The 128,484-nt window shown below is 36.3% G+C and overlaps 7 protein-coding genes across 11 annotated transcripts; 5 read left to right on the top strand and 2 right to left on the bottom strand.

Annotated features, from left to right (window-relative positions):
* The first annotated feature begins 13,393 nt into the window (after positions 1–13,393).
* On the top strand, positions 13,394–78,197 carry LOC120629278 (lethal(2) giant larvae protein). 4 transcript variants are annotated; one of them, XM_039898173.1, is made up of 26 exons: positions 13,394–13,517; positions 13,961–14,053; positions 49,129–49,306; positions 50,751–50,997; positions 51,309–51,496; positions 52,368–52,547; positions 53,031–53,119; positions 54,095–54,214; positions 54,826–54,988; positions 55,689–55,878; positions 58,658–58,775; positions 59,301–59,402; positions 59,974–60,078; positions 61,435–61,594; positions 62,407–62,549; positions 63,275–63,419; positions 63,694–63,794; positions 64,789–64,893; positions 65,402–65,542; positions 66,338–66,501; positions 67,737–67,830; positions 69,084–69,179; positions 70,811–70,927; positions 71,584–71,713; positions 74,054–74,097; positions 76,377–78,197. In XM_039898173.1, the coding sequence occupies exons 2-26, from the start codon at positions 13,970–13,972 to the stop codon at positions 76,482–76,484; spliced, it is 3,312 nt and encodes a 1,103-aa protein (XP_039754107.1). In that variant the 5' UTR covers positions 13,394–13,517; positions 13,961–13,969; the 3' UTR covers positions 76,485–78,197. The 4 variants fall into 4 exon arrangements, with proteins under 4 accessions (XP_039754107.1, XP_039754108.1, XP_039754106.1 ...); XM_039898172.1 differs by lacking the exon at positions 13,394–13,517 and adding an exon at positions 13,784–13,893; XM_039898174.1 differs by lacking the exons at positions 13,394–13,517; positions 74,054–74,097 and adding an exon at positions 13,783–13,893 and having other exon boundaries at positions 76,283–78,197.
* A 4-nt stretch (positions 78,198–78,201) lies between these two features.
* Positions 78,202–81,358, top strand: LOC120629279 (protein ANTAGONIST OF LIKE HETEROCHROMATIN PROTEIN 1-like). Its single transcript, XM_039898176.1, has 2 exons — positions 78,202–78,622; positions 80,320–81,358. The coding sequence occupies exons 1-2, from the start codon at positions 78,339–78,341 to the stop codon at positions 81,236–81,238; spliced, it is 1,203 nt and encodes a 400-aa protein (XP_039754110.1). The 5' UTR covers positions 78,202–78,338; the 3' UTR covers positions 81,239–81,358.
* On the bottom strand, positions 79,250–81,552 carry LOC120629280. Its single transcript, XM_039898177.1, has 2 exons — positions 81,353–81,552; positions 79,250–80,041 (listed from the first exon to the last, which is right to left on the bottom strand). Exons 1-2 carry the CDS (start codon positions 81,525–81,527, stop codon positions 79,263–79,265), a joined length of 954 nt encoding a protein of 317 aa, XP_039754111.1. The 5' UTR covers positions 81,528–81,552; the 3' UTR covers positions 79,250–79,262.
* Positions 81,553–85,876: 4,324 nt separating this feature from the next.
* LOC120629611 (zinc finger protein 98-like) lies at positions 85,877–92,652 on the top strand. The gene is made up of 7 exons (XM_039898594.1): positions 85,877–86,091; positions 86,745–87,093; positions 87,337–87,615; positions 89,066–89,264; positions 90,225–90,314; positions 90,735–90,881; positions 92,049–92,652. The coding sequence occupies exons 1-7, from the start codon at positions 85,969–85,971 to the stop codon at positions 92,218–92,220; spliced, it is 1,359 nt and encodes a 452-aa protein (XP_039754528.1). The 5' UTR covers positions 85,877–85,968; the 3' UTR covers positions 92,221–92,652.
* Positions 92,653–92,978: 326 nt separating this feature from the next.
* LOC120629620 (zinc finger protein 883-like) lies at positions 92,979–100,190 on the top strand. Of its 2 annotated transcripts, none has more exons than XM_039898611.1 (7): positions 92,979–93,421; positions 94,477–94,819; positions 96,188–96,460; positions 97,217–97,415; positions 98,271–98,360; positions 98,977–99,069; positions 99,766–100,190. In XM_039898611.1, exons 1-7 carry the CDS (start codon positions 93,290–93,292, stop codon positions 99,935–99,937), a joined length of 1,302 nt encoding a protein of 433 aa, XP_039754545.1. In that variant the 5' UTR covers positions 92,979–93,289; the 3' UTR covers positions 99,938–100,190. The 2 variants fall into 2 exon arrangements, with proteins under 2 accessions (XP_039754545.1, XP_039754544.1); XM_039898610.1 differs by having other exon boundaries at positions 92,980–93,421; positions 98,923–99,069.
* Positions 100,191–100,259: 69 nt separating this feature from the next.
* On the bottom strand, positions 100,260–115,114 carry LOC120629313 (coiled-coil domain-containing protein 40). Its single transcript, XM_039898221.1, has 18 exons — positions 114,886–115,114; positions 113,898–114,010; positions 113,369–113,507; positions 111,997–112,083; positions 110,894–111,026; positions 110,487–110,644; positions 109,928–110,041; positions 109,163–109,293; positions 108,101–108,243; positions 106,367–106,467; positions 105,751–105,933; positions 104,756–105,001; positions 103,585–103,753; positions 103,232–103,440; positions 102,621–102,836; positions 101,771–101,971; positions 100,995–101,153; positions 100,260–100,835 (listed from the first exon to the last, which is right to left on the bottom strand). Exons 1-18 carry the CDS (start codon positions 115,030–115,032, stop codon positions 100,458–100,460), a joined length of 3,027 nt encoding a protein of 1,008 aa, XP_039754155.1. The 5' UTR covers positions 115,033–115,114; the 3' UTR covers positions 100,260–100,457.
* LOC120629481 (intraflagellar transport protein 56) lies at positions 115,089–128,275 on the top strand. The gene is made up of 13 exons (XM_039898422.1): positions 115,089–115,178; positions 115,851–115,979; positions 116,995–117,178; positions 118,131–118,186; positions 118,987–119,162; positions 121,453–121,512; positions 122,454–122,600; positions 123,541–123,664; positions 124,480–124,659; positions 124,994–125,191; positions 125,857–126,012; positions 127,161–127,267; positions 128,071–128,275. The coding sequence occupies exons 1-13, from the start codon at positions 115,089–115,091 to the stop codon at positions 128,273–128,275; spliced, it is 1,812 nt and encodes a 603-aa protein (XP_039754356.1).
* Positions 128,276–128,484: the final 209 nt, after the last annotated feature.

Raw genomic sequence — 128,484 nt, 5'->3', positions numbered from 1 at the left:
TAGAATGCATATAATTTTTTTCGTTGGTCTAGTGGTTAGCTTGTGCAACTAGAAAGAGAGAAAGAAAAAACTTTTATTTTTCACACACTAGAATTAAAATACAACTTATAGGAATGGTCTTTACTCACCATGTTTGCAGTGCCTGTTAAAGACACAACGCTACGGAACACGAGGTCTAGAGTTAGTTCTATACAAGGTTTAGGCCCCAATATATTTAGGCCTAGGTTCATTAGTAAAACCCGAAGTTGAAAAATTTGTGCGGTCCACCGTCTTACCTCGTTGAGAACGTTAAGCCGTAGAATCCTATTATTGTCTAAAACATGTGACACATTGGTTGGCAAAGCCCACCAACCCGTATTGAAGCAGCGCGGTGGGTCTATGCTCTAAAAACAGTGGTCACAGGGAGCAGCCCAGACTGGACGAAGTCTCGATGGACCGATAGTAAGAAATACAATAATTGTGTATTACAATATATATATTTTATTGTTACAACTGTCGTACGAGTTATTATTTACCGAAACAGTTAATTTCATGCCTTTATTGTTAGTCAGTTCTATTTAAAAATAATTTATATTTGAACACTTCAATATCTCGCACTACCCCACCGAATAACTTCCTGTCTTACTTGTTACGCAATGAGAGTGTAATAATGTGCCAAAGCTGAATGACGACAAAGGCTTATCGAGTCCTGCGAGGAAGTTCGAGAGCTGCACGGTCCACAGATAACGAGGATGGCCGCAAACGGGTATTGATTAAAACATTTCCAGCCGCTCTACGAGTGCCAGCGAGTGTCGCTCTCCCGTGTCGCGCCTCGTTAAAAATCGAGGATACTTGCAACGTAGGTGGGCACCCTCCACACGTTTATATTCAAGTACCTTATGATAATGACTTTATTATATGCACGGGCTGTTAGTTTTTCGATGATGTAGCTGATACTTAAAGTACATTTACCCGAGTGGTGATAGCCTAGTGGTACACCTAAATAAATACCTACTATTATCTGTATATTTTAGTTATCGCATAAACTTGAACCGAATCGATTAGACGCTGGCGAATTGAGTTTCAAGCTGAGGAAACTTTGAAAGGCTCCATCAATATCAAACTCATAAGACTGCGTTCACGTCTCAGTGCATTCAATTTAACTTTTATTTATATAACAGAACAAAACTTCTTAATACATTTATTACATTGCTTACTATACGATATAGTTCCTAATATAACATGGAGTACAACATAGTGTATTTAATTTTATGTAGGTTTTTTGTATGTTATATAATTTATTTTTTAATCGGTTTTGTTTTTTATCTGTGCACCATTAATTCAACTTTGTTCTCCATATCTTCAGTGGTTGTCTGAAAGAAGTCCCTACAAGTGATAAGGCTGCCTGCCGTTTATAGGCGATGATTTTCCTCTTACAATCAGGTAGGCGATTTGGTCCGTCAATTCAAGAAATGTGTGAGCTGTCACGGGACGCCTGGCAGATGTTTAACATCGAAATTGTTTTCTATAAGTTATATGACCAGATTACGACAGCAATCATATATTGCATAATGAAAAGTTAGAGCATCACAAATTTGTTCCACAAATAAAAAAAAAAATATAACCGAATTAATAACCTCTCCTTTTTGTAAGTCAGTTAATAATTACTGTTTATTACAAAATTAATATTCAGTTTTATTATTAAATACGAAATACCAAAATTAAATCATATAGCGTGGCGAACCCCCTCCCTCCGCCTCATCATCATCATCATCACTTCAACCGATTGAAGTCCACTGCTGGACATAGGTCTTTTGTAGAGAGTTCCAAAATACACGGTCCTGGTCCGCATGTTTCCAGCGGCTCCCAGCGACTCGTTTGATGTCGTCTGTCCACCTCGTTGGGGGCCGACCGACGCTGCGTTTACCTGTGCGGGGTCGCCATTCCAACACCTTGGAACGACGTCCATCGGTCCGCCAACCCTCCGCCTATAGATGTTTAAATCAAAAAACTACTAAAAAAACGAGACATTTAGCACTAGCGCTGGCTTAATAACATTTATTTTAAGTTATAACAACTTCAGAAGCATTGAAAAGGGGTATAAAGTTATATACGTGACCACAATCCTTCGACAAAGTCCGTCAAATTCAACAGCTTTCATACACTGGTGGGTAGTTACGACGGGCCAATTGGCGCCCGGGCAGATACTCTATATATACTCTAGATATACTTTAAGCCGGGGATGTTAAAGGGATGAGTTATTTTCGTTACAGAGCTTTGAGGGCTAGACGATCCTTGTCTCGAATTTCCATAATAATAGAACCGTAGATTAACATCAAAAGCTTTCAGGGAAATTTGTGTATATCACATGTACTATGAGATATTTTAAATGTAAATAGGTAAAATACGTTGCGTCTAGACGAAGTATTGAAACTTGAAGCGTGCTAATACATTATTATCGGTATTACCACAGAATTAAGAACATACAGAAATCGTGTACACGAATAAAACAACAAAAAATAGCATCAAACACCACTTCACTTTACTTAGTGTTTCTCGAACACAAGGTTAGTCACGTCATACATACCATTTAGCAGTCGACGGTCATTATTTGGTCGTTCCAGGTCGACCCTGTTTTATTAGGCTGTGGGTTCGATTCCCACAACTGGAAAATGTTTGTGTGATGAACATTAATGTTTTTCAGTGTCTGGGTGTTTATATGTATATTATATGTATTTATGTATATAATTCATAAAATTATGAATCACTTAGTACCCATAACACCACCAACCCATAACACAAGCTACGCTTATTTGGGGACTAGATGGCGATGTGTGTATTGTGGTAGTATATTTATTTATTTATTTATTTATAGGCGATGTTTTCCACTCATTATTACTATAAAAAAGGAACTTTAATTTCAGTCGTAGTAAAGCTTTTTGTCAGAGAGCTAGTCCGGGGCCTTATTTCTGCATCTATGAAACATTGCTGGGTTCCTGTCTGGAGGATTTGATCGCCGATGCAATTACGGGCATGTGAGTCTTACTGAATAGAAAAAGAAAATGGATGGATGTATGCTTACTTCCATTGGTTTAGGCCGTAGTCTACCACGCTGGCCTAGTGCGGATTGTTGGACTATGACACATGTTTTTCGTAGGACCTTCCGGTTATTAGTTTTGCTTCGCACAAATTGTAGCTGTTAACCACCGCCAGGGCTTGATGTCATTGAGGGAACGTCAACCTTAAGGCGCACCCTATGAAACTCTAACCTAGACTTAGAGTAATGTCGACTAGTTTGTGTTTTTTCTGGGGTCATGTTTACTGCCCTGTAATCGCAGATGATGATAACCCACGTCAGGATGACGTTAGAAATCGGAGACCTCTATGTTACTTGTTACTTATAAAATGCAATGACGGTAATGCCCGCCCGTATAGAAGTCTCGATCGTAAAGAAAAGGTTAGAAATTTCTGGACGTCTCAGTCTTGCGCCGTCGTCCAATATCTTCTTTCTTGTTGATGTCGTATATCCATTTATTAGGGGGTCTACGAACTCTTAAGTTAAGTTAAGAACTCTTAACTTAAGTTTTCGATGCGGGGTTGCTGCTCCTTCACATCGATCCCATACGTTTATTGGTCCTCGGAGCTGTGTACCCGGCCCACTACCACTTAAATTATTTTGACTTTTTTTGTGCATTCAATCCAAGTTTTTACGATAGCTACAACAATGGATAGCTATAACAAACGGAATATAGTTTTAAACATAATTTTGTCTGTCAGATGTAGTCCTTATAATCCTACTACCATCATTAATCGTTTATTTAAACTCTTTATCTGTATACCACGTACTTAAGGAAAATTAAGGAAAAATATAGAGACATCCAAAGACTGAAGAAGAATACAAAAGGCGGCCTTATCGCTTTGAAGCGATCTCTGCCAGGCAAACTTAGGTACAAAGCGAGTACAAATAGGTAGTGTAAAATTATTATAAACTAAAATAATATGATGCTATTCAATAGAGTTTTAATAGTTAAACAACACCTCAGGAAGGCATTATCAAGGTTTTATTCGAAAATAAACAAAAAAAACGTTTGTTTACTGCTAGATATCGCGAATACACCTATTTCCCTTTGTATTATAGCATTTCTTTTGTCTGATGTTAATAACGATATTCCATTGTTACAATAGTGCGCCCCGCTAAAGAACTGTACCTACGTATTCATTTGTTATTTTAGTCTCTTTGTATAGCTCAAGGAATAAAGAGAAAATACATTTGGAATACTTCACCTGATCTGTATAAAGAACACGAGAGTTGAATTTTAATAAGGGCTCAGTATCGCTTGATTTTGTTTTGGGTAATAAATTTGAAAATATAAAATACAGTTTTTAAATAGATCTTAGAACTTGTAATAACGACCATGATGCGGAGCTTATGTTCGAATGCTCTGGTGTTCAGGCACTTAGGGATTTTGAACATAACGATGTCAAGAAACCTTTTTTATTTACCTTTTTTTTATATTGTTAGTAGGTTTTTCGTTAATTGATATTTAATTGTTACACTATTTCTAAATTACTATTTACTTATTTAAAATATCTACGCTTTCGTAATAAAGCCTCTTACATATCGGAATTCACTTCCTAACCCCGCCAACCTGAATTGGGACAGCGAGGTGGATTTATGCTCTACAAGAAGTGATATCTCATAAAAAAATCTCCCTAATAACTATAAACAATAGTCCCACATTTATTATATCAACCGTGGAACAAAATTGTTTGTAGATTTCGCTTTTCTGTTGTTTAGTAAAAGTTAAGAAAAACGCCGTAATGTCAACAGGAAATTCTTAACAAAAAGTATGATAAGTGGAATTTAGAGGTGAGCCGAGGAATAATTTGATAGATTGGATGTCAAAGTAACCGACGGTTACCTTTATAATCCGGGGTGATTTGCCATTTCGGTTCAAGCCACTCTGAAAATGGGAGACATTAATCATTTTAGCATCTACGACAAGCATTCGGAAAGGTACATTTTGCAGAAGTTGTCAATGAAATATTTGTCAGCTGATTGGCACAGTGGGCAGCGACCCTGCTTTCTGAGTCCAAGGATGTGAGTACGATTCCCACACTTGGAAAATGTTTGTGTGATAACATGAATGTGCTTCAGTGGCTGGGCGTTTATCGTATCGTATAACATACACTTATAAGTATATATGTATATTATTCCTAAAAAATATTGACCAGACATATTCTTTGTACCCATATCTCAAGCTACGCTTACCTTAGGACTACTTAGTGATGTGTATTATTACACAGGACTAGGATTTCCGCAAAATAAAACAAATATAACATTTTATATTTAGATAGCTTATACTATTTGATTAGTTAGTGATTACATAAATAACCAATTATTGGAATATCAATAAAATAATTAAATGAACATAAAAGAGTAACTAGTAAACATTAGAAGTAAGAATAAACTTACAGTGCAATATACTAGGTTACATAAAATTCAAAGTTTAAAGGAAATTGCATACAATTCTACAATAAACTACCAATTGACATCTTGGAGATGTCTCTTAAAAAGTTCAAAGTTTGTATTAAACGTAAGCTTATAGAAAAGTCCTATTGTAGTATAAAGGACTACGTAAACGATAAAAAAGCTTGGGTGTAAATTATTGCTCTAACCAGGTTGCTCTTCTAATAATTTAAAATGACATTGTGAGATGGTGATAACAAAAAAAAAAAACACCCGGCTAAGTTTGTTGTGGGCTTCTTCTTAGACCAGGACGCATTTGGAACCCTCGTAGCTTTAGTTTTAAGTTTACGAATGTGGTTATCGCCATCATCTCACTACCGTGTAATTCTTATGTACGCATCAAAAGTGCCACCTATGGGCCTACTTGAATAAAGATATTTTTGACTTTGACTTTGACATGTGCCAACTACGCCACGTCCGTCGGGTGCCTATTGGGTACTTGTTAACACTGTATTGTCGTACTTCGTTAGTAGAAGTACGACAATACAGTTACAGTGTCGTAGTCGTTAGTAAATATATAATTTCTATTTCTATTTTTTTTGTCGTGTGTTGCTTAACAAAAGCACACAATAAGTAGTAGAGTTATGTGGCAGAACTCGTCCGGGGAAGTACTAACAATTATTTCTACTGACTAGTAGCATTGCTGTATTCCGGTCTAAAGGGCGTGCCTGCCGGTGTAGTTACAGGCAAATAAGGCCGAACACCTAAGCCTCAAGTTGATTGACACGTTGCGGCTCTTTGCAGGACGAGTGCATTCCTGACAAAGTGCTAGCAACACTTTAGGTGTTCCACTAACATCAGGGCCATCTACTTGGTTCGTCAATTATTCCGATAAAAAGCGGCAGTTGGCCCTTGACTACAATTATATCGTGTGAAGCCTTATGTGGCGTCCTTTATGCAACGCTATATATATATATATATATATATATATATATATATATATATATATATACAGCTATATATATATATATATATATATATATATATATATATATACAGCGAGGTTTGATGAATTCCTTCATGACATGGTAGATTGGAAGCAGCCAGCCCATCTCATCTCCCAAGATAGAAAAAATGATTGTAAATGTTGATGTTGGAAAAGAGCAACTGCTGAGTTTCTTGCAGGCTCTTCTCGGTAGAATCTGCTTTCCGAACCGGTGGTTAATCACTACAAACATACATATTTGACGTTTCAAAAGTGCCTATAAAGTAGGCCTACCTTTTATATATCTTTTATACATATACTAGTGGACCCCAGCGCCATCTGTCGGGCTGATTTGTGAATCTAAACCATCCAGGGTGTCACCCAAACGCATACCAAAACATTCATTCAAATCGGTCCAGCTGTTTAGGAGAAGTTCAGTGACATACACACGCACACAAGATATATATATATAAAGAAGATATATACCTACATTTATAAAATTATATTTATTTATATATAAAACACAACAATGTTGCTCGAAGCTCAAAAGACAAAAGCTCTACAACTACTAATAGTCTACTACTAGCTAAAAATAACTAGACAGATAGATTAATTTGGAGGTACGGATGCTATTAATTGTAAAGTACAAATCCATTCGCACTTTGATTCCAGTTAATCAGCAGTACGTAGGCAGGTACAACGAGTAGCATCTTTTGTTGCAGAAACAGAGTGTTTCACATTATGAAATCACTTCACGGAATGGGGTTGCGAGTGAATTATACAGTTTCAGTGGAACAATATTCTACTAGAATGCGCAACTTAGTCATTGTGACTCAGCTGAAATATACTATGTTTGTTTCATTACGTTATGAGGTGAAGGTGAAATGACCTGTCTAGTCACCACAGTTAGTATAAGTGTATTGATTATTTGCAATCCTTTGTTACATGGAGAAGTCCGTCTTCGCATAAGAATGGAAAGGAGGTTTTTAATGCCTGTTAGCCCATCGATCGAGAATCAATGATCAAGTTATGATGCAGTCTAGGATCACCTAATCTTTTTGTACTCAAAATCGTACCGGAACGCTAAATCACGTCTTAGTCGGTAGAGTGCTCAAGAGCCACGGCCGAAGCCTCCCACCAGAGCAGACGGAATTTAGAAGTTAAACATTCCAAAATCCAACTCAGATGTAGAAGCTACATTATTTCTCAATGCATAGAAGCAGTGATAGCCCACTGGGTATGGCTTCGACTTTGTATTCGGTGGACAGAGTTCGAATCCCAGCAAGAACCTCTAAGTTATGTGCGTTTTAGCAATTAAAATATCACTTGCTCCAACGGTGAAGGAAAACATCGTGAGGAAACCTGCATGGCATTAATGGTGGAGTGGAGAGTTCTCCATAATGTTCTTAAAAACGTGTAGAGTCGACCAATCCGCACTGGGCCAGCGTGGTGGTCTACGGTCCTCCACCCCTTCTCATAGTGGGAGGGGACCCGCGCCCTGTAGTGGGCAGGTAATAGGTTGATATTATGATGTTGCTGATGCATAGAAGTTAAATAAAGTTGCTAGAGATAAAATTCTGAAGGCAATTCTAACATTGGGAGGTTGTAAAAGTGTTACACTAAAACTTTTTCTCTTTTATATACTCATCGGGATTAGCTGAACGGGTTTTGCGAGGGAGTAGCCGATGCATCAGTGCGTTCTTAGGAGAACCCGGAAGTTGCCAATATATTATGCCAAAGGAAGGCATCGAGGGAAGTGTGTCGAGTGGGAAATCCGAAGTAACCCGATCTCTTCCGTAAAAAGTCTATTTTGTATTTCTTCGATAAACTGGAGACTGTTTATTGGCGAGTTACTGGTGCATTTAATCCAATCGCTATATTTTCAAATTTGCGTTTTAACAAATTCTCATTTTAACTTGAAATTTACTGGCCACTTACATAATATAAAAATTAGTTAATCGTATTATAAGATACTAGAGGTCCCTCGCGACTTGGTCCGTGTAGAAGTCAACCTGAAAACCTGCAAACATATGTGGACTTTTTTAGAACTTCAACTATGTCCTACATGCTGTCACTACTGGTAGGAATATTCAGGTATATTTGAAATGGTACTGGTAGGTAGGGAATTATATAGTTCTAAGATCGATCATAAATCCTCTATAAAAATGGGTTGGAAGATTTCACGAACTCCTCAATTTTTATCTAATAAAACATTTTTTTATGGAGATATGAGATGACTTCATAATAACACCAAAACAAAAAAATTTAAAGTAAAAATGTCCATGCACAATAAAGCCCTGTTAAACATGTCAAAGTTTGATATTATTTTTGCGAAAGAATTTTCATTTCAAGCCAAACCAGTTGGAATTTAATTTCGCTGTCCTCTGATCTCGGGGACGTTCTGTAAAACCTTATCAAAAATCTTTTGCCTCAGCTGAAATTATTTCAAGAAAAATGTATAAAAGATTCTTCCGTGTTACCAAGGAGGTACCTACCACCTACTGAAAATTTATATAGGTATTATATAGTTAAGTACCTAGTACCCAATACCTACGTAGGTATGGTACTTACTTTTCGTTATAAGTATTTGTTGGGATATTTTTTAACGCAGAGACAGAATCACAATTTTTCGTGATATTTTGTACAGAGATAGTCTATGGACCGGAGAGTAAATAAACACGGTACCCATGGGATTGATGTTATTTTTTTTTAATTCCTTCTACAGGCTAAAATGGCTGAGCAGATTTTGATGCAATTTGGCATTAACCTATTGGAAATTTTTACCTCGGACTGATTTAACACAGTTAAATGAGAAGAAAAGTTAGATTGTTTGTCATTCTTTCACGCAGACATTTTATATTTATAGATATAAATACGAATAGCTGCGTGAAAATTCAAATTATTTTCTCTAGCGCAGGGGTGCCCAACCTCTTTAATCTCGCGGTTCACTTACAAGTTTTTAAATGTATCATTGGGCCCGAGCATAAACATAGCTAATTGAAAGAAATAGGTAGATACTGGTTAGATAGGCAAATAGGCACAAAAAATAAAAACTAGCCAATAAATGCGATGGCTGAGCTTAGTGATTTCCTTAAATTTTTCAAAGCATGGGGACAAGCCGTGACACCGATGCACACCGTGACATACTTGACTATTTTTGTTGAAATTCCGAGTTGAGTAGCGGACGCCTAGAGTTGTACGTCTGTACTTTATATGGCGCCCATGTTGGGAAGCCCTGCTCTAGCATAAATAAATAATAAATAAATATACTACGACAATGCACACATCGCCATCTAGCCCCTAAAGTATGCGTAGCTCGTGTTATGGGTACTAAGATGACTGCTGAATATTTTTATGAATAATATATATTATGTACACAAACATTTATACAGATAAACACCCAGACACTGAAAAATATTCATGTTCGTCACACACACATTTTCCAGTTGTGCGATCAAACCCACGGCCACCAACTCAGAAAGCAGGGTCGCTGCCCACTTTGCCACTCGGTCGTCCATTCTATCTGCCTATTGAAAAGTCAATCATTAGGTAAAATAAAAATGCATTTTCTTCATAAAATTGTTCCCTCACTGCTGTAAAGAATCTCATCTTCAAACAGATATACCTAGTTATATAACTTACAACTGCCACACTGTCCAAACTCTTAGCTATTGATTATTATAAATAATATAGCTTAGACTGTTTGATTGTTTTGTTAGTTTGACTGGCTCCAAACTAAAATATTAAAGCTAAGCCTAAGCCCAAAAACCCGCCATGGAAGAGGATGATGGGTTAATACTCTAAAACACCTTCAAAGAGGAGAGGTAACCTGCACACAGCAGTCTCTATAGGCTCTAAAGGCTGAGCATAGTAACGATGTTTCAAATTTTTACCTTAAAGACACTTTCGATCATGAAATAAAAAAGAAAAAAGCGTCAATATAGAGATAGGTTGGAAAACCCGAACTCATAACTCTTCCTTACAAACTTTATTAATCGCAACGTAATTTTCTCTTTCGAGAGCTGCGATAAATTCTCTTCCAATAAAACGGTCTCCAAAGTTTCCTGTGGTGACGACAAAGCCTCGGCGTCGAAGGCTTTTATTAGGTTGATGTTGTGCACGATGCAAGATGCGCCCGCCGGGCGACGTGGCAATCGATGTTACCATGGCAACCTCCGTGTCTATGTAGACGTATCTTTGGCTTCACGATACGGGTACGATTAAAATTTACATTGTTTTATTAACCCATGTGCTGCTCATATCTGAGGGTCGTGACCACCTCCATCCATCATTTTCTACCTGCATTTATGGTTGCGGGAGATTATCTTGGGAGATATAATGTCGATGGGTTCCCACAAATTCAAAATTATTTATTTCACGTAGGAATATAAGCACTTTTAAAACGTCAAATATGACTGCTTGTAGTGACTACCACGTTTCTAAAGGTAGAGCTCAGTAGTTACTGTTTCCAACACCATTTTACAATTTAACAATAATTTTTCTTTGTTATGTGAGATGAAAGCGGAGCGGCCCTCTTTTTTAATTCATCAATTGTATAATAACTGACCTTGATGTAATAAATGTGTTTTGTGATAATCTTTAAACTCATGCAAAGATAAATCTAATATTACCCTCGGTATCATGTTATCAAAGAATACTTATTGGTAGGTACTCCGCCCCATAAAGAATTTCTGTACTTTTCTCAGACGATATCACTTAATATTTATGTCCATTTCCAGTCGATCGTTAATATATTTTGTTAAGTTTCTCAGGATCAGTCCTTTAGAAGAGATGTAGAGCCCTAGGTCACTGGTAACCCCTTCATATGCACTGCCATGTGGCCAATGGCCATAGGGTTGTCAGGTTACTTACCGCCAGCTGAAGATTGGCATTGACATTGCACGGTAGGTGTTTTTCATCCCAGCTTGGGAGCGGGAACGGCAGAGTTTACTTTCGAATAACCTGAATAACGAATGGTTAAAGTGAAAGAATCAGAAATACATGATAAGCATAATAACCCTGATATGACAATAATAATTGGTAGTAGTAGGTATAGCTTTTTATGACATCTCTGTCATAGAAAGCTCTACTTAGGTCTACAACTACCGTGGTAGTTGATAATTCTGCCGCGAAGTTGCATTGTTGTGTCTCTGAAGAGCGTGGTTTTCACTGTAAAAACAGGCACATGAAGCTTAACACCTATGCCTCAGGTTAATGCACATAGGATACTTACCTAATAGAATGGGTTCAAAGCGTGCCCTCCAAAGTGTTGCTTTACATATAAGCGATGGTATTATTTTTACCAACATATGATTATTCCGTCAGTTATTATCATAAAAAAAAATTTATGTGTAAGTTGTTAAAGAAGTCGTTTTACGAAAATATCGTGTACGTCGCGACGCATGTAAGAGATATTGAATCAGAACATCCCACAGATGTGTTACAAGGATGCGGCTTCATTCAATTTCTAAGATCTTGCTGTATCTACCTTATATAATTTTGTGGTTTGGCTTTCTTGATACTCGGTGGTGCTCGGTATTTAGGTAAATACAAGTTTAGATGCATTGAAATACTTGCGAACTAAAAAAATGCGATTTCTGGTTTATTAAGTAGGTAAGTATGACATACTTATTCTAAAGAAAAGTCCCAAATAAATAAAGAATTATAAAAAAAAGTATTAACGAGGTGCTGTTATTAATCTTAATTTATTAAAAAATTTAAAAAAAAACACCTATTTTCAATATAGTGTACATTATTCTACTAATCAAGCCCTTTAATTTGATACCCATATTTTTGATTACCCAAGGGAGGGAGGGAGAGGAGGAAAAATATAACCCGACATTTTGTGGTGGCGGCCACGTTGGACCGATTTTCACCAAATACAGCTAAGAACACTCCCCACTAATTTTCCTTCAAAACAAAAAAAATCTAAATGGGTTCATCGGTTCGGGAAATATGATGGTAAAAACCACGTTTCTTGTTACTTTTAGTGGTAATTTATTAATTAATTTGTTGTTCGAGCGACAATCGAAAAAACTTGTGTGTAATTGCAACACTCTACCTAAGTATATAGTTACATAAGAATAGCCCGCAGACAGACGGATAGAAGACTGGACAGACGGATAGGTGCCCGGCCAGACTTATTCGAAGCCGTTGGCATCCTTTTGGTACGGAGCCCTGGAAAAGTTAAGCCAAAGCCAAACTAAACTTGGCACAGTCATTTCAAATCTTCGCGCCATCGTTAACTTCTTAATGTTTATAAAAAAAAAAGTAATGCTTTTAGTTTATTTAATTTCATTTGAAATAAAATATTTCAATCATTACGTGTTATCTTGATTACACCTCTTAATTGTTATGCTGTTTTATTTAAAACTTTTAAACTAAACTTGTGTTTTTTAAATAACTGAATTTCTGAACGGTACTAGTGATGCAAGCACAAACAAAAACACTTCAATTAGTGGTATTTTTTTATAAGCATAAGAAAACTTATTCGACACTCCAAAAAAGAATTACGCTAAAACTACATCTTTTCGTTTTTTTAAAACATCATCGTCATTACTCGTAAAAAATATTCATGTAATATAAACTTGAAGAATTAGAAAAACTGTATAAGAATTCATTTTTATTTAATTTGTAAACGGGGCTAGTATAATAGTTGCATATGCGAAGGTGTAAGATCCTTTTTTAATTTTCTTAAATTTTTGATGATTTCTAGAAGTCGTCAAGTTCAGTATAAATCACTTCGAAAAACACAAATTAGTGTTTTACACCTTAACAAGAAATGCAAAACAAAACTCGTATATAGTCTTTTTGTGGTTAGAATGTATTAATAATCAGCTACGTACTTCTTAAATCAGGAAAGTCAGAAAATCAGAAAATCAGTCTGGGGAAAGATTAAATATTAACATGGCAACATTGTAAACCAGTCATGTCAGTGACGTCACAAGATGGCGTAGTGTGGGTGCGTTAGTGATTAATATGTGCGTGTATTTTTGTGTTTGTATGTATTTCTGACGCCGTTGTATCTGTCATTTCTCTCAATTTGGATTTTATAACTAAAAACCACCAAACTGTTGTCTTCAGGTACGTAAAATGGGTTATCCTTTAAATCATACACTTACTAAAGTTCATATCTCAATCTAGAGTTCGATGGCACAGCTAACCTGTCCGACAGGCGTTGTCTTGATTCTTTCGTTTTGACAAGGACCTTCCTTATTTCTTCAAAAGTTTGGTATTCTTCAAAATATATCTGATACATACAGTGTTATCTGTATGCCGGTTATCTAGCGATATTATGAACAAGTAATGTTTTTATCTGGGTGCGACTGTAGCCAAGCGGTGACAATGCCGCGGCAGGGTATGGGAGGCGCTTCGTAGTCAAGCAACTGCCTGTCAGTCGGCTTTACGGTGCCGGTCGGACTACTTGTTCGTTGTTCTGTGCGCCTAGTATGATAACATGGTAGAGTTGTGTTTGTTTGTATGTTTTGTAGTGTTTGTGTAAGTGCTAAGTGGTTCTCTTGTTGCAGGCCGGCAGAATGCTAAAGTTTATACGCGGTAAGGGGCAGCAGCCCTCTGCAGAGAGGCAGAAACTGCAAAATGAACTGTTTGCTTTCCGCAAGGTAAGTCCAAAGTAATTTTAGATTAGCAACTTCTACGTGATTTAGTTTCCTATTTAAATATGTTGTTATTATAGTTGTAGTTTATACCAAAAAATATACTATCTTGCCAGACTACACAGGAGTATTAAAACTATGGGAACCCTAATGTAACACCTAACAATCACAAATAAAGGTTATTTAATTAAAAAGTTTCTTCAACAACATAGTACTCGGAAGACAAAATTATTTCTGAATAATTGAGTATTGGTAATACATAATTTAGTAACATAAATATACTTTTTTAAAATCTATACCTAAGTTCTTACTAGTAATCACACAGTGTATAAAATTTGAAGAGGCGTATCTCAATAATAACTCGTTGAATTTGAAAAAATGGTTTCTGCATGTCGTAGCCTGTTTTTAAATGAATTTATAGCCAACATTTATTCACTTAAATTAAGTGCAGATATACTTAACTGGGGGCATACCTATTTTTACAAAAAGTCAATGCCTAGATGTTCTTGATTAGTTAAAGTCTTGGTAAATAAGACATTCCTTTAAATTAAAAGGTTTAAAATTATTTTTGTAAAATCATGTACAAACGCATAGTTTTCTGCTTTACGTCCAGGAATTTATAATATTATACCTATTTGCTTAAAACAAAGTGTTTACAATCACTGATTATGTAGCTTATCAATTAAAACATTTAGTACTCATTATTTAGGATGGCCATAATTTTAGAATCCTTAGTACCAGATTGGGAATAATATTTACTTGTTTATTTACTATTAAAATATTATGATGAATATTCAATACATCTTCATCTTTGAAAAATCTTGTAATACTATGCCATATTACAACTAATGTAAATGCTGTTGGAATGAAATAATAATATAGCCTAATTTATTAGTGGATGCAGGATATAATGCTTTTATAAATAAAAGGAGACTGTTATTTTCCTGGGATAAGAATTATCATATCCAGGACTATTTCTTTACCAAATTTCATCAAGGTTGGTGAATTGTTTGATCAAACCAATAAAACAGAGACTGTTGTGGATTGATAATATTAATAAAGATGGAACACATACTTACTTAGAACGAATACCTAATTGTTACAAGCTTGTTTCATTTAGCAAATTACTTTTTGGAAAAACAATTAACCTAATTGTAGTTGTGATGTGAGTTATTAAAATAATATTTGATAAAATGAAATTTAGTATGTTGTAACATAACTTACTTATTATTATAACTAGATCTAGCTATGCCTGTTTCTATGCCCTTGTTTTAATCATCATAATCATAATTATATGCAGAGTTTCACCCAAATAGGTTATGCAGTCAAGCCATGAATAGGGAAAAATAATATTTTATAAATTCTGTAGGTAACATTTTATTGTATGCTTATATTCTCTATACAATTAGTGGAAAATTTCATCAAGATTAGTCCAATGGTTAAGCTGAACATAGGCAACAAACAAACAGACACATTTTTGCATTTCTTATATTAATATACATATTATAGTTTTGCATTTTTTTGTAAATTAATCAATTTTAAATTAAAATAATATGTTTTATTTTGTATATTTTCGAAAAATCAAACTTGCTTCAATAGTTTAGTTTCAAGAAAAAATTTGTGGAAAAATATGTGTTTGTTAGTACCAATAGAACAGATTAATTCTTAACATTAAGTTTTTCATAGTTATTCAAAACTGTGTTATTATATCCATTAATAAAGCTATATTTCTAAAGCTGGCCACGCTTTAAAGAAGCTTGGTCTGATTTATTTTTATTTAAACTTCATGAAACACAGAAATACAATTCTTGTAGCAACTTAGGAATAAAAATTACTTTACAATAACACTATATTCATAAATCAATTCCATCTACTACAACTTTAAAAGTTTGTTAGACCAAATTTTATTTACTAAATGTACAATGATAGGAGTGCAATTTGCAATATGTGCGATGGCAAATAGCTTATATAAACTGTTATATTATACTATATGTAAGTACCTATGGCTCTATTTAATCCATAAAATTTTCTTTGAAATCATTAACCTGAATAAGCAAAGTACTATCTTATCTTGTCAAACCCTACGTTAGGTATTTACTTTTAGATTAGATTGCTCAGTTTTTATAGAATACGCTTCATGTTTTTCAGTGAAATTGGATCATGGTCATAGGAGTTATGATTACGAAACTTCTTTTTATCATATTTATACGTCCACTAATTTTATGTTTTCCTGTACCTAGTTTTTAATTACCACATGTACAAACCTACTGTAGAAGTTTGTATTTATGGATGTTTGTATTTATGGATGTTTCGTCTGGTGGGAGGCTTTGGCCGTGGCTAGTTATCACCCTACTGACAAAGACGTGTCGCTAGGCGATTTAGTGTTCCGGTTCGATGTCGCATACAGATAACTGATTAGGGCTATGACTAAATACCCTAACAGGATAGCCCGCTACCAAGATGGTAGTGGGCTAATCTGCATCATCAGTTACCACTAAGTAAGATTGCAGTCAAGGGCTCACTTGTACTGGGAACAAACACATGTGTATTTTAGCTGCATTTACTGGTAGCCTGCTTGCATGCAGTAAAGTTCATAAAAGTATTTGAGTGTCGATATAGCACAGAAACTAACAAACACACAAAATCTCTTATTATTATATCACATAGTTGCTAAAAACCATGAAATGTTTTGTTTTGCTTTGTGACGTGGAAATAAATTTGCATGACATACAATCACTGATAACTGTGACGGCTACGAAACGTGGTCCCTAACTATTGTCCTCTTGAGAAGGCTCAAGAGTCACTTAGAGGGCGATGGAGAGAGCTATACCTACTTGGAGTATCTCTATGTGATCAAATCAGAAATGTGGAGATCCGTAGAACAATCAGATTTACAAGCATAGTCAATGAGTTTCGAAGCTAAAGTGTCTATTGGTGGGGCACATAGCTCAGGGAACTGATGGGCCTTGGGGTCCCAGATGCTACAGTGGCGACCCCGCACTGGAAAGCGCAGTGCTGGAAGATCCTTCACGAGGTGGCCAATGGATCCAGCGACTTCCTGCGACTCTACGAGGAAGTCAATGGATACAAGCGGCACAAATCCCTCCAAAAGAAATATATCCAATATCGGACGTCCCTGTGGTTATGATGACCTTGATGAGGATATGACATATAATTAAACTGTCTGTAAAGTTGTTAAGTCTCAGCAAATTAGTAGTGGTAGAGCTTTTTGCGGCAGAGCTCGTCATTGTTGCATTGTTTGACGTCCGATTGGCGCAGTTTGCAGAAACTCTGCTTTCGGAGCCCAAGCCCGTGGGTTCGATCCCACTACGGGAAAATGTTTGTGTGATGAACATGAATGTTTTTCAGTGTCTGGCTGTTTGTATACATTATTTTAAATATTTATGTATATAATTCATAAAAATATTCATCAGGCATCTTGGTACCCATAACACAAGCTACGCTTACTTTAGTATATTTATTATTACTTCCGTGTTCTGGTCTGAAGGGCGCGGTTGTCGGTGTGATTACAGTCGCCTGAAGCTTAACACCTACGCCTTTTGATGTACACAGGTTGGAACGTTACAGGACGAGTCCCTTAAATGCCCAAAGAAGTTTTGCTCTGTTTATAGTTTTCGACTTGCCATATGGGACATATACTTGCCCATCCGACAAATTTAGTAGCTACAATAGCTACTAAATCGGATGACAAGTAATTCATTAGTTTTCGAACGCACCCACCACCAAGATGCCACCGTTCCATTCACCGGCAAGGTCACTGATCCGGTACTATTTGACAATTATTGTAGTTCAATATTCGACATTTTTGGATTACAACGATGGTCAGTCGAAAGAAAATTTGGTGTCCACGTGTCGTAAATGCGGGTCAACGATAGTGGATTGTTGGGATGTAGAAAAAATCAATTTCTAGGGCGCAATAGTCTGTAATCTTCATCACAATGTTAATTAAACTAAACTCTTAGCCTAGTACAAAAACCTATTTGAAATAAGATCTATGTCCAGCTGTGGACATCCATCGGTTAATAATGATGATATCCTCAATGTGAAATCAAGGCTAGTGCTTACGATTGAAATCATTGTTTTATTAAACCGTCCCTCGTCACCAATTGATAATAATTGTTTGCATTCCTAAAAACCACTCCTAGGCGTAACGTAATATATTTTTTTTTTATCAACTGTTACGAGCAGTTGTATAATAATAAATAAATATACTACGGCAATACACACATTGCCATCTAGCCCCAACAAAGTAAGCGTAGCTTGTGTTATGGGTGCTAAGATGCCTGATGAATATTTATATAAATAATAAAGCTTTAGATTTATATTTTATAATGTCATAATAGATAATGTACTACTGTTCCGTCGTTATGCCACGCTATTATTAAGATCTGTGGTATATACGTTGCTTTAATTTGTGTGTTTCAACGTAGCTTATTGAACGTGGTAATCTTTTTGGATAAATAATTTCGAGGCCAGTACAAACATTGCCCGGAGCGTTGACGGTTATCGGCTGATAAGTGATAAAATGATAGCGATAACACGATCGATAAATCTAAGTGTAGAAGCGTCGTTATGTTTTTCAACGATAATAATAAACTTATATGGGGAATCTATAATCCTTTAAAGAAATATTTTAGTAATTTCAAATGCCAGCTAAGTTGATCACACAGTACAAATATTTTTCAGTCAACGCACAAGAATCACAACTGGACAATGTTTGTGTGATGAACATGAATGTTTTTCAGTGTCTGGGTGTTTATCTGTATACTATAAGGATTCATGTGTATTATATTCAACAGCTATCTTAGTACCCATAATACAAGCTACGCTTACTTTGTTGGGGCTGGATGGCGATGTGTGTATTGTAGTAGTATATTTATTTTGCACCGGTGTACAATAGGCGACTAAGAAAGGCGAACGGGCATCAGCGTCCTCTGAGCTATTACTGCCATATACTGCGATCACCAAACCGTGTGCCCAGCGAGGTGATTGTTGGCAAACCCTGCCTTTGGAAGAGGCCGCAGCAGTGGACTGTATAGGCTATTGATGGTTCATTTCCGTAATAGCATATTATTCAATAATTAACTAGTTTGATATACCAATCCGCCATATTCACGAATGCATACGAAAATCGAACTCTTGGACGCAGTGGTTAGTGCAGGGTGTATTGTAATTTGTAAATTAAACATTTCTTAATTTTCTCTGATCAGTTCTATGGCACCACCGAACACCGAAAAAGACACGTACAATGCCGCATTAGAAAACGACTAACGTATTAGTACGCTTCTATCGCAATCAAGGGTCATCTAATATCTACTAGAAGAAAAAAAACAATAATTTCTAGATATTCAGCTTGGTCAAAGCCTATTTATGCTTGATTTACAATTACTATCGGTATCTTGTCAAGCAGTAAATTGCCACGCCCGACCTCGCCCGTGCCATTAATAATTGTCGATAACACGATGGTACACTAGATAGCCAATCAATAAATTCTTACACTAGCAAGTTCTTGAGACAGGGTTTTTCTTAGTTTTACAACAGTCTATATCAAATTTAAACAAGGCGTTTTTTACTAGTTTTTCGTTGGACATTCACACTGCTGGCTGGCGAGGAATCGTTTCACTGCTCGTAGTTTGTCTTTAATCGACAAAACATATGATAAAAGTACTACTCGCTCACCACTACGAAACCCTAATTTGTAGACAATTGACGTGCCCCACGGTTTTATTTTAGTCTAGTCTATGCATATGTTTATAATTCCAACGACTGTATCTATTTTATTATTTTTTGGTTTTTAGTACATTTATGTTAAACATTGCAATGTATGTTTATCATAAAACCGTTTAACTTAAAAAGTTTTTTACCATCTAAAGTTACGACACCGATTCGGCACTGCGTAACGTTCAGGTAAATCGTAAACTGACATGATATATATACGGTTTTCTATTATAATAACCTAAGTCCATACAAAAATAAATAATATGAAAAAACACTAAGCACCTCACCTTGTGGGAATAATCATAAACAAGTTAGGTTATATGAATTGCCGAGGGAAATCGATTGGTGAAAGGACAATTTATGACTAGGAATCTTCTTTGATTAGGTGTAACTTACTCAGGTATTACTTGGTTCGTCATTACTGAAAAAGGGGAATTATGTCCCACTTCTTCGTACGGGGTGTAAGGAGAGAGAGAGTGAGAGCTTAGACCCTCTACTCCATGCGGGCTTTCATAGTATCACATGTTATTGGTCATAACCAGAAGCGCCGGCATTTCCTAACTCCCGGCTGGAACAGAGTTTCTGTTTATATAACCACATATAAATGAATGAATGAATAAACTATTTATGTCACCAAATTACTTATATATAACTACAGTATATATATATATATATATATATATATATATGGCTTACGGGCTATTTTGTTACACATTTATAATGTGGAGAGTGATGCTTGAACTAGGCAAAACCTGTGTCTCAAACCACCTATGGCCTACATGGCCCCACCATTAAGACCTGGCTGGTAAGGCCTAATATGTTTTGGCTAAGTAATGTGTTTTGGCCTGACCCACGATTCAAACCCAGGAAGCCGTAGCGTGAATCTTTCCGTTAGTTATGAACCTACATTCAGTGGCGTGCATAGAGGGTATGCACAGGGTATGCAGATAAAATGATGAATATTTTGTTAAAAAAACCTAAGGATAGGCATTGTAAGAGTTATAAAAAACCTACTCTCAAGTATTTATAACTCATACTGAAGATTTTATTTAATTTTATAACATCTGCATACCCTGTGCATACCCTCTATGCACGCCGCTGCCTACATTACCCAGTACTGATCAGGAAAACTTTCATAATGTGAAGAACCAGTATGGAATACGACAATTTTTTTTCCATGAACATGTTTTTAAATTATTTAATTTACTATGATATCCTATATCTGATGCTTTCCAAGCCCTCGTCGGCTATGCCTGTGTTATGTTGTCTTCGCTTAGGTTTCATTATTTAAAAAAATAAATAAATAAACATACTACGACAATACACACATGACCTAGGCCCAAAATAAGCGTAGTTTGTGTTATGGGTACTAAGATAGCTGTTGAATATTTTTATGCTGATAATACATAAATACTTATAATATACATATAAACACCCAGACACTGAAAAACATTCATGCTCATCACACAAACATTTTCCAGTTGTGGGAATCGAACCCACGGCCTTGGACTCAGAAAGCAGGGTCGCTGCAAACTGCGCCAATCGGCCGTCTAATGCCGTTTAATGTGCACAAGGTGCGCAATCTTTTGCAAGCAATTCGAAAGACGCTTTCGCTGATAGTCTTGCGGAGCACCTATTTATTGAATAAAAAAACAATGTAACCTTGTTTATGCATACACAGTGCTTTATCTCAGCTTGACTTACGGGGTATTTTAATGCGTGCTCACTAGATATGTCAAGGATAATCTTAGCTATTTGGCACAGCATGGTTTCTTAACGTTTCTTATTCACATTTAAATTTGTATAATCGTGATGAGTTGCCATCTACAAGTTTAGAGTAACGAAAGTATGGTATTGCATAGTTTCAACGACCTCTCGGGCGCAGTGGTTAGCGGAAAGGTTTTAATTCGGAGTTCCCGTGTTCACTTTGGGGCTTTGTCGGTGGCTACTCTACCGAAATGCCGCTCTCTAGTAGGCTGCAAATACCCCAATACTTGTATTATTGATATGCACTGTTATCGATAAGGATCAACACATAACTCCAGTAGCAAGATGTTTAAGAATCGCAATTAGCACTCGATGTTGCGATGTTATTTGTTATGGTTTTTACAGATCCCGTGAGAACAGTTCGTTTTCCTGGGATAAAAAGCAGCTAATGTTACTCTCTCTACTATGTTGATTGGTTATTTAGAGCGTAAAGGTAGAGCAAAACAAACAAACAAATAAACACACCCATTCATAAAATTAGTAAGGATTAATTTATACCTTGTGTTGCACCTTCAAAACCACTAAATCAAAAATATGGAGTAGGCAGCGCTTTTGTAAATCTATGAAATGCATCTCGCTGCTCTTCATTTCCTTGATACCATAGTTCGTTCCGCCAATCAGGATCAATTAGTTCAAGTTATATAGTTGATTGACACATTCGTTACAGCGAGTCTATTATTGGCCGCACGCAATGATTTCCTGCATTCAGGTTTAGTTTAGTATTCCTTAAGTCATTAGAAGCCGTACTAGGCTAGTTGCCTTAAAAACTTGTTTCTTCACACGATCGCGGAATGCCTATGGGAAAACAGTAACAAATTTAGTTTACCGCTTATATTCTAAGATTCACGTCTTACTCTTAATAGATATAACAGGTGAATATTATAGAATGTCGCAATCGTCAGAAAATTTATTAATAATTTATTTATTACAAAAGCAATAAATAAACAAGTACATTTAGAGATTTTTTAAAACTAAATGATTAAAACTGTTGAATTTTAATTCACAATAATTGATCCGTTTGAAAATATTGGAAATAAATAATCTCAATTGATTATGATATTTTCCACTAGTTTATTATAAATGTCAATGTAAGTTTGTTTGTTACGCTTTCACGCAAAAACTACTGAACCGATCCTCTTGAAACTTTGTACACATATTTTTGGAAGTGCTAGAAGTAATATATCCCGTCATTAAGCTCGGTTCCTTTGGGAGAAGGGATGAGTGTTTGACAATTTTACACAATAACTCCGACGAATGATAACCGATTTAAATAATTATTTTTGTACTATAGAGGTTATAATATATGTTTAATTTTGCCCAAACTGGTTGGAGGTTGGTGGTTGGAGATAGAGAACAGAACTCCTCAGCGGACAGCAGCAAACCCCTCATTCAAGGCTTAGCGACAATGAATCCTATATTTTTTTTTAAGATCTACAACTTAATTTAATGCCACATCAAAAAACAAAATCAAACGCAGTCGCGGGCAACAGCTAGTATGACATATACTTACGACCAATCAAAATTATTATCTTTAAATAGCGGAAACTACACGGACGTCTGACTACAGCGTTACTTCCGTAGAAGTTTTACTTAAAAAATATATTGAAACATTTTATCTTTGAAAATAGACGGAATCCCTTATAGACGGCAGAAAAACACTCACTTAAAATAGTTTAGTAAATATAGTATAATTATTGTTTTCGAATATAAGTAGTGCAATACGATATTGATGTAATTTTCAACAGATTTCTTCGTTCTTTATCGAATAAAATCTTTACTGTATATTGGACATGCTTTACGGGTAGTGTCAGTAGCCATGAACTTTATCACATGAATGGATTATAAAAACGAATCGGAGAGCAGCCTCACCATCACCACGCATCTAACTGGCTCCTTCTATTATAATAATGTCTGACGTGACTACATTCCTCACGCCGACTGTTGTTAGGACGTTTTGTTCTTATTGTAACGCTTTCAACTAAGGCGCTGCGCACACATAGACCCTTAGTATCCCACACTGGACACCATGTGCTCTTCTATCATTGGGATACGTCCGTGCAGTGGCCGGTTAAGGCAATTAATTGGATGTTGACGGTGATTCTACCTCGAGACACCACAAAAATCTATCGAGTTTCTCGTGTCTTCCACTTATTTGTTTTATTCGCCTGCATCGAATTATTTTTGGCAAAAAATTGGTAAGTCGAAAGAAATTTCAGGCCATTAAATAGTCTGCGGTTTGCATATCAAATGGTACATTTCATATTATTCATGTTTCAGCACTGTCGAGTTCAAAATATATGTAAATATATATGAGTCTCTGTAATTGGGAGTGCATCTATAATGCGGATAGTTCTTTGAATTAGTATAGTGAGTTGGATAAACAGATCCCTGGAAAGCCGAAATGATCGATCTATGTATGCACGGCGCTTTACTTAAGTTTAATATCGTTATATATTGACGCTATGCAGTACGGTGAAGCTTTTACTTCCAATCCATTTCTGGTCTTCTTAATTAACAGCTTTCGAAACAACGGGGAGGTTCGCTCTTGTATATTTACCAGTATTTTATGTACACTGCAGTTTTCTAATCGATTTTCTCATCAGATTTAGTGGATTTAATTATAGTTTGTTATAGGTATAATTTATTTGACGGCTGACTGGCGCAATCGGCAGTGACTCTGCTTTCTGAGTCCTAGGCCGTGGGTTCGATTCTCACAACTGGAAAATGTTTGAGTGATGAACATGATTGTTTTTCAGTGTCTGGGTGTTAATCTGTATATTATAAGAATTTATTTGTATTATATTCATAAAAATATTCAACAGCTTTCTTAGTACCCATAACACAAGCTACGCTTACTTTGGGGCTAGATGGCGATGTGTGTATTGTCGTAGTATATTTATTTATTTATTTATTTATCAGCTGCTAAGTTACTGGTTTTTTTTTATTAAATTTTAAAGATAAAACGCCATCTTAAGTGATGATTAATACAAACCGTCAGCCATTCTAGGTTTCGAAATTAAATTAGAAATGTTTTGTAACAGTTAGGTTACATATCTGCATAAAACATGACGAGAGAAAAAAACCAAACAAATTGCTTTCATAAGTTATTTTCATGCCTATTAATGCACCTTGGTAAAGTGATGTATTTTCCCCGACAGACCCTCCTTTGGCAACCCTCGAAAGCTCTTTATAAAAAGCCTGCTCTAAATAGAAGTTAGGAAATTGTTTGTAAAGAGAAATATGGTAAAGACGCACTTATGGAAATATTTTTTTATGATCGAACGATCGATCGAAGTTTGTAATGTAAATAAGTAGCAACTTATTTCATTATTGCATTTAAATTCATACATATACTTCCAAAACTTTATCACTTATGGTTTGTATACATACAAGAGAGCCGTGATTAGGTATTGCAGCGTCTTTAAGCATCTCACATTATAACCACAGAATTCCAGCAGCAGTCGAACATACATTGATCGATGTTATTAAATAAGATATTAAACGAAAATATAAAAGTGTGCTGAGACCTTAATGTAATTAATTATTGTCTTAGAAAGTAGATCTTCAACTTTCAAATTTTCAAATCTATTTAAAAAAAATTATATATATATATATATATACATTATATTGATATAGACGGCAGATTGGCGCAGTTTGCAGCGACCCTGCTTTCTGAGTCCAAGGCCGTGGGTTCGATTCTCACTACTGGAAAATGTTTGTGTGATGAGCATGAATGTTTTACAGTGTCTGGGTATTTTAAGTATTCTAAGTATTTATGTATATTATTCATAAAAATATTCATCAGTCATCTTAGTACCCATAACACAAGCTACGGTTACTTTGGGGCTAGATGGCGATGTGTGTATTGTCGTAGAATATTAATATATTTATCACTAGCGGACCCTTGCGACTTCGTCCGCGTATGAGTCAATCGAGAAGCTAGAATAGATCTGATACTAACATAAAAATCATCGTGGCTAGCTACTAAGTACCTAATATTATTTTTTTTTGTTTTCATTATTTTAGTTGCAAACATCCATCCATACATCCATCCTCGCAAACATACGCATTTATAATATTAGTAGGATTGTACATGCATTCGATCGTTGTCCCATATGCCTTGCTACTTGCTGTTATTTGTGAAGAGTTATGTCCTTTATCTCCGACAATATTTATCAGATCTTCATTAAAAGTGGACAATAAATGTTTGATTGTATACACTTTCAAATAAAAAAAGAATTATTAAAATCCCCGGTCAAAATTTTCAAAATACAAGTAGTAGCAAGCAATTCTAACAATATATTCTTGAAGGATTCGGTTTCCATAGCTGAAACAATAATAAAACTGACAGACGCTTACACTTACGCGTTTGTAGAACCGACGATGAACAGATGCCGCGTTCAATTTCGAGTTACGGGTATTAGAATTAGATGCAATAAAAATTGCGAGCACACACGTGTGTTATCGTGAACTCGAGGTTTCAATTGGATGGACTGATTCAATGCGCGAAGAATTCAGCCATTTAGTTCCATCGATACGAATCGATGGTTTGATTTAGTCCTAATGAACTTCTGTACGCATTTTTTTAGATCAATCCAATTCTTGTTTATGACTTTAATGTGTGCCGGCAACAAACACGTAATATAAATGGCACGGAGAAGATGAATTCCTTAAACCTGAGAAGCAAAATCGTCAGTTTCATTTTAAAAGTCAATCTAATTTTGCGGCAACTTTTTAGCAATATTCGTTGGTCAATCATTTGCCTTGGCTTTTTTTTGTCCGATTGCTGATGAAATTTGGTGGTTATTATGAGAACCAGATGGCTTTTAAGCGAAAACCTTTCTAATATAAAGGATCGCTTCTTGAAATTTTAATATTGAAACCCTTCTATATCCACCCTTATATGCCTATGGTGCCTTTGTTTTCATCGTACAAAAGTGAATAAGTGAAACCTAATAAATCTGTTCAATGTCTAATATTCATCGGTTAAAAAATATAATATGTCAGTTGCGCAGCGCGTGGCGCGTATCAATTCAATATATTGCGGTTTTTTTTAATGCAGCAGAAATAAAATCTGATACGTATTTAATTTGATCAGCTGCAACATCAATTATTTTGAATAATGCTTATAGTTACTTTAGATCGGATGTCGATGTGCGACGATAAAAAAATCCCAGTATTTATATTGGTCAAACTCTTGAATTCAAACTTCAGTACCGCAAGTAGCGCAAACCGCTTTGCGTCTTTTTTTCTTATACCCGGGCTGGGTTCAGAACACCAATAAGCGGATTTTCGGGCGGGCGAGATAAGTTATTTTTCATGGTGGGTTATTTTCGTAATTGTCATAGCCTAAAGTCCACAAGCTGTCCAATCAACGAACGCGTGGGAGGTTAGTACGATATAGGACTCACCAAAATAGGAAATGCCACCCTCGAGAATTACGCGAGTGTCCCGAATGTTGCTCATAACTAAATTGGCGACGGTCTCTGAGGAGGAAATCGTGGGAGACTGGCCATTCAGGCAACGGCTGGGCCTAATGGAGGTTAAGATGTTTGCCCCCGCATAATGAGTTTCGCGCCTTGTTTGACGCAACTATGCTACACAAATTGGATGAGTTGCAAAAATCCTACACTTGTTTTGATAGATAATAAAAATTGAGCCATCTATTCGTGGATTCTTGTATGGTGGGTGGCTATAGCCGTGGCTAGTTACCGCCCTACTGACGAAGACATGCCTCTAAGCGATATAGCTTTCCGATATGTATTATCTTACGTAGAAACTGATGATGTGAATGAGTTTAATGTGAATACTATACTCCTGACAGACCTAAGAGATATCTTAGATGGCATCATCACTTACTACCAGTTAAGATTGCAGTCGAGTCAAGTCAACATCCCTGCAACGGCCTTAAGCAGAACCTAGGTGGTAGGTGGAAAGGAAGCCTAAATGAATTAACAGCTATCTTAGTACCCATAACACAAGCTACGCTTACTTTGGGACTAGGTGGCGATGTGTGTATTGTAAAAAAAAAAAAAAAATTACTTTAAAAACCCACATGTAAATAAATTGAATATCTTAAAGTAGCTGTTGCACACCGTCCGCGTTTGTTTTCCTGGGATAAAATGCCTATATTAATCTCCATTCTTTCAACTAACTCTGGGTCATAAATCAAGTTGATTGGTTGGTTAGTTAGGGTGTGAAGGAAGGACAGACAAAGAAACAAACACTTTCGCATTTATAATATTAGTAAGGATTATAAACTAGCTATTGTCAGCTCTCTTCGCCCGCGATAATTACGTTTTTTTTTATATATTTCTTACTGGAACTCTTTTCATTTACTGGGATAAAGAGTATCGTGTTGCTCTCCAACTTCTCGACTAACTTTATACCAAAAAACCCAGTAGATTGGTTACTTGGTTAAGGTAGAACAAACAAACACACGTTGATAATATAAGTAAGCAAGTAATGATTATCATTATTGTAATTCTTAAAAACTGAATTCATTGAAACCAGCTCTTAACTTCTAAAAAATTCTCGCATCGTACTTGTTGGCCGAATTGCTCAATCCACCATCATCATGGATCATCTGCACAAGTAGTTTTAATCAAAATTGTTAAAATTCCAATCCGAATACGTTAGTAAAATACATAATTTATTAGCCTTAATCGTGTTGTGCCTATGTTCCAATAGCTTGTATCAATCCATTGTGCTAGCTAAGCAATGGTGACCCAAACACAAATTTTACTCCTGCGTTGTCTTTCTATCTCGGGGAAGTTCGGGACTCTTGACACTTATATCCGATAAGTGGGAATACGTTTTTACCTCGCTTTCTTATAACAGAAAAGAAGGCTTTATATTTTTATCCTTTTGTTAGCTGTAAGCCGTCAGTCTTGCCGCTTGTGACATTCGGGTCCTACGCGGCTTTCGGTTTATTTATTTGATGAATGATATTTCGTCCATTGACGAGTACATTTAAGTCCCCAGCTGTAGAACAGTAACTAGGCTAATGATGATAATTACATACCAAATGAATAAAAAAAATTTCGTAGTGCCGAAGTTCGTTAGCTCATTAATATATTATCGTGGTCTAAAATTATATATTTTTACGGTTTCCGCGATATCGTTTTGCGAACGATAAGCCCTGTCTTCCAAGTTCATTCACACTTAGTTAGATCCCGCTTTTGCATTAAGAGGGGCTTTCACACGAGCCGCCTGATGATGCGTTCTTTTAATCGACCAACAGGATTGCTTTTTTTCAAGGCTCAGCTAACCTTAGCTATGGTAGTCAACGATAAGGGTGTTATTATTATTTGAGTAATTTTGGTCACAACTTTTCATAGATGACCTATCTCGCACATCTTCCACTCAAGCCTCCCTAGCTCATTTCATTCGCTTAGCTTTTTGGCGTTGCTTTTAACATCTTGGCATTGTCAAGCTTTAGCCATGTGCAGAAAGTTCACGGGGTACACGGGGTCAAAGAAAGAAAAACATCCGCGCAATCTGCCCTTTTCTTGCTACTTTGCTAATGTTTTGATCGAACATAAGCGGTCATTCAACCCAGACACCGCTAACACGAAATAACCGGTTAATTTATTTTGTCCCCAAATGTTTGCTTTCATTAATTTTGTTTTTGTATTAGCCTTAAACGTTTGAATTATTAAACAGTTCTCAAGCCCTGTTTTCAAGTTGAAATACCAGATCGCTGCGCCTGCGTGACAACCAATAACATGAATTCATTGCGGTGCGGGGACTCAACGTACCGTGTGGCCTCACTCTTATCTTGTAATTTGTGTTAATATTTACACAGGTCGCTGCACTACGTGCGATGTTAGGATTCAAAATGTTTGTATCGATAAAAAATTAACGGTTTATAATAATATTTGGCTACGGAAATTTTCATTCTTCATTTACATGCTAAATCTTCAACGTAAATAACATTTTTTTAAATTTACCGCTTCATTGTTACACTTCTCTGAAATTATCATTTGAGGATCTCCCTTTTACGTAACAAAATGCTTTAACACTTTTTCCAAAGCTTTTTACTCTATGATTAATAGACGTCGAACAACGTATCCCATACTCTATAGATAGTTGGGCTCCTTTGTGATCGGACACTCACCTTTCTGAAGGTCATTTAAATCGTTTAGCTCTACATGTTCCAAGTCTGGTCTTTTTTTCTACAGGTCTTAGCGTTTGTTACTTCGAAATAAGAGCGAAATATCTATCACGTAAAACGCCCTGAATTGTATGATAATTATATGTAAATATGATAATATGTCTCATAGGTAATAATAATTAGCTAACACCATTCTTGCGTACTGTATCCCAATACTAACCTATTAATGCTTTAAATGTGAATTCTGCGTAAACGAAGAACTCGAAGAACAGCAACCAAATCCCGTTCTCATGTATCGTATAAGTAGGTTTCCGGATTGGAAGTTTTCTGTTAGTTGTTTTGACATATAAGATACCTAAGAACAAAACTCGTTCAATCAATTTCAGAAGGAATTGCACAGTTTTGTGCATTTGGTCTATCACTTAGAAATCGTGCATTTTTGTATATATATGTATATATAACTAAACGTAGTCTTATGTAATAAGGCTCATTAACTTAACTCTATCTCAGTGCAAGATATTACTTATATCCGTTGATATGTCGATATATTGTTAGAATAAAGTAAACTGCTGAGTTTCGTGCCGGCTTCTTAGTAGAATCTGACTTCCGGTGGTAGACTCACTACAAACATACAGACCTAACATTTTAAAGGAGCCTATAAAGTACAACTAGTTAAAAAGATTCAAGGGGGTTGATTATTAAAATGAAGTTCAAATATTGTCCTTTGTTTTTTTAATAACTATTACAATATCCGTTACATAGCCCTCGTTGCATCGATTTCATTGCATAACAATTATTGGTACATTGTAATAAAAGAGATATAAAAGAGTGAATTGTCGGCGAGTGCAGTTGAGCCTCGTAATTGAAGCCCCATAGGATTGCTATATCAGAGAACCTAACCTGCATCCGGGGGCTTAGAAGCCGTACGCGGCAGGTTCGACGAACGCCTGTTTTATATCCGAAGGCCAATCGAATCCTGTTTATACGATGTGAAAATGCAAATGATTACATTTACTGTAACATACTAAGTATGTTTTATCAAGAAAAGATGATAAACGAAAGTTTGTGACTTTCGGAAGAAAAAATTAATGTGGTTAAACTATTAGAAGCGTGCGAGCGAGCCAGTGAACTAGGTGATATTACAGTGTGTGCTTGTAATAGACACGTATCGAATTGGAATAGGCTTTAGGTCCGAAAGGCAAACGTCGATATTAAGTAAAAAATTAGTTGTCTGTAAAGTCGGCTTACTGACGATAGTTGAACGTGACAACGTCGTAATAAAATACTGATGGAATGGTTGCATTTTTCAAAAGAAAATTTTAATTTTATTTGTTTGAGAGATATTATCGTTGCTATAAACAATTGACACCACATTCACTTTTCACTGCACTTCATCCTTGCCGAAAACATGTAAATGTATTATTGTATAGAAGCTGTCCGGACGCGGACGCATCGCTCTCTCAAGTAGGAGAGAGACAGATGTCGAACGCGGAGGCCGACTGTGCCTCTTTGTCGCTCGTTCCGCGCTCTTGCTTGCACTTCAAGCCTTGAATGGAACGCCTCAGAGCGAGGTAACGCCGCATACGTCATGTTTTTTCTTGCGTGCAGCCGGCTCCATCGAATTATAAGACGTTGTCACGTCAAAAAACATAATAGGATTTTTTGCCACTCAATTTTGTTCCTAACACAAGCGTAAAAATAAACGAAAAGAAAAACTCACAGTAAAGTATTGCATACTTTCGAGGCTTTCAGATTGATCCAGATCCTGGTAAATCCTGGCAATAGTATATAAATGCGGAAAAAAATTAATAGTTTATTGGCACACTCTGCAATACATCATGTATGCATAATGCTTATTCAGTGTAAACTTAACTCCGACACCTGACGATACTCAGGTGTCGAAGCGTATCGTGCGTAGAGAGTCGGTACATTGCGGAAGATCTGTTCGATGTGGAGTAAAAAGAATTTTCTGCTTTTCGCGGATTATAGAAAAGTAAGCTTGATGTTCTTTCTTCTATGCAATACGTATGTTAAAAAATCCTCAGTAAGCGTTCAAGTTTGAATTAGGTGCATGAGCTTACGATATATCGAGAAGTTACTTGTATCGCCTACGTCACATTAAGTTACTTTATTGATTTTATTAATGGAAGCTTTCTAGTGTAAGCAGACTGAAACTGTGACAATGCCCCTCCGACTACAGCATAAGCGTGTAGCAAAAACACATCGTTTTCGCTAACTCACCTACTTTAACATAATGGTGACTATTAGAGTACGATAAATTTTATTACTGACTTATTAGTGCAAACAGAACTCTGCCCCCTCTTTGATAAAATGAGGATAAAGTTTTGATGACATCTGGCATTGTTTTTTTTTTTTAAATAAAAATCTCAAATATTCCTGCTATAACGCGTAGTAGCCTTAACCAAAGATAAAGAAATGGTCCTATTCAGGAGCATCGGCATACTTAAACACTCATAAAAGTAATCGATGTGCATGCAACAGAAACGACTTTTTTATTCTGTTGTAACAAAAAAAACAATAGAAGCTTCATCATTATGCATCTAAAACGTAAGCAATACCATACCTGTCCCTATTCCTTGTCTGTGTTTTCCCAACCGTCATCCGTCCACGGTTCCTGAGCTATGATTAGATTCCGATTAGTGTTGTGGCATTGTTTGATTGGGAAATCGGACCTGCCATTTTGCCCGTTTGATATGCCAAATGTATCAACATCTCCACCCCAATTTAGCTATTGATCCGTGAGTTTTATGATAGATTTTACGATTAGAGGATTGCCTGTTGCCGCTTGCTCGTAAAAATTATGGGCTCGTTATAGGTTTTACGGGGCGAACGAGGAGCTGTGATGGATGGCAGCCGACCATGGTGTTACAACAGAATAATGTGTGTAGGAAACAACTTTTTTCTTAAGACTTCTGTGGAGGAGCAATGTGAATGCCAGTTATTGCGACATGTTTATTTTTTGTTTTTAAGTCACTCACTTATCAATAACCTATAACAGTCCACTGCTGGACTAATGGCGTCTCCCAACGAGAGGGTTTGCCCATAATCACCACGCTGGGCAACGGGTTGGAGATCGCAGTAGATAGTAGTTTCCCGTCTTCCGTTACATTATCTTAGTCACCTCGCACGACACACGCGGGAAGAGGAGGAGTGGTGACAACTGTATTCTGATCTGCCGTCACCACGTCTCTAAACGTTCAGGATGCCGATGGGATTATCTCGGTCTTGCAGCGCGTCAGGGATGTTTGCCGAAGCGCATATAGATTGTTTCTATATCATCATGCGAAAACGGTGTACATCCTTGGTGCCCAGGGTTTCGGCTATTTCCAGCGCCCTTCTGAGGGCACTTGCCGGCAGGATTGATTGTCAGTACCTGTGCCATTGCTGCATGGTACATGTGCTTTCTAATCTATTCCGTTCCGTTAGGCTAAGTTTACTAATATTTAAATTTGTATTTTACTAATTTTTTATGATCCAAGTCTAAAATGACTTTTATTATTTATTTAAACTCATCACGTACGTCACACTGATTGGACTTTTTTCTTTTTAAATCGTTCCCCTTAGGTACTGTTGGTCTAATTAAAATGGGATTAAAACTTCCGTCAAATGAAGTATATTTTTTTTAAAGCAATACAGAACGTATTTAGTAGTTGGTTCGATTTATTTTTTTAACCTCTTATGAAAGACAATGTAGGTATATTAGAGATGGAAGAAGAGCATCACTTGACTGTGAAGATTTTAATCTTCAAAACTGGTTACGAATATTTTGAAGTAGAATTCTGTTATGAAAGGAACCCAGAACAAGGTTCGAGGATCGATAGTGATAACGATAACACGATAACCGACGTTACAATGGACGCCCATTACCAATATAATACTCGTGTTCATTTCTTGATGGATTCTTTACAATAGTACTCAGATAATAAATCTTTTGTTAAATGACACTAGTTACAATATTATTTTAACTTATGTATGTCTTTGATTTAGTACCTACCTGGACGACAGAGATTTGTACGAGTACATATTGCTGTATTAGATATAATTATTTTTTAGAAATAATTGAAACGGAAAGCTATTCCTAAAAATAAACTATCATCTTAATCGTTAGAATCCTTTGAAGCGCGAAATTCATTCAAACAATGACTAGTAACCATCTAAAGAAGTTATTATTAATTAATCACATGAGGTCATGAGGTGTTTAGACGCTATTAGATATACAAAGACTAAAATAAGGAGCAAAATAATATCCTTTAAACGGCTATAGCGCAGTGGGTAGGACTTCGACTGCACTTTTGGTAGGCCGAGTTCGAATTTCACCACGCACGTCTGACTTTGAAAATATCACTTGTTTCAACGGTGAAGGCAAGGGTATACAATAAACATCGTGATAAAACATAATATTCTCAAAGGTGTGAGGAGTCCACAAATCCGCCAGCGTGGTAGGCTCATTCCGTTGATTTAATTGATTCAATTGTACAAAAATTGTAATTTTGAGTGAAACTTGGTTGTCCGATAATGATTCTATTAGTATTCCAAATTTAATTACGTTTACCATGTCAATTTTTTTTTGTTAAAATTAACTTTGTTTAACTAGATAATGCGTTATAATTAAAATTTCAATGTATTAAATACCTTTTTACTATTGTTAGAGCCGTTTTTTCTACAAACTTAGATGAGGGGAAATATAAAATTTTTGAAAAGATTTTTATCTTGTTACGCCGAAGAAGTATAAGTTCTAACACGGTTTTTTTTAAATTACCAAGCGAGCGAAGTCGCGGGTAAACGTTAAAATTTTTACAAAAACCTTAGAATACCAATACTTCACCATTATTAAACGGCGGAGAGGTGTATCATGCCTTTGTTAAGGTCAGCTCGGACGTGCAGGTATGCTATCGAGATAGCGGCTTGTCGGTCCGACTTTAGGGCGCGTATAAAATATATGATAAACCCAGCAAGATGCATGCAAGCATCGGAATGTTTGCTTCAATTTGTAGTTTTATTTGAATTACCTTTCCTCTTTAAAGGAGTTACGCTTTTTCCGTTGTTACCATTCGCTGTAACCGTTGATAAGAAAGTTATCTATTTTTATTTGTGGCGACGCTTGTCGAGGACTGGAACCTTTTGGATCTGCGTTTATTTTAGGATGAAATGATACTTTCCGGCTATCGGCTATCTCTGATAAAAAAATCATCATCGGTTATACTATTACTCTAAGCATATTAACATATAGGATCTTCTATACAATTAAGTACGCGTGAAACAATTTTGTTTTGTTACAACATAAGTTTTATCTAGATGATTTTTTCAATCTTCTCTTCATATTGGATATGATTAATTCTATTTTTATTGAAATTTGTTTGCAGTCAAGCGCTAATCCATTAAATTTTAAATAAAAAACGAATTCGTAGTTGTTGATTATAACTAATATCGAAATAAAAATAAATGCCATAATACTAACAGCAGGCATAATCCGCAGACGTCCCTAAACAACTTTTGTGATTTAATTAATGTAATAAATGCGAAGCACTAAAGCGGATCAAAATCATACAATATCGCATACAGTAATTGTAATCAGATTCCCAGTAATGTTTCCGCGCAAACAGATTCTCAATGACAGCCGCGTGTCGTTCCGCCAGTGGTGCCGAGAACGCTGTTTGCTCCCATTTCCTACTGATTGCACAATGCATAATAACCATTATATGAGACAATTGATTTTCACTTTCACATCAATTCGTTACTATTGTGCTTTATCAAGCAATAACTCAGTGGATTTTGAAAAGTTCCCTCTGATATCTCATATATGTTAGAATTGGTAGTTTAGATTTAAATTTGCCTTATTCAAATCTAAATTACCGCCAACCTATCTACCATATACAGCTTAGGTTTGAAACTAATGCACTTCAATAGGAATTCTAATGTAAAGGATGTTTCTCTTTATATTGACGGACCACGCCAACTTAACATTAGGTCGGCAATCTGTTTAAGAGGAAAACCATCGCCTACAATTTGACGTCTTATGTCCATCAACCGGTTGATGGACTTAGAACGTAAGCCTATTTTGCCTGTAATTACTTCGGGAACCACGCCCTTCCGTCCAGAACACAGCAATACTGCTTGGTGACAGAAACAGAGCTCGTCCTCGGACGGGCTCTGCCGCAAAAAGCTACTCGGGATGCTCCAAATTGAAATTTGATTTAATTCATTTCGTCTAGAATTTTGTGTACCGTTAAATGAGCTGGACCAATTACCTAGATTGTATAAACTGATCTTCTAACGTCTGTCCTCTTTTCTGGCTATAATTGTGTTGTCTGCCAATGATATTCATTCATAAAATTTATAACAGTAACTTTAATTACAAGAACATTCTTTGAGACAGTAGCGTATTGTACTGAACAGCACGTATAATGCATAAGAATCTCGTTATCAGTAAACCAACGAATACGATATGTTTATTTATTTTCGAGATAAAGCGTTGATAGACCAGTGGCTAGGACTTCGGCTTCCCTTTCGAGCGCTGAGTTCGAATCCCAGCATGCACCTTGTAAATTTTCTAAGTTATGTGCGTTTTAAGTAATTAAAATTTTTTAATTACTTAAAACGCACGAAGTTTTAACGGCGAAGGAAAACATCGTGAGGAAAACTGCATGCCTGAGAGTTCTCCATAATGTTGAAAGGCGTGTGATAATACGCATTGTGCCAGTATGGTGGACTATGGTCTTAACCCTGCTCATTGTGGGAGGAGACCCGTGCCTTGTACTGGGGAGATATGATGATTTGTCTTCGTAGCATATGACGTAAATATACTATTATACACTATTCACAATGATACATTCCACAATACGGTTTTTGAGACGTGAGTGAGATGCAACGGTGTAAGTTTTAAGTGCAAAGGTTACATATCATCGAGGTTATGATTGGATGTTTCAACGGTATCTTGTGTCCGTTGTCCGCATGACCACTTGAATATATTGCTTTCGTGAAAATGCTTTTCTTGGAAAGGTTGTTTATATTAACAGAACTCTAACTCTAAGTGATGATTGTTTTTCGGCACTAGAGTAGCCACTCTGCCCTCACGTGTGTCTTTAATTCATATAGATTCATATGTTCATTGCATACTTTTCCTAACTGATTATATTTATCTCATTTCTACTATAGGTTAGTTTACCGTGAATTTTATAAAAAGTTTTTCCTTATATTTGTTATCTTTTCCTTATATCAACCGATTGTCATGAAACTTTGCGGCTTTTGCTTTATTATTTTAATATTTGCATGGTTTCTTATTAACAGTCAAGCAAATTGCCGACCTAGATGACCCATGCCCTAAATGCTCGCCCGGCAAATTAGTGACACCCGTAGAATGTAGTTAAAAAAATACTGTTGATTTAAAAAAAAACAATGATTGGTTTTTCATTCATTTGAAACAATCGGCTTCCATTAAAAATATTCTTAAGCTACGCCTAAAGATGTTACTAAAAGGATTTGTTTTTTGAGTTGTTATGTTAGGAAAAGCGAATAGTGGCGCTCTATTCAAACGGGTAGAGTGATTCACACAAATGCCTTCACATATTATCCCACCTCTTTAACCAGGTTATTTGCGAGTGTTTCCGACTTATTCACGACTTATACACGCATTATATACATTGACGTCTCTATAGACACATGCTACTCCATTCATAAGCTCGAACGGGACTTGTAAAGCATACAAATCGATTACTTTGTTTACCGTTTGCGCTTATCGTAATCACATTGACTAATTCGTAGGCTTCGTCATACTACCAATAGAGCGACATTGTAAATTCTTAAACTGGTTGTCAAAACTTGATTCATCTTGCAATATATTTTTCTTTGTTATTCTCTTTAAGTTTTTGGAGCAAGGATGCTAGAATTAAAAGGCGACAAAGAATATTTGGTTAGAAATTATTTGTTTGGAGAAACTCATTTTATTCTATGCGTTTTTGTATTAAAAGCTGCTATATATATAAAATAAAACTTATTTTAAAACCAGTAGATAGAGTCTTTTCATATTGAACGCACTAGATAAATTTAGACTAGGAAGATTGAGAAAATCAATCATTTCTATTTAAAGGGGTAGAAATGATAGATTTTCTACTATATCAAAGAGGCAGTTATTTTTATTTAATCTTTCTAATGTTTTATCGGAACCGCAATCATTTATTTCCACGACAATGTCATAAATAAAATCGATTGTATACGATGACTCGTCCTTATCAATATAAATTCTAGTTAAGGATATGAAGTCACTTTCTATTGGAACATTCGCGTCATGTTAACTGATAGCATCGAAACTCGAAGCACGAACCTTGACGTTCTGGATACAATTATGTCTATTCTGTTAAATAAGAACGTAAGTATTTAAGAAAAGAACACGAATGAAAATGGTGGCATTTCCAGCGCCATTTATTACAGAGTCATTGTAGCTTAACACCTACCCCTTAGATTGATGGGCACAGCGCTGCACATAGCACGACGTTTCTCTCGCGTACCCTGCTAATTGATGGGTGTCCACTTACAAACAGGTCCATCTGCTTAGTCTATCAACTATTACAATAAAAAATCATCATCATCATCTCCAGCCAACGTGCATCCACTGCTGGACATAGGCCTCTTTTAAGCACCGCCAACACTATATTCTAAGCCTTTTGCATCCAATAGATGCCTGCCACTTTCCGAAAGTCGTTAAACTCTTGACTGCTACCAAGTCGGAAGGAGTGGGTACTACTCATACGCTCTTATTGTCTAATACATCCGCCATATAGGTTTTTTCAGAAATAGAGCCAGTGTCACTCGGTATAACATAATGACACCACTGTTTAGATATTTAGGAGTTATTGACATACATACATAAACCCCTGTGAACCCCGAAAACAATACACCTTTTTTAAGCAATCGTGGCTTCGGCACTGAATCTTTAAAAAAACTAAAACAAATGTTTACGGTTTCCTCGTTTCAAACATGTCAGGTATTTTTATAAACCTGTTGTAGTAATGATTGTAAATTATCACACGTAATTGGCTGCGGATTTTCCTAATAAGTAATTAATCATTGCATAATAAAAATGACTATCTTTAGCAACAACAGCTATATAAGTTAACGCCGACGGCGCTTGCACTGGTCATGTTACCATAATAGATAGGTGTTCTTATATGCAACCTTACTCTGTTATACATTAGTATTGTAATGTATAGATTTGAACGATCAAGTTCAAGGTCTTGGTGATAACTATCAGTAAATGAGTCATTATAAGGCTGCTGGATCTGACGTGACTCAGTCATTAATTATAATATCATTTTATAATAATATTATATTGTTGCGAAGTGGTGATAACCCAGTGGGTAGGGATTCGACTCCACTTTCAGGGGGCTAAGTTCAAAGCCCAGCTGACCGTTGGACTAATAGCTTAACGTGCTCTCCGAGGCACGGGGGTGCATCTCCGCCAATTTCTAAACTTCAGGCTGATACTAAGAATTTCTTGATAGAAAACACCAATACCTACGTCGGCCCGACCCGAAGATCGAACACAGGACCTCGTGATCTGTAGCCGAACATGTTCACCACTAGATCGACGAGGCAATTAACTTATGCAAAGTTACGCGTCTACGCGCGAACAAATACCCATATTCAATTAGACGCAGTTCTCAATGTACCAATGACGATTATAATCACGTCGCTATGGTAGGTACATGGTTACAATGGGCGACGGGTGTCGCACTTTGTCCGGTCACCGGCCGGAAGTTGCGCAGGAAGCCCTGTCGACTGTACCTCTGATGCAGAAACAATATGTGTACCTATTTGTAACCTTATCACAGCAGTTATAAGTAACTGTTAAAACGCACCAGCAATAGATAAATATCAGGTGTTTAATTGTTAATTACACCAATACCGCACGCGTAAAAGCTTCCAGTGTTGCAATGACGGTCTCACGTGATGTTTAGTGAAAAACTGTCGCCTACAAACAGAGGAACACTTTTCAGGACATGCAAAGGAACCTGGGGCGAAGGTGTTAAGCCTCATGTTCCTATGATTATCGCGCCCTTGAAACCGCAACTCAGCAACGCTGCTTGGCGGCAGAAATAAGCATTGCGGAAGTTCGTCGTCGGATAAGTTCGGTCACAGAAAGCTCTACTTCTGTTGAAAACTTTCTTTACTTTGACTTCATACTAAGTGGTACCGATCCACTCCTTCGAGCCTCTCATAAATCAGTTTAGCTTGGAATAAAAAAGTACAGAATATATTTTGCTAATTTAGCATCTATATATACCCAAATTTTTTTTTAGGTTTGGATCTAAAATCTTCAATCTTCTGGTTTTGTTGCAGTCTAATATTTTATAGATTGAACCCTTGAGAATAACTATCCTTATCGGGTATTATTAATAGGTTATAATTAAAGCAAAATCTCAACAACCAAGTACATAATTCTATTACGTTATAAAGTTATTTCCAACTTTTAAAGCTAAGCCCTACCTCCATCAGCATGTAGAATTATTTCAATAACATTCCTTTATAAACTAAGCCAATTAGATACAAAACCAAGTCGATTATAATAAAATGTTTAGCATAATTGGGTTACTACATCAAAGGGGTGTAATATTTGCAGGAGGGCGAACAATAAGCCCTCTCTCGCCCCCTCCGGGTAATTTATAAGCCCCCTTTGATTATATTAGGTTGCGTAAGATGGCTGCTGGAAATACTGTACGGCTTCAGCGGACGCAAAAGGGTATTTTTGTCACTATTTCAAAATTATTATCAGACCTTTTTAAATAACATATAATTTTGATATATTAATTTAATTGATTTGATACATTGATTTAAAGTTTTACTTATCATAACTTTTATGATGAGATTACAAGCGACGCGAAAAGTTGACTGCTTAGTCTGTCCATTCCACCTTCATGTGAGAATCGAGTTGGGGCACCGACAGACAAGCTAGATTCAAGCTAGTATAAAGATTCAGTCAATTATTGATACTTATATTACTTACTCTCTGTTATTCTACTCATCATTAATAGCCGACTTCACAATTCAAATTTCATTTATTTCAAGTAGGCCTACTTTATAAACACTTTTGAAACGTTAACTAAGTTGTATGTACGTACCAAAAAAAAAAAATGTACGAAATTCACATGAAGACGTAAAAGTATGCCATATGTATTCGTTACCATAAGGAAGTCCGTGCAAAATAACATTGAAGCGAACGAACATCGCACTAATAAGATGGTTGAGCGGACAAATTGTGCACGCTATAAAATGATGTCATTTGGCAACGAAAGCTGTTGTACGGCATTGGACTACTGTGGTCTGTGACATCATAATGCCTACGCTCATAAAACAAAATACATAACGGAGCATAATTATTGTGATGGTCATTCAAATAATTAATAGTAACTAGTGAGCGTTAATTCATGCTCGTAAGGCATTTCTCACGATTAATTAAATATATTTTATAAATATTTTTTCTTATTAAAAAGGATTTGGATTGAAACAAGAATTCGGGAATAGCTCTAGATTTAATTATTTTGTATGTAAATGATAGAGTTTAATAAGTTGACGGGAACGAAAAGCGGTCTAGCGGTCATTTGTGAAAAAAGTTATCCCTCAGGGGACATATTAATATTTTTTTTTCTAATTTATATTAATGACTGACTTGCAAAGGACAATCGCGGGATAGTTTTGTTTGCTGATGATACATCGATTATGTTTAAAATGTATTGACGAGAAACAACTCTTGACGATGTAAACAACTCTTTCGGTAAAGTTGTACAATGTTTTTAAGGCTAATAACTTGGCTCTTAACGAAAAATTACCAAGTTTATTAATTCACGTTACCAAATTTTAAACAACGGTTGTCCGTTGAAGAATTTAGCCCCATTCCTCCAAATGTTGATCAGCTCCTCGTTCAGTTAAAATGTGCACATCTACGCAGTGCACCTTCTGGAATTAAAAAAAAAAAATCAACGTAATCGGTTCATACTTGATTGATATATGGAAGCGTTGAAAAAAAAACGTAATCGTAAAATTAATAAAAAAAGGTATTAAAAACTCATTGCAAAAAAAAAGCTTTGCAATCAATCACATTTATATTCTACTATATAACATATTTTTTTTTATATTTAAATAAAATATTCAAAACAGATTCAATCCTGTATTTAACACGAACACGTTACGTTTTATTGAGGATGCTTAATAATAGAAACCTGTCAGTACACCGCTCTAATTGACGCGAATTGATTAAATTCCACGGTGTGTCATCCTCCCTGTTAATGTATGAATGAGCCATTATTCGAATTATCTAATTATTTCGTTATAACGCGCTTGCTAATTTTATGCATACAGCCAATCGTGGATTTGGCGAGCACAGCTTTATTGAACGAATTTTTTTTTTCCTGTAAACGCTTGCCTTATAAAAGTACATACACTTTGTCACCCGTCAGACATGTCTGCTTCTCCGCGGGCCGAACCTATCTCTCTCAAAAAATCATCATCATCCCAGGGTCTCCTCCGACAATGAGAAGGGTGTAGGCAATAACTACAAATTCTTTGTTTAAAAATACTGCTTAAAAAGACTTTCACACGCCCTTGAGAACATTATGGAGAACTCTCAGGCATGCAGGGTTCCTCACGATGTTTTCCTTCAACGTTAAAGCATGTGGTATTTAATTGCTTAATAATTTAATAACTTTTTAAATATTCTAATCAAATATTCTAGATTGCCTCTTTAAATTTGGTATTTAACTTAACAAAAAGTTTTATGAAAATTTACATTCAGTATGATTATTTAATTTTTTAACTAATATTTAGAAATCTAATAACTTGATATAATGTGTTAGTTACCAAAAAATTCTGGCTGTAGTTCCGCTTAAAACAGACCGATCCTTTGCGCTTAAAATTAAACCAGTCTTTATGTCACGGTATTAGGCTATACAACGCTTTGAATAACTAACTAGTCTATAGATTATTAACTTTAACTTCGCAAAAACTTAAGAAACAGTTAAAACGAGTCAAACTTTCTCGAGAATGTCCGACATAATATTCGTGTCTTCTTAACACTAACTTTAGCTAAGTTCAAAACCGCTTTTAGATCTTAGCTTGGACACCTCAGACCCAGTCCACGGCAAACAAAACACGGCATTTATTCTAAGAAACAAGGTAATATTAAAATAACCCTTTTGCTGCTAATACTTCTTAAAATAGCAACCTAATCCCATGATAGGCCATTCTAACGGTACAGAACCGGTTCATTAGTGGCGAGGTTTCGGTGCGCATGTACTTGACGGTCATGAACGCTATCAATAATCTTGAACCTATTCGACTATCGAATGATAAGGATGACACCAGGGCTGCACCTTATATTTTATGAACTCCGGGTACAATAGTAGTTAGTTGTTAATTACAAGGTTTATGTTATTTTAGATTAGGCTGTCTTAATTATGTTTCTATGACTACTTATAATGACAAAGTGCATCAAAATCTTACATGTAATCTTTATACATTCAAGAAAGTTGCTCCTATATTATAACACACAGTTGAAATAATTTGATAGGCATTCATATTACGCAAGTATTAAAGTTCTTTATAGGTACTTTATATTTTTTTGTTTCGATTTGGTTCTGGAACTTTAGTTTGATTTTCAATACCTACTTCGATGCTTATTGCTTCTAGCTGCATACCACACTTTCTCTTAAGCCAAAACGATGTTTGTATCTTTTTCACAAGCGAAACGGCAATTATGCCTTCACACTCCGTTATTCGTGATGGATTAAAACAATAGTTAATGCTAGTCGTGTTTTATAAACGATTAGTTTGATTGATTTCCTAGGTTTAAACGGACATCAAACCAATATTTTAGTTATAGTGAAGTAAAGGGTTTTTTTCCTTCTTCTTTTTCTATTGTATTTATTTGCTCAGTAGGCATAGTGTTACTTACAACTGTATTTTTTTCCTTACTCGCCCAAGTCTATGGTATCTACCTATGTGCTTGGGCTATATTATCAGGTATGAGTGGTCAGTGGCGTGCATAGTGGGTATGCACAGGGTATGCAGATGATATAAAATGAAGAAAATCTCCAGTACGAGTTATAAATAACTCAAGGATAGGCATTGTAAAAGTTATTAAAATTCTACCCTTCAGTATTCATAACTCGTACTGGAGATTTTCTTCATTTTATATCATCTGCATACCCTGTGCATACCCACTATGCACGCCACTGTGAGTGGTGGTTATGTTATACCAGCTTTGCACCCGAATTCGTCCGCGTTTTTAATTATTTCTTTTTTTTTTAATCCGGGGCAACTTTTGATTACACTACAGTGTTAAATTAATTTTCAGCCAACATCGGTTTAGCTGCGAAGCCGTGCATAGGTATCGATAAAGCGTTTTGGTGCATTTAGCAGAGTAAAAATAATTCCATTTCCTTCGCCAGGATTCAAGCCATCCATGTACTAAACGCACATAATTCCGAAAATTCAGTGGTGCATGCCGGGGCTCGAAATCGGTCTCCACGAAAAAAAACCCGAAGCCTTACCCACTAGGCTATCACCGCCCTTAATCTATATGAAGACATTTTGTAACAAAGTGGAAATTCGTCTATTTAGACTTGACACAGCGAACCGTATACGAGCGATCACTATATTGTTTTGCCTCAGATATTTGCTAGCTCGCTTTCCTATTGGCCCGTTTGGCAGTCGTAAGATATTGAAGCTGTCTGTACAACTAACACCATTTTGTTATCATTTTAAATTGTTTTACGAGCTAGCCTAGTTATTTTTTGCTGTAACTATTGTTGTGAATTTTTTGTTGTAAGTGTCGGTTGTACTTATGTATACTAACAATCCTTTCATATAACACCGACAGTATCTAGGCTAGGCAGGAGATGGTACGTTAGGGGAAAGGGTTAAAGTTATCACCTGGCACAGTTTTAACCACAACCCGAGCATAAACGAACGATGGGAAATAATATGCATATACTTTCTATCAAATGGGGTGAACTCTTCCATTCCTTTGTGGCCGTACTTTTGCAGGCGAACAAGCCAATTTTATCTCTTATGAGAGGATATAATTGGGGGATAATATCCTTCTCCTGCCTATAGTAGCTGTACAAAAGGGATAACGTTGGCGCCAAGAGATAATTGTATAACATACCAAGTTCCTGTTTTATTCCTATGTTGATAAGTCGAAAAAATGGGAAGACATAATTATCACGTGGCGAGCATTTTAGACCTTCAAGAGTCACCATTTAGGTTAACCAATCTAGGAAAAATGATAAAATCTTCGTGCCCTGTTAGCATACCTCGTTTCAGTTTTTCACTTCGTATATACCTATCTAGAAGACAAGTCAGAATTTGTCCATAAACAGCCGCCGCTTATTTATCAGAAACCTATAATGTATACAATTTTGATGTAACGTACGCTTCAAATGTTAATTCAAATAGGCTTACACAGCCATTTATTTGAATAAATAAACATTTCACTTTGATTTTATGGCTAAGTTCCGTCTTGTGTTATTATTATTCATTTATTTATCAGCCAACAAAGATCCATTAATAATATCACTTAAAAAATAATATAAAAAAGATAAAACTAACTAAAAGGATAGACATCAAGCCACAAGAAGATATTATAATGGAATATATATACTTGGACAATAATAGGTAGTGACTTGTGTATCATCAAAAAAATCTTTAAATAGACGTGAAAATATGTTAATTACTGTAGATAAAAGAACACATAACATGATAACACAAATATTTACGCACGGAATACGCTTTTGGTGATCGCTAGAACTAAAACGCGTTAGCCCGTGATAACACAATACATTAACATTCATTTGTGTTTACACATACACATTAAGCTTGACGCGTATGTCAGTATTTAGTCCTAAGGAAAATAAGTTAGCTGTGAAAATACTTTTATTATTTTGACTAATTTTCGTGTGGTCACGGCAGATTAGAATACAGTTGCCACCACACCTATATGCGTCGTAAGCAGCGGCGTCCTCTATGCGACTACTTCCGTCTACTGCGATCAACAACCCATCTGCCAATCAGCGTAGTGATTATGCGCAAACCCTCCAGTTGGAGTAGGCCCTTAGTCCAGCTGTGGTCTGTTACAAGCTATTGATGTGATGTGGCTTTTCTTGCATGTAACTAACGCGTATGTACCGTACAATAAAAAGTTCATGTCCACATTAAAACTGGCGATACCTAAAAATACAATTTAATTCATAATATAAATAAAATAAATATATTATGAATTAAATTGTAAACTAAGAAAAAAAAAAACAAAGGTTCAGTACATTATTTGGTACAACAAATGTTTATGTAAAACCCTAAAAACCTTCTCGAGTATAATATACACGTCTTCAGGACGCATTCTATCTGTATTATTATATCGGCGTGTGGACGTTCAATTCAAACAAAATAACTGATCAAACGGAACCTTTTGTTTATTTTCTTTTTAAAAACGACTTTTATTTATTTTATTAAAAAAAAATCCACGTGTTTTCACGTATCGCAAAAATCTGCTATGCGCAGCAGTCTGAACGGTATAAATATGCTTACAAAATACACTGCCCATTCATGTTTCGCAGAACGTATGACGCGCTTTTAGTATAATATCAAGAGAGCAAAATATAGATTCGTGTGTGAAAAATTCCCACGTAGCTATGTCGTAAGTATGCAACAGAACCTAACACAGACGATAAATCATCATTATTATGTAACTTGGTACCAACCTACTGTATGTGTTGTAACTTGCTTCACTATAGTAAGTATTGTCTTTTTATTCTATTACGCGCTTTACTTTATTAAAAACTTTTAACTGAACGTTCTGAGAAACCCAAGTTTTAAGTAATGAGGTTCGCTTTTGTTAGGCCATTAAAACTGTTGGTTTTTTTTAACTAAACTTATTCTGATGCTTTATAAGAATAACTTTGGCTTTTGAATAAATAAATTTGAAAAGTGAACCCATCCGATTCGAAATTCTTTTGCCATTCGAAAGCAATTTTATCTAAAAGTAACATGGGCTTTATTTAATTTCGGTAATAAGATTACAGTCTGCAATAATAGTACTTGTGAACCAAGCCAAAAGAATAGACTTTCGCTGTATGTTTTACCTAAATGGCTAGTCATACAGAAATATTATGTTCTAATCACAAAAATACTGGTATCTAGCAGATTTTGAAAAGTCTGGGAAACCATATTATTTATATCTTTATCTTTTGATTATGCAGAATCACGAATTTTAGTAAAAGAAATAAATTAAAAACTTTTTATCAATCTTTATTAAAATGATATATATATATATGACCCTAGACTGTAGTCTGTAAGCAAGGAAACCCCGTATGTAACCGCGAGGAATTACTAGTGAGTAGTGAGTTGTAAGGAAGTAAGGAAACGCCATAATATAACATATTCTTTTCTTATAAAAAAACCAATCTGTAGAACTATTTTCGAGATTTAGCGAGACACGCAAAGCAATTGGTTTTTAAAATAATTATTTTGGTACCTACTATCGCATTCAGGTCGTAAATATGCAATGTAATTCAAAAGTTTCTAACAGTTATAATTGGCGAGCGTCCAAACCAGTATTATTTGATTGCAATCACATTCCTTTAGTTACTAATGCGATTTGATCTCTAATAAACTCAATACAGCAATGTATAAGCTGGATAGCTTAGTTTGTCTATGTATCAGTCTCCTCGTAACCCCCAAACGTATAGACCTGTTTGAATGTGAATAACAACTAAAAGTAAATTTCTGGGTGTTTATCCCCAAAATAAGCTTAGCTTGTGTTATTCGTAGTAACATATCTGAAGTATATTTTTATTCAGATTATACATAAATGCTTATAATATATAGATAAACACCCCGACACTGTAAAACATTAATGTTCATCACACAAACATTTTCCAGCTGTGTGAATCGAACCCACAGCTTTGAACTCGGAAAGCATTGTCAAACGATATTAGCCTGTCTGGATGCCCTTGATCTAAGCAAGAATTTCTATCCCTAGACGAGTAGTTTTTAAGAAGTAATAACAATGCGTCAATTCTAAATAGAGGAATTCTAAGTAATATTATATATGCGAAAGTGCGTTTGTTTGCCCATGCCCATGCCCATGCAAGCAACCAATCAAGTTTTATTTTAGACATAGAATTATTTGGAAGGATGGAGAGTCACATAGGCTAGACATACTTTTTACTCTAAGAAATAAAACGGTTCCCACGGGATTTGGATTTCTAAAACCGTAATAAACGCGGGTAACATCTAATAATGTTTATAAATTACAAATAACCAATTTCTAGTAAGCAAGAATTGGCTGATTAAAACATTCGACACCGCAACGGCGTAAAAATCTAAACAATCGTAGTAGACTAAATATTTATAACACGTTAGGTACTTCTTCCGGCATCAAAGTGGTGTTGCGAAATTGCAAAATTATTTTAAATATCTTTATGAGGATGATCGTGCTAGCAGCATTGGGGAAAAAAGCTGTAAACGACGCATTTTTCTATAATTAACAAAGCAAGGAATGAAAATTAAATAATTAATATAATCTAGGATGAGAATATGCTGTTGTTTTAGGAGCGTGGACAAATTTAAGCTTTAAAGTAATTAGGTATTGTGTTTTTTTTATAGTTCCGTTTCCAAAATTTCAGATCAATAAATTTTAATTTATCAAAATGTTTAGGTCTTAAAAGGGGTATGCCCCAAATGTGTCGGACGGGCTTCAACGTATCCTCCCGTTATGGTTAGGCACATGTCTCCTCACTCTTAGAATTAAATCATTGACCCACCACTCTTCTTTTTATGCGGATAAGCGGGCTTCAACGTTTAATATCACGTACTATTGAGACTATCCGGGACTGACGGCTTATCGTGCCCTGCGAGGCACGAAGTGGTCAACGCTAGTTTCCTTACTCTGAGATGGGATTGCAATTTTCCTGACTGAAAAACATAATACCAGGAATTGAAACCGTGTAGTAATCGAACGCACTAACCACTAGACCAAAGAATAATTTCCTATGCCTACACCTAATTTGAATTCAAGTACAGTGGTGCAATTACATTACCTACCTACAAGATCACTTAGTCATAGCATCTGGTATTTTTGTCCATTAATATCGTGACTCTGCACGCTATTGTTATACACAAAATGACAAGGTGGCAACAAGAAATATTTAAAAAATTATACTACAGTAAAAAAACAGCTCAAAAGGACGATGGTTTTTTTTTTAATCAAATTAAAAACTTATAGCACCCATTGGTAACTTATAGTACCGTAAAACGTATATGAAACCCGCACAGTTGCAGTCTAGAAATCGTTCCCTCTTTTTGGACCTAAAAAAACACAGAAAATAATAGACGGAGAGCCAATGCTTATAAACTTATTTATAACTTTTACTTTTTCCTTTGTCCACAGACAGTACAACATGGCTTTCCACACAGAGCGTCTGCGCTCGCCTGGGATCCTCTTCTTAGGCTCTCAGCTCTTGGCACAGCAACTGGTGCCCTTAAAGTATACGGTCGACCCGGCGTTGAACTGTATGGACAACACACTAACCCAGAATCGGCCGTCACACATATTCATTTCATACCAGGTAAGCTTTACCAATGGATACTACTACTGCTTCTTCTACAGTCCCGAGATTCTTAGTGCGCATCCCAGGACAGTCGAAAAATCTTCAGGTATCGGAATAACAGTAGAAATAATATTTGCGGAATCGTGAGTTGACTGCTTTTATGCAACGAAGCGTAAAAGATGTTGCTCCCTGTACCAATAGCAACCTGAATCAGTCTATGCATGATATGCAGATGATTTGAAATGAACAAAATATTCAGTACGAGTTATAAAAAACCTTAGAATAAGCATTGTAAGAATTATAAAAAAGCCTACCCTTTAGTATTTATAACTCGTACTGGAGATTTTCTACATTTTATATCATTTGCATACCCTCTGTACGAGCCACTGACTGCAGGTATGTAACTGCAAATATATATTTTTTACTAATATGGAAGTTATGTGTTGGTGCCCAAACGCGGCTGCTTTTTTGTTAGTAAAAAACTAACAAAAAAGCAGCCGCTTCTGGGCAGACGGGTTGCTGATCGAAGTAGATGGTAGTAGTAGCATAAGATGATGCCCTTTCTCCGTCATATTCCCTTAGTCGCCTCGTACGACACATATGACATAAGGAAGGCGGTGTGGTGTATCAGAATCAAGAAATCGGAATGACCCGCATACGCAAATTTACGACCAATAACAACACGCGCGTATTTGAGCCAGTCTGGTCATTGGTCGCATGTAGGAGGTACATTTGCACGCCACCGGTGACGCGGGCTGGGCCCGATGGTTTGACCTTGCATAAGCCTTCCTATTATATATATTCTAGTCGATAATTCGAAATAAAAGTCGCTGGGAAATTTACTTTAGGCCACAGCTGCAGTTTACTTTATGGGCGAAAAATTTGCAGTTCTCAAGTTATTAGACCGTGTCCCGTATCAAATTGTGAATTGACCGCACCTAGCGTTATCATACACGGTTGGTTAGATCGCTACGGAGTTTTAAATGCATTACAATGTTTATTTATTTGTCGGCACAGATACTTGTAACAAAAAACTTTTTCTTTTTGACGAGTTCACAATGGATTCAAAGTGAATCCAAGTGTGTAGAGGTTCCCAATAATATGTAATTTACCTGAATAGTTTATTTTTTATCCTACTGGTAAGCCGCATCTTAAAATGTTTAGGAGACATAATTACTAAGGACGACAGAAACTCTAAGACTCATGCCAACTAGAATAAAAATATGTCTATTTTTTGTTTATTTTGTCAGAATTATTGGAACTGCTGGCAAAAACAATGAATGCGTAAGTGCCAGGCTTTTCTTATTCCCCTACTCACTTTCATGTGAGGCTCTGCCCTCTTTCGTCTACTTCAAAATAAAAGGGAGGAAGGCTCTCAGATCAACTGGTTCGTATTTTGAGCCGAAGCTATATTTTACTAGCCAAAAACAAAAAATACACTGTGTTATTATTTTCATTGCAGGTTCTGGGCAATTAATTTCACTCTGCGACGACAACAGCCTACATTTATGGGAAATCAACGAGAAATCCCTTGTAGAGCTAAAGTCGCACGTATTCGAAGGAAAAAATAAGAAGATTTCGGCGATATGCGTGGAATCTTCCGGGAAGAACCTGCTCCTGGGTACTGAGGGTGGAAACGTTTACACTCTCGATTGTAATGCTTTAACTATTAACGAGGATGTTATTTATCAAGATGTCGTCATGCAAAAGTAAGTATCTCAGATTATAAAAATATCACAGATTGCTGTATTAAAAATTGATAAACATAATAATAAAAACGCCGCATTAACCGACAAGATTAACCAAAAAACCCAAGGAAATATAACAATAAAGTTACCAGTGTGAGGTATTGTATGGACCCTTTACGTAGTTTATATTCCATGTACACGTCCAAAATTTATTACTCTCTCGTTTGCAACGCAATCTGGTACGCTCTTTTGACTTTTCAAATCAAGACGTAACTCAACTGTGATACGGGTTTGACTAAGGTCGAAAATTAAAGTATCCAAAATTTTTCCAGCTGCCCAGAGGACTTCAAATTGAACCCTGGTGCTGTAGAAGCAGTATGCGAACACCCAAAAGTTCCAACCAAAATCCTTATTGGCTACAACAGAGGACTAGTAGTCCTCTGGGATCGTGTCAGTTCCACACCCACGCACACCATTGTGTGCAACCAACAGCTCGAGAGCTTGTGCTGGAACGATGAAGGTAAGTAGTTTATTGATCTTTCTTTTTTAAGTTTTCTGGAGGTATTTTATTGAGGTTTTGTACTTTTAAACTATATTGTGGGCAATAATACGAAATATTACGATTAGAAAAGATAATCACTACAATGAGCCTTTTAAATTCAGTCTCTCTAAACTGGAGTATAATAATAATACATTTATTATTTATAACTTTGTCCATCCAGTTTATTTTATACTATATAGAGTTGATTTCAATTAATTAAATTAGTCAGGTATTCCAATTAATTGCATATTATAGTGTTGTAATCAATTAAATTACTTAGTGTAATCTGGCTTGGTTCTAATTAAATAACAATAAATAAATAACTACATAATCTTACTTATTTAGATAAACTTAAGTATTGAGTTTTACTATTATTATCTTTATTGACAAGGTTGCCACCATGTTAAAAAACCGTGATTGGCGTGACATGCTTCCTCTGTTTTCTTGCAACTTAGACCTTGTATAAATGTTGTTGAAGGACCAGAATGTGATATTGAGCAGTCCGACACATGTTCTCTGGGCCCGATAAGATTCAGTAGGCGATGAAGAGGACTTTGTGCGGAATACACTTCAATTAGACATTAGTAGATCCTTAGCAGAATTAGAGCTATTACCGGACAAAACTTAACGAATTGAGATGTCTAAATTGCAATGGGCGAGACACAACTCTGATGAACGATTTACATTGTGGTTTCCAGTTGTTCAAGTGGTGACCTTGCTCTAGAATACGCAGAACTAACGCTGGTATTAGTAAATGTCTCATTAGGTGTACGGATAGTATAAAGATTTGCTTTACCTTTTGGCCTAACATTAGTTGCAAACCTCAGGTTTACCTTTTTTTTTGTTACAGGAGAGCACTTCACATCATCACACAACGACGGGTCGTACGTTACTTGGGAAGTGGCGAGTACGGCCAGCGATAGACCCCTGAAAGAACCGGTCACACCGTACGGCCCCTACCCATGCAAGTCCATTACCAAGATCCTCAATAGGACTAGTGTGAACGGCGAAGAGGTCACCATATACGCTGGTGAGTAGGTGACTGCGTCATCTATATCATACTCAGCTTACTGACCCATTCATTGCTCGGCACAGTTCATCTCTAAATCATCTAAAAAGGAAATAAAACTGCTCCGATGGGGATTGGAGGGCTTTTACAAATATGGTCACATGTTTGTGATGATGATAGATCCTTTGCACAACGTGCCCTCCGAAGTACGCAACCGGTACTGCAAACGTCTTTTCCTTACTCGACAATTTAACACTCGATCGTTTCACGACTTCTCTTTCGCAGCAAATTTACCTGTGATCTTATAAGTGTGAGGTTTGTTCCATGTTGTCATTTTAGGTATTAATAATTGTTTAAATTTTCTCTGGTCTGTTTTGGGTTAAATATAATTGCAAATTCAATATATATATATATAATATAATTGAAACAAATATGTTTTCATCCTTGACGATCGGGATAAAAATATGTTAACAATATATTTAATTTATTTTTATTTATTTTTAGGTGGTATGCCAAGATCGCCATATTCTGACAAATACACTGTCACGGTACAACAGGGAGATAAACATGTTGCGTTTGACTTTACAAGTCGGGTAAGTAAATATCCATACCAATATTATAATGCGAAATCTGTCTGTTTGTTCGTTTCATTCTACTATTTTAATTGTCATTCGAAATAACATATTTCATCTATAAAAATTAAAAAATAAGTCTTTTTCCCCTATTTAACCCCTTAGGGAAGAAAGTTTTAAAAGTTTTTTAACTTGTAGCTAAAAAATGGGACTGTAAAATTTAATAAATCATGAAATATGTATTTTAATTACAACCTACATGTCAATTTTTAATGATAAGACTCGTAAAATAACAGCCTTACATACAGACCCCATAAAAATAAAAATAATACTTGAAAATGTAATGAAGATTTTTTAAATCTGACTCTCAGTTCCAGAGGTTAAACAAAAACAAAAATACTTACTTCAGTTTTTATTATGAGTATAGATGAGAAAAATCTCTTAATTTTATAAAGACAAACAACTAGTAGTGAATGCAGCGTTTCTAGATTTCGTAAAACAAGTCATGTGCCCCAAATCTGCACTTTCAATTGTATTACAGTAGTCAATCAATGTCAATGCCAAAATATACATGAAAAAAACTATTATTAACATTAAATAACTCTACAATAATATTTCCGTTGGTTTTCCACTAGGTAAGGCTACATTGTGGGTGCCTTTTTTAAGTTTTATATATTTAGAATGCATATAACTTTTTTGGGAACCGACAGGATTTGAATCTGCGACTCTGGCAATCGCGACCTAAGTTCTTTAACCAACTGAGCTACGGCTCGTCGATGCCGAAATTAATATATGCCTTTTATATCAGTCTTACAGCAAGTATTACAGTTGATTATAAGTATTTTCACGTTTAAATATAAAAACAAAGCGTGCAAAGCTTATTACGGCCTATTCTAGCAAATAAATTATTATTATTATTGCATGTGCATGCTGCACAAAATGTTCATATAATTCACTCCTACTTTTAATCTTCTATGTACTCTTCCGCGGTTACAGGTTATTGATTTCTTCACAACAACACCGGTTCCGCCCGACGGAGTGCCTCTGCAAGAAGAGAGACCCGCTACTCCCGCTCAGATACAAGTGCAGACTGTCAACCAAGTAGCTGCTGCTCTGGTAAGTTGCCTTTTACCTACTTACGAAATTACAGTCAACTATGTGACTTCGAAATGGACAGAGTGTTCCCGCAAACCCGCATTGGAGCAGTTCAGTGCATCTTTGCTCTAAAACCCTCTCTCCGATGAGAGATTTTTGCCCAGCAGTGGGACGTTGATAGGTTGATGATTTTTTTTATAATTTTTATTAGTGTTTTTACCTACACTTGGAGGAATTATCAATTTTATAAATTTAAAATGCATATAATAAATTTCGGAACCGACTGGATTTGAACCTGCGACTCTCGGGCAATCGCGGCCTGAGCGCTTTCACCAATTAAGCTACGGCTCTCCTACCGTCGATGCCGAAATTAGTATATGCCTTTCACATCAGTATTATAGCGTCTGTAGCGTCATCTAGTAGGAAACGTTGCAGTTTCGATCTACTTTTTCAAAGGTCCATATTACAATGAGACACGTTTGAAACAAGAGATGAAACATTGCTTTTTTATATGTATATTATTGATTGAATTGAACAATATTCAACTGTCAACTTAGTACCCATAACACAGGCTACACTTACTTAGGGACTAGATAGCGATGCATATATATATTTATTTATTTGAATCGCAGGTGGTGCTGGTAGAAGAGGAGCTCGTTGTTATCGACCTTTGCGACGAGAAGTGGCGTCCGTTACGGCTGCCGTACTTAGTGTCCGTGCACGCGTGCGCAGTGACTACCGCGACCCTCGTGGACAACGTGGCCGACAATGTGTACGATAATATTGTGGCTGCAGGTAAGTCTAAATGATTAAATAACACTAAAATTAGGCCAGTAAAAGGGGGTAAAAATGGTGTTATTGCGTAAGAAAAAATACAGAGATATTGTCAGTTCTTTACAGAGACCCGTAGTCAATGTCGCTGATATATACTACAATATTGAGGCTGTAGGTGGGTGTTACTAAACTGGCTTAAACTAAAGTAAATCCATTAAGACAAGATAATAGTAATAGTACATTTTGACACAAGTGTGAAAATTTAAATTGTACAGTCGAGGCGGTATTAGGAAGCCTAGAGTGCCGACGTTTTTCATCTCATTTGCAAGGAAAAACATGCAAAACTTATTTTTTTCACGTGACAGTGAAAAAAAAAAGTTTTGCATGTTGCAACTAACCCGACATACAGCTTTTATTAAAAATATTATAAAATAATTAATTACGAAGTGTGAATAATTTGATAAAGTTAAACATTAATAAGTGAACTGCGTCGCCGCATCTTGGGGGATTTATAGGTGCATACATTTGTATCAGTCACTAGCCGCCTCGCCGAATGTCCGTGTCATGTCATTTTGATGAATGCCATAAATATTTTTTGAAATAAAGTGTTTATTTAAATTTAGAAAGCCTTTTATTATTTGCGAGATTGTTTATTTTATTATTTAAGTATATTATCTGTCTTTTCATCTCATTCACTATTAAACTGTGTTTCCTCCGACAGGCAATAAACAAACCGAGAACTTATACTCTGAGAGTCCGTGGCCCATATCAGGCGGTATCGTAGAGAGTCCAGAGCCGTCCGAAAGACAAATACTACTGACGGGCCACGAAGACGGCTCCGTACGGTTCTGGGACGTGACAGGCGTGGTTATGACTCCGCTCTATAAATACACCACTGCTACGCTTTTCAGGTGAGTTAACTTTATTATATTGCCCCTTCGTAAGCTGCCTAAGTGGTCACAAGTTCCTGGGTTCGAGTCCCGGGTCGGGCCAGTTAAAATATGGGTCTTTCTGTCAATAAATCTAAGAACCAGTCCGGAGTTTGAAAATTGGTATCAACGGTGTCAACCGCCGTTTTTGCCAGTCTCGGTGAATATAATAAAAAAATGTTATTGGACGCAAGGATAGTTTAAAATTTAGAAAAAGACTGAACTACATTTATTTTGGTTTCAATTATCTTACCTCAAATTGAAATGAAAAATATCAAAACTCAAATTTTTTGTGTACCAGCTGTACGTGTAACCCGAAATCAACTTTAAATATTTCAGTATACGTTTTTGTAAATTCCATCCCGAATGCGGGAATCGGAATATTTAATATTCCAGGATATATAGAATCCTATATCTATCACTCCAGTATGCAAGCTGTCTCAGTGCCAAATTTTATCAAGATTGGTGCAATAATTTCGCCATAAATAGTTAACAAAAAAAAAACGACAAACTTTCGTATTTCTAATATTGGTATAGATTTTGTAAGAAATCAATTTTGCAAAGAAAAACTCTGAAAGAAGTCTCTGAAATAAAATGGAAGCGATATCTTGAATTAGATTACCTAATCTCCCATTTTGGACCATTACTGGAACTCTTGTGTCATATTAACTTTAGGTGGCCAGTTCTAACAATACGTAACAATTTTTTCGTTGGCTGGAACTTTAAGAGAAATGCCCAAAATAAATTGAAATCCTTTCAATGTCGTTTATTTCATTACAAACCTTTGAACAACGTGCTAGAGATCTAAGCTCTTATGAATCCTTCTGTTATGGTAGACGAGCTCTAATGGTGTGGTACAATTAAACTAAAAATGACAACACCAAAGTCTAGTTCTGTATTGTACTCTGACATAGTCTTGCGGCTAGAATTGATTGGCTTGCGCTTGATTTATTGTCAGTATCAGAAAGGATCCGAACGAATTTAGAAGAGGCATAACGCTTTTTCCTTACGTGATGATTTCTACTAGTTCTGTTCTACAAGAAATGTTCCAAAATGTAGCTACAATAATTAAATAAAGACATATTAATTATATCATTCCCATAAAGTTACATCTTCCATGTACTTGTAGAAATCAAAATATTTCTGTAGTGTTTAAAAACTTATCCCTAGGACAGCTCCATTGTTTTTTCTATTAATTTGCAGACAACATAACAATTGTTTTATCATTCAAGTACCTTAGTACTTAGACCTAAGCTAGCAGTGTTAGGCTTGCATCAATAATGTAGCTAACCGTTTCATCTTTTGCTTATTGCTTACTATATTCAAAGTGGCCTGAAAAGATCGACTGCGAGGTAAAATTATTTTAATTCACTAAGCCCCCGGGTACTTGAAATACGAATCCCGAACAGATTACACCCGACGCTTGCTGAGTTAAATCAAATCGAATTTTTTAACCGAAATAATTACGTTGGCAATTTGACCCGTATGTATGTTGATTTTATGCTTACTGAACCGTTTTTTTTTATATTGTTGTTACATAACTGCATATTGTAGTTTTATGTTATTTAGGTAGAGAACTAGGAGAAGGGCGAAATAAATGTGTTATGAATGAAGAACAGAATTCCTTAATGTGAAAATCGGTGGCAACTTGTGATCGGTGGTACTTTGACTTGCCCCTATCCCAAATTACTTGCGGTCGACACAACTTTTCTACTTCAAAATTGAAGACAGAAAAATTGTTTTGGTTCCTACATATTTATTACTACCAACGCCCAAGTTTGATGTCGACTCAACTAAACTTATTTTATATATTGCTTTACCAGTCATGAATCGGGCAGAGTGCTGCTACATTCGTTATCTTAAAACTAGTATTACGTTATATAGAATTGTAACCTTACTACGGTTTGATCTGACTCAGCATGCGTCGCGCAGTCGTATCGTGTTTCGTGTTATGTTTCGTCTTTTAACATACCATTTCCTCAGAGTGTAGACTAGTTGCATGGTTGGATCCAAAGATATATTAGATAATATTTATTATAATTTTTGAATGTCATAAACATATTTTTTTCCCATTTTCAATTTAAATGCAAAACTCACCTGTACGAGATATTTATCTCGTAATTCTGAGTAAAGACAAGCACTTTATTGTAATAGCGATTATACAAATATTTCTATTTATTATTGGAATGATGAGATGATGGTTGTGATTACATTTTACACTATGATTATTTATAACTATGAAATTATAGGTATTTTTTCTTGCTACTTTCTAATAGTAATACAAGATTGTGTTACTTCCTTTAAATCTATTCAACTATGTAACATTTTTACATTATTTTTTCAAATAAAATGCAAACTGAATGAAATTTCATAAGAGTGTTAGACCGAATGTGTGTTGTATTGTTAAATAGCTAGAGCTATATATTTAGATTTTTTGTAAATATATTGTGTGTTATATTTAATGTTTTGACGGCCGCCTGGCGCATTGGGCAGCGACCCTGCTTTCTGAGCCCAAGGCCGTGGGTTCGATTCCCACAACTGGAAAATGCTTGTGTGATGAACATGAATGTTTTTCAGTGTCTGGGTGTTGTCTGAATATTATATCTATTTATGTATATTATATTCATAAAAATATTCATCAGCTGTCTTAGTACCCATAACACAAGCTACGCTTACTTTGGGGCTAGATGGCGATGTGAGTATTGTCGTAGTATATTTATTTATTTATTTAAATATTAGTAATAATTTTCAAATTCTACAGTGGTGAAGAAATAGGCGAGAATAACGACAGCCAAAACGACGAAGAGGAATGGCCTCCTTTCCGCAGAATTGGGACCTTTGATCCTTATAGTGATGATCCCCGTCTCGCCGTTAAACGAGTAAGTTGTTTTATTAATAACTAAGCGATCGTAATAAACGATATTATTTATATAATATCTCTTAATATCTTTATTTACAATATCTCTTAATCTCTTTATTTATAATATCTCTTAAAATGTATTAAAACTTATTATATTTTGGCGGCTGACTGACGCAGTGGGCAGCGACCCTGCTTTCTGAGTCCGAGGCCGACGGTTCGATTCCTACAACTGGAACATGTTTGTTTGTTTGATGAAAATGAATGTTTTTCCGTGTCTGGGTTTTCATCTGTATATTATCAGTATTTATGTGTATTATATTCATAGAAATATTCATCAGCTATCTTAGTACCCATAACACAAGCTACGCTTACTTTGGGACTGGATGGTGCTGTGTTTATTGTCGTAGTATATTTATTTTATTTATTTATTTCTCAAAGATGTTTTATTGTAATATCCTTAATACTGTATCGAAATGAATGTGTGATACGACATTTTGCACGTTATTTATCCCCCAATCTATAAACTAAATATGACTATTTTTAGGTTCTGCTGTGCCCCTTATCTGGTATGCTGACGATTGGTGGAGCAGCTGGACACATAGTTATCGCCAGTTTGAAGACAACCCCCAGTACTGCAGAAGTAAAGGTATAATAAAGGCCTTCCAAATATTTGTTTTTCTATTCTCATTTATTTTTCTTACTTTGTGGTGTATACAAATAAAGAGTATTCAATTTTCAAAAAACGCAACTTGAGGTTCAAGCATCTAACCAGCAAAATAAGATTGTACGATCCATATTGTAAAATTTGAGACAGATTACCTATTTTATCTTGTTGTAGACTTTTAATACGATCAACACGAAAAATTTATAGTACAAAATGTGCAATTTTAAAACCAGTTTCACGTTATAGTATTTTTTTTGTTAAAATGTACACAATATTTTTGTTAGTTTGATGTTTTGTTTTTAAATGATTAAGAAAATAATAACAGCATACCTATTGTGTTCTCTGTTCAATATGTTTGTTGTTATTTTTTTTTATCGCACTTTTCTTTATATTTTATAACATACTTAAAAGTTATAAAAAAATAACATCAGACAAGTAAAATAAAATGGAGTGTAAGGTCCGTTGACTGAAACCGTTGACTGAAACTACTCATACTAAATGTACTTGTTATATTTTCAGTCGATACTAATTAAATATCTCGTATTATTTCCAGTCGATACCTGTGAATATCGTCTCAGACCGCGACGGGTTCGTGTGGAAGGGTCACGACCAATTGACGCTGCGTTCCGGTGCTCTTACGTTCCCTGCGGGGTATCAGGTAACTTTGGTGTACTAGATACTAACTTATAACTATGTTCTTATGTTTGTTTGTTTACGCCTTAGCTAAGCAACCTATCGACTTGCTTATAAAATAAGATCCGTAATAAAAATGGACGAAGAACGCCGGCCAAAGCTACTTATTAGTACAACTTGGATATACGTGGATTTACTTTTGCAAGAATAAAAAATACTTGCTGTTGATGTGTCAGTTGTTCCAATCTGGACTAGTATAGTTCCTTAGATTAGCGAATTCAAAACAAACAACTATTCGGCTTTATAATATTAAAGTCTAAGCATTGATGCCGGGATGAATTAATCAACTATCAGCAGTTATATCGGTTTACCTGTATTATTAAGTTTCATATTTAATTAACCTAATAAAGAAAATTTGCAACCCTAACTAATTGTAATGACATACATTTTTATCTCGTGTGCGTGTGTATTATTATTTTAATATTATCTAAGACCTTAATCTATTATGTTGCCATTAAAGACTCCATTTGAATTTAAATGTAAACAGCTAATGCTTTCGTCACCGTGTATTTTTAGCTTTGTACTAACAGTTATATATCTAAAAGTATTGATCTCAGGGAAAAAGTTCCCATTCAACCTTAAACCGCTGGTGTTATGGTTGTCACTGCGTACTTTTATGATAACTTTGTACTTACAGGTATATCTCTAAAAGTATTGATATCAGGAAAAAGCTCCATTTGACTTAAAATGCGAACAGCAGATGTGCTGGTTGTCACCGCATATTTTTATTATAACTTTGTACAGATATTTCTTTAAAAGTATTGATTGTTGTGGAGCAATACCCGGCTCAGTACCCCCATTTCCAATTAGTCTTTTATTTAAAGAAAATAATGAAGAAGCGGTGATAGCCTATTGGTTAAGACTTCCCAGGACGCACGTTTCTAAGTTATGTACGTTTTAAGCAAATAAAATATCACTTGCTTTAACGGTGAAGAAAAAATCGTGAGGAAACCTGCATGCCAGAGATTACACCATAATGTTTTTAAAAGCTTGTGCAGTCCACCACTTCGCACTAGGCCCGCGTGGTGGACTACGGCCTAAATCACGGCCTTCCCATTGTAGGAGGAGACCCGTGCCCTGTGGTGGGCTGGTAATGAGTTTATGATGATGATAAAGAAAATAAAGTATTCCCTACATGCCTGAGAGTTGTCCATAATGTCTGCAAAGGCTCGTGGAGTCCACCAATCCGCACTAGGCCAGTGTGGTGTACTACGGCCTAAATCACGGCCTTCTCGTTGTAGGAGACCCGAACCCTGTTGTAGGCTGGTAATGAGTTAATGATGATGATGATGATGATGATAAAGATAATAAACTATTCTAGGCGAGTGCAGTAGGCCAGCTGTCGCCGCCGGCCGCTGTAACAGCATTGGCGGCTCAGTGGGAGTGGGGCGTGGTTTGCGTCGGCACTGCGCACGGACTCGCGCTGCTAGACGCTCTGCGTGTTGCGCCCATCACACACAAGTGCACGCTCAACCCGCACGGTGAGACACCTACCTTTATTTTTGATGTAAACATCTATAGCCGCACGTAAAACCGATTTCTGGCGTGGCGAGGCATGCTTTAACCCGTCTAACGTTGGGACTCCAGCCGGGCTACTGTGCCTAAAGTGTCGGGCCTCTAAGGGGTAAAAATATTTTCGCATACCCTGAACATGAATTCGCTTTATCACGGTTTTGTTATATAAAATTAACGTATAAATATTTATTTATCAAAGGAAAACCAACAGCTTGTTCACAATACGTAGTAAAGAAAAATTACAAATATTTTGTTTCTAATCAGTGTGACTAGCCACTTAAAGGTGTGCACAGCATTTACTACAAACTGACCGATATTAAATAAATAAATATATTACGACAATACACACATCGCCATCGAGCCCCAAAGTAAGCGTGGCTTGTGTTATGAGTACTAAGATAGCTGATGAATATTTTTATGAATATAATACACATAAATACTTATACTATACAGATAAATCGGCCGTCTTATCTTATACCCTATATGTCGATTTAGGTATCTTACAGAACGTAAACAACCATGTCATATATATTTATTAAAAAAAAAAACACATACAATATGTTCACATGTTCAATATGTATAAAAAAACACATAAATTCTGTGGTAAGCTTGTTACACTACAATCAACCCATAGTTGAAGAAATTGGCGTTATTCAGCCCCGTCCTCGGAGAGCACTTTAACCATATTTTCTATAACATTAAATCTAAAAATAATTGAGCAAAAAGAAAATGTAAACAGAAGCGTGAATCTATTTTAATTGGTCTATAACTTTCCTAGATCATTCCGGTGCTGGCGACACGCCGATCTCAAGGAGAAAGTCATTCAAAAAGTCCCTCAGGGAATCATTCAGAAGACTTCGAAAGGGCAGATCACAACGGCGTCAAACTACGACTTCAGCAAGTCCTACGTCACCGACACAAGTAAGAAAGTTTTCCTTCTTATAATTTACTGGTATAGTTAAAAATACGGTCACTTTTTACTACACCAAATTTAGATCCACCATACTGAATACGCGATGACGTTATAATAGCCAATGCACTCAATATAAATACTTGTCGCGCTTATAATAATATACCGTGATTTTTAATCCGATCTGCATTGAGTCACATTCAAAATAATTGAAATTATTTACACCAGGCATAAGAAATTAAAGAATTAATTAGAAATTTGGCAGCAGCTGATCTAATTAAGTAGATATTCGAATATTTTATTCTTCTGCATTCATCTCCTGCAAAAACGCCGCGGCACTTCGTCGCTCACACTTGTTATAGGATGTTTCTACCGGCAAAGACGGGCCGCTAAGCGATTTAATGTTCCGGTACGATGTTGCGTAGACGCGTTTTAATATAACTACCATATGGCCCTATCAGGTTAGCCCGTTACCGTTTTACGTCCATTTTCTATATTCAATCTATCTGTAATCTGTTGATAAGTTGCTTCATCGTCATCATCATATTTTTTGACAATAACAACGTTGCTAAGTGATAAATCTATGGATTACGGATAGATTGAATATTGAAGATGTACGTTAGACGGCATCATTACTTACTGATCAGCAGATGAGTTTTCAGTCAAGGGCTGACTTGTATGGATAAAAATAATACATTTTTGTATTGTTCTCATTATCCAAGTACATTTCTTACAGCCAGCTAAAAGGATAGCGGATAAAATAAGCGAAACGGACGCTGAAGTGAAACCAATAGAACGTGCCGTGGAAGCGAGACCTACAGATGACGCGTTTGGTTCAATGGTTCGGTGCTTATACTTCGCCCGTACCTTCCTTATAAATAGTAAGTTTTTCTAAAGCCCTAATAAAGAATAAAAATAAATTCAATAAACTCAGTTACTAAAGTTAGTTTTTCGGTATATCCTAGCCAGCATATAGCATTCTGTAGCGAAAGAAAGGTGAACAGATTAGATCTCTCAAAGGCCCATAAACTATTTTATGAAAATATCAAGTCAAATTGTTACTGTTGCTGCGTAAAAAACTTAAATCCCAACAAATATAATTTTGCACATATATATTTTTTTTATTTGTAGTATAAACAAAGACTATTGTTACAGCACAAACATCTACCCCGACGTTATGGGCGGGCACGAACAATGGAACCGTATACGCTTTCACGATAAACGTTCCTAACACAAACAAGCGGAAAGAAGATCCGGTTAGTATATTTTCTTATAACAAAGGCTGGCGACAGAAATTAAAAAAAAAAAGATCTCAAGAAATCTGCCTCGGGAGTTACGTTTAGCTACGGTGGGAAGTTAATAGGCGGATGATGATATTTTCTTAATCTCCTGAATATAATAATTTTTAATAAGATAAAAATTCGGTTAAAATGCACGTATGCATAGAGTTACGTAGGCAAGAAATTTGGCATCCTCAAGGTCAAGCGGTACTTCACGCCTGAACAGCTTCTCAACTTGTACCAAGTTCAGGTTCGAACGCGTAAGCTCCCATTTATGGGATGGTCCTGCCAAGTATCAGCTTGATACCTTGGATTCAGTGGATCGTCGTGCACCTAGGCAATAATAAACTTCAGAGTTTGAAGCATCGTCGCAAGATTGTCTGCCTTTCGATATTTTATAAGATATATTTCGGAGAGTGTGCTCTACAACTGTTTGATCAAGACCCCGTAATTATCTGCACATACTTGGTTGATATACCATGGAGGAGTACGAAGCGCTTTACATATTCGTTTCTGATTCGCACAGCAAGAATCCGGAATGCATTTTCTCCACTACCTACAATATGAATACCTTCAAATCAAGAGTCAATAGGCATCCTCAAGCGCCTTAGGCTGCATCATCTCTTTCCATCAGGTGTGATGGCAGTCAAGCGCTCGTCTTAGTAAAAAAATAGTTCGAATAGATTATCAATTCAGAAAGCAGAAATTGCTCAGTAATTGTGCGTTATGCAGTCAATATCTGAGGATGTTCCGGTGTCGAAGCGAAACTTGCTGAAGAACGTAATTAAAGATCTGTGTGGTGTTTTTACAGGATTTATATATAGCACCGTTGCGGATTGGTCTAGTTGTATCAGATTATAGCGAATAAGACTTGATGTTCAACTCTTATTCACATACTTATTATTACACTTCCGCAAAGTAACATCTGCTTCTATCCAACAAATAGGAATGTTAAATGCTTCGATTGCAGGTAACGTGTCAACTTGCGAAGGAAATACAACTAAAGCACCGAGCTCCCGTTATAGGTATTACAGTATTGGATGGCGCTGCTGTACCTCTACCCGACCCGTTAGAGGTTAGTTCATTTCTCTTTTCCATTCTACCGTTTTAATGTTGTGTATTAAAGAAACTCCCACTAGTGGCTAGCATAGCATTAAAGTATTTGACATATCTGAAAACTCCAGCATATGAAGCGTCTAGCACCTATATGGCTAGCATAGCAATTATATCCCCGGGGAAAAGATATATATTTATCTTCTCCCACAGCTTTATTAACTCTCAGATCACCCAAGTGGAAATAATATATGTGTATTAATAAACGAGGGTAAACTTCTCATATTCCATGTGTCAGTGTGTTAACAGGTGGACACGTTAATTATATCCCTTGTCAGGGGATATAATTTTTATCTCCCGCCCGTGCTAGCTACCTACTGAAGTACCTTATTGTGTACTACAATAAAAAAAGATAGGTTGTTGCTTGGATTCTTTTCTACAAAATATACTACGCGTACCTCTAAAGCCTGTGATGTCATATTTCAGTTTTCATTTACACGTTGTACATGTGCCCTTATGTATGAACGCAGGTAGAACGTGGGGTGTCACCACTGCCCGAGAGCGGTACGCACCGAGTAGTGATCACTTCGGAGGAACAGTTCAAGGTGTTCAGTTTACCAGCGCTGAAGCCACACAACAAGTACAAGCTGACCGCGCACGAGGGTGCAAGGGTATGTATCTTTGTCACTGAACTCTATTAATAACACAAATAAATATACATCGACAATAAACACATCGACAATAAACACATCGCCATCTAACCCCAAAGTAAGTGTCGCTTGTGTTATTTGTACTAAGATGACTGATGAATATTTTTTTGATTTTTTTTTTATTTATAAATACGTACACGCTGCCAACTGCTCCAATTGGCTGTCTGTCAAATGGGACGCTGTAATACGCGTCTCAGAGAAATTTAATATGAGAGTTACTAAAAATATTATTAGTTTCGGTGACACTAGTGTCTCTTCAAATAGGGACACAGCAGTACACCGTACAGAACTTCTAATTAAGGATTTGCAAGTTTGTAAAACCTGAACTCGATTTTGCGTATCGACACAATTAACATAGGGGAATATTTAAATTATACGCAGTATTTCTTTACCTACGAGTACAAGATGTACACATAATAACTCTAGCATGGTGGGGATTTTTTTCTTTAAAGATAAGCTTGTTAGTTGAAAACAATTAGATAAAAGCAGGTGAAAGAATCAAATAGTTTTTACATGTATTTTAAATATTTTAAATATAAAAAACAAATAATTTGCGGTTGAGAACTCGCAGCAACTGTCCTGTGCGGTACAACTACCGTATACTGCATTCGCCAACTCGTCTTCGCAACGTGGTGATTGTGGTCAACCCTCCCGTTGGGAGAGTCCTTTAGTCCAGCGGTGAACTGGTAAAGGCGATGACTGACGTTTGTTGTAGATGTAATAAACTTGTTAAGCGCATATGTGCTCGGTTCTCAGGTGCGACGCACTGCGTTCTCGTGGTTCGAATGCGGTGGGAGCGGGGCGGATAGACATCGCGAATGGTGCTTGCTCTGTCTCACCAACTTGGGAGACTGCCTCGTGCTGTCACCCGACCTACGCCGACAGCTTAACGCAGCCGCAGTACGCAAGGAAGACATTAAGTAAGTTTTTTTTAACTACTAAAAGTTTGCCCAACTTTGTAGTTACTAGTAGGGACCTATACAAAGGGGAAATAGAGGGCAATGATAAGGTTTAAGAGTGCAACACCGACAAAAGCTTAGCTCTTAAGTAACTCATAATGCAGGCCAACCTGTTAGGGGTACAGCAGTTATATTAAGATGGGGTTATGATAAATGAAGATGTAGAACAGGTTAGAAGTTATCGTACCGCTTAACGTTTTATTTATTTTATTTTTCTTTAATTGGAAAACCAACAGTTGTAGATACTAAATAGTTAACAAATTGGTTAACTTAAAACTAATAACAGGTTTCCACAGATAAGTTTTATATAATCAAGGGTACCTGATAGAAACCAGCAAAAATGCAGCAAACTATAACTAAATATTAAGTTTACCTAGCATGCAACAGTTTATCTACGACTTTATTACCATAAAATAAGTCCATTTCGGGGTCATTGTAAACAGAATTAAGAAGGCAAGAGACACGGATTAGAAAAAAATTAAATCTATTCTTAGTTTTAGTTAAGGGTACGTGCAGAATTTTTTTATGTCTAGGTAATCGTGAGGGTACAATAAAATCTAACTTAGTAAGTAATTCCGGACTATCTATTGACCCTCTAACAATGTTAAGTAAGAGGCAAATATGGGCAAAGTTTCTGCGTATGTGAAGGGGTACAAGGTGTAAATCCATGATAGAACATGATATTTCGTAGGAAGTTTTAGGAAGGTGAAATTTGTGCTTAAGGAATCTGATAAATTTCTTTTGAAAACCTTCTATTTTATTGATATAAATGTGATACGCAGGATTCCATATTTGGCAAGCATACTCTAGTTGACTATGGACCAATGTACAGTAGGGGATTTTGATGGTTTTCATTTTTTTTAATGGTTAACTAACACATATAATAAAACCTAAAGCTTTAAATGCTTTGGTCACAATAGTATGATAGTCAAAAATTAGATTAGTGTCGAGGAGTACCCCGAGATGCCTTATAATATCAGTTCTGGTAAGGGTTTGGGGCGCGTTGGTTGGGTGATATCTATCCAAGACTGAAGCCTCCAACCAGAATACTCGGTGACTATTTTTCCGCCTTATAAGATGACTCTGTTAATGTTGTTCAATGACATACGGACTAAAAACCATTCTTTCTTTCTCTCCTTGATCTTCCAGGGCCGCTGATGTTTTACTTATCCGTAATATTAATTTGTTTGTTGCAGCGGTATTTCGAGTTTGTGCTTCTCGAAACGCGGCGAAGCTCTCTACTTACATTCCTCTTCAGAACTGCAGAGGATTACACTTTCTGCGACCAAGGTTGGTACATTTTTTTAAGCTCATATAGCATACTATTTTTACAGCAGTTTAAATTAGATTAATAGCCGCGTCTCCGTTCTGAGTCCAGTTTTCTATTCATAATAGAAAAAGAGATGTTAAAGCTTCGCCCGCGTTCACGTGACACATTTACGTCCAATCACAGACGCGCTAGTTCGAGCAAGAATGATTATTAGTAGCTACTTGGTCTCATATTTGCACTTCACTCTGAAGGCTTTATAGAGCAGCACGGAGTGTCTGAGCCCTAAAGGAAAGGCTAAACGCGTCGAGAACGCTCTGATTGCTCTTAGAGCTCAGATACTTCGCACTGATCTAATGTAGTTGCGGGCTTACAAGATTATTATTACATCTCAGTTATAACAACCGAGACCGACAGCTTGAGATTTTAAAATAGACTGTTAAATTATTATTATTAAATTAGTATTTTTTGGAACCTGACTATAGGAATAGGAGGGTAAAAAAGCGGTGTAAGACTTCGGCCTACCTTTCTGGTAGACCGAGTGTGTGTAGTTCTTACGCAGTTGGGATAGATACGAATAAGCTGTTCTTTTGTTTTTTAATTTTAATATAGAGAAGAAGAAAAAAATTGGTCTCTATCTAGAATGAAGTGCAGACGAGTGGAGTTTAGCAATCTGCATTCGGCCGGCGTGGTTGACAACGCCCTTAATCCTTCTCGCTTTAAGAGGAGACCCGTGTCCTCTAGTGGGTCGGTATTAGGTTGATAATTATGATACGGTTGATACGGTTTAGGTACGTTTTAGGGAGCTACCAGTCTAGCATAAACGCAAAAAAACACTGCCTACTTTATTTCACACATATACATATTACTTAAGTATAGTTCAACGTGAGCCAATTCATCATAATGGTTGCCTGGAAGAAATCACTATAAGTGATAAGGCCGCCTTTGTTACACAAATTGAATTGTACCTTTGTTGTTTTTGTCTCTTTTATTTTTTTTTTTCTTTTGTGCAATAAAGTATTTTTGATTTTGATTTGATTTGATAATATTTTTGATTTGTCTATACTTAAGAAATGTTGATTAACCACGAAAATCTTAGTTTAAAATCTTTTATTCACACATATATAATGGTTGCCTGGAAGAAATCACTATAAGTGATAAGGCCGCCTTTGTTACACAAATTTAATTGTACCTTTGTTGTTTTTGTCTCTTTTAATTTTTTTTTCTTGTGTGCAATAAAGTATTTTTGATTGATTGATTGATATATTTGTTCCAGGTGACAATTGCTCAATGCCACGTGCTACTGTCGCCGTGGGCGGTCAATCTGCGCGGTCCGCAAGAGGAGACGCCCCTCACTAATGGAGAACACAGAGTGGGTAAACATTTATACACTAACATGGGTAACCTCGCGCTTGAAATTGAAGTTATTGATGAAGTTCTGAGGTATTCCTAGTAGAATTGACAGTATTTACTTCGTTAGTTTCCCACTGCCTCTGTACTGCAACTGCCTCGCTGATCTAGTGGTTAGCATGTTCAACTGCAGATCAGGAAGTTCTCGGTTTGGCAAAAAATATTTTTTTTTGTGTTTTTCTGTTAAAAAAAAAGGTTCTTGTGTGTAGAGCAGCGGGCTATTAATATATAGAATAGAATAGAATAGAATGGAAAATCTTTATTGCAACACAACACAATAGGAAAAATACAAAGAAAACAGTAATAGTACTTAGTGCTAGGGTTAGTGCAAAGGCGGCCTTATCACTAAAAGTAAATCTTTTAAAGGCAACCTGAGCGTACGAAGCCGATAAAAAAGTGGAAAGTGGATGGTGCAAAAAATATGTTCAAAAAAAAAACTTACATGAACATACATACTACATTTACATATTAACTACACAAATACCGATATAAATTGATATATACTATAATAGATATATATGATATATATTTAAGCTATTATAAACTTACATAATACTCAATTACATAGATAAGTACTAATTTTTTAAGCGATGTTTAAACAGGTGAATGGTTATTTTTCTTTCCGTCAGGCATTATAGCTGTCTAGCGTAAGCCTATTATATTTTTAAAAAAAAAGTAATTCTGCTCGCAGCTTCACCGTTCGATTAGTTAGTTTCTATAGAAAAACTAGAAAAGGGGCGGAAATAACCTTGAATTTTTCAGATTTTTTCTTCTTGCTTAGCTCAGATGTGTTGTTGCATGATATTAAAAAGCATGAACAATGTAGCCATCGGACGATGAGAGTGAGGGAATAGAGAAATATAATCCATAATATCTCCCGCGTAGTTAGAAAAATCTTTGTGGAGATTGAACATCGTATCTGAATTGGGTCAGAGAAACTGTTTGTTTGTTAGTTTAGATATACTGTATGTGTGTAATGTATGTACTGTATGTGTGTAATGTCATAGTATATTTATATTTATACCTAGAGACATATTTGCTTTCATTTTCTCGCAATCGTAATGAAGAGGCCAAAATAAATTGTAAATATAAGGGGTTAAACTTTCTAATGTTTCTACGCCCTGAAATGCCCTCGTGACAGTGTTTGGACATGAATGCAAATAAATAAATAAAACTGTGTTTGCACAACATCGTTCGTAAATGGCCTACTTCATCACATCATACACTTGTTCTTCTTCTTTTAAATGTTGTTTGTACAAATTTTTATTGACTGCAATAATGACCACAATAATTAAAACAGACACGTAAAAAAATATTAAAAATACCTGTCCTCTCTATATTATATTTGCCCTGTTAACTGTTGCCACAAATAACACGTACGTTGCATCCTCAGTCCTGCGTCCAGTCTATCAAGGCAGAACCGATAAGGAATACTGCAACGCTAATTTTCAGTAAGACCCAGCGACACGGTCAGAAGCTTGTATACTCATTGGTTACTTTAGGTCTGACTGCTTGTATGCTCATTGGTTAGGTAACAGTGCTTGTATACTCATTGGTTAGGTTATCGCTAAATTACTGTTTACTTCCACGCAGGAAGAGCCATCAGTAGCGGAAGCAGTTCATGATGTGACAGCCGCCTCGGGCGACATAACCGTGGACTCTGTGCGCGACCACGCTGCCGAAGCGCCGGAGTTAAATATTAACCTACAGGTATACGAACTTTGATGAATAAATTATATCTTATATCTTTAAACGGGTGTTTATATATACAATACAATTCTTGTGTATATATATACCTATACATATATATATATATATAATGCGATTATAAAGGTCCGGTCCGCTAGTATTTATTTATTTATTATTATTAAATTAGAACAGACTAGATAGGATACTTAATTATAATAATTTATTACAAATCGAAAAACAAGGAGTAACAGAGTACTGACATGGCAGCCCCGAAGCGTTGGTCGGCCCCCAACGAGGTGGACAGATGACAACAAACGAGTCAGGCCCAGGACCGTGGATTTTGGAACTCCTTACAAAAGACCTGGACTGGCGATCGGCAATCGGTTGAACAATTTCGAAGATCAAGCGGTACAAAATTATGTTCACATAGACGTGACGACATAGTTTTTAATTCGGCGTTTCACCTGTCATGGTGTATAGCTAGACTTTGCAGTTTTATTTATTGAAAATAAATACCAATCTCGCTTAGAATACAACTATCACTAGATAATTGCATTATTTTAGTGATTCTTTGTTACTGTGATCATTCCTACCGTCACATTGTCTCAGTCATTCTACGACTGGAAAATAAATTCAGGACAGTTTAAAAAAAATGATACATTGTACATAACCTTCAGAACTCGCAAGTGAACACAAGCTCGATGGTGGTGAAAACGACGACGCGGACAAACGTTAATGAGAACAGCATGGACGGCGTCACCACCACCACCACCACCACTACCACCAATAACTCCACCACGGAAAACAGTGAGTCACGTCATTCTTCGCTTACAGATCATTGAAACTTACTACACACTGAGTAAATACTTTAAATCGTGACTAAACGTAGTTATTAAAAAAAATTATATGTAATAAAATTTAGATTAGATTTTTTTATTTCAGTGTTAGTCTGTTTACATTTGACCATTCAATAGAATAATTATTTCTATAATTTGTGTCTTATAGAAATAATTAATAGATTTCTGATTTAATTAAATGTATTAAACAAGAGAACATGAAAATCTTAGTAAGTTCTCTTAAAAATTCCAGCCCTAGGGTAGTTTGTGCTAAGAGTCTTAACTTTTTTTTTTTAATTTATTCGCGAACATCATTGTAATAGTTAACAATAATAAGTAGTTCATTACTTAAATTTCATTTAATACAAAATAATCACATTTTATATTTGCATTAAAATAAAACGTACCTACTTTCATATTCGTGGAAGAAACAGCCGCTCTCCTGTAGATCAAATTTTGAGTCACAAACGTTATGAAATGGTATGCCCAAACAAGTGCATGTATTCATTTTTAATTGTATAAGCTTGAAAACATACAAGTATTTTATGCGTGAGTGAGATTTGAGCTTTTACGGTTAACTTCTGTTTAGACATATCAAGAATGAGAGTTAGACCGAGAATATAGTAAAACAATCAACGCATGTATCTTTAGTTATGTTAGTTAACAATGGTGTTAATTACGCTGTATTAAATTTTTAAGCTAGACGTAAAGAATGCTATTCTCGGTTTGAAAAGAATACCATTTTTTTATTGGACCATAAACTGGTAACAAGCAATAACATCATCATGATATAACAAAAGTAAAAGAGAAAGACAGGAGATTGAAATCTTCTAGAAATGACCGAAGCATGCTTAATTAAAATAATCTAAACAATGATTTCCATTGAAAAGAATAGCGCCATATTTAGACTCGCCAGTTTTATTTTGTTTATTGATCTCCTCTCACAGAATTCTAAACCATATCATGGAAAGTAGTAGTAGAGCTCCGGGGAATTAATATACTACGATAAATAAATAAATATACTACGACAATACACATCGCCATCTAGCCTCAAAGTAAGCGTAGCTTGTGTTATGGGTACTAAGATAACTGATGAATATTTTTTATGAATATAATACACATAAATACTTATAATATACAGATAAACACCCAGACACTGACATACATTCATGTTCATCACGCAAACATTTTCCAGCTGTGGGAATCGAACCGATGACCTTGGACTCAGAAAGCAGGGTCGCTGCCCACTGCGCCACTCGGCCGTCAAATTCATATTGTCAATGACTACTATAAAAAACTGGTTATTGTTTTAAGTGATCATTTCATAAATAGCCTATCGCGGTCCACTGCTGGACTAAAGACCCCGTTTGCCCATAATCACTACGCTGGGCAGCATGTTGGAGATCGCATTAGGTAGTAGGAGTACAGAGGAAATGTCTACACGAAATTTAAATGGTGCTATACTTTTCAATGGGAAACACTGTCGTAAGAAAAGCATTCCTTTTAAACCTGTCAATTTAGTTTAGCTTAATAATTTAGCTAGCCATCAACGACAACTGTCCAAGTGTAAAAGAGCTCGTACAAACTGAACATTGACAGGTCACTGGATCTGCTCTAATATGTCTGGATAAACAGCGCAAAATCTCACTTATGTTAATTAATTTTTTTTTTATTTAGAACGCCAACTTATTAATGTACAATGTATTCAATACAAAAATATTATAACTATACACGATGACTTTTCTTTGTCTTACAACGGTGAGCTAGTTACTGTTTCCCTTGTCTAAATTAAGTAAGTCATTAATTAGTAAAAAAAAAACAATACCAAAAAGTAAATGGTGTATTGAAAAACACCCTATGGTAAGTGCAAGCGATGCGATTTGGTAGCTGCATTTATCATTGTTCCGGTTATGGACTCTGGCGAACAAAAAGAAATCGTATAGGTACTCAATTCAATCAGCGTGTTGTTTGTACCACCAGTGTTGATCGAATAGGCCACCGATGTAAGACCATAAAAAAGTCAAGTAAAAAAGACTTATTGCTATTAATAAACCTTTTATTAAGAAATGTTTAGATTATAATCATATTAAAATAGCATTAAAATCGGTCTATTTACTAAATTATTCCCAAAAATCTCATCAAAACAACAGCTTTTACCGCTTCTGTTATTAATAAATACGATGTTTATTATTCAAAGTTTTGCATACTCAATCTCGCTTAATACACACGATATATTATTATTATTATATGTTTTTGTTATATGTCCGTACGTATTGTATGTTTGACGGGCGCTTTATGTTTTTGTTTGTAGTCCTAGAGCACAGTCGTGAGGAAGGAGTCATCACTCGCATCGAGGTATCCCACACTTTGCTTTAATATCTACCTTATTTCCATAAACATAAGGCATACAGTCCTTATGCATGCTGCCCCTTATATCTTTATACCTAAGCATCTGACTAAAGAAAAAGATAGGTGGCGCCCAAAAATTAAGCCGATGTTTGATAACTCATAAAGAGTTGTAACTTGATTCTTTTATCCCTTTGTTCTATTTAGAACCCTTTTTTTAATGGGATAAGGACGATAAAAAAATACATACTAGCATGTGTTGCACAACCGGTCTCACTTTTAATTTTTCACTGTAGCTAAGAGTGGAAGACTGTTACATACAGTCTTCCACTCTTAGCTACAAGACCAATCAGATCGTTGATAGATGATGTGATAAAATTATCAAGGTTCGATGCCTTTATTAACCTGTTAGTTCTAAATCGGCCAGGCTCTACTTTGGTGCATGGCAGCATTTCCGTACAATACGCTCGCGATCTTAGTGCCATTTTCGCTTGAAACTATGTACATCAGAGTTAAATAACAATGTATGACGTTCATAAGTGATGCCTAAACAAAACTGAAATATTTGATTAGTTAATACGAAAAAAATCGACCTAAAATCCTAATGTTAAAGTTTAACTTAACACTTTTCTAGCCAGCTTTGCTAGTGTAAAGTATTTAAACTAAAAATAAATATGAACGTCTTAATAACTAGTATCATTACTTTTCTACACACTTTCTTTGATGTAACAGTGTTCCAATACTCGAAAGCGATACGAGTCTGTCAAATAATAAACACTTGTGTTCGCGAAACTCCACTTATCTTTTTACTTTAGTCTGTGACCAAAGCTTTCCTACATTATATAATTATTTGCATTAAATGTTTGATTAATGCATTATGTCATGGTGGGCCACTTTGTTTTTCTTTTATTATTTTCGTTAATCGAATGCCGAAGTCGAAGAAATTTAAAGTCACAATATTGATAAAAATATGATCTATTTAACTCAATAACATAATGTATAAGATAAATTTATTTTACATCGGCATATTTTAAGCTTATCCCACAGCTAGGTAGAGACGTCTCCTCTCAATAGAGAATAATTTACAGCTTGACCGGAATGTCAATTCCTTTAAACAGGTCCATGGAGATGCTGTTTACATGAAGGTCTTTAACGAATTATTATCACGTGTTACCGGCAACTTAACGAGCTCCCTGAGCCGTGAGCGATTTCGGTATCGCCATTTTCCTAACTCAAGAATTTCTTATCATAAAAACGGATCAACAAACATACCTCTCCTCGGCGATCTAGATACATAGAACTACTACAAAATTCTTAATAGACCTACATCTTTTTTCAGACTTAATAGAAACTATTTATTTCTCTTTTTTATTTATTTAGCATGAATGAAACCGCGAGGCGTATAGCTAATGTACATAAATTAAAAACAAAGTGGCTGCAGTGGCGTTTCGCTCTAACAAATCTATAACTAACTTGGTTTCTAACTAACGTGACTTTCTTTTTCTTGAAAACTAACTAAAACTAATATGTGCTCTATTATACGCCTAAACTTCGCCGTGTTGTGACGTCCGCTCGTGTCCTCGTCTTAAATTTCAAGGGTTCATTAAAAGTTAGGAATATCAATAGCTCAACAGTACAACGGATTATAATACCACAGAGTAAAAATTGTACATAGAGGTCCGATGAATCCGCAGTTAGATAACTGCGGGGCAAGGGAACTACATAAAATCAAACACAGTCGCAATGCTATCAAGACGAAATCGGCATTTATAATAAATTGAGAGGAGACCCGCGATCGGTTGTGAGCCGATAACGGGTTGTTACGGGTTGATGGCCGCACTGAAATACGCCGTCACTACGACTGAGTTAAGAAATTACTTCGTGGTATGAATAAACAAAAAAAAATTGACACACAACTCTTGTGTCGCCGTTATCGAATAAGAGCATGCGTTTTTAACGAACCCTAACCAATGCGTCCAAACTTGTTTCTCTTGATTGATGGCATCAACTTGCACCTTATTTGTAACTGGCAATATGCTGAACGCGAATTTGGACGTCTTTGTTGAATGCTTTGGGTTAGCATTCGTTTTACATAAAACGAACTATTAGAATAGTCTGACAATATCCGTTGTACTGTTGGTTAGAAATTGTATAGTAGTGGTCAGAAGTTATACTTCGATTTTAAATGTCATAGCGGACGAACTCCAAGTAGTGCCGAAACACAAGCGGGCGTCACGCACGACTGAGAAGAGCGTGCGATGGTACTCATGAGGTACATGTACACACAGACGGGCACCGTGACAGTACCAGCAGGCACCGATCCCAAGCTGATCCTCGAGATGTTTGACCGCCAAAGGGCGCCGCTGGCAGTGCCCGTGCCGCCGGCTGAGTCCTAACCACACCACTTCCCACCGCTGCGAACCGCTAGTTATAAGTGTAGCCTAAGTATCTATACTGACGAAAAAGATTTAAACCGCAAGTCAACTGCAAAATTGCAGTTGATATAAGTGCATACACACGCACGCAGTTCTTATAGTATAGCCAAAAGATATATGCAGTCAGACAGCATTTCAAGTGCTAGTCAACTGCAAAATTGCAGTTGACATTACTTCATCGATCGTTGTATACCCAAGACCAAGGAATATAAGTAGACAAAGCATTATTAAGTTATTTTTCACCGTCAATATACGTTCTCGTTTTATAGCCGTATTAAAATAATACGACTTAAATAAGATGTGGCTAAGACGGCGACAGTCATTCTTCAGAATACTGAGAAAAATATTAAAAGTTTTTATCGCCTGTTGTGTATATTTATAACGAGGCAGCGTAACTAGAACTCAGATATTGAGAATTCAATGTGTAAGTGTCATATTTTATTTGACACTTTTTTCACGTCTATTCACAATCGTTGGCTAATCTTATTTAGATGGTCACAAAAGTATGTAAAATTTAGTATTCTGAAAATAAACTTGCAGTTGGTAATCTATATATATTACTTTACGATACTTGGAGAAAATCGCACCGTAAGGTTTTCACCATTTTGGTAACCAGATGATGTTCCACCAATCTGATATCGCCGTATGCGTTTGACAGGAACTGATGCGTTGTCTACGTATTATAATTGTCTTTGAGTAGAGCTCTTGCAATGATAGATGAGTTGTACTTACAAATCTCTTGTTTCAAGACTGAGTTGAAAATGTGCTACTATCAAAAAATGTGTGTCATTGCAACTTAGGTGTTGTTAATTATCTGTCGCATTGTTTTTAATAGTACGTAGGATATCATTTAGACAATGACATGAGACGCATCCACACCACACATATTAGCTATCTTTGATACTTTTTGACAGAAAGATTAACTGTGGACGTGCGAGGAAGATTCCCACCACATACCCACATCTGTAATGTTTATTGCAGACTCGTTATACAGCTTAATGTACGAAAATTAAACAAGAAACTATGCTATCCTACGCGTGCTTTATTCTCTTCTACTGGCATTGCAAGAGCTATAAGTACCTACATCTTTTACCTAATTCATCTTCACACCAAAATGACAATGTAAACTTTAGATGACCTTCGTATTTTAAGATGTAACGTCGTTTTTTACCCTCCACGAAGCTAGTAGTAGATTTTGTACAATATAAGAATTGTATCGATTTAAAAAAGAAAACCCGGCGACGAAATTTTATTTTATGTCGTCATATGAATGCAGTTTAATAAATTATAGAAGAGTATTGACTAAAGTAGGATTTGTACAATTATTAATCAATGGTTAAAAGAATAATTCACCGCAGTCCTTGTAATGATAGCTATCACAATAAATTCATAATTCAGAGATTTTGCAGTTTTATAAAGCACGGGAAACTAAATAAAAACTTTTTTCGTTTTTTTTTTCTTGCTTGGTGAAAATTTCTGCCAAAGTCGCGAACTTTAATGAAGTTCGGTTGGTCATTTGGGTAGAGGTAAACGCAATTTGATAAAACTGTGTTTAGAATCACATTACTGTTCACGATTTGTATATTATGTATGTATATTGCGAAATCTATTGATGTTATAGGTAGAAAAGCTAGCTCAATTGCTGCACTTTTAAAAATTGGCTAATTAGCCAACCTTAAGGGCGCTTTTAGTGTCACGCGGATTTGCTCACGCACGCGGGATTGGACCGCATGCGTAAAATTTCACGCTGCGGATCATACGCAGCATGAGTTTCAGTTTTCTACGGGCTGCGTAACGGTATAGACGTGTTCAAAAATGATCAATGTCAGAAGAATATGTGTCGCTTACATACTTTACAAACGACGAAACAAGAAGACAAGAGTACATGTTGATCCCTTTCTTGAAAATAGGCTTCTTGCTGGGGCGTTTGTTACACGCTTTGGAAAACTACAAAATAATGAACGTAAATTTAAAAATTACTTTCGAATGTCCATTCGTTCTTTTGATGAACTGTTGTGTAAAATTGAGAATAAGCTACAAAAAAGCAGTTTACGAAGGATTACAATACAACCGATTGAGAGGCTCGCTATTACATTAAGGTAAGTTTTAAATTTTAAATATTTAATTTCCTGCTATGATTTAGTGGAAAGGGATTTGAACAGGTAGGATAAACGTTTTTTGACTTCAAATTACTGTCATGTGTAAATTTACATGTGCAAAAAAAAAATTTTGTCATGTACTCTGAAATTTCATTGTTCATAATTTCATTCAATTTCATGTTGAAATTTCATTAAATAAGATTATTTCACTCATAAAATGTCGCCATTAAAGTGGAATCATTCCTACCTTTCATCACACGCTACTTATTATAATATAGATAAAAGTTATAGGTTTGCACATGACAGTAATTTAAAGTCAAAAAAAGTCCTTAATTGGTTTGGGATTGGTACGTTCAACCTACATACACAATCCTTTTTTTTATCTGATAAAGTACACATGGCCACAGATCAAGTTACCCAAAACCAGCATAAATGGAACTCGCGCCTTGCGTATTATCATACTTAGGTAACCCGTCGGAGTCCCGCTTATACTGGATTTGAGTAACTTGATCTGTGCCGTGTGTACAACCGCACTCATATGACTAAACAAACAATTAGAGAGAAACTGGAGAAAAAAAGTTAATCGTACTCATTTTAATAAAAAGAGTTTTATTCATAAATTAAAAAATCAAATTTTACATCATTCATTTCTTTGTAAATTTGTATCCTGAGCGTTGACATTACTTTCGCCTGTAGATGATGTTGTTGCTGGGGTATAAATTACGTCATAAGACGTGATATTAAACAGGCCGCTTTCAGTCGAAATAAGAGTTTCATTGTCATTCACTGCAGCAGAACTAATAGCATTGTCGTTAAGACTCGAAGTATCCTGGATTATACTATTGGTTTGGTAATCTTGATTTATCGGTGACAAACTGTCAAGCTCAGTAAAACCACTAGAACTTGTTGTAGGTATGGGACTGTAGTATGCAGGTTGTGTTTGACTTTCCATTTCCATAACTATATTTAACACTTTTGTTCTGAACATTAGTTTTTGATATCTAGTGAATCTTTTTAATGAAGGCTGCAGAGACTGAAAGAAAGCCAAATCCTCACTTTCTAGCTCCAGTTGATTAGACTTTAAGCATTCTAATAACTGTGCCTCAAATTCAGATGGTGCTTGCTTTTTAGATTTTACTTGTTTTTGTTTTGATGTTGGGTGAGAACTTTCTTGACGTGAAGTATCTGGTTGCGTGGACTCATTAGGTGTTTCTAAATTACTTTGTTCAGACATTTCTTCACAGAGTGACTCTTCTCCAGCAGTTTCCGTTGTACTGTCTAAGAAAGTCAAAATGTCATAGTAAGAATATTTCTTCTTCTTCTTCTTACTCCCAGAGCCGGATGGCTGATTTTTTTCAGATATCTTGTCTTTCTGGTAAGTGTCCCTTGCTGTTCGCCAGCGTTGTTGTATTTTCTTGTCTGAAATGACAAAATATAATAAGTAAGTGGCAAAAGTACACACAGTTTCAGATCAAGTTACCCAAAACCAGTACCAATAAAATCTAACGTAGCTATAGTACTGTAGTTAAAACGAATTAAAAACTTCTAGCGCTAGCTACTTCCGTGCCCTTTCACCTTAAGGGTATTTATTTTTCTTCTGAAGTAAAATTCGAGCGGTGCATGCTGTCTTATGTCTGATGTCAGCATTATTAATATATTATGTTATCATATTATTAATATATTGTTTTTGTTTTCAGATATTTGGCAACTGGTAATACATTCACTGATCTACACTATTCCTATGTGATTGGAATTGCAACAATTAGCGAAATAGTAAGACAAGTTTGTTACATAATATGGATTGAACTAAAGTCTGAATGTATTCCACAGCTTAATGGGATCAAATGGAAAGAAATCGCAGAGGGATTTCTCACATATACAAATTTTCCTAATTGCTTGGGTGCAATTGATGGAAAACATATAAGAGTGATTCGGCCGCCGCACAGTGGATCACTATATTTTAATTATAAGAAATATTATTCTGTAGTGCTCCTCGCAATGTGTGATGCTGATTATAATTTTACATATATTAATGTCGGTACCAGTGGAAGCAACGCCGATTCAACCATCTTTAGAAGGAGTCAATTGTATACGAAACTGGAAAGTAACACGTTGGGTATCCCTGACCCGCAAGAGTTGCCTATTATTTGCCCCGAAGTAGCTTATCCATCTAGTGTAAGAGCAAAGTTGCCGTTCGTGATAGTGGGAGACGAGGCATTTGGTTTATCATCACATGTGATGCGGCCTTATGCTCGTGATAATTTACCTTACAAAAAGAAAATATTTAATTACCGTCTGTCCAGAGCTAGAAGGTACATAGAATGCACTTTTGGAATTATGTCAAATAAATTTAGAATATTTCACAGATCCATGAATGTCAAGTTAGATCTAGCACAATTAATAGTCAAGACGGCATGTGTACTTCACAATTTCATAAGGAAACGGGATGGCTACAAGGTCAGCCATACATTTGTCACAAATGGTTTTACGGGACCACTACCCAGGCAGCAGACTGAAAGTAGTAATACGTCGGCAAGTAATATCAGAGATATATTTGCAGATTACTTTATCAATGAAGGAAAAGTCTCCTGGCAACACCGATATATAATTAATTAACTAAACTCAAAAGGTTTTAGAAGGTTTTTGATGTTATTTGTGAATTAAATAATTATGCTTATATTAATAAAGTAATGATGCTTGTATAAATAAAATAATGAACCAAACACATACCCGCCTCTTTTCTTTCCTCTTCGCTCAAATTTTCGTAGTTAGGTGCCAATTCCTTCAAAATATCTCTCCATGCAGCCTCCCTCGCGTCCCTGTTTTTGTATAATTCATTGCGTTTATCCCACAAAACGGGCCGCAGATGAACTTCAATGATTACTCGTTCTGTATCGATTTTCATTTCGGTAGTACAATACGGCGCGTGCGCCCCGCTCGACTCTAAAATGGGCACTGAAGTTGTAGGCAGCGCTTACGCATGCGGATACCCCGCACCGGGGTGACGCCCCGCACAGCGCCCCGCGTCCCGCGTGCGTTTATCACGCTTTACAATAGATACCTATATGAAATTGTTCTTTGCGGATGCTACGCATGCGGTCCAATCCCGCGTGCGTGAGCAAATCCGCGTGACACTAAAAGCGCCCTAAGTCAATCCTGAATCGCAGACCATTGCAACAAGTCAAAGTGTTCTCAACCGCTTGACTTGCCATGCAACTTACGCTACGTGCTATCTTTCTAAAGTTCGATCAGCGTATATTTTCTTTATTTTTTAAAAATCCATCTTTTTTTACCTAGAAAATAATGAACGACAGTAAGTTTGGTGGCAATAACTTTTTAAAAGATTACCTACGCTAAAAGGCAGGTAAAGTTCCATTTCTTTTACAATCTACACTGCACTGTCTTCAAATCGAGTGTAACGCAGTTGCAATTTAACAAGCTCCGGCACAATTTAGCGATCGTACAGTTCAGCAAAGAATATTCTTGTTCAGGGTAAAGGCTGCCACATTTACCGTATCCAAAAACTTGGTGGTACAAGAAATTAGCGTACCCTACTGTAATATTGCTAAATTGCGATGCTGGTGGTGATATAATTCATAGGTCAAACTAGTATAATACTGCCTTATAATTATAATTATTATTGTTAAAGCTTTTACGATTTTTTATTGTAACACCGTGGCATCATTTATATTTAAGTATATTGAGAGTTTTATCAACAACCAGCAATTTTATAACATGTATATTTAATCCATACTTCTAAGCCTACTAATTTTGTAAGTAATAAATAAATGCATTTTATATGGAATAGTTTAATATTTAGCTCAGTCGAGTATTTAGCGTTTTTATATTATATAAAATACAGTTTGAAATGTTCGCTGGTGTCCTTTTTATTTTTTTAATAATTATTTTTGTAATTCTTAACTGATATTTGGTACTTAAAACATTTTGTTTATTGAATCATAAGTATTACCAGCCAGTTTTAATTTAGTACAAAACGGGAGCCATAACAGTTTTTAACTAGCAATACTGCAATTAAATTGTGGATTGTATTTTAAATAAGAAAAAAGGTGAAATTAATTATTGTAACAACTTAGTTTAAGTTGAAATTCTTTCGAACATTCTGTCGAATGTGTGTGCCTATTTATTTTTTTTATAAAGAGAATTTTATTTAGGTAATTTAGTATTATATAAATTGACAAGTAATTCAGACTAGAATATATTAATAATAATATTATATAAAGCCAGCGAGATGAGATATTTGTGCAAACTTGGGCGTAATTGCGAGCGCTAGCAAAAAAGCTTTTTGCATTAACCAAAGCGTGTGATAAAAAGCGTCACTTGAGCAATTGTGACAGAAAAATATCGATAAAAGGTTATACAGTAACATTCTGACGATTGATCCTTCTGTCACTATTACACTATTACACTATTGGCTTTTACAGTTGGTTATTGTTATAATTTAATTTGTTTATTAAAAAATAATCAAACTTCTATCTAATGAAACTTCTATTATAAATAGTAGTATTTTTAAAGTTATTTTTTTTGGTTTATTTTAACTTGACTACATTTAATAACCTAACCCTTGGAAGCTTGAACAGCTAATAAGAAGAAAATTGTAATTGTTCTGGGAAGCGTATTATAATATAAATCATTTATGTCTTTTTTATATCTCAGCTGGACACAAATCTTCAAATAATTTATAAAGCCAGTTCTAAAAGTAGTTCTGCCCCTTTCATATTATGTGCAGTAGAAAAGGACACGGCAGGGCACTATCTGTATACTTTCATATTTGAACATTTTAACTAAGATTATACATACTGTAAACTTTTGTATCACAAAAGGAAGCAATGACCCACATGCCTTTTGTAATTGTTTGTGTAACAACTGTATCTCGTGTCGCTGGTCTTACTTTTATTAGGGATTAGAATTTGTGATGGCATATCAGCAAAATTATCTATTTACAAGCAAGATTGTTTTTTTATACAAAGAGACCTAACAAAGCTTTAAAACTCTTTCAATATTTTGTAACACTACAAAGTTGACTTTTCAAAAGTGCTTATAATTTTCTGGCTGCCTAAATGCCTGCTATACAGCATTTATTAGTAAGGCCAATATAAATATACTAATAATTTCGATCAGTGCCACCTAAACTCGGTTCTACAACTCGGGCCCCAAAACTCGACCTCTAGCAGTCTTAGCATGGATGCAATTCCGTGCCGCGTCCAAGCAAGTCGATTTGAATCATAATCGAGAAAGTATATACTTAGGGCATTCGCTTGTAAATCGATAATGATATTGCCTATTTGAATTAATACTAAATACGAGGTTTTTACACCTATAATATCATTTCTCTATTTCAATTGTATATTCAGTAAATAATATTTTAATAAATTATTAAGTAACGTGTGTTTCTATGCTACGCAATTTTAAGCACTATTGTTTTTTTATTCTATTTTATTTTATTTTAATAATAAAAAATTCTGTATTAAGGTATTTAAGGTATTTTATCTACGCATTTTATTCATCTTCTAGACAAAATGGCAGCTGTATTGTTATTTTAATATTTGCCGTATCCATTTTATCCATACTAAAAAATGTATGTACATATTCTTAACAGTATTCCATAAATAGATTGCATGCATATTTATATATGCCAGCCGAAAACATCACAATTTGGGTGAACGAGGGGATTGATTAAGTTTTAGTAATTATTATGATTTTATTTTAGCTATAAGTTTAATGTGCCTGCCTATTTTTTTAAGAAATGCTTTTTTAATTATTTAGTCCCTACTGTACTGAAAAGTGTGGAGGTCAAACGTCCAGATTTCTTTGTTTTATTCACTGTACAATTTTCCCCATGCTATTGTGGTCTTTTTCAAATTTGATACAAGAAGATTTGCGATTTGTATCCAATATTCTTACATGAAAATAAATGCTATAAATAATAATTGACTCTTATTTAAGTGCATCTTTATTTTATTAAGTAATAATCTTATTTCGCTCTGGAGTGTTAGTTGGTTAAGATTGGTAGGATTTATAGCCCTGAATTTCCCCTACAGGTTTTTTAACGAAGTGTATTTTTTCCTCCTTGCAAAAACGCGCGACGTTTTCTATAATATGACTAGCTAGTACACTAGAAAATATCTATAAAATTAATATTAATAGATCTGGTATCTATCTATATCTGGGAGTGATCCCCGATACCATCTAGCGTTGACTGTGCTGCTACAACCAAATCCTAAATTTCTTGAATAAATACTAATTGTACTTTTATTTCCATAGACTGATCTGTTCAGAACTCCTAAAAACTGCTGACAAAGATTAAAAATGAGTTAACATACACTAGGTTGAATTCTATGAACAAATACACTTATTTTACACCACTAAAAAACTATTTTAAAGTATACATTTTGGCGGCCTTATCGCTACATAGCGATCGCTTTTAGGCAATTAATGGCGTAAAACACAGGTAGGTGGTTTAATCTAGAAATCCTTAGTCTTGGGTTGGTGTTGGATATGAAACCTTTTTTGTCTATGTTATACCTATCTCCATAACCTATTTTACAACTCAGTATAATTTCGTGTTGTTAATGTTGACACTAGTGTCGCAGAACGACCGATAGTTTATTTTAAAATAAGCCTCGATAGATATAAAGAATTAAACCAGTGCTTAAAAAATATTACCGATAGTATAAATAGTATTACAATAGTAACTATTGGCGTGACATAAATAACACCCGCGGAGTTTAATACACCACCATGTAGTTTCTGGCTTACACTCAAACTAAATTAGTTGTACTAGAACCCTTACTAAAAACCAGTTAAAATGAAATAAATGATTTTTCCTGTGCTCATAATGTATTACTATTACACCATATATACAGTGTCAACAATATAGAATAGGTAATTAAATATTATAATGTTAAGATTATGTAAAAAAAAGCTACACTATCGCATTAGGTTTAAGTATTCTGTAATGATAGTGTTAGAATAAGAATATAAATAAATAATACTATAACGCTATCGGTAGTTTAGCAGCTGATATTATTGATAATATTAAGTTGGAGCAAAATAATAGTAATTATTAGAATAATCGATTAAATCGAGAGTACAAATAAATCAGCAACATACTGTCGATATAGAAATTATTTTCGAGGCCTCTGTAATATCGATAAAGATCGGAAATTAGTCTATTACCATTTACCAATGTCTATTGTAACATAACATTGTTTGACACTGACAGTTGACACGCGTAATAATGTTCTGTGGGTGACACAACACACAACAAGAAAGATTTAAAATACAAATAAATAACTATTTATTGTATCGTCCTGTTTGTTTACAATATGGATAATTGTCGAATATGTTTAACTAAGACAGTTGAAAAAGATATCTCCGAACTATCAGAAGAGTTAAATGGGGACAAGAAAAGTTTTTCGGATATAATGCTGTTTTGTTTGAATATTCAGGTAAAAATACAATTTTAATAATATTAAGAACATATTCGTATTGTAGTGGAGCATTCTTTATCATTTTTATAAGACCAATAATAGGTGTATAAGACTGATAAAAAAGATGAAAGTAACAAAATTAATAAATGTCAGTTCTTTATATCCAATATTTATTATTTGTTTTTTGTTAAACTACAAGTTAGCCTCTAACTGCAATCTGGTTGTATATAATGATGTAATTTAAGATTGACTGGCGGGATGTCTTTTCTTTAAGGTAATCCACATCCAAAGCCAAATTGAGGACCAAAAGACGGTAAAAGTGATAGAATATTTCATTTTAACTAAATAAACAACATTTTTACAACTAAAGAGATAACTATCGATAAACAAGACACACGCTATGTTTTATGAGTGGGGAGGTACTGGGTTCAATCTTCAGCAGGGGCAATTTCAAAGATGTGCCGCTAAGCGATAAGCATCTGGGTACAATGTTGCATAGAACCAATTATTACCGTAACTGACATATCCCTAAAAGGTTAGCCCACTAGCATCTTAGACTGCATCATCACTCACTCACTCAGATTGCAGTCAATAGCTAAGTTGTTGTAAACAAAAGCCCATAGTATTAATAAATTTATAAGTAGTACAAATTATTTATTCTTGTCTTTAAGATTCCGCAAGAAACAAAACTTACAAGAAAATTGTGTGATAAATGTTTCACAAAAATAATATCGTTCCATGAGTTTAAGACATTGGCATTAAAAAACGATGAATATTTACGCTGTCTCCAAAATGAAGAGGATAAAGTTTTTACTGTTTTCAATATAGATAACATAAAATGTGAGGAAATTAGCAATGGACAATCTGATGAATTGTTTTGTGATATGGAGCCACTCGGCAAAATTGAGTATCAAATTAAAAGTGAAAATGATGTGGACAATGTGCCTTCAGATGAAGAACTGCTTAGTGTTATAAAGAAAATAAAATATGAATTTGTTAGTGAAGAATGTAAAGAAAATAGTAAGTATTGGAAATATATAAAATTACAAAATGCATTTTCATTTTTATAAAAATAAAAATTCTATCTAGAGTGTATTTATTGTATGGTTTAAAAAAAAATAATATGTATATGTTCAAAGAAATGTTATTGTTGTACCTTTGCCAAAATAATTATCAATAAAATTTACGTGAACTACAATAACCATATTTCTATGAATAACTAATGTTATTGTACTTCTTCCCTTCTTCTTTTTTCTTTATCAGAAGAAAGAATAAAAAACTTAAGGAAGAAAGGTAAATGTAAAAAGGAAAGAAACAAAAAAAAAAATAAGGAGCCAGAACAAAGGGAGAAAATATGTGAAGAGTGTGGCAAGTCAGTGATTAACATATTAGACCATATGAAGTTACATCGACCTGCAGCGGAACGGAAGAGAATCAATTGCAAAGTCTGTAACAAAACATTTGCCAGCCATAGTGCCCGGTACAGACACAATAAAGTTAAACATTTGGGTATCAAAGATCACTGCAACAAATGTGGGAAGGGTAAGCAAACCATATATAATATAATAATAATAATACTACGACATTTACATACAATACATAACATATTGTTACTACGACAATACACACATCGCCATCTAGCCCCAAAGTAAGCGTAGCATGTGTTATGTGTACTAAGATGACTGTTGAATATTTTTATGAATAATATACATAATACTTATACTATACAGATGAACACCCAGACTCTGAAAAACATTTATGTTCATCACACAAACATCTTCCAGTTGTTTTGGGAATCGAACCCACACGCTCAGAAAGCCAGGTCGCCTACTGCGCCAGTCGGCCATCAATATAGCTTAAGACTGTATTTCCACCAGAGATATGAGTGGATGCTTAGCTCTATTCTATTGGTTGAGACATCTGCTAATCTAGACATGTATTTAAGAAACCCAAAATAGAAGAGGGGTATGCATTTAAAAAACAAAAAAGTATACACTTCAAAGCTCAACTTTGAGCAATGCCTCAAATGCTACATTAAATAACACTACGAGCAAAAATGTTGGCATCATCAAGACATCTTTCATCATCATGATCATCATTTGAGCTTTGCCGGTATCTCTGTATCTTCTACGGATCTCCTAATTTTCTAAGGAATTATGACTATTTCTGAGGAATCTATACTTCCATACTAATGTTATAAATGCGAAAGCGTGTTTTTTTATGGTTTGTCGGATCGGAAATTTCTACCATATCCAAAAAATATCTTACTTTTGCAGAAAGTAAAGATCTCATTGAAAATGCTCGCCGGGTGTCATTTATTTACTTAGTATACTCACAGATAAGTCAGATACAGATGCAAATTACAAAAAATATTATCTATATCTTATTAGTTAGATAATTTATCTGAATTTAATTTATGAGCTTAGCTAAACTTATATTAAATATGTCAATTTGTTGGTGCTGAGCAATCAGATTACTAAGCAACGAGAGTGCGCGAAACGTTGGAGCATTTCGAACATAATGCGTACGTAACGAATCAAGTGAAAAAAAGTTGTAATCTCCCCCTGCGTGCCATGGCTGTACTCGTGACGTCATTAAGTTTATTAAGTCCTTGTTCCATAGATAAAGATTGATGATATTGATAACAAAATAACTTAGCAACTGATATTTTGAAATCACAAAGTGCTAGATATACGCAGAGATTTTCGAAATTCAAGCAGTACAAAATAATGTTTATAAAGACGTGACGTCATAATTTTGTATACGGCGTTTCACATGTCATGGCGGATTTGTAGATTTTGCAGTTTTATGTATTTAAAACAAATACCAATCTCACTTATACCGAGTATACATAAGAATATGTTTTTTATAATACTTGAATCTTATATTTTGGAATAAATACAATATTTTAGCAATTCTTTGTTATTCCCAGATATAAAAGAGAGTTACTGAGGCGAATTCGACTCATAAAAAAATATTTTATTACTTTTAGATGTAGTAAGTCTTCGAAGCCACACTCTGTTAATGCACAGTAAAGCAAATCTACCTTTCGAGTGCGTCCCGTGCGGACGACGTTTCATCTCGCAGTCTAGCCTCGATGTGCACATGCTTCGTCACACGAAGAACCGGCCGTTTGTGTGCGAGCTGTGCGACAAGGACTTCCAGCAAAATATTGGCTTGGTGCATCACAAGTAAGTGGGCAATTAATACCGGACATACCTATTCGGAATTGTAGAAAATGACACATAATCGTACGATTTTCCACCGGCTGACCGCCGAACTTGAATACGAAGATGGCCCTTAATAATGATATGGTGCAGGATGTCGCACACAGGCGTGGCGGCGCTGGCCACGCGACTTACGCGATATAACTAGACTTGTTCAAATTTGTACCTATTCTATTTTTACCACGTGCTTCCTAGATAGCGCTTGGGCGATACTTGCACACGGGCGCTACATGGGCTAGGGATGTGACAATGTGCTCTACTCCTCGGGGAAAGGACGTAATGTCAGAGGCTTCTTTATCAGTGGCGTGCATAGAGGGTATGCACAGGGTATGCAGATGATATAAAACGAAGAAAATCTCCAGTAAGAGTTATAAATACTTGGCAGTAGAGATTTTATGACTCTTACAATGCCTATCCTTAAGTTTTTTATACCTCGTACTGGAGATTTTCTTCATTTTATATCATCTGCATACCCTCTATGAACACCACTGGGTTTACCTATGGTGCAGGGTGTGCGTCGTACAGAGGCGCGACGGTGTAGGGGGCGCCCGCCTGGCCACGTTTTAAGTCGTTTTTTATTTGTTTTGATGTTATACTTCTCTAGGCGCGTTAGGGAAGAATTATGACAGTCAATTTTTACGATGCGGTCACTAAAAACCGACACCCTGACAACCTGAACCTTAGCTATAAGGTTTGACAGTGTACACTTTCAATTGTCAAAGGGCTCAAGGGGTTGAATCAATTAAATCACCGGAATGGTGATTTAATTGATTCAACTGTACAAAAATCTCAAAGTTTAATGTTGAGTGAAACGTATATATGACCGATAATGAGTCTATTGGTATTTCAAATTTAATTATGTTTATTTTTGGTACTTTAATAATTTTAATATGTCACATCCTAATGTCGCGCTCCTTATTTCAGACGGCGTGTACATGACAAGGAAAGAACACATATGTGTCAAATTTGTTCAAAGAGGTTTTTCAGGAAATATAACCTACAACTTCATTTAAGGCAAGTAACTTTACGAACAATAAGAACTCAGCAGTCTGTCTGTCTGTGGCATAGTATTTCCCGAACGGATGAAGCGATTTTGACCTTGTTTTATTAATTAGTCGGGAGTGTTCTTAGCTTGCCACAAAATGGCAGTAAGTATACATATTTTTTCACAAATCTCTCAATATGGTTATCAAATGCAAGTGTTTGACTAGTAGAATACTATACACTATGACCAATTTTAATTCCAAGAATGCCTATACAAAATGACGAATTAAATTTTGACTCCTTCAATATTGATATCAAATCTTCGATGAGGGTACTAGTAAAACAATGTACACTAGATTGAAAGACGGGAGCTTTTGAAATTTTTTATTACAGGTTATTTGTTAATTATTTCAAACAGTACCCTGTTATGATAATTATTTATTTTTTTAGGAGTCATTCTAAAGAGAAGCCATACAAATGTCCAGATTGTGACAAATGTTTTAGTTCGTCCACTATAATGAAGAGCCATCAACTTATACATAGCGACGCCAAAAATTTTGTTTGCGATCTTTGCGACATGGCCTTCAAGAAACCTGGGTAAGCTTAAACATTCTGGTATTTTTACCAAGGTCAGGTTCGATTGTGAACTGACTGATGGGAGTACTGTTTCCATTTATGGGATGGCTCTTCCAAGTACCAGCTTGGTGCCTGGGATTCGGATCACTTTGCTAGAAAACTCATCGGTGACCTAGGCAATAAAAACTTTATAGTTTGGAGCATCGTCGCAAGGTTGTCTGCCATTCGGTATTCTTTAAGATATATGTCGGAAATTGTGCTCAAAATCTATTTGATCTAGTTCTCCCCTCACCTTTTTACCATCGAATCGCGAGGCACTGTTAGGTTGGCTTCCAGCCAAGTGTGTAAATAGGCATCTTCTAGGCAAGCGCACACTCCACCTTAGGCTGCATCATCACTTACCATTAGTGTATGGGGGAAGGAGGCACCGTGGAAATTCAAGCGGTACTCAATGGCTTCGTCCCACGAGAACTTAGAGAAAGCACAAGTGTATATAGTGAGTCCCATTACTACGCGCCAATACTCTCAATGAGTATACAAAGGTATACTCATTGAGAGTATTAGCGCGCAAGCAAAACGCAAAACAAAGCGACCTATAGCAGATGTCTCAGGCAATGGTGGCACTCTACACTCACAAATACCACACCCAAAGAATGGGTGACTACATATATCATATACATTACAAGTTATTGCAGTCTATATTGTGTGTAGGTTAGGTGTAGGCGACCAGTGATCTTTCCCTTGTCAGTCAGTGTAAAATTTTTGTCAGGGGGTAATTAATTTTTTAATGAAGCAAGCTAAAGTATTTTTTATATAGTAACAATTGACGGGCCAAGCAGATGGCCCATCTGGTGGTAAGTGGAAAACAATCGCCTTTAAACAGAGCAATACTACGCATACAAGAAACACATCCTGCAACGTGCGGCCCTGTGTCAATCAACGTGAGGTGTATGTATTAAGCCTTATGTGCCTGTTATTACACTGGCAACCAACGCCTTTCAGTCCGGAACACAGCATTGCAATCATGCTGTTTAACGACAGACATAAACATGGTGGTAGTACATTTTCGGACGAACTTTGTCACTGCTACTACAAAAAGCTTTACTACTACTTATTTTTTATGCTCCCTAAACCCTGGCATTCCTGCAGGACGGGACATCTCAGTTATCACGCACACTTTGTACGCAGGTACCTCCGCGTACACATGATAAGCCACACGAAGGTGAAGCGCTATTCGTGCGCGTACTGCGACATGCCCTTCGGCCGCTCCGACCATCGCGCGCGTCATGAACGAACCGCGCACCAGCGGCCCTTCATACAAACGCAGGAAAACGCACAAACCAAACCAAAGAAGCAGTGAATCCCACGAGCGTGCTGCCAGAGGGACTTCATACACTCGCAGGCCAACGCGCCAGCGCAACTTGACATGCTGTAAACCCACGAGCTATCAACGCACAAGCGTACGTTCATATATTCGCAGGAAGACTCACCAACGCAACCAAGCCTAAGTAGTCAAAGAACGTAACGTAACCAACCACCGTTAAGTTCACAAATGCGGGGTTGCAGACATCATCTAACAGTTTGTGGGAGCTAAGAAAACTCGTCTTGTGTATAAACAGAAGAATATAAAAAATTCTTGATTTTAAATTTTACTTGTACCACAGTTAGGATAACAGATAATTATTTATTTATTGCAACCAGATAACCAGGTCAGTCACTTTGGTTTGCGTTATCGGTTGAAAATTTTAACAAGCGTTATTCTATTTATTAAATTGTTTATTTTATTAAAGTCCGAATTGGTTTCATTCATTAAAGTCACATATTTAATAACTACTAGCGAAATAACGCAGATTGCGCCTTCCATACCACTGACTTGACTTATCTGTGTGGTTAAATAATGTTCCGCCCCTCGCCATGTCATAACATGCGCTTAAAAACAGTCTCTATACATTTTATCGTAGATCTTCATAACTTGATAAAATAATATGGGCGCTTATACAAAGATTTTGTTTTAATTTATAAAAAAAGCATTGCGATTACTCTTGAGTGCGCGACGACCTCAGAACAATGAAAGCGATGGTCGACCCTGCGCTATTCATTTTCTTAGCTCTGCAATGTCATACTCATGCTTATTACAACAGTATTTAAATTACATATCTTAAATTGTCAGGTAATAAAGAGAGGATTTTAATTTTTCTTATAAGCAGCCCTATTCAGTTGACATGGAATTGACGGTGACGCGACATGGCTGTACGGGGAAATACCCTAGCCTTTTCCCTATGGGAAGAATAAAGAAAAAAAAATTGACGTTGACAGTAAAATGTATTGTAAACACTACGAAACACCAAACGCGAGTGTAAATATGTGATGGAAAATTTTAAAATAACTAAATAGTAACACAATTTCGGTTTAACTCGGTTTATAACAAAATGGCAAAAATAGATGTTTGTCGAATATGCCTAACCGAGGCAGTCGAAAGAGATATAACTCAACTATCGGAAGAATTGAAAGGGGACAAGAAAAGTTGTTGGGACATATTATTGTTTTGTTTGAACATTCAGGTAAATATAGTAATAAATTGTTATACGATTATTCAAAACAATCGCAAACAAATATAATAACAAGTACCAACCCTGCACCCAACAGAGATAAGAAAGAACTTTCTCAAGTCCCGATTTTTAACACTGCTGACATTTAATCATTAAATAATTATTTTATTTACTTACGAATCTTCAATAAAATTTACCCAATTTAGTAAATTTGCTATAAGTTTAATTATTTAATTTAATACAAAAAATTTAAATCTTATGATACTAAATTTTATTATATAAATAAGTTATATTATATAGTACTTATGTAGAAAAGCGGTGTTAGCGCAATGGGTAGGAGCTCGACCTCACGGGGCCGAGTTCGAATCCCATCATGCACCTCTAACTTTGCTAAGTTATGTGCGTTAAGTAATTTCAATTTCACTTCCTTCAATGGTGAAGGAAAACATTGTGAGGAAACCTGTATGCCTGAGAGTTCTACATAATGTTCAAAGGTATGTAGAGTCCACTCATCTGCGGGGGCCAGCTTGGTGGACTACAGCCTTACTCCCTCCTCATTGTGGGAGGAGACCCGTATCCTGTAGTAAGCAGGTAATGGGTTGATATGATGATGATATAGTATGTGGCTTAAGAAGTCATCCAGGAAGCTACTGAATAAATACATTATTCATTGGTCAGCTACCGTATAAAGCATTTGCATAGAATGCACCCACATATGCAGACAGATAGGGATGGTGCAATTGGCAATTGGTACTGTCTTACCAGTTGAATTGTAGTAATACGACCACCCATAGGTGAACCGAGGCAGGTCTAAAGGTTTCTCTCTCAAGACACCTGCCAAAATGAGAGAAGGATATAGAGAGTTTGCCCAGAGGTGGGATACTAAACAGGCTGATGATAATCGGGGTAAACTATGTGTTGCCTGATTTTTTTCCATTTCACAGTATGTGTGTGTCCATGTGTGTGTGTTAACATGTCATACATCTAGACAGACCTGAATTTTCAAAAGTGCATAAAAAATAGGCTTGAGATAAATAAAATTTGCATTTGAATTTTTTATGTTTTAGGTGTCACCTGAATCCAAACTAACAACAAAGTTGTGTGTTAAATGCTTTATAAAAATTATATCATTCCATGAATTCAAGACTTTGGCTTTAAAAAATAATGAATATTTGTGTTGCCTTCAAAAACGTGGGGATAAAAAATTTAATGTTTTTGAAATGAACAACATTAAATGTGAGGAAATGAGCAATGGACATTCCGACGATGGTATCTGTGATATGGAGCCCCTGGGTAAAATTGAAATAAAAAATGAACATAATATAGAAGATGTGCCATCAGATGATGAACTGCTTAGCGTTATAAAGAAAATAAAAGATGAATATGTAACAGAAGCATGTAAAGAAAATAGTAAGTATTCACAGGCCAGTGCTTCATGTTTTTCTACATTAAATAATATTACATAGGGGATTGAGTTCATTGTTGCATTACACAATTTGAATTTGGGTATTGCTATGCTTAAACACAGCAGTGATGACATACTGACCTGAAACATGGTGACTCTACGTGATCAAAATTGAAATGAGGAGATCCGTAGTAGCAAAAGTGTTACAAATATATCTCAGTTAATCTCAATAATGAAGTGGCAATAGAATGGGGCACATCGCTCGGAGAACCAATGGATATAGTGGCCCCAAGGTGCTGAAATGGCGACCCAGCACAGCTAAACGTAGCATTGGTCGGCCCCAAACTAGTTGCTCTGAGCTGCTGGAAACAAACGGCCCAGGACTGTGTAGTATGGAACACCCTACATAAGACATATGTGCAGCAGTGGACGTCAATTGGTTGAATTGTTAATAATGATGATCATGCTTAAACATAAAAATTTCAGGAATTAATTAGACTAGGTACTTTGTTTTAAGTGATGACGTGAATTGTGGATTTTAGAAGAAGCATTTAATTACGTTTTACAAAAACTTTAATTGGGTGAATGAAAGTTATATAGATTTGGGTAGTTGAATGGAAATAAGATTTTTTGAATACAATTTTTAGTTCCAGAGTTAAGCGTATTCAACCGGCGCCGCGGTAATTCTCGTCGTGTTGAACTTAGAGTAATGCAACAGCAACAAAACTTGTACAATGAATAGTAATTGCTTAGTGTTTTGACGACCTCCTTGGCGCAGCGGAGAGCGCTGTGGATTCAAGCGGGAGGTCCCGGGTTAGATCCCCGGCAGGGGAAATTTGAGAATTTCTAATTTCTGAATTTTCTCTTGTCTGGTCTGGTGGGAGGCTTCTACCGTGGCTCGTTACCACCCTACCGTCAAAGTCGTGCCGGTAAGCAATTTAGTGTTCCGATTAGAGGTATGGGTTTAATATAACTGCCATACCCCTAACAGGTTAGCCCGACTCAAACTTAGACATCATCACTTACCAGTGAGTGAAATTGCAGTCAAGGGCTAACTTCTAGTGGAATAAAAAAATAAAAAAAAAACATAATAACAACTATAACTTGAATTTGTTGCTAAAGAGGTTTTTGTGACTAAGCTCGTCAGAACACCGCCATTCCTCTTTTAGCTTCCATAACACCAGGTTGGAAAACAGCAATGTTGTTTACATTGCTGTTTTCCAACCTGGTGTTATTACAGACATGGGGCTTAACACCTAAGCCTCAGCTTGGTAGGATGTGTTTCTTGTACGCCCTGGGAAGTGTGGCTTTGTTTAAAAGCGATTGGCACTTAACCGTCAATTATTACCATAAAAAAAACATTAAATTTTTAGAAGAGTCTCGTCCCAAAACTAAGAGTAAAGGTAAAAAGGTGAGGATTAGAAAGAGGGATAAAGAACCAGAGCAGCGGGAGAAAATATGCGAAGAGTGCGGCAAAACAGTGGTTAACTTATTTGAACACATGAAGTTGCATCTACCTGCGGCTGAACGGAAGAGGATACAGTGTAAAGTCTGTGATAAAACTTTTGCCAGCTACGGTGCCCGATACAGGCATAATAAAATTAAGCATTTGGGCATCAAGCAACACTGCGATGAGTGTGGGAAGGGTATGTTAACTAGATTCTAGTTTTTGAGTGTCATTCAACAAGAATTCATTACATGCAGTTTTTCTTATCTGTATTATAACATATTATACTTGTCAAAAAAATAATAACGGCAAGAAACTTAGCAGATTGCTCTTTTCCAACATAATTTTAAAGTTTAACAATCTTTGGATTTTTTCTGTTTTGTGAGAGATGAGAGCGGAGTGGCCTGCTTCCAAGCAGCCTTGTCGTTAAGGAATTCAACTATCGTGTAATAACCACGATTTGTTTAATGTAATAAAGGTTTTTTTTTTATTTTAAACACGCAAAACTTTGGCAGTAGTCAGATTTGAAGTCTGTTGCAATTGATAGACCATTTTATACGTATTCGTGTAATAGTTTAAATATAATAATAATACAATAGTTGCTCGTAGTTTCCGAACATTCTAACCATTAGACCAGCGAGGCAGTTAAAGCAAAATATAAAATGTTTTCATCACACTTGCTCCTAATGTGGACCTTATTACATGGTTATTTAACATTACCGCACTTGTGTTTTATTTATGATGTCCCGATTACGTTAAATTCGTACCACTGCAAGCTATTTGTATAAAGAATGACCATGTTTAAGCTACCATGTTACCATGTTAACATGGTGGCTTAAGCATGGTCCATAAGTGTTTGGTTGGGTACCATGGTTAATTCTCAGCTATTACCGCCTCGACTGTAAAAGCCAATGTACAGTAATTGTTGCATAATCTACTATTGTATACATTTTAGACGTTGTAAGCTTGCGTAACCATCGCTTAGTGATGCACAGCAATGGGAACTTACCACACGAGTGCGTACCGTGCGGACGACGTTTCATCTCGAAGGCGAAGAGAGATCTACACATGGTCAAACACACGAAGGACCGGCCGTACGTCTGCGATATGTGCGATAAGGATTTCCGGCACAACATTGGCTTGTTACAACACAAGTAAGTGCAAAAACACTCATTTCTCCCACAGCTTTTATCACTCTCCGAGCATGGGTGCACCGGTGGGAATAAATAATAAATAAATATACTACGACAATACACACATCGCCACATGAATGTAATATACATAAATAGTCATAATAAACACCCAGACTTTGAAAAACATTAATGTTCATCACACACACAGTGGGATCGAACTCGAAATCGAATCCGCGGCCTTGGAACTTAGAAACCAAGGTTGCTGCCCACTGCGCCATTCCATCTGGGTATTATTTCCACCTGTGCACAAATGCTCAGAGAGTTGATAAAGCTGTGGGAGAAAAAAAAAATTGTATGCTTTCCCGATTATCGGTATGCTAGCCGTGCTAGCGTACCTACTCAAATACACATTACAAAAATATACAACGTGTAAATGAAAACTGAAATAATACTTCAGAGGCTTTAGAGGTATATAATTTACTGTCTCTGAGATTTATCTGTGAAACCGAAACGCTCATAGTTTTGGAGTAAACCATTGCTGTAGTTTTTACTGAAAGAAATCCGATACAGCCCTAACGCCACATGCAAAAGTAAAATCAAGTGACTCCTGTCACTTTATTAGGTACGCGTCGCGTAGCGTAGGTACTATGCACGTGTCGGTCTTTTATCTTGAATAGGGTTGTCATAAGTGAACACTCAGAATGTTTTGAATTAGTTTGTATAAAAAAATAAATATGCTTCTTTTGATTTAATTTTTTTACATGGCGATTCCTTATGAAATATACTTATGCACCCTTTAACAGTATTTCGTAATTCCGTATCACGTTGTATACCTATTTCTATTTTACACTGTCTTGAAACAGTTTGTTATTTCAGGCGGCAAGTACACGACAAAGAGAAAACGCATCTGTGTCAAATATGCTCAAAAAGGTTTTTCAAAAAGTATAATCTACAGGTTCATTTAAGGCAAGTACTTGGCATGTGTAATTAAATAAATAAATAGATTTAAATTAAATCTGTGCGCTATCGAGTAAGACCACATATAAGGCTAATCCGATTAAGATTTAATGTTTTTATTTCTGTGGTAATATTTGTTCGCAATCATGTTTTTGGTTCTCAACAAAGCATAATGAAAGACCCAATAATTATAATTCATTGAAATATCAAAATAGTAGCCTACAAAGAAAAAGTAAGACCACACTAACGCAAAATTGCACTCGTTTTTGAGTCGCAAGTTCTATGCTTCTGATATTTGTTTAAAACGAAATTTCTGGAACAAGCACTGGCTTTATTTTAAATGTGAGCAGTTGTATGGATAGATTTAAAGCGTTCAAACCATGTGAAAAGGTCCATTTTACTCGGACACAACAGTGTTTGGATACTTGAAAACAACCCTACAGTTGCGAGCGTAAAATTCTTAAATTTCTCATACTTCGTCCTTTAGATAACTAGCTGTCTGGAACGCATTTTATTTTTTTTACACATTTTTTTGACATTTTATAATAATAAAATTAATTCCATTTCAAAGGAGTCATTCTAACGAAAAGCCGTTCGAATGTCCAGACTGTGGGAAACATTTCAGCTCGACCACGATTATGAAAAATCACCAGATGATACACAGCGATGCCAGAAACTTCGCCTGCGATCTATGTGACATGGCTTTCAAGAAACCTGGGTAAGCTAAAAGTAATTCAGACCAAGATGCTAGATGAGGTTCTTTCAGATCTTTTTGTTATTCTTTTTTAGAAAGATTAGGAACGATTTCTTATTAAAATAGCGGCAAAATAAGAAATTACTACTATTACTCTTTAAGTAGTGTAAAAAAAACACTTTTTTCAGTAATTAAAATGGTTATTCCACTCCCAAAATTTAAAAAACAATTAAAATTTAACATTATTCATTGTCAAAGTCGGTCAGTGTAAATGAAAACCGAAATAATACTTCAGTGGCTTTAGAGTAAAAGTCAACATCTCCTGAGGATTCTCCGTTTTCGGAGCGAAACGTGCGTAGAGGGTACATTGCCGAAGATCTGTTTGGAGTATAAGGATTGATCAGTAATTTTACAACTATAAATGCAATAGTCCTACCGCGGTTGTCGTACAAGGCGACTTAGGGAATATAATGGAGGCTGGGCAAGAGCGTCCCCGCTAGTACTACCATCTCACAAACCCGTCTGCCTAGCGTGGCTATTATGGACCAACTCTCCCGCTGGGAGCGGCCTTTAGTCCAGCAGTTGACTGTTATAGGCTATGGATGATAAAAAGGCGCGTTTAGAGAGATAGATCCCTTTAATCCAGCAGTGGACTGTTATGGGCTATAGATGATAAAAAGGTGCGTTTAGTGAGATAGATCACGCAAACTTTGTCCGCAGGTACCTCCGCGTTCACATGATAAGCCACACAAAGGAAAAGCGCTATTCGTGCACGTACTGCGACATGCCCTTCGGCCGCTCCGACCACCGCGCGCGCCACGAACGAACCGCGCACCAGCGGCCCTTCATACAATCGCAGAACAACGCACCAACGCAACTAAACCTGCAGTGAAATCCACGAACGCACCACGCGTAAACACGCAGTTTATCATGCACGGAGGCAACTCGAATCCAAAAAACACACCGTTACCACCTTCAGAAACACGCAATTCAAAACGCACAGACGAAACTAAACTTAACATACCAAGCAAAGTCTATTTTCTCTTACTTGAAAATCTCTTTAATTTTTTTGACAATAATTTTATGGGTTATGCACCTTGTGAAAATCATAAGTAGAAAATTGTAAATAATATAATTATAATGATGTTAAGAGTTTTATCAAGTTATCAAATTAAATTTATAGTTAAGTTTTTAAGAAACGTTTTACTTTAACACGATTCCCCGGATAGGAGAAAAAAATCATGATCAGATTAATGAACATAAAGGTAACCAAACTATGTTTGTATATATATTTAAATTAGTATCGTAATACAGGTTGTGTAGGATTTTGTTGATCCCTAGATTACTCAATACGTTTCACAGTAGCTTTGGCCTTTTGTATTTTTTTTATTTGGGGTTTTTGGCTTTGTAAATCAGTCCTCGGGAGGTGGCTCACTTTGGTCGATTTCTAGTTTCTCCGGAATATCATCTGGAAGACACGAACATTCTCCAATACATCCACATCTCTTCTTTGGTTCTTCACACAAACAATCATCTTCGTAGAGTCTAGGTGATCCAGTTGGGGAATGTATATTCAAAGTGTTCGTTATCGTTTCCAATTTGTCACTGAGATGCGGGTATTCGTTCACCAACTTTTGCACGACGTAGTTAAGACGTTCGTTGAGTGCTAGGGCCTGGTTGTACTCCGCAAGGACGGTTGCTTTTGACTTCTTTACTCGTACAGATTGCCGCTTGATCGCCGTTGCCAATTCAGTGCCGACACGCTGGCTGCGAACCACGCGTTCAAGAAGCTGCAAAACGACTTTCAATTGGTACTACCAAAAGTCCAAGGCAACTTTGCCTTAATCTACATACAAAATTAGGTACTACTGCCTTACATAAACTCTTAGTTTTCTGAAAACAATTACCTTTGAAAGGCTATGGTAGTATTAACATGTTCCATCACTTACCCATTTCTTTTGCTTCTCTGCTTCTCGATACTCTCGCAGTAAGGTCGCCACATTTTCTTCTAACTGCGAGTTAGCTGCACCCGTGGTTGCTACTTCGTGGTCCAGTCTTTCCTGCTCTTTCTGTAACTGCTCCATGTGGAGTTTGGCTTCAGTTAAATCCTAGAAAGCCATAGAATAAAGTCAGTTTTTCACAATATAAGACATAGGTTCTAGAAAGCTGCATGAATTAACAGCATGCATCTTGTTTAAGTTAGCGATGATATTCTGTCGGTTGTGTTAATCTTCCCTCAGTAGAAATAGGGGGAAAGATTTTGTCATTTGCATGAAAAAATCGTATACTTAAACTGGATTTTTGTACATGTAACCACCTATAGTTGGGTTATCTGCAAAATTGTATAGCCCTCAAAGGTGGACAGAAACTACCTACACAACGGGGGCTGATGAAAAGATCTCTCTAAAGAGATTTCTTTACAGTCGTAAAAATATTACCTAGATGCTCGAAAGCTATCACAAAGTAGGAATACTCTATTGAATAAAATGAGATAGTTAGAGTACCTTATTTAACAATATAAACTATAGTGAGTAAAGTTCATTTTAAATGTGTAATTGGTGACTGAACTCTGAAGATGTTTTTGTCGGAAAAATCCCGACTAGTTTCGATCGCATGCGGGCCACTTACTCATGAGCTTGCTTGCAAATTTATCGGGAAACTGCTCGGGTAATGTCCGACAAAATTCACCTGATTTAGCCGCCAATTACATATTTAAAAAGGTTACCTTAGTAACTCTGGCAACATCAGCCTTGGCCAATCTCAGTTTATGATGGTACGTGGACTGTGCGGTTGTTTGCGAGCCGTGCGCCTTCTCCACGGCGACCGCAGCCCTGTTCTTCTCCATAGCTGTCTCCCTGCGCGTCACGTACAGAGCCAGATCGTCTGCTAATTTCTCACCAGTTTTGCGTAGTTGTTCGCGACGTACCTAAATGAAGGATTCACTTATTTTTTTGTTTTTATACCAACATCCTACACTATTATTACCACTAGTCTTCGGATTCATTTTCGGGGGGACTAGTTCGAATCCCATTTCTAAATATTCTAAGTTATGTGCGTGTTTAATTTAATTAATTATAATATCACTTGCTTTAGCCGTGAAAGTAAACATGGTGAAGAAACCTGCATGCCTGAGAGGTCTCCATAATGTTCCCAAAAGGCGAGTGGAGTCCACCAGGCCGTACTGGGCTCGCGTGGTGGCTAAAACTCTTATAATTCTGAAAGGATACCCGTGCCCTGTATTGGGCCGATAATGGGTTTATGATGGTGATACCATCGTTGCATATAAGTTTATTTCAAATAAGAACCTATATAGTCTGGGATGCAATTGTAGCAAGCTTTTGTTTTGAGCTTTTGTAGCAAGGTTAATAAATTCCTCGTTGTATATAGGATGAAATAACCCAATACCCTCGTACCGTAGGTACTCACCCAAAAGTGTACTTACCAATATTTCAAGAATCCCAGAACAAAATAATTAATAAAAATAGAAAACGGACGTAAATTTGCATACTTACACCAATTAATTAGAAACGTTACTTTGACAGGCAGTCAGACGACAGTTGTCTATAGGTACTTACTTCCATCCTATGAATTTCGGCTCGCATCTGACCGATTTCACCGGCTGCAGACTTTGCATTTTGTATATTCCTCTTCAGATCCACCGCTAATATGCCTTTCCTTTGCCAAATGAGCGCTTCTCGTTGGCCTTTTTCTAATTCCTGCGTAAGATTCATCTTTTCTTTTTCGAATGCTTCAATGTCTTCTTCAATCTGAATTAAGTCGCTTTCAGCATCCTGAAAGACAGATACTTCACTAAATTGAAGTCAATTACTAATGTTGAACGCTGTTGGCTTATAAGTGGGAAGTCCCAGGTTCAATCCCTGGCAAAATTTTCCCTGATCTGGTCTGGCGGGAGACTACGGCCGTCGCTAGTTACCATTACTGACAAAGACAAGTGACTTTGCGTTCCACTACGATTCCGCTTAGAAACAGATTAGTAAGAAAGCATGAATATGTATTTAGTAAATCAGACCTATTATACCTAATATACTTATACCTAATATTTTTTAATTACCTAATTTGCTTTTTCCAGGAATTTGCCTGGAAAAAGCAAATTGCCCCTAATGAATGAGCCTTTTAGGATATTGTCGTGCTTCCGTAACGGAATTCTTTAAGTGGGTAAGCTTACCTTCAGATTAGCGGTATACTCGTGTGTGACGGCGAGGTTGGCTCTCTGCGCAACCTGGTTCCGCTCGGAGGCCTCCTTGCGCGTTCTCTCCAGTACCTCGAGGCGGCCACGCAAGTCTCGCAGGTTGCGGTCCACACGCGCCCGCTCTTGGCCCACACGCTCGGTTTCCGTTTGTATACGCATGGTTTTTTGCTCGCAGATCTGTATTTCTGTTGGTGAAATAGATGCAGTTGTATGGAATCGAATGGAATAAAAAAGTCATCTTAATTTTTTTTTTCTGTAGCGTCTGTGATGCACTGATCAAAACACGTGAAACATATAGTCATTTGTGAAACATATAGCTAAGTACTAACGTTTATTTATAAGATTAATGTCAGCGACGATCTTGTGATGCTGAGCGGTCAGCTTTACCACGTGACCCTGAAGCCGTAACCACTCTGACTGCATGTTCTCCGTGCGCTCCCGCAGAGCCTTGATCTGCTGCTCCAATTCCTCAATGTGTCGCTCTTGCGGGGACTTTAACTATAAGATGATACACGATAATAATAATAAAATATAATAGTACAAACATAAAAATATGTGCACTGCTTACTGCAAATTATTATTAAGATATTCAGGTAACATAAGATATTTAAAATGAGCGGAGATAGCCCAGTAGGACTTCGACTTCACTTCCGGGGGGCCCAGTTTGAAGCACGCATCTCTAACTTTTCTAAGTTATGTGCGTTTTAAGCAATTAAAATATTAATTCCTTCAATGGTAAAGGAAAACTTAGTGAGCAAACATACATGCTTGAGACTCTCCACACGACTTTGAGGATATTATGGAGAACTCTCAGGCTTGGTTTTCTCTATAATGTTCTCAAGTGCATGTGGAGTCCAACAATCCGCACTGGGCTAGCGTATTGGCCTTAACCCCTTCTCATTGTGAGATTTCAGATTGACCAGGAGAAGACCAGGTATGAAAGTAACACGGGGAGAACGTAACAAATTAGTTATTGAACAAGCTACGTTAGCTGTACTGATCACCGAACTCCTCCATTTTAAACCCTCCTAACTTCAGTTGCATACCTCCGGAGTAGGTAGGTAGTACCTACTGCAAATTACTATTTACGATATTGAGGTAGTATAAAATATACTATTCAAAAATGTTTTGTATAGTATATAAGGGCAGCCCCGCACTGGTAAGCGCAGCGTTCGTCGACCCCCAACAGGGAGGACAGACGACATCAAGCGCGTCGCAGATAGTCGCTGGATCCAAGCGGCACAAATCCGTGGAATTTGAAACTCCCTACAAAAGACCTATGTCCAGCAGTGGGCGTCTATCTGTTGATATGATGATGATGATGATAAAAATATTCTGCTAAAGTGGCGGAAAGAGAAGTACTTATGTAAATACCCTGAATTGAAACTAAAAATTGGACGGTCTATATTTTCGTCCCGCAAAATCGGTTACGATAACTGCAAAAACTATAAACTACCCGATAATCCTATTTTCCACATCTTCAGTATATTGAATACTAACGTCAAACATCTCCTTGAGTGCAGTGAACTTTTTAATAATGATATCCGCCTCCCGCTGCTTCCTCATGACGACCAGCATCTTATGATCGTACTCCTCCTGAAGAGCTTCGATCTCCTTCTCCCTCGCTTTCACTTTAGCTAGATTCTCTTCCAGTATAGCGTTGTTCCTTGCTTGTCTGTTACGGTGCACTTCTATGTCCAGCATCACGTTCGCGTGCTGATTCTCCATTGACATCAGAGATATTTCCTAGAAGTAAATAAAACTATTTTAACTTGTATCGCCACATTCATCCCCCCTACACACAGTTATTTGAATAGTATTTGACAGACACCAGATGATGCATATAAAATATAAATGAATTTCATATCATTACAAAATTAACAAGATAAGACCCAGCCCTATCCTGTCAAAATTTTATTAAATTAACAAGTCTATAAATTGAGCTACGAGTATCTTTTTCGGCAAAAGATACCAATGAAAGTGATAGGCCTTAGTTTAGATATTTGTGTACCTACAACAGATTGGTACTATGTAAATCAAAAAAGTACTCTAACTTAGATGAGATAGCTTAGTGATTAGAGCATCGGGCTCGCTTTCGGGGATTCCCACTGAGTTCGACCTCCGGCATGCACCTCTAACTATCAGAGCTATTTGCGTTTTTAATAAGCAATTTAATAACGTGATTTTAACAGTGAAGGAAACATCGTGAGGAAATCTGAACGTTTGAGAATTCACCATAATGTTCTCAATGTCGTGTGAAGTCTACCTAAGATAGGTAGACGTCTAACTTGGCCAGCGGTGGACAACATTTTCAGAGGACCTTTTTTAAATGAGGGCCAGAAATAGTCGATCTATTTCTGGCTCTATTAAAAAGGTTATCTTTAATTTTAAAAAAAGGTTTCTATATCCTTCCAACCATTCAGATTTAAATGGATTTTTAAATTTTTATCATAAATCACAAGTCCGAAAAATGTTACTGCAACGACAGTTATTACCTGTTTCCTAGACATCTCCCTCATTTTCTTGATACCGTTAGCCATAGACTCGACAGCTTTATCATTAAGCAGGCACTCTTGAATATTTGTCAGAATGTCATTCTCCAATTTTAATTTCTGCTCCGTCCGGCGTGCAAGCTCATTCTCAGTGGATTTCAAAATGTTACTCATTGTTTGGTTTTCCTGTAAAACATTTTTAATATTGATTTAAAGTAAAAATATTCCTAGCATAACTTTCTCATAGCATAACTCTCTCTTTCTTATTAAGCGGCAACGTTTCTGATCCGTAAATCACCATTGATAACACGAACTGTTCGAAGACTTTGGTCTTAAAGTACTGAGGAAAATTCCTCAGACGAAAAAATGTCACGAAGTTCACCTCTCTCGAAATTGGACTTACCTAACTCGATCGAAATTATTAAATATTAAAGATTTCGTGTCGCATAATGGACTACCGGCTGGGTATTTGACGGCCGAGTGGCGCAGTGGGCAGCGACCCTGCTTTCTGAGTCCAAGGTCTTGGGTTCGATTCCCGGTCGGTGGGTTTTTGTGCGTACTTAAATGTAAATTTAAGTACGCACAAAAACCCACACCATGACCTTTGTTTTCAACTTACCGACTTTATAAGTTCTTCGTCTCGTTCGGTCATTTCTATCGCCTCGGACAGTTCATTTATTTGTGACTCAAGAGCAATGCGTTTTGCGTCCTCGGATTCAACTGTAATAATAATTGAAGATTCAGAACCACATATATGTATTTGGTAATGGCACAACACTTTATGAAAGTTAAAATGGGAGGACTCAGCGTTTCTTAAAAGGTTTAATAGATAAACAAGTTAACGGCTTAGACCCGAGTACGATGTCTTACGATGATCAGATAGAAAGGGCCTAAGTCAATAAAATAATTCCTGAGCATGCTCCGTAATTTGTCTAGTAGGATTTGCTACTGTCTAAACTGTTTTACCCCTGTGTGCTATTAATAAAACAAAAGTAGTTCTGTAAACTGTAGAATATAGGTACACGGCAGAAGTGAAACTTCCGAAAAGCAGCCTACGAGAAATTGAAATGGATATGGTAACTAAAATAGGAAAGAGAATGTAATCTATCTTATTCTTTCTACATTTATATATTATTTTATAAATTTATGTGTTTGCTTTTTTACCTACATATTCAATTCCCATGTTAACTAAAATAGCTTTATAGCATTCCCTCCCATACATTTATGTGTTATTAGTTTTATATTTTTTTTTCGTCTTACCGTTTATTACAAACACCGTGAGAACTGTTTGTTTCCCTGGGGTAAAAAAGGAACCTATGTTACTCTCAGGACTGTCATCTAACTCTATGCCAAAAATCAAGTCGAGTCGATTGGTGTCATACTTAAAGCGTAAAAGAAGGACAAACAAACACACTTTCAAATTTGTAATATTAGTAAGGATAGTAAGGGTAGTAGGTATGTGGAAGGGTATTTATGTGTTATTTTCTTGATCGTAACGCATTTTCGTTTCATCGAGTTTCAAATCACAACGGTTCTAAAGAGTCAAAAATATGCCGCTTGGAATTATTTCCAGTAGACCCTACTTCTATGATTTTTTTTTTATTACATAGTGTCAGGAATCATAGCTTAATACTATGTTTGGTTGAATGACTGATACCTAAACTGATTAAAAACTCGTACTGTAGATATCAGTGCTCTCCCTTGTGTAATTATTTTAGATACAAACAAGTAAGACTATGACAATTATATTTTATTTTGAATAAAAGTATTTAAACTTAACATGCAACATTCCAAAAACGATTGAAGAAAAATAATGTTTATTTTTGGAGATTAGGTAACTTAATGTAATGGAATTAATGTAATGCAAGGCAAACTTAGTGTTATGCAGGGTAGAGCAGATTGATTGCCTTTTAATTTGTCTATAACTAGGTAAAAGTTCAAAAACTATAACACAACTTGGTACTGACTTACTTGGGGTGTTTAGTGGGAACAGATGAACTCACCTATCTAATGCAATTTGTAAAAAACTGATGACTTATAGCTAAAATCATGACCCTCTCGTGATATAATAAAATATACACTTACACAATGTGTCATCTCTTGATTCAAACGTGTCTCATTGTAATATGGAACTTTGAAAAAGTAGATTGAAACTGCATCGTTTACTACAAGATGATGCTTCAGTCGCTATAAGACTGATGTGAAAGGCATATACTATTTTCGCCATCGACGGTAGGAGAGCCGTAGCTTAATTAGATAAAGCACTCAGGCCGCGATTGCAAGAGTCGCAGGTTTAAATCCTGTCAGTTCCGAAATTTTTTATATGCATTTTAAATTTATAAAATACACTTACACAGCTTGTTAGCGCTATTGAGGTCGTACATCAATTTTTCCTTGTTCATGGCAATTTCTTTTCCCTTGTTCATTTCATCCATCACCATTTTTTTCGTTATCTCCAAGTTGTTCAGTAGAGTGTGGTAGTTTTCTTGTAGTGATCTACATAATCATTTAAGCAATATAAATAAGAAATATTATGAAAAAAGAACTCACTTTTAAGGTGTATTCCTTTTAAACTTTTGAAAAGGTGAGGCGCGTTTTGCGTTAATAACAAAATATATAAAAAACATCTGTTGCAGACATTTTTTACTTATTACAATTGCTACAGAACGTAACATTCAAATTCAAATTCATTTATGTTTGTAGTGACTCTACCACCGGTTGGTAAAGCAGATTCTACCGAGAAGAGCCGGCAAGAAACTCAGTAGTTGCTCTTTTCCAACATGGTGATGAGAGCGAGGCTGACTGCTTCCAATCTACCTTGTCGTTAAGAAATTCATCAAATGTATAGTAACCTCGCTGTATTAGATGTGTTTTTACACATTTTTTACGACATATAATTAAAACTTGTCTCAGTATAATAGCAGAGTTCCTACTTAAAAAATCTCATTATTATACACTTATTTATATTGTAAACATACGGAATGTTATAAATTTTTGTCATTAAGAAAATCAAACGTTATAACCAAATAAGTCCTAGGTAATTAGGATTGGTTTCTTTTTCAAAGTACCTATAGGTGCAACTTATCCTAGCGCGGCAAGCGGACAGAGTTCGATACCCGGCACGCACCTCTTACTCTTCGGAGTTATACATTTTTAATTTAAGCAATAAAATAATACTTGCTTTAACGGCGAAGGAAAACATCGTGAGGAAACCTTCACGCCCGAGAGTTCTCTATAGTGTTCACAAAGGCTTGGAAAGTCTGCCAATCCGAAATTGGCCAACGTGGTAGACTACGGCCTAAACCCTTCTCATTCAAAATATTCAGGATAAATAAAGATGAGGACTACTTATCCTAGGCGTTACCTGAAACTCACTCGCTTTGGGCGGGATTTATCTTGTACTTGCTTTCATTACCTGTAGTCATCTCGTACGGCATTATATCCCCTGTCCCGTTGCTGAATATTCACTAGCACGGAGTTCCAGAGACTGACGAGGCGCTTTTTTTCCAACTCCAAATCTTCTAGTTCAGCACCATATGCCGTCACCTATAATTTCATAATCACGTAACAACGAAATCAGTCTAAATACGAAGGTATAATAATTAAGTATTATTTATTTTTTAATAAAGAAAGTAAACTAATATATTATGTATTGAAGATAACTTTGTTTATTTTTTTTAATTGCTTGTACTTTTGTTTCATTTTTTTTCTCGTGTGCGATAAAGTATTTTTGATTGATTATAAAAATTAAGGACAAATAGCTTTAGTCTTTCCTTTTTTTTATATTCCTTTACAAGCTAGCCCTTGACTGCAAACTCACATGCTGGCAAGTGATGATGAAGTCTGAAAAGGTAATAAGCTAACCTGTTATGTTGAGTTGGTATTAGGGTAGTTATATTAAAACCCATACCCGGGACATCGTACCGGAACGCTAAACCGCTTAGCGACGCGTCTGGTAGGGTAATAACTAGCCACAACCAAAGCCCAGACCAGAGAAAATTCAGAAAATTACAAATTGCCTCATCGCCGCTGCCAGGAATCGAACCCCGGGCATCCCTCTTAAAACCGCAACGCTTACCACTGCGCCCGGAAGGTCCTCGAAAATTTAACGGATAGTCCGAAAACAGCGTACATTGTAATCAGATTACTCAGGAAGTCTAAAAGAACAAATAATCCTTACCTTGTCATTAACTTTTTCCATTTCAACATTTTTAATTTCCAATTGCTTTTGAAACATTTCCAGTTTGGACTCGAGCTTCCACACCTCATTACTGAGACCGTAGATGATTGTGTCCTGCCATCCAATAAAGTAATCATGAACTTAAATTAAAACCAATTCAAAATAATACATGGTGTTATGTCCTCGAACGACGTATCATCTATGTTTTAAAAAAGCTATGCTTTTTAAGAATTGAGAGCGTAAAAACAAATTCGTTTTCTATTAGAAAGAGAATGTTGCAATGGCAATGTCATTAAATTCTCAATTTTGCAATTATTTTTTAATTTGTACATTTAAAAAAATTAAATAAATAATACCTCAATTCCTTATCAGATCTGACAAAATTTTGCAAATTTTTTAAATGGTCCATTTATAATATATAAATATACATCGACAATAAACACATCTGGCCCCCAAAGTAAGTGCTTTCATTCATTTCATAAAACAAGCTATCTGCTATCAGAATGTTATGAAATGAATGAAAGCAAAAGTAGGTCCTTGAAATAAATGAATTTTATACCAGCTGCCTTTTGTCATCGGCCAACGCTTTCTTTTCGATTCGCATCTTGTCCGACATGCGTTGGTTGACGGTCAGGTCGGACTCCGTCTCCTCGCGCCACGCCTCCAGTTGACGACAGAGCGTAGTCAAAGCTTCTAACTCTTCAGATGCTTCTCGTTCTAGGTCAGAAGTCACATTTGTACACAATTTATTAGAATGGCTTCTCGAAAGATATCTGCTGCTTTCACTTTACTGCATTTAAAATAGTGGTCTCGGTGATATATTTATTAGAGCTTACATACAGCAGGAAAATTGCATATATGGCAAGAATCCTCCTCCTACAAAAGTCCTCTGCGCTGCGCCAGGGAGGTCGCCAAGATTTTCAGTAATATTCAGTAGGTACATATTATTTTAAGGGCATAAGTTACCAGTTATTATATTTTGATCCAACGTCTCCTTCGCCCTCTTATATTTCTCATTTGATTCCTTCGCTCGCAATTGCGCTTGCTGACGCTCCTCGGTCCTCTTCGCCAAAGACGCTTCATACTCCTCTATCATGACCTAAAATACTTTTGTGGTTATGTTACATAATTGAATAAAATCTTTTCATTGACTCCAGTTCACTTTCCACCTTTATAGCTCTTGATAATAATTATATATTCTCTATGACAAGGCTCCCCAGGGAGCCCTGGGGCGCCGTAGAAAGTACAGAAATGCATCGCGAGGCGCTCCTTCGGTCAACAAAATCGAGAAAAATTTATTTTGGTGACCTGTGCTGCGGTATAACGGCTTGCCCCCGCTTTGAATGATTTGTTTAGATCACCAAGCGGTCGTTTCCAATTATGATTATAGCCCATCAAACCATTTTTTTTATAACTAATACGGTATAGATTAAGCAGATAGCCCACCTTAAGGTAAGTGGGACACCATCGCCTACAAATAGACACACACACACACACACACACACACACACACACACACACACACACACCCTGCAAAGTGTTGCTCTGTGTCCATCAACCTAAGGTGTATTACAGGTACATCTCATGTGCCTATAATTCATTTGGTTCTCCAGATACACATGCACACGCTCGCATAATCACTCAAACTCACAACAAACATACAGACACACACACTCACATACACACACAGCCATGCCAACACACGCACACACACACACACCCCAACAATTATGTTTCTTGCGTGCTGCACAAAATAACTGTTTACTTCAATTATACAACAACTTGGTTTGGAACATAATATAATCATAGCTGAAGTTCCGGAGATGGGCGTGGCGGCTGGAAAGCAGTTCTAAACTTTTCCTGACACCAGTAATTGATACAATGTAATCTGATCATAAATATGTGAATTTTGAATTTTTGAATTACACAGGCAACCACGCCCTCTAGACCGGAAACCTAAAAATTGGGGCAGCGTAGTGGGTCTATGCTCTAACGCCTCTCTCGTACGAGAGAGGACGCCTGTGTCCATCGATGGGAAGCTAGGAGGTTTAAAATCAATGCAAACTTACTCTTTGAGCATTAGTGTCGTGGTCATGACGATAAATCATTTCAAGATCCTTTTCATATTGCTGCTTGCTAAGTTTGAGTTCGTCACGCTGAAAAATATTAATGAATGAATGAATGAAAACACTTTTATTGTACACCAAAGAAAAAAAGTAGTTACAGAGATATAAATACATATGAAGTGAGTACAATTTGGTGGCCTTATCGCTACATAGCGATTTATTCCAGGCAACCAATGGCGTAAAAGGAAAAAACATCGAAAAGAGGTAGGTGGTGCAATAAATAAGATTTAAAATATATAAATATATTACATATAAATACAAATAAAATATATAACATATAACATCCTCAATTTATATGAAATATTATTTGATTATAATTAAAATTACACACTTAAAACGATACGCTTCAGCGATGTTCGGCTGATAGAGACAAATAATGATCCTTCACTAGATTATTCTTATATTAGTTTGTTTTTTTTCATTTATACAATTAACAGCTTCTGCCCGCAACATCGCCTGCGTGGACGTCAGCATTGGGTCTAAAGCTTCGCTCGTTAACAATTTTATAATCCTACAACGGGATCTATTTGAGAGATCGGTATAGAAAGTACATGTCCTTTTCCATAGCATAGGTGACATGCATACCAAATTTCAAAGCTGTCTGCCCGCGAATTAGCTTGTTAACAGTTTTCAATTTTCCCTTGGAAAAAACTTAAGGGACTGGGATAAAAAGGTAGCCTATGTTCTTTTCCATGTCAAAGGCTACATGCATGCCAAATTTCACCCAAATCCGTTCAGCCGTTTTTGCTTCATTGAGTAACATTCAAGTAGTAATATTAGTAGGATTATATACCGAAATGACAAGCAGTTACCGTAACAAAACAAAAGATCTAAATATATCCTTTTAATTAAATAAATAATTGAAATAATCATAAACCAGAAATATAATAATGCATGCATTGCATATCTTTTGTCTTTTGTCAGGTGGCAGGCGTTTGCCGTGGCTAATTACCACGCTTCCGAAAAAAATGTGCCGATTCCCGAGGTATGGGTTTAGTATTAATAAAACTGCTACACCTATAACAGGTTAGCCCGTAACCATCTTAGACTGCATCAACACTTACCAGCTGGTGAGTTTGCAGTTTAAGTTGTGAAATTTAAAAAAAACTGTGTAATTATGCAATGATTTTGCGATAAAACACGGGCTTCCCGCGGGTTCTTAAAACCATTATATAAACTCGGACGAAGTGAGCAAAAGCTAGTGATATGAATATTATTTAGTAATACATATTGCACCTTAGAAATGATCCCTACCGGTTTTCGATTGTACATTTTAGTTTTAATGCATTAAAGTAATATAAATAAGCTAATGTACCAATTTAACAATTTCATTCTCAGCTATTTCGTTCTCTTTCTCCAAAAACCGTGTAAGTGTATCCTGGAAGCGCTTCATCAGTGGATGAGTGGAGTCCAGAACAGCCGGCAAGGCGCCAATGTCCCTCTTACTGCGCCATCTGAGTACGGTACATAAGATAATACTCAGCATTACATGCTTACGTTTCAGGACATATTTTAATATTTAATTTTGTTATTAAGCACTTTGTGAAACAAATTGTAATTGGAAATTACTGCATTTTCTTAACATAACTGTAAAGGGGAAGGAAAGTCGCTCGGTCCTAAGCAGCACGACGACATCCACGGCATCCATTTTGTTTAGTAAAAAGTGCATCCTATGATCCTTTTACAAGGACATACGCGTTTTATTTTAAGCAATACAAAGCCTACGAATCTCCGCTTACTTCATCCGATACAATAATGATCAGGATTAAATCTTGCTAATTTGTTGAAATTGTAACTAATTAGGAATTTATAACACAGTTTTTGAATTCTCAATTGTAACTCACTCATCAAAAGCTTCCCGGCCAGCTCTGTTACACTTGCACTGGTCGAAGGGGCACGCGCAACATTTGCAAACACCGTCTTCCTCCCCAGGAATTGCGCAATCGCATACATCCTCCTGTAAAAATATTCATAAACCCATAGGCAGTTATGTACCTCACGAATACAAGAAAGAAAGCTCGACTCCACACATGATTTTCTTATGAAATGTCGCAATGAACTCCAGGAACAAATGTATATTCGACCGTGCTACCTACCAAAATAGCTAACCTATATACATGGACTTCAATCATGTGTCAAGTTATACTTAAGGTAAACCAGTAGCTATAGATTGGTTGTTCTCATAGGAGATGGGTTTTAGTATAGACGGTATAGTATAGACGCTGCTCCAATGCCATCAAATAACGCCCAAACCATTAATATACATTTCTAGGGATCCCTCGCGACTTCCACCGCGTATAAGTCAATCTTAAAAGATAAACATATGTTGTCGCTAACTCCCTTTCAGAACTTTTAAAGGTGACCTTTCTCATACGTGATTCTATGGAAAACTTTAAACGTTTACGCAGCTCTCGCAACTCTCAAAAATATAAAAAAACCGCGATTTTGAAACATTCTTCCTTGGTGCTATGCTCCTATTTCTTAGCTTGATGATATATAGCCTATTTGGCTAAGCCAATGCCAATGGGCTATCCAAGACTGAAATTATTTATCAAACCGGACCAGTAGTTCCTGACATATTCTCGTTCAAGTAAACAAACTATTCAGCTTTATATATTGGTATAAGTTTATGCACCTAATCGGTTCAGCTTGATTAGAGTCGAAATAAACTCAGTTGGAAACTCGGGTTTCAGATTTCAAAATATGGATTTAACAGGTAATTTGGTTGCAACTTTCCACAGATCCTAGCGATATTTGGCGTCAACTGAAATACAGAATAGATCTGCTACAGGTCAACTTAAATAAACTTAAATTTATGTTCGAAGCTCATACTCTCGGATAGATCATAGTCTCATTCTTGTAAAGGAGGCAGGTGTCCTCGTGTATGACAATGTCGTGGTCATCTTTTGGGCAGATGCAGTCAGGTGTCAGCAATCTATCCGGCTCAACTTCTTCCGTCGTACACGAACAATCCGCCATTAATTTATAAAAACCGTTTCTGTATAACTAAAACTTCTCACTTCTTATTCTTAAAAATGCGGAATAAAATCAATGTATCAAACAAAACTTTTTGCCTATCGTTGCTTGATCAAGTTTTGTCAACAACTTATTTGTTATTGGACCTGGTACGTTGCTATGGTAACAATAAAAGTGGATGCCACGTAGACAGAGAAGTGTCTACGGGATGCCATGCTTATCCACGGCAACGTTTACAATTGGTTGCCTCAACAACATTTAAATTTCTAAGTTTGTGAGTATGAACTCATGACATGATTGATTGGTGGGTAGTGGATAGCAAGCTTTATGTTGTCATGGGAACGTAATGCACAACATTAAAAAGTAGCATGGCAAAAATAATGATAAAGGTTTAATCCAATAGAATATTGTTACGTTGTCACTAAGATAATTAATTTTGACACATTGCTTGCATTGCATTGCATTTTTCTCAACTGAAACTTTTCAAAATCTCTCAACTTTAATACCATGGTAAGTAAGTTTGCACTTGTCCTTTTTATTGTAAACAAAAATTTATTGCTTTTCAATAAAAATGTTCTACTAAGTAAGTACTAAGTACTACTTCACAAGCTCTTTTTAATAGTCAACTCGCTTTTCCAAATAATTAGTTTAAATTGGCCAGAGATTACACATAACCCAACTTTTTCTCATGAGGTGAGGTATCACCAGCACAACTCGCAAGGGTAAGAGATTTACTTCCCGTTTTCAAGGTGTAGGGTAGGCTTGAATTATGTGATAGGTAAATATGTTTAGCAGGTCAGTTCTAATCCCTCTCTTTGTAGATTCTTAGCCGATCCAAGCCAGCGGGTGATACCCGAGGTAGCAGCAGTGGCTCAGCTAAGAAAACCTTTCCTGAACTTGAAGATTTTATCCTCAAGAGGGATTATATTGGAGCTATAACTATGCTAGAGGTTTTATAAATTTTACATTATTTTACCAGTTCATACCACTACATTCATTGATACAGGCAAATGTTTAGGCTGGTAGTGAATTTTGGCAATGGAATGTGCCTATACTGAGATGATCCAAGAAATACTGTCTTTCGTTTTGTTCGAATGCGATGTAATAAGTAATCTCTCCTATATACAATGGATTGATGATCTTTGGTTAAACGGTTTCCATGTCAATATTATAAACATGGATATCAACACATTACCGGCCCACTTCAGGGCAACGGTAGGATACCCCACAATGAGAAGGAGTAAAGGCCACGCTGGCCCAGTGCAGATTGGTGGACTCCACATCTTTGAGAGCATTATAGAAAACACTAAGGCATTAAGGTTTCCTCACCGATTCGCCGCCGTGTAAGCAAATGATATTTTAGGGGAGTCCATATAAGTTCGAAGCACTATTCCAGTTGTCAAAAATACTCTGAAATTGATGAGTTTGCATGAATTCAATTTTGAGTAAACAGCCTGTCTACCCAAAGCTGTAAAATGAAGCAAGTTATCTATACGAAAATAGGTCGACATAAGGTCGATATAATATGTGATTTTAAATGAAACATTATCTTTAGGATTCTTGAACCACATCTATAGAAGTTTTCTAACTTCTAAACTTCTTTAACTCAATCTAAGTATATGTGTGTTTATACATATACAATATATTTCTACAAATATTTAAATTTCATTAATTCTTATTTTTGGATACATTTATAATTTTCATTATCGAATACATACATTAGTAAAGACCGAGGCAGTAGGCTTGGCTATGAGAGAAAGATCCAGAAAATGTATGCTCGAACCTCTCTTTTGACTTTACAGTAATATACGAAACGTAACTGTCCTTCTATCTATCTTAACTAACTTATATCTCCCTCTAACTTCCTTTCGCCTCACCCTATCACACCTTTCGTAACGCTCACATCACGCACTCACTAGCTTACTTCATGAAGTGTTACTTTAAAAATCTTGATTCTGAATTCAGTTCCTGAAACACGAGGGCAACGTAGACGTATGGGTGTCCGTGTGGTCGGCATGGTGCTGGTTCCACCTGGGGGAGTACAAGCGCGCGCTGGACGAGTATCTCGAAGTGAAGACGAGAGAGATGTTGGACGCGCGAGTTGCTGACAACGTGGCTCTTGATCTTGCTGTTTGCTACTTCTATTTGGGTAATACATTTAAACTAATCTCCCTGGTGCAGCGGTGAGCGCTGTGGTTTGAAGTGGGAGGTCCCGGGCTCGATCCCCGGCTGACGCTTTGGGAATTTAGAATTTCTGAATTTTCTTCGGCTTGGTCTGGTGGTAGGCTTGGACAGAGACCGCTAAGCGATGTAGCGTTCATGCACGATTTCGCGTGGAATCCGATTGCCTCCATACTCCTAATAGGTTAACCCATTTCCATCTTAGACTAACTTGTAGTGCTTTAAAAAAAATACGTGTCGTGTCGTAATCGATATAAATGAATAGACGTAAGAGTAATATCTGGTAAACAAATATTTTACACTAATTTGACGGCAGATTGCCGCAACTGGATTTTTTTTGTGTGATGAACATTAATGTTTTTCAGTGTCTGTTTGCTTATCTGTATATTATAACTAAGTATATATTATTCATAAAAATATTAGTAAATAATATCTTAGTACCCATAACACAAGCTACGCTTACTTTGGGGATGTATAGCGATGTGTGTATTGCCGTAGTATATTTATATTTATATAGTTATTTACACAAAAATCCAGGGCCCTCCTGGGTAAGAATAAAAATTTATCTTTACCCACAGCTTCACCAACTCTCCGAGCCCTGGCGCAAAAGTGGAAATAATATCCAAATAATATATGTTTAATAATAAAGGAGGGTAAACTCCTATTCCATTTTCCCGTGCTCTAGAAGGTCTTCATTAATTAAAAAGGTCGTTAATTATATCTATTGTCAGGGATATAATCGGGGGATATAATTGTTGTCTCCTGCCAGTGCTAGCCCTGCTTGTGGACTGGCATAGGCTATTGATGGACCTTTCAAAGTAACTTAATTGTTTTGAATAAAAAGTTTTTGCTTTTGTATTATGAGTCATATCTTACCTGGAAAAAATATAGACTTTAATTTAAAAATAACTTTGTTCCAGGCATGTACAAAGAATCTCAGGATACGGTAGAAAATGCGCCCAAGTGTCCACTTAAGGCAGGTATTTTTCAAGTTCCTTAAAGCAAAGTTACAAACTGTATTGGATTTCTTTTGTCTGCTGACTCTGTGTGTGTGTGTTTTTTCATTACGGCTCTAGTTAGACATTAACATGTAATATGAGTATAAAAAATTTACAATACGTAATTGTACATAGTAAATTGTTTATTGTATACGTAGATTTGTTATACTTTTCTCTTTTTATGTACTTTTTGTGGTGTGAAACAAAAGTATATTCATTCATTCATTTATTCATACATTGATTCATTCATTCCTACAATCAATTATTCATTCACATTGCTAAGTAATTGACGCGTTCAAGTTTCTAGCACTACGGAGGATCAGTAGGACCCCGTCCATTTAGAAGGGGTACGGTACTTTGAAACCCATATCCTAGATTTGACGCGGCACTATATCGTGACGCTTAATAGTTGGGTGATCACCAGACTATATGAAAGTTACTGTCGCCTTTTAAATCGTTTTATAGTAACTATGGCTGATCACCAAAACCTAAAGAGACCGATGACCAACTCCCTTGAAATTTAAATTTAAACATGATAGTAAGGCGCAAGTGAAAAAATAAATCTGTACTTCATTACTTTAAATGAGCCTGGCATTACATCGGAATCCACGCCCTTTAGACCGGAATACAGCAATGCTGATTGACGGCAGAAATAAGAACCTACATCCGCTGATGAGCTCCTCAACAAAAAGCTTACTTCCAAATTTACATCAACGCTCTTATAACACAGAAATCGGTGGTATAATTAGTTCTGAACAATGATATGAAATCTTTCCAGTGTCGCCTCCAATTTCATCTGGCACATAAACTAGGGGATGAGGAGGCTCTGATGCAATCGCATGCAATGTTGCGCGACGTGCCCGAAGACCAGCTCAGTTTGGCGTCTGTGCACTACCTGCGTGCACATTATCAGGAGGCTATCGACGTTTATAAGAAAATGCTCTTAGAGAGACGGTAATTTTTCTGCATGCTATTTGATAAACGACTAAGACGCCAGGCAAGTATATTTGCATCGTTCGAGTCCATGTAGGACTGCGGTGCATCGATAATGCAGTCCTATTTATATCAAAGTACCCACACTCAATGTCATGAACATAAAGGCAAATATGAATTTATAGTAATCAAAAGTTTAATTATTTACCCACTTTATAAATTAACTGTAACATATTTTAACTGAGACAGGTAAGCGTGAACGAAATCAGTTGAACAGTTTCGGGATCTATACTAAAGCTTTCATGGATTTTGTAGAGAGTTACGGTTAAGTTTTGAGGGCTTTAAAGTTAGTACGAAACAGTTTTAACGTTGGAAGGTTACAATTAATAAAATAAAACTAATATATTTATGACGTTTTAAATTATGATAATATCATTTACATGTTCGATTATACTCAACTTACTTAAGCGTTCTGGTCCAATAACTAATTGGATAGGCTTTCAAAAATTTAAAAGTTCCAAGCTCCATAAGTATCCAAAAGCCAAAATTCAAAAGTCCAAAGCTTTTTTGAAATTTAACACCAAAGATTTTTACTTATATTTTCGTGGTTAATCAACATTTCTTAAATATAGTTCAACGGGTACATACAGTGGCGTGCATAACCCTTTGACCCAGGGTATGCACAAGGTGTTCAGCACAAACATAAAGTAAAATTTATATTTTAGATATGTCGGATAATCAAATTACTTTACGAAAGTTATATTTTTGATTGATTTATTACTATCGTCTATCTACTGCCAATTGAATAAAAGTACATACCCTGATTTACGTCACAAAATTATGACACACCATTCGGCAGCATTTTCTAAGCACACTGAAGATGATAATATTATTTTCCAACATGTTTTTAGCGTCTTGATGAAAATTATTAATATCACAATATCCTTTATCATTTCAAACTTTACGTATATTGGACAATAAAACAAAAGGAAAGCAAAATAATCGATTGGTGTGTACAAAGCCGCTTAGTCAAGAATAGTTTTCGTAATATTTATTATTACACATACCTACGTTTTACTTTATCACCTTTTTTTGTGGATATTTGTAACATTGGTACACACCTTCCTTTGCGCATGATTTCTAATTTTACGATAAAGGGATAGAAATTAAAGTTGTCTCTAAGTACTTTTTCCAGGCACACTGAACCCAAACAAAGACCGCACGAATAAAAATGAATGAATAAACTATAAAATAACGTTAACACATTAAACTATCACTACTCAAACTTTTATAAGTTGCTGAATTTATGCACTTTAACCGTTTATTTATCACCAACGCCATAGAGCATTGTTCGAAGGTAAACAATAATGGCGATTGAATATGCTAATGATAATATTGCAATCGAAATTAGTCAAAATATGTCTTTAATTTTTTTGTAAGTATGGGTACGAACGCTATTTTATTTTGATATGTCAACAATAAATAGAAACAATATTTATTGTTAACTTTCTCACTTTCCAATAATTCCTGGAATACTTTTCATAAAAAAATCAAACACGTAATTGATTATCCACTTCCGTAAGCAGTGCTTATAGACACCCATACATAGAGAATTTATGAATGAAACTGTTCACACAAGACCGATGCTAATCTTGTAAGTACAAGCGCACGATTATAACATTACACGACACACACTACTAACTTGCACGCACACATCTAGCAGAACGATTCTTTCTTTGGGCGTGCTTATTTTATTTGATATTTCTATGCAACAGTAGATGGCGTCATATGTCGAGTGATTCATAATAATTGATTTACCCTGCAATCGATAACATGAGATTTAAATGATAATATAGGTATTTTTACGTGTTTTAAAAGGTAAATGTTTAGCATTTACGGTTAAAAATTAAAATACGAAGTAGAAAATTTTATTTTATAAGTTATACCTACGCATCGCGCGCGCTGGTTGCGCTGTCGCCTGTCTAGCGACAATTGACCTAGAAGTTTGGCCGCTCATTACTAGATGGCGCTTTCATATATTTTTTACTTGGTGTTTTTTTAATTACTAAACTTTAATGGTCCTATCTGAAGGTTCTTTAAGACCCTGAGGGTAGGGTATGCACTGCTTATTTGCATATATGCAATGCACGCCACTGGGTACATACCACGTTAATATTTTTGCATTTGTCGATATTTCGACCCAGTTGCATCGACGGGACTTCGTAGGTACGAGATGTCAAGTTGGATGTCACGGGCAGAATCAGACTACCCTACGCATTTTAAATGAAAACTAAAAAGTTAATGTTTGCAGTTACAAAAGATACGAAAATGAAGACACAGATTGGGTGAAAGTTTTACCGCATATTCCTAGGTGCATTTTCAGTATTTTCAGGCTTAGTATTACACCTACTTAGTATAGAATTATAGAAATAGGTAAGTATTCTTTATTATGGTATTATACCATAAGTAGAAAGGTATCGGTATAGCATAAATAGAAAAGTATCGGTAAAACCTTATTAAAAACGAATGTAGATCTTTTTAACGTTAGTTAACTTAATAATTGTTAATAAAGTTGGTTCAAGGATGCAGTACTAGCGTTATTGAAGAAGGAATAGACCTATCATCTTAACCGATTGGTATAGGTATTTTGCAGGGATATATTGTCTCCAGACTTATTCTTATATCTGCTGTCTGTAAGTTCTAAAAACAGGAATAATTCATTTATTGTCATTCCCAGTTATGTGCCCATTTTTAGCCTCGCAACACGTTGAGCTATATCTGTTATATGTACACAACCCCAGTTCAGGAAAAACAGTTACTGAACTGTGATTCTTTTACGGATTTTCTAATTTCGGATAATCTAAATATACTCGTAGCTACATCCATTGCCTTCTGACCGACCTAATGTCTCAGAGCTATAAGTCTTCGCTGCTAACATGCATTGTTCGACCTTGGAATTGGGAGATAATTTTATTGGTTTGTACCTGAACATCTCCAATCCGCTTTATTGGTTTCACCATGGTTTCCTACTATAGCAATTAGTTAGATCAATTAGATTGGATCACGTAGAGATAGCCTGAACCTATATAGCTCCATCCATTGTCCGCTGAGTGACTCTCAGAGCTGCAAGCCATCACTGTCAACATTGTCTGACCTTGAGAAACAATCTGATTGGTCTAGTTCTGATCATATTCAATCCGCTTCTTTAGTTTCCCTATCGTAGGAAATGCGCCCTTAGTTTAATAAATAGCTTTGCCGTATTTGTTAAGCTTTTATTGAGAAACACATTAATTCCATAAGTTTTTCTTCCAGCACCTACATGGCATTGAATGTCTACGTAGCGCTATGCTACTACAAGCTGGACTACTACGATGTCTCCCAGGAGGTGCTAGGTGTGTATTTGGCGCAGAATCCCACCTCAACTGTTGCTGGGAACCTGAAGGCATGCAATCTCTTCAGGTGAGACCATTGCTATTAACACATACTCGGCATTTAAAAAAAGACTTCACGTGGTATCTCTTGGATTGATAGTTTCCTGCGTTTTAAACATAAGCAACCGGGTGATACTTTATATTTTCTAAATTTTGCAATCACGTGAATAAGTACTCAAATGCTTTTGCATATCAATATCAGCACTCATCCACCTACGCGTGTCAACATGTGCGCTTAACCACGTCCACGAATCAACGTGAATAAGCACCTAAGCGTGTCAACACTTTTGCCCAACAACGACCGCAAATCAACACTATCACCAAACAACGTCCGTCAGGGAACATGAATGACAACTCAACCACGTCCACGACTAAACACGAGCAGTGAGCCCCAACGGCTTCTGAATGTGTACATGAGCATTAAAGCACGTTTGACCACCTTGGCGCAACGGTGCGCGCTGTGAAATTAAGTACGAGGTCCCGAGTTCGATTGCCGGCAGGGGCCATTTGGTAGTTTATAATTTCTGAATTTTGCGTGTGCTTTCACGTAAAAACCGATTAGGCGTATGACTACCATACTCCCTAACAGGTAAGCCTGCTACCATCTTAGACTGCATCATCACTTACCACCAGGGGAGATTGCAGTCAAGGGCTAACTTGTAGTGGAATAAAAAAAAAGTCCGCATGACACCTGAATACGTTTACTACTTAAAATTAATGAGCACTTATCTGCGTCGACATTATTCGACGGTTTAAATTTTGAATTAATCGGTAAAACAAACCGCATCACGACTCAACACGGCCAATGAGCTCTCTTCGCAGTACGCATATCAACATAAACCCATACGCGCACTATGCCTACGGGTGAACGATCTTTTATTATATTTAAAAAAACGATCGAAAAAAGAACGATCTTTGAATATTTTTTTATGAAAATTGCCAAGTTCATTAAAGTACGATGATTTTAGGTTATACAATGGCAAGGCAGCTGAAAGTGAACTGAAACAAATATCTTCGGACCAGCACACTTTTGGACAAGATTTGGTGAAGCATAATCTTGTCGTTTTCAGAAATGGAGAAGGTTCTTTGAAAGTAAATACTCTTTGATTTGCGTTATCGGAATAATCACATTTTCGTAATCCCAAGGTAGGCAGATAAGGAAATTAAAAAAATTAAGGGAAATTTTATATTATTTTATATCAAATTCGGGTTGAAATCTTTGAGATGTCTTTCGATGAGTTAAACAACTTCAAAAATTATATAAAACGTGAGCTTATAGAACAATCCTAACAATAACAATATAATAATATTATTATCAATAATATTATATAAGGATTTCTTAATCGATAAAAAAAGCTAGTTTATGAATAGCTCTAGCTTCATAGCTAAACACTAATTCCCTATAAGATGATGATAACCAAAAAAATAATTACCTGGCTATGTTTGTTCTTCTTAGACCAGCGCGCGTTTGGAGCCCTCATAGCTACAGGTTTATGTATGAACTCCTTACATGTATAGAGACATTTTATTATGATATTGCTTATTTTACGATACCATAAGGGTCCCACCCTTATGGTATAACTTTAACAATTATTCATTGTAAAGTCAACATCTCCCGAGGTTTGGTGTGGAGTATACGGATTGCAGTAATTTTAATTACACCATACACATTCTGCGGCTGTTCGCGGAGTATAGCAAATTTAGCTTAATTTTCATAATAAGGGTCCCACCACTTTTGTTTATGGTTATCTATACATATATTAAAATCGTAGACTAGCCGTGTCTGTCCATAAAATATATTTGCAAAAAAGTGTCTAGGAGACGTTAGAAATCAGCAAAAGAACGTAAAAATGCAAAAGCTAGTCTTTAATATAACCTTTAAAATAAAGTTACAATTTATCTAACAGGTGCTTCCAGAACTCGTAGATGTTGTGCCAGAAGCCCGGCTGAACCTGGCTGGTTACCGACTCCGTCACAGAGAACCCCTGGAAGCTCGTACGTTACTTGAGCCCCTCCAGCCTACCTCACCACTGCATTACATACTAAGGGCCGTGGTGGCTGTGCGGCTTTATAACGAGACTGGGGATGTAAGCATTCAACCTACCTTTAAAATAACCAAACAATATTTGAAAGTTTCATCACATTATATTTAGTGATTTCAGGTCTATCAGTAGCCTTAGTAGAACAAGATCTCTCGGAAACGAAGTGTCATTTTCGCATATCAAACTCTGTCTCGTCAAATATATATCGTGTAAAATGGTCTTTTTTTCACTAAGGATTTGGGTGATGCGTAGATAATAAAATATTTAACATAAAATATTTAAAATGTGTATGAGTTCCAAACTATACAGTCCTGGGCCGCTTGGCCAGCGGCTCCCAGCGACACCTTATCTTGAATTTATGGAAAGAATTACTATCCAGGAGGAGCAATTGAAACTAGCACAGCAGAGTTTCCACCTCGTCGGCAGTTCGGCTTCAGAATGCGACACGATACCCGGACGTCAGTGCATGGCCTCTTCCTACTTCCTCGCGGGGCAGTTCGAGGAAGTGCTGGTCTACCTCAACTCTATCAAGAGCTTCTTTGTCAATGACGATACTTTTAACTTCAATTACGCTCAGGTAAGGATTCGAACGTTGGTTTTTACCATCTAAAATCAGCTGTCAAACAAACTCATTGTGTAAATTATATTTATTTACTTATTAATTAACTTCATTATCATCATCATTATAAACCTCTGAAAAGGAGGCCAAAGTCCTAACCAATAGGCTATCACGGTTTTTTTAACGCTGATAATATTTTTGTCTACGTCACCAGTGTTTTCTCACATTAGTTCTTTCCCATCAGTAAATAACTACTTCTTATATATTTTTTTTCTTAAATACTTTATCGTAGTTATCTATAGGTACTGAACTAATTTTGCAAATTGTAACGATGCTATTTGTTAATTTTACTGAGTTAACAAAGGGTCTACATCACCCTAAAGAAGCCCGGCAAATCTACGCCATTACGACTGCTTCCGGAATCTTCCATGGACCGACGTTTTAAAATAAGCTAAATAAAGGCCGCACCTAGTGACAACACTTTGAAGATAATATAAGGATAATATTATCCTTTGCTCAGGTACAGATGTGTGCTTTAAGATAGTATTGTTTTTGTATTAAAGATATGAGACATGGATTGAATGTGATAAGACATGGATATGAGAAATGTAGCCTACTGGATTCGCAGGGATCTTATCGATGTGTTTTAGTATATGTAATAATAATTAATCTCATATTTTCAGGCCAAAGTAGCAACAGGCTTTTACCGCGAGGCAGAGGAGAGTCTCTTGGCCATCCAGGACGAGTCCATGCGAAACTCCTTCACTTATCTGGCCTGCCTTTGCCGCTGCCATGTCATGAACAAGGAGGCTCACCACGCCTGGGAGATTTGTGTTAAGGTTAGGGTTCAATAAAATACATCGACTAATTCCCTAACGTAAAAATTGGTTTGTGACAAGATATCGATGTTGACAACATTTGTGTTTATTTATTTCCTGTAGGTGCTTTTTTTTATTAATTGCTAATGTCAGAGATATTATTTATCATTTAAAATATCAGATAGCATTTTGTTGATGTTACTGAGTAACAAACAGTTTTATACATTATTCGAAGGATAATAGAAAAAACTGATAAGCATTTCCTTAGAATTAAGGCTATTACCCAGGTATCTCCTCGAATCGGTAGTAAGATAAGTGAAGCTTGAAGACATTTCTTGCAAATAGATGAAGTAGTTGGTAATAGTCTAGAAATCCTCAAAGATTCTGTTCTGTAGCGAATATGTTATAAACGAAATGGTTTTAAGAAGTTCATGTAGAGGGGCAATCCGTCGTTATGTCAAAATAGGGAATATTTTGTTTTCTTTCTGTGGCGCCACAGACTGCCACGAGTGATAGCAATCGATCGCAGAAATTGTTTGCATGAGTTTATATTTAATTTTGGAAGCTATGTATTGTTGCGATCTGCGTGCTATCGAAGACTGTGACGGATTGTCTGTGACTCATTATCATCATCAATTACCGGCCCACTACACGGAACGGGTCTTCTCTCAGTCTGAGAAGTGTTAAGGCCGAAGTCCACCACACTGGCCCAGTGCGGACTTCACAGGCCCTTGAAAACATTATGGAGAACTCTTAAACATGCAGGTTTCCTCACAATATTTTCCTTCCCCGCTGAAGCAAGTGACATTTAATTTTTCAATTTAAAACGCACATACCTTCGAAAAATTCGTTGGTAAGTGCCGGAGGTCAATGTCTGTCCCCGAAAGGTAAGCAATTGCATACTGCCCCATTGGGTTCGATTCTCACAACTGGAAAATGTTTGATATGAGCATGAATGTTTTTCAGTGTCTGGGTGTTTATATGTATATTATAAGTATTTATGTATTATATTCATAAAAATATTCAACAGCTATCTTAGTACCCATAACACAAGTTACGCTTACTTTGGGGCTAGATGGCGATGTGTGTATTGTCGTAGTATATATATTTATTGCTTCCGTAAATGGGGCCCTTAAAGTGTAGGAGCTCTAAATTCTCTTTCATTGCAGTCCGCTGGTACTCCGGACAGCTTCGCGCTGTTACAACTGGTGGCAAACGACAGCTATCGCATGGGACAGTTTCTAGTGGCTGCCAAAGCTTTCCACATGCTTGACAGGTATGGAAGAACTATTTAATAAAAGCACAAAACTTTATTAAGTTGGTAGTTTGGAGTTTATGGCCTAGCATACTACTAGTTTCATATTCTACTCCTTTCATTTGCTCTATGTGAGTGCACAACGTCAGAAATGAATATTGCCTACGTTCGCGCTGTGCCTTAAAGATGGATTTAAAGATTTATATATTTCAAAAAATATTGAAGTAGAAGAAGTACTTCCGCCTTGCTTATTTCTGCTGCCAAGCAGCATTGCTGTATTCCGATCCGAAGGGCGTGGTAACCGATGTAATTACAGGCCCACGAGGCTTGATGGACACAGGGTAGCACTTTGGAGGAGTGGTTCGTTGCATGCCCTTCAAGTTGTTGCTCTGTTTATAAGACCAATCTACTTAGTTTCTTGCCAGCTTGTTCTCGGTAGCATCTGCCTTCCGAATCGATGTAAAGTCACTACAAACAGACCGACTTGACGTTATAAAAGTACTTATAAACCTACTTGAAATAAATTGTTTGGTTTTTACCATCCAGGTGGGCCGTCTGATTGGTCTGTCAAATATTAATACTGTAAAGAAAATTGGTTGTCTGTAAAATCGGTTTACGGATAGTAATAAAACGTGATAACGTGCGTCCGATAGTTGCGACACAAGCCAAACGCTAAGGCCGATCGTGCCTCTCTATCGCTACTTCCGCGCTCCTGCTTGCACGCTTGGCTCAGGCGGAACGTGACAATGAGTTATCCTTTCTCGTGCGTGCAGCCGGCGTTCATCGATTTATAAGGTATTGTCGCAACAAAAAAACTTTTACAGGTTAGACGGTGGTCCGGAGATGTGGGAAGGCTTACGCGGGGCAGTGTGCGGATGTGCACAGCTGGCTGCAGCGAATGCCCCGAACGCTACAGTGCAATTGCGTGATGCGATAGCCTTGCTGCGTGGACCGGGAGCGCACCCGCGTGCAGAACATATAGCGCGACCCATCGTGAGGTGGGCGCAGCAAAATAGGATACCAGTGTAATCCATACTTCAGCCCCGAGACTTCCTTGAGGCCGCTCTTAAAAAATAACAGTTGTTATCGTTTCCTCAGATTTTCTTGTCCTCAGAATAAATCCTGTGCAATTAATTCACACACAGTTGTGTGAACATACTTGGCTAAGAACGCGTTAAATCATTATTATTTTAATACTTTTAATGTTTTGTTTTTAGAATTATAATCCTTGTTATGAC

Source organism: Pararge aegeria, chromosome 14 (assembly GCF_905163445.1).
Source record: "Pararge aegeria chromosome 14, ilParAegt1.1, whole genome shotgun sequence".
NCBI classification, from domain to species: domain Eukaryota; kingdom Metazoa; phylum Arthropoda; class Insecta; order Lepidoptera; family Nymphalidae; genus Pararge; species Pararge aegeria.
Note: the sequence above shows the minus strand (reverse complement) of the source record. Positions and strands in the feature narration are given on the sequence as shown.

Excerpts from the sequence above, each read along its gene's own strand:
- LOC120629280 (XM_039898177.1), bottom strand. The coding sequence starts at position 81,527 with ATGAAAATCGATACAGAACGAGTAATCATTGAAGTTCATCTGCGGCCC. Across the intron at positions 80,042-81,352 it reads AGAGGAAAGAAAAGAGGCGG|ACAAGAAAATACAACAACGC; the intron begins GTATGTGTTTGG and ends TTGTCATTTCAG.
- LOC120629611 (XM_039898594.1), top strand. The coding sequence starts at position 85,969 with ATGGATAATTGTCGAATATGTTTAACTAAGACAGTTGAAAAAGATATC. Across the intron at positions 87,094-87,336 it reads TGAAGAATGTAAAGAAAATA|AAGAAAGAATAAAAAACTTA; the intron begins GTAAGTATTGGA and ends TTTCTTTATCAG. Across the intron at positions 90,882-92,048 it reads ATGGCCTTCAAGAAACCTGG|GTACCTCCGCGTACACATGA; the intron begins GTAAGCTTAAAC and ends CTTTGTACGCAG.
- LOC120629313 (XM_039898221.1), bottom strand. The coding sequence starts at position 115,032 with ATGGCGGATTGTTCGTGTACGACGGAAGAAGTTGAGCCGGATAGATTG. Across the intron at positions 109,294-109,927 it reads TGGAAAAAGTTAATGACAAG|GTGACGGCATATGGTGCTGA; the intron begins GTAAGGATTATT and ends ATGAAATTATAG. Across the intron at positions 105,002-105,750 it reads GGGAGATGTCTAGGAAACAG|GAAATATCTCTGATGTCAAT; the intron begins GTAATAACTGTC and ends ATTTACTTCTAG.
- LOC120629620 (XM_039898610.1), top strand. The coding sequence starts at position 93,290 with ATGGCAAAAATAGATGTTTGTCGAATATGCCTAACCGAGGCAGTCGAA. Across the intron at positions 98,361-98,922 it reads AATCTACAGGTTCATTTAAG|GAGTCATTCTAACGAAAAGC; the intron begins GCAAGTACTTGG and ends TCCATTTCAAAG. Across the intron at positions 99,070-99,765 it reads ATGGCTTTCAAGAAACCTGG|GTACCTCCGCGTTCACATGA; the intron begins GTAAGCTAAAAG and ends CTTTGTCCGCAG.
- LOC120629278 (XM_039898172.1), top strand. Across the intron at positions 59,403-59,973 it reads CCAGTACTGCAGAAGTAAAG|TCGATACCTGTGAATATCGT; the intron begins GTATAATAAAGG and ends TATTATTTCCAG. Across the intron at positions 74,098-76,376 it reads GAGTCATCACTCGCATCGAG|ACGGGCACCGTGACAGTACC; the intron begins GTATCCCACACT and ends ATGTACACACAG.
- LOC120629279 (XM_039898176.1), top strand. The coding sequence starts at position 78,339 with ATGATCAATGTCAGAAGAATATGTGTCGCTTACATACTTTACAAACGA. Across the intron at positions 78,623-80,319 it reads AGGCTCGCTATTACATTAAG|ATATTTGGCAACTGGTAATA; the intron begins GTAAGTTTTAAA and ends TTTTGTTTTCAG.
- LOC120629481 (XM_039898422.1), top strand. The coding sequence starts at position 115,089 with ATGCGGAATAAAATCAATGTATCAAACAAAACTTTTTGCCTATCGTTG. Across the intron at positions 115,980-116,994 it reads GAGCTATAACTATGCTAGAG|TTCCTGAAACACGAGGGCAA; the intron begins GTTTTATAAATT and ends TTCTGAATTCAG. Across the intron at positions 121,513-122,453 it reads GTTTTACCGCATATTCCTAG|CACCTACATGGCATTGAATG; the intron begins GTGCATTTTCAG and ends TTTTTCTTCCAG.